Raw genomic sequence first — 144,179 nt, forward strand, 5'->3', positions numbered from 1 at the left:
AAAGAGAAAGAGAGTAGAACAAATAAAAATTGAATTATACGTTTTGAATGAACTAAAAAAAAAACAGAAAAGAAAAATTAAGAAAATTGTATAAGGATAATATGAAATTTGGCAATTCTTTTTCTCGTATCCTTCTTAAATATATAATATCCTTATAGTTAAATTGTGTATATGTACATAACTTAACTATAACGTGTATAACATTTAGAAAATATTTATGTATTTGTCACTTAAATTGTATATAAATAGATGAAAAAAAGAAACCAAAATTTTCCATTCACTTCAGATTCTCTAAATGAAATTTTTAGGATTAAATTTGGACCAAATTTTTTTTTATATTAAAATAATAAAATTCTTACTAGATTACTTCCAAATATTAAAAGAAGTCCTTGTATATTGTATATATTATTATAGAATTTTGAAGTTTATTTTATAATATTGTGGACAATGACGGTCTGTCCACATAATTGTTATAGGTAAACGTATAAATAAGGTACTTACTATAAAATAGTACTTTTTTTGTACTAATAATTATGAAATAATGTAACAATAATAGTAATGTCTAATACGAATGGCAATTTTAAATAGTTCCTGTAATTGCAACACTTGAATTTGATTTAAATTTTTAAATATTTTTTGAATTCGAAATAATAATTTGCATCGCAAATACATCCGAATTATAATAATTTCTCCCAAATATATGCAATTTTTTATATTATATTTTATTATAATATTAAAGTCTTAATCGGAAATTTATTAAATAAATTAATGTCAACATTCTATGTATTCTAATAATTAGTTTTAGAATTTTAGTTTTACATATAATTTTTATACCCTGCACCTTCGTGAAGGGTATACTCATTTTGGACATGTATTATATTTTTGCTCAGCGTTAAATTCTGCATTGATTTATTCATGTCCGTTCGTGCGATTCCACCATAACACAAAATCAATTAATGAAATCTACATCAAACTTTACCAAGTTGTTTCTTTAATGACAATGACGGCTGCTATTGTAATTGGAACAATTCAGGCAACGGGTTCGGCTAGCTGCCATATAACTCCAAAATCAAATTTAAAATATTTAGAAAAATAATAAAGTTAGATTCATGAGAAAAAAAATTATTTTGCTAAAAAAATTCAAGTGATGATTGAAATAATTTCACTAAAAATAATTTACCTCCTATTCAGATTGAATTGTACATATATATTCTCCCTAATAATTCCTTCTAAATAAAATTTTCTATTATTGTAAAGAATAAAGAAAATTTTCCCCATAATTTTCCCCATAAATATACAAAAGTTCTTGAATTACCCTATGAAAAAATCCTTATGTATTCCAAATTTAATTTTCCCACTTTACAATTTATATTAAAAAGGGGTTATTAGTCAACCATAAGATAATAAATTAGAAGAGGTTATCATTATTTTAATCTCTGATATTTTCCCAACAAGAATAATTTTTTATCATATTTTAGGCAATTTAACTTACGTTAATATAAAGATATCGTCTAGATATACTTATACTTTGAACTGTGTGTACTCGCATACATCTATATAAAATGATTTTTAGAGCGTTAAGTAATTTTTTTTTTCAGTCCGTATGGTCCGAAAAAATTTTTCGAAATTTAACCTAGATATGATTTCTTTTTGTTTTTTATTCGTATTTGAAAAAGTTAATACAGAAAAATTTCTGATTCATTTACATTTTAACAATTTATGTTGTTGGTTTTTATTGCAATAAGAATTCTTCCCTACATTTTGTTTTTGGTGTTGTTAGATATTTGGTTTCGACTATCAATTTTAATGCCAATTTTATTCTCTTACTTTTATCATAAATCCCTTAAAAGATCTTCATTTTTTGTTAATTTTTTTTATAGAAATATCAAATTTTCTTAAAATAAAGGACAATCAATTTTCATCTACGCTCCATTTTTATTTTTCCTTTTAGTTTTTTGGTTAAATTTCAATTGAAAAAAAAGTGTGAACCATGTAAGAATATTTTGAAAATGGAAAGTACAAATGAAAAGTAGGCCTTAATAAAAAAAAAAAATTATAATAAAAATTTTCCCCAAGTGAGCAATTTTTATTTTCCGTCCCACATTTTTTTTCAAATTTAGTTAAGTGTCTCATTATGTACACAAAGGTGAGTAATACGCGTATATCTACAATATAAACATGAATTTTCACGTCCTCTATGTGCGTACATTTTTAGAGCGTAACATTTTGTATAATATGAGATTATTGCGTATACATTTATAAAATTGTCAGCTTTCAGTTTGATAATGTTGTGTAAAAGTTTCTTGCTCCTTATATATACATGAATTACAAACAATTCAAGAAAACGTAAAGGATTTGCAGTCCTAAATATTTTGAATAATAACAAAATATAGAAATTTTCATTTAAAATATTTTATGATATTGAGAAATAAAACGTTAATAAAAATAATGAAAATTGCATATTTATAGGATGAATGTTGTTGATACTCGTATATTAATTAAGAGAATTTCAAATTATTATGAGTAAACAAAATTATGGTTAAAATAAATAAATTTTGTACTTCAAATATTAAAAAATAGATTGTTTTTAATAATTGGAAATTGAAAAAAAGACTTGAATTCGCAAATATATGTAGTTTTCGATTAAGGTATTGATCGCGATAAGTATAGCATTCATCCTAAATCAGAATTAATTCTAGCTGAATTCAGACTCTTCTTTTTCTTCTTTTAAGTACATTTGTAATGGGTAAATAGCAGGTTTCAAATTTCTATAGTATTATTTTCTAACAAGCGTCATAAAAGCACTTGTAAAAATTAGGTTATAATGTATAAAATTAATCAACAAATTTTGACAATGCTCATTAAAAACAGTTTTTAAGTGTTATATGTATATTTATACATAATATACTATTTAATCTCCTCAGGAATATGCAAAACTACTTTTCTAAATCTTATTTTGAAATTGAAAATTCCAATTTTTTTAAGTAATTTTCATTATCTTTTAAATCGTTCATTGATATACTTAAAAAATTGTAATGATCTCATACTCTACATAACAATATTATCTTGTTTTGTTTTTTTTTTTCTCTTAGCCAATTGTCTACACTTAAAGGTCATTTTGTTTTTCTAATTTTAATATATTTCCCCCATTCATTGTTTTTCTTTTGAGCTTTACATAATTTTTTTTTTCATTATTTTTAGTAAATATATGGTTTATCTATTTATTTTTTTTTTCATATTTCTTAATTATTTTCTATATCACCAAAGTGAACTAAATTTATCTAACCTCTGTTAAAATATTGAATATGAAAACATGGAAAAAATTACAGTTGACCTCTTAAATTGGATGAAAAAAAATAATAATGAAAGAAAAAAAAAGGTTAAATTTTGTCATTATTTGTTCCTTGATCATTTTTATTCAAATGATTTAGAAAAAAAAAAAAATAAATTTAAAAATAGGCTGAACACAGTTTACCTAAAATACTATACAAACAAAATGATTCGATTAGGTTGGATGCATTAAATCGAAAACGAAAAATTTTATTTTCATTTTTGACCAAATTTTAATTATTGTAAAGTAAATTAGTACACATATTAATCATAATCGAATAAGAGAGGTAATGAGAAGGTTTATCATCTTTCATTATGATTTTTATGGAATCAAAAATTAAATAGTCACACACGTTCACGTTCGAGATGAGCGATTTTGGCATAGACATTCAATCAAAAATGGTTGAAATTACGATTTAATTTCAAATTGAAATTAAATTGTTGAAATTACGATTTAATTTCGTTACGATTTAATGGGACAAATGTGACACGTTGAGCTCTAAATATGTTTAAATATCTGCATAAACATAAAATAAAATAAAAATAATTATTTTTAAAATATTAAGTGATTTTCGACTTATGAACTATTGGTAGAACTGGAAGATTGATTGTCATATAAGCTATTATTAAAGTTAGTATAATTGAAATAAATAATTTAAGTTGACCTTAGAATTGATTTACTAATTATGAATTTGAGTACAAAGTTTCGACAAATATCTGTTTTAAATTCAAAATGTCATATTTTTCTGAATTCATAACATTGCCAAAATCGCTACAAAAACCTAAAATTAGATATTTACTCGCTACAAAAAATTTAACTTCAAAATTCGCTACAAATGGTAACAACGGTAACAATTAATATTAATATTCCAAGTATATTTCTGGTCTTAAGACGATTTATTTTAATTTTCATTCAATTTTCCAAGCTTTACGCGTACTACAGTCGAATTTCCTTTTAAAGATGATACTTAAGCATGATGAAAACTAATTTGTTGTTTCCAGCAAAAAGCGTCGTAGACATACAAATGCTTTGCTTCCATAATTCATAACTGACTTTTTGAACAAGAGAAGTACCTGCAGGTGTTACTCCATTATTCTACTTAAATTATAACAAATAATGTTGTTAAAAATATTCGAAAGGGATTCGCAATAATTTGCGGTCATTTGTCATTCGATATTTTAATGAAAATCCTTTTCTGTTTTTTTAATTTAAATATGTACAATAGAAAAATATGAAAAAAATGGCATTCAGTACATATTTACATTAAAATTGAGTAAACTAAAAAAAAAATAAACTTTTTTTTTCGAAAATGTAAAAAATTAGGCAAACTGACATATACAGAAAATCTTTATTCTGCATGTAAAACTTTTGAGGTATAATATTAATTGTTACTTTTTTTTAATTGTGTTGTCTAGTTACGTTAGAAAGTATTAATAAAATATTTGACCTTAAGTGTAACGAAATTCTTTCAATATTTTTTTTTAGATATTTTTGATTACTTTTATGATTTACATGTATTTATGACCCCTTTTTTAAGCTAAGAAATTTTCTGTTATCTACATTTACATACATGCAATCTATGATAATTTTGATTTAAGTTAAAATCTGCTTAAAAAGTAAATAATATGAAATATTTTTAAAAATTTAGTGTACCATTTGTGTGCTAGTACATTATTTTATGAGTATACACAATAAGTAATTATTGTATGTAAAAATATTGTTACTTATTGTATTTATTATTGTTGTTATTTGTCACCATTTCATTATTTTATGACAATTTTAATATATTGCTCCATTTTCATTTAACATAACTTTTGAATCAAAATTTTATTTTATGATGCATACAATTACAGTTACTTAGGCAACCATATTACAGTGGTATGTAAGCTATAATATAGGTTATGAATTTGCTGATATTTTACAATAGCAACTCTTATGCTTTATTCGATTTTATTGCCTTAAAACGACTCATAATTTGTAAAACTCAAAAGTATTTTAAATTTTTTTTAAAATTTGTGCATTTGAAAGAAAAAATTAATTGGTTTAAGATGAGCTTTTGTAATTTTAACAACTATTTTAAGTATGCAATTATAATTAGGTGTTGTGATCATACAATCTAATACACAAATAAAGTGGAACCTCCATATTACGAACTTCATTCGTTTGAGAGAATACACATCGTACCAGGCAAGTAACTCTAAACTCTATTAGGCAAACTTTATTAGTCATGTTACTTCATTTATACTCATTTTTATTTCATTCAAGTGTAATAAAAAAAGAAAAATCATAATTAATGAATTCAAATTTGGAGAATTTTGGATCCAAAAGGAACCTATCTAATTTATAAATGTCATGAAACAATACATGAGGTATAAATTTTTTGGTGTGTGCTACTTTTCGCAATTTAAAAATTGGCTTTAGGAATTATAAAAAAACTATAGACAAAATATAATTATTTTCATGTAAACAACTGCTAATAATGACATATCAGTTGTCAATACCAACCAAATGTCAATTAAAATTATAATTGACACAAAATTTTATTAGTCGGATCGACAAAAAGATTTTTCGAGGTTCTTTTTTTTGTTCGTTATAATGGAGAGGAACCTTACTAGAAATAGAAAATTGAATTTGTTTATTATATGTAGAGAATTTTGTAAATAGAGACTCGTAATGTATAGATTTTTTTTAAAAAATGCTACTGTCAAATAAAATTGTTCGTTAAGTTAGATATTCCACTGTTTTTTATATAAAATAAAGTGTTATTCCGTCTTTCATTGCAATTTGTACAGAATTTAAAAAAAATTTAATAAATTTTAGTAAAATCGTGTGCGGAATAAAAAAAAAACGAAATTTGCTACTAAATTTTTAAAAATAAAAATCTAAAAATATGAATTGTAAATTGAAATTATTGTAAAAAGCGTTTTATAGTAACTATAAAATGACCTACATATCTACCAATGTGTGTATATATATGCACAATATTACGATTATGTATATTTGCAAAAAAAAAAAATAAATAAATGAAAATTAAAAAATCAGTTGATTTTAATTTTTTTTTGTGGTTTTATAAGCAAATATTTATTAAGTTGGTTATTGAGTGCGCTGCGGTATTTTTATTTCTAATTTTTAAAAAAAATGTTTATATTGCGACCCACAATCTGGTATGATTCAAAATTTTTTTCTGTTTTAATAAAAATAATATGTTCAAAAGAATAAAATATTATTAATGAATGAGTTAAAAAGTGTTTCAAAATTTAATAAATAAAATAAATAAAATTTAAGTTTGTTATTATTGACTTTACTCATTTAATTAAATAAATTTTGGTTACACCCCTTTACTATATGAAGATCTACTAAATCGAAATGGAGTAGAGTATTTAATCCATGGTGAAAAATTAATTAAAAATTAATTGGAAGATGATACTAGTACTTTCTGTGATAATAAAAAATTTGGAGAGGATGTTGATTTCAGAAATTTTTAGAATTTACTAAAATTAAGCGAAATATTTAGAATTTTGGGAAAATGTTTAGTAAATTTTCAACTTGTAAGAATTTTGTTTATTAATTTTCTTTGAACCAAACCGCACAAAAAGAAGAACCATAAAAGTAGGCAAGTGCGGGTCCGTTCAACTACAAAATGCGGCATACTGCTTCATCATTCTGCTTGCAAGAAATCCGATTGCAACTATTAAAAATTTTTTTCAAAACAAAATTAAAAGTTTATCCGCAGATAATATATCTATATTATGTTACATAGAATTCCATACAGATTTATTATTTGTCAAAACAAAACAGTCAATAAAGTCGGTTGAAAACGTTTTTTTTTTTTGTAAGTGGTCCATACTCATACTCACATAGTATATTGGCCCATAACCCACAAAAGTTTTCTGACGATTGACATACGGAAGTTCTTTGAAACCTTTTTGAAAAAGTAGGAATTTTTAATTTTCGATAAAAAATAACCTTTGGTATCCGTTAAATGAATTTAAAAGCATGGTATCAGTTAAGAGTTCAAAGATTAGTCAACAAAATTGTATTTGCAGTAGTTATTCGCGATCGGATGTCTTACGTTACAATTGACATAATCTTGCTGTTAAATAATCTAATATTTGTCACAATTTTATGTGCGACGTCATTGAGTAAGTTTTTTATTTTAAAGTAAAATCATCCAACACTGGCTATAAAATCCCTCCCATTGATTCCATCTCTGAAGAAAGAAATGGCGTGTTTTCTTTATGTACTCTAGCGCAATAACAAAGTTTTCGAACGTATTATCTTTCACTTGTCAGCGTACATTATTATACTAAAATTTTATTCATGCCTTAAATTTTCGGTGACCTTAATGCCTCTTCAGTGATCATTAGTGCCTGTTTGGTAAATTTTTTGTAAAATCTAGTATAAAATTTATTTATTTAAATTTATTTATAATATTGTTTTCTGAAATCTCGGAACAAAAGAAAGGAATCCCTCCAGGAAAAAAACTAGTAGGCCTCATCGAAACCTTTACATAACCAATACTCCGTGTAACATTTGAAGGCTTTCAATTTTAGTACAACTGGGGTTAAAGTGTTATATATATGATACTGTTCATATTATTTTTAGTGATAATGTGGACTATTTGCGTATATAAGAAATTTTTCAAACAAACAATTAAGTGTTAATTATGAATGTTCCGATTAGAGCTTTTCAAATTACGATATCTTTTCTAGATTTAACATATTAATAAATTTCAGTTTCAAATTTCTTTTGTTTTTTTATTAATTTTGGGTTAATATTTTCTTAATAGCCTTAATTTTAACTGAACTCATTTCTTTTTAAGGTAAGATTAAGTTAACGTGGTACAATTTCAATTCTTAGAATGCAACACACATTGTCTCTTGGAAATTGGCATAAATATACATATGTATTTAAATATTTATGTATGTATTCAAATTGTCACACATTTGCATTGTGAAATGCCTACACTCAATGTTTAATTAGAATAAATTTTTATTGTAAAAAATTAATGTCAGTTGTGCATTAATTTTGTTAATAAAGTTGTATGTGCACGTACATCTACGTATACATTTATATATACTAATTCCTTATGTTGTATACATTCATATGTTTATATCTACATATAACAAGATTTTATTGAAATGCAAATACAATTGTTGAATATTAGAAATTTATTTTAAGTTATGATGTCATACAGTGTTGTAAACATTTATAAGTGTATATACTTATTTTAATATCACAATGTATGCCTCTGCTCCAAATAAATCACTGGAGGAAAATTTAAAATATTGTTCTATATAAAAATAAAAATATTAGTACATACTCATCGAGTTCTAATTCACTATTAGATCACCATTAGATTCACTGAGATCTGTTAAAAAAAGAGTTTTAATTTAAATGTTAAAAACTAAATAAATAAATTAATTTCTTTTGAAGAATTTTAAGGATTTTCAATAGATAGATTTACAGTACGCATGATTGAATGAAATTTGAATGTATTTGCATAATATTGAACACGTCACTGAAGTTTTAACGCACAAGAATAATTAAATGTTTTAATTTACACGTATTTGTACATATGTATAAACTTAATTACCAAAATACTATTAAATAGAAATTTACATACATATGTATTATCATTCTGTCATTCTATTCCTTTTATAAAATTTACTAGGCCAACTTCATTTTTTTTAATTCTTTGATTTTGAAAACAAAAATATTTTGAATTTATATGCCCTTTTATATAAACAAAGCTTTTTAAAGAGTTTAATCCTAATTACATATCAATAACAGAAACTATTATACGCTGTACTTTTACCTAATATTACAGTAATGTACAGTGGTATAACACGTGACACTTCATTAGAACTATCAAACACCTTTCGTGTATCACATCTGACATGCGCTCTATGTAAATAGAGAATCGAGATCCTAACAAACTCCTTAAAATATGACAGTCAATTTTGTGGTAACTTTTCCGAGATAGCAATAAACTTTTTTACATTTATTCCTCTGTTGCAATAATTTCGATTCCTAAGCGGATTAAAAGATAAAATAATATTATTAAAGAAATAGATGTTGTAAAATTTCATGAGTAACGATTTTTAGACCATTTCAAAAATTAATTCTAAGTTGTTTAAGTAAAATTCGAATTCAAATACAATCTAGCTTTTTTTGTTAGCTTTTAGGACTATTTTATAGCTTAACAATTTTCGATCCTAATTCGATTTATGAAGTAGGAGAAACAAAAAGAGATCGTCGAAATGAAATTTAACTCAAGCAACATTATCAAAAGCACTTGTTACCTTACTAACTAACTAACAAATAAACTTAATATGTATAAATGAAAAGGATGGATACACCCCTGAAAAGTTTATTTTTTTGTTAATATATTTACCGTGTATTAATGATAGAAGGATTAGTAAAATTTTTATTTTATGTGATCAAAGGAGATGAAAAGAGCAATGAGTTCATTGTGTTTCCGTGTCAGTATTCAACTGTAATGATTGATAAATTATAACTCTACTAACATATTTTGGATTTTTACCATAATTTTTATCTTATACCGAAAGATATCTTTTTCAAGATTGATATTGATATGCTTTCGTGTAGGATAAGCTCTCTGAATTTCCAGCATATGTGGCATAAAGGTATGTAATTGAGACTAAGATACAGTATGAATGATTATAGGAGGGTCTTTGATTTCTCATGCACTAGTTTCATAGCGTCATAGAGTTTAACTAGGTAGGTGACTAACCTGCCGTAGTTAAACTACTATCAAATGATAGTATTATAACAAAAATCGTGGCAATTCTGAAATTTTAAAAATGTTTGCGACCAATTGTTTAAAGTTTAGTTAAGTCGCACACAAACAAAATATTACATGAATGTGTACATGTATGTGCTTCAATATTGTTGTGGTTGTGGTTTCACAATATATAACCTGATTTTCACAATGAATCTAATATGAATTGCTTTATTATGGAATTTAAATTTGTTATTCAAATTAAAAATAGTCTGCGTGACGAAGTGTGAAAATTACACTACTAAAATCATTTTAAATTTATAAATGTGTGCTCAACTTACATGTAGCTACTATATTAATATTGTACATTTGCATATTACGTTGAAGTGTGCATTATTTATTGACATTTTCACTCAAATACAAATTCAACTAAGTACAATTTAATATACTCAAACTTTTTAAAGGATTATTAACTTTTACTCCCTAACGGTTAATAAAAATGAAATACATATGTATGTGCTTTTTTTTTTAGATTATGAAAAGTGGTAGCATCAATTGTATCTGACAATACATAATATAATATGTGGATGTAAGTAAGTCAATGAGACAAAGAATAAAAATGTGTATGGAAAAGGTAATTTCTCTGATTTAATTTTGTGATTTTGTATTACAAAAACATATGTGCGCACAGACATAAAAACTTAAGCTTCATATTTGCTTTTAGTTAATTCAAAAAATCAAAATATGAAATAAAAATGGAAAATTTGTTGATAATTTCATTAATTCCATTTTTGTTCTGGATTTTAATTGCATTGCATACAATAAGAGGTAGGTATAGTAATCGTAACAATTTTCCAGTATCGGGTTTTCAATGGAACAACACAAGTTCAACACAATTTAGGGAGACTTGTAGGTTTGTTAAGTCATGCATTTAAGATTACTTTCCACTGACCTTTGAAAAAATTTTTATTTGAGTTTATTTCGGAGACGTAATGAATTTATAATCTTTAAGATTACATTAGCTTTCACTATATGTGGATGATACAATTATTCAAAATGCACTCAATTAATAAATTTTTACAATAACCTTTGTCTGAGGATGGAACCAAACAATACGATTTTGAGAAAATCCCTTATTTTAAATTAAGAAATTAACAAATTGTCTTGAAATTTCTTATTTTACTTATAATTGTTAAGAGAACATGCTTTGCGGGAAAGCTTACTAAGTCTATTTGCAGTAAAAGAAAATCTCCACTAGGCAGGAAATTTAAATTTTTGGATGTGTACTAGTATACTTTTTTTTGAAATGGTAATTAAGCGAACAACAGCACCATCGCGATCTCGTTCAACTTGTTGACAAATAATAATTTTTTTAAATTGCTAAGTATCATTCAGAAAATTAAATGCACGGTTTAGCCGGCCATAGTGCTGATCTCATCATATTTTTGTTAATTTTCACAACACATACATATTGTGTTGGAAACATAACCAATGTATGCATATAAGTTTGTGCACAATAGTATATTATGCATATTCATATGTATGTAACATGTATGTAAATACATGTTTAATTCCTAAAATATTAATTGTGACACAAATAAATCATTTTTTTTTTTTTAATTTACATACAAACAGATATTTAAATGTATTCATATAAATATTATGTATATATGTAGAACTTTGAAAAAAGGAGCGCAATTTCTTTCGCAAAAGCCATAGTAAATTCAAATTATAAGATGCATGCATCTTATACACAACAGCATAAATCATATTAACGGCGACGAGAATGATTTTGATAACAATGATGTTGATGATAATGATAATGATAGTTGTAATATAAAGATGATGATTTCAATGAGAATATTTTAAAAATTCAAGTGGTGATAATGATACTGATGCTGATGATGGTGCCCTAGAAATTCAAATGTAAATAAAAATGTCATTGTAACTAAATACATGCATGTATATACGAGTATTATATGTTCTTATGTATATATTATCATTTTATTGCATATATACAAATAAAATTTCAATTTGTTTTAGCAAATGTTCATTTACATGTTTAAAAAAAAATATGCTGGGTCTGGGTATTTAAAAATTTAAAAAAATTACATTCGATTTGTATATTCGAGCGAACGAACAAACGAACCAACCAACAAATGAACAAATGATATTGAATGATTGATATGATAATGATGATAGCAAATGATGATTCTGATGATGATGATATTTTATAAGATTGGGGTTCAAAATAGGTCAAATAATTTAAGTGTAATATAAAAATAAACATCTAGAAAACAACAAAAAAGAAAAAAAGGAGAAAATGAAATTTTGATAACAACCGAAAAAAAGAGAGAAAATCACAGCAAAAAGGGGAAACGAAGAAAAAAATATGGAAATTGTTGAGAAATTATATTCGAAGAGTACGAGCACTTGTATTATAAAATCATTACATCGCGTGATTATCAAATCAATCGCTAAGTTCGATTAGAACTAAGATTAACTCTTACATTTCTGTATTCCTAAAATAAAGAATGTTTTACATTTTAAAGTTTCCAGTGAAGAAAGAGCGAAAAGCTAAAATTTGCATATCACAGGGGGTAATTACAATATGTCAGACTGTTCGTCGAAGCATAGATCTGTTTCTTCTCCAAGGTTATGGATGAAAATCATATGATGAGCCCGTAATGTTTACAGCAACTAAAAACGTTTGAGACAACACGTTTAAATCTCTCAAATTTTCGGAAAATTTTCTGTACCAAATTAATGCTTTTCACTGCCTGAGGTAAGAGGATAAATTGGTAAGAAGAGTTTATATCGAAATACATAGGCAAAAAATCCTATGGGGCAATGAAACTACATGCATATTATTTTTCAATCGAGTCAGTCGAGTATTGGGAAAATTATTAATTTTGTAAAAGATATCGGCTCCGTTCTTCTCACAACCGATAAATTCGTTTTTTTCTTTCAAGTTTTCGGAAGAAAATTTTGTTTTCAGATGGGAAAATTGTAGATTTTTTAAATTTCCCAAAATTTTATATGCTTAAGATTATATATATTTCCTCCATTGTCTCTGGTTATAGTCTTCAAAAATTTACAAAATCTTAAATTTTGGCAACTTATTTCCGTAAAATATAATTTATTCTTTCACTGATCATAAGTCGTCTATTTCAATTAATATGTCGATACTTCTATTAGTTTTGCATCTTCTTGGAAGTACATGCAAAATGAGCACATGTAGTTGTATTGGGAAAATATTAAAAATATAGCGTGATTGTTGCCTCTTCTTAAAATAAACATTTTTTTGAGCAAATCACAAGCCATTGATTTGTTGTGAGTTTAATCTATGTTTATTATGCCTAAATCTTTAAAGTTTTATTGAGAACGAATGAACAAAAATTGGCATAATGAATGATTCACGGTCGCACATGTACTCTTTATTAAATTTTTTTTTTTAAAAACTTTTTTGGTAATCACTTCGTATTTACCTACTATTACTTTATATTTGTAAATTATTCTTTTAATATTTTGGAATATACAGGGTGATTCACCTTCAAGTTAGGAGCCATATACCACCGGATAGATGGTCGAAAATGAGTAAAATTTTTGTTCGGAACATAGTGTTTAATAGGATCCGTTTCCAAGCTACAGTGATTTTCAGAAAATTTGGCGAAATTTTAACATACTTAAAGTTTTTTGCTTATAACTTCCGTTCCACAAAAGATAGAAGTTTCAAACAAAGAGTTTTAGGCTTTAACAAGCATTCGAACTTTAGAAAAATTCCATTTCTACTTTCATTTTTTTACTTTTTTTCCCGAGAATTTCTTATGATTTTTTTTGAAACTTCCAAAACTCTCTTTACAGAATTTTGCCTAGCTGCTTAAGCTTTAATTTAAGTGATTAGCCGTTACAAAATCTTATGTAGTAGCAAAAAAATCATTTGTACTTCAACATTTTAAAAACCCTTGTAAAATGTGTAAACTCAAAAATTTGCTTATTTTCGACCCTCTAGCCGGTGTTATATGGCTCCTAACTTCTCGGTGAATCACTCTCTATATTAATTTTTTACCATTGTTTTACTCACATTACTTATACATAAATTAACCAAAATCTACTTAAAAATTTACACGTACGTTCAATTAGTTGCTTAAATAGATTACATAAACTAAGTATATTATAATTATTATTTCATACTTACTTGTACACATATATTCATATATTATATATGTGATATACAACAACACAAAGAAAAATCTAATTTGCTAATTGGTCTTTGAAAAATTTGTATTTATAATCCAAAAAGTAAAGTGACTTGTATAACATCAAAAGCAATTATAAATAATAGAGTTATAATAGAACTATAAAAACTTAATTAGTTAAAAATATAGAGGCCATTGTAAATAAGTGTACATACACATGTGTTCATGCCTATTATAAGTTTATGTATATATGTTTGCTCATTTTGTGTATGGATCAAAGTAAAATAAAAGAATATAAAAAACCTTTTAAGTGTAAAAAATGAATAAAAGGTAAAATTATTGACCGAATATTTATTTGGATAGGTTTTTAATATAATTTTACTGAAAATAGAAAAAAAAATAATTTTAATGTGGGTCAATTTTTGTTAATAATTTTTATAAGTACATTAAAAATAAATTTTATAAATGAAAACTGTTAAACTTTTTATATATTGATCAGTTAAACGCTGTGAGATTTTCAAATAACCAGTTACAATTCTTTGAGACTAGTTACAATTCTTTATCACAATAAGCCGACTAAGTCTTTTTAAAATGAAAGTAGAAATGAAATACTAGAAATCGGAAATTTGTACGATAGCTATTATTTCAACTAGAAGCTTCGACAGTCGCAAAATAAGCATTTTTGCATAAAATTACAGAAAATTCATTTACATTATTCTTAAAGCAAAAAACAACAGAAATTATTGAGTAATGTGGAAATCAGCCAAAAGCCGATGTCATGAAATTTGGCTTCAACAACTTTTAATATTTTACTTCTTTTTATATTTAAGCTTATGGTGTGCTGGTAATTCAAAGATTGTGTAATTTTTATCACTTACTCAAGTTGGCCAAAAAATGGCTTATCTGGTTTTGACAATTTTCCACAGATTTTACACATGATCTTGAGGCTACAATCAAGTCGCAAAAACAATATTCTCCGTGTTTGTTTAAGATTCCAATTTTCTAAAGCAATCGCGAAGCAATGGTTTAACATAATCTTTCCATCTATCAATTAGAATTATCGGAGTTGGGTAATTTTCTATTGTTTCTTGATCAATATGCATGCAATGAAGACTGTAATTATAAACAAAAAAAACTTTTTTTATTGATTAACAATTTGCCAAAGAAAAGATTAAATTTTTTTATAGCTGTTTTATCTGTAAAATTAAGGAATTATTTAATAATCGTTTAAAAATATAAGAGGTGGCATATGTAAACAATACTTGTATAATTATAATTACTGCCAAAATCAATACAGAGAGGAATATGCCGCCAATTTATTTATACCTCCGCTGGTAGAGCATTCGCCTAGAACCTGTAGGTCGATGGAGAATGTTTTTTGGAGAATTTAATTTTTTCTGTTTTGATTCGTTCCTTTTTTTGCGGTCCCCATATTCACATTTCTACAATTGTATAAAGAAAATTTTCTTTGTTCATTTCTTTCAGAATTATAAAACTTTTATTGAACAGGTTAATATTCTTATATAACATACATTCATACACATATTTAAAATATCTCTAATTTTTTTTCATAGAATATTCGTAGGTCAATATCTTCAATTTTATTTAAGTTTAGATTTTTTGTAGTTAAAAAATTTTTCAATTATAATAAAAATTTTTTCTTAAGATTGCTGGAATTGTAAAAAGTTGGAAAGAAAAATAAAGCATACAAAATAAAATTTTGACTTTAAATATTTTGTTCAAAAAAAAAAAAAATATGTTTTAGCATAATTCTTAAGAATGTCTGCTGTACTGGGTTTCTTTTGAAATAAAATTTGAATTTCAAAAGATTTTTTGGATAAATTTCAATAGAAAAATGAGTACCTTAAAATTCAAGATCCTTTTTGTATTATAAAAGGATTTTTTTTTCTTTCTAATTTTATTTCTATTTTTTTTTTTTTGATTTTTTACTACATAACGTTATATTTTTTTGTTTTTGCCGAAAGAATATGTAAATGATTTTTTTAAGTAAATTATTTAAAGAAAATTATTATTTTGGGTCACTGAAATTAGGACATTCGGTTGTATTTTTCTTAAAGTTATTTTAAGCTCTTATAAGAAGCAGAAAAGAATAATTTACTTTTTTTCATTATTTTTTTTTTTTTTCAACTTAAGATCTTTTTTTTTTGTAGGTTTTCATAATCTATAAATTGTTTTGCCGTATGAAAGAATGAAATTAAGAAAATGATGAAATTTAAATATAAAATGGGCACAACAATATAAGTATATACATATATATATATATATATATATATATATAAGAGAAGATATTATAGAAAAGGTTTAAGAAAAAAATTATTAAAAGTTTTTTGTGAAAAATTTATTGCTCAAAAGGTTGCTGACTCAAATAAAAATTAAATAAAGCACTTATTTTCATATGCAGTTATTATAATTAAAAAAAACCCTCTCAATAGAACCTTTAGGATAAGAATGGTTGCATTTCTGATAAAATGAATGGTTTTAAGCAAAAAATCATAAAAATAATTAAAACCTGTGGAAAAAAAATTGCAATTCTGAAAATAGAAAACAAAATATGAGCCTTTGTTTTTGGACAAAATTAAAGGATATTTCAACTAACCATTATCATATTTCAACGCTCAATAATATTTTCAAACAAACTGAAATGATTTTTTAAGGTTCGGTTTGAGTACCCCTGGATAAGATTTTTGGTTTAATGTCAGCATAATGCTTAATTGTCCGTGTAACTTTTATCTCAAATGCCAAATTTCATGTTTGTCGAATTGTGTTTGAGAGAGTAAAATTAATTTTCACCTAAGATTTGATTCCTTTTAAATATAAAGATTTCCACTTGGATACAAAATTCTTATAAGCCTCATAAATTTGGGTTATATTTTGGATAATTACTATATGTTTTAATATGCTTGCCTCACAAAAGAAAGTAAGTTTAAATTTTGGAAAAAATTATTAGTATTCTTTTCTTCGATTCTTAAAATTTCTATAAATCTTTGTAATCATAACTTTACTTTTCGTTTAATATTAAGTTACAATATAAAAGAACAGACTAAAAGAAGGTAATCAGACTTAATTTTATTTCATCTGAAGAGGTAAAAAAGGAATAAATTAAAATATTTTCTTGAGACAACATAAAATTTTTTTATATTTCCATATCTGCTTAGCTTGAAAACCGCCAAATACTAAGCAACTATTATTATTAATTAAAATATTTTTCATATGAGTGCGTCAACTCAAATATAATACTCGTTAGTCAAAACGTAAAGTATTTAAGTACCCGTAGAAGTAATGCGACTGCTGAAACCTCACATAACCAAAAGTAGATCAACCGTTACAATAGCCAAAATATATAGTTTTCATCTAAATCGGTTTATCCAAACTTATGGCGTACAAGTAAGTGGGCAGACAGGGAGAGACAGATATCTTTCAAAAGGAGTTTTTCTATCACAAAAGTGATACCTTGTGTGATCGCACATAGTCTCCTTTATTGTATGCAATGGGATTAGTAAAAAAAATTGAAACCAAATTTGTCATTGAAATTTATTTTTTTGCAAAGAATTTTTGAAACGTTTTGTTCTTTAATTATTTAATTTTAATAAAGACAAAAAAATTATCCTTCACTTCAATGTGAAATTCTTTTTTCTTGTTTGCTTATAAAAAATATCAACTTGGATTCCCCTTCGGCCATGTGCAATATTTATAAAGAAATTAATTTTCAAATTAAATGCATTTTTAAATAAAAAAAATTAATAATATTTTCCATACAATTTAATTGTATAAAAAAATCATTAGTAATTTGCAATAAAAATTAAAAATATTCATTAAATAAATTTTTCAATTTATTTAATTACTTCTAATATTTAATTTTTATATGTGCTCTGGTTAAAATTTTTTTCAATTGGCTCATAGGGAAATTATTTTTTTTTATTATTGTAGTTAAAAAACTCATAATTTAATATTAAAAAAAAATCTCCATATTACGGCAGGCATTCTTCACTTTTATATCTTTTTGTTTTATGAATGCTATAAGTATTTTTTCTCCATATTCAAATTAATTTGTATTTAAAATTAGAACTAGATCAATTTCTGAATTGTATTGTAAAAAAAAAAATAATAATTTTTTTAATTACAAAATTTATAACTATTTGCACAATATAAATTACATTTTGTAGATACACCATGAATACAATATTCATTTAATTGCATTCAATGTCCTACATTTTAGCAATATTCTTATATACTCATATACATACATATATGTGTGCTAATATATATACATAAATATTTTCTTTTAAAATAAATTCATTTCAAATTATCTGAACAGAAAATCCACTTAATTTTTATTAATCCTTTTAACACAATACCAGACGACTACAAAAGAGATACCAGTTTTGTATCTCTTAATAGGTTAAATTATCATTTAACATAAAAAATTAAAAATAATTAAATGAAAAAAAATCTAAAAAAAAATATTTCTTTGTTTTTAATTTGCTCATTTTGTTATTGAAACTTTTCTTCTATCTTTTTCTTGTTTTTTTTTTTTAAATATTATAATATTTTTTAACCCAAATTTACTCAATTTAAATATTTTATCTTTTAAAAGTAACCATAAGTTTTAATTAAAAAAGAAGGAGTTTTCAATGAAATCACAGTTTTAACGTTACGGTCACTTTATTGCATTAGAGTCGTTTGAAGTAGAAATTTAAAGAGCCGAAATTATTTAAATGAAATTGATTGAATTTCAAAGAATATTTTACTTTAAATTTTACTAGTTAACAAGAGTTAAATGTATTGTAATAAGCAGCTGTAAACGAAAACTTGCTTAATCGAAAAAACCCAGTTTCAAGTAAGTTAAGTTTTCTGAAGAAATTATTTATTTTTTATATTGTTTTGTTCATAATTTCGGAAAAAGGTATGACTCTTTAAAAAAAGTATGACTCTTTTCTATAAAATATGACAATGTATGTATATAGGGCGATATGTACCTGACGTATCGTATGCTATTAGAAGTAAATACTCTATAGCATTGTATAGACTTTTCAGGGTGACCAGACATCTCATCATACGAGACATTTCATCATTGTAACATTTCATCATCGTAACATTTCATCATTATAGCAATTCATCATTGCACATTTCAACATTATAGCAATTCATCATTATTGTATTTCATATAACATTTCATTACTAAGATGCCTGTGGCCTTGCAAAGAAATTTCTTATCAGATTATGATTTGATATACCCTCGGTGCACAGCAGCAGTGCCCTCATTCTTAGCTGACTATCGAACTTACAACATCTCTTGTAGAGCTCTTTCAGGTAAAGTGATATTAAAGCTAAATTTATATAATAATAAGCTATAGTAATTAATCTAGACAATTCTTTTTTAATTTAAAAGTAAAAGTTAATTTAAATGCTTTGGTCACTGTGGCACAATTTCTCACTGGGCAAATTGGTAAGTTGCCCACGTAAATTATGAAGCGCTCGGCGATCGCCAATATAAATTCAATAAGCAAATTGCTAAGCACAGTGCCCATTGAAATTGCATTGGCGACTGTCAGCAGCTTACTTTACTTAATAACATTACTTAATTACACCTACATGTACTTATGTTTGCAAAATGCACTTTATGCAATGATGAATTAAGGTGATCAAATACAATAATGATGAATTGCTATAATGTTGAAATGTGCAATGATGAATTGCTATAATGATGAAATGATACAATGATGAAATGTTACAATGATGAAATGTCTCGTATGACAAGATGTCAGGGAACCCTTTTCAGACATTATCTCCATACAAAAGTTTTGTCTACTCAGGAGAGTCAATAAAAGCACTTTAACACGAATCACCCTATTAATGATGAAAGGAAAAATTGATTATAAAGAAAATTATAAAGTAAAAAATAAATTTATATAATTTTTCGAAAAAGTAATTTTCAAAAAAAAAAACACAATTCTAACAAGAACACTTCATTTTTGATGATTTTTTCTGAAGCATACGCACTTTATCAAAGCTAATTTTCTTTTGTTAATTCAACTATATTACTCGTAACAATATGAAACAGTTTACCTAACCCTAGTTATTTTGATGGTTGAACGAATGATTGTTACTTAACTATGATTTTCCTTATAAGGCGATTGTTCTATTTTGTTTGCATAGTGTGCTCTTGTCGATCCATCTTTCGTCATTTATTCTTGATGACGTTGATCTTGAGATGTTCCTTAAGAATAACTATTCTTAATCCCCATTATAAATTTCTCTTCTGTTTTTGAAAATTTTCTTTTTGTTGTTCTTATTGTTGTCAACATTTTGTGGTTCATTTAGTGGAAAGGTAAAATTGATTTTGAAATAAAATTGCTAAAAAATAGCATATATGAAATTAATTAGATTTGAAGTTTAGATTTAATTTCTGTGAAAATTTGTAACTTTTAACACTTGTCAATAAGACTACATTGCCTTATGGCCAAAAGTTTCATTTTAAAGTTCTTCATTCTTAGTAAGATTATTCCGGGTAATGGGCACTCTATATTTGAATACTTTTTTAATTCTCATGTGCTCGCATTTTAATATGAAATGATAGTTTTTCTTAAATAAATTTTCTATAAACTTCTCTTGATTTTGATTTTTTTCTTTTTTCCTTTATTTTTCTTGATACTTTTAATTTTTTAATTTTTTTAATTTTTTTTCTTTTTTTTTTAGAATTTTCCATTAACCTAAAATAGAATTAAAAGAAAGAAAAAACGTAAACATTTATAAGATAAAAAAGTAGAAGAAAAAAAGCGAAATAAATTATCGTAAAATTTACCATACACACACACACAATCACTCATAAACATCGTTGTATAAAAATGGTACTACTGATGAACTAAATTAGTCAATTGAAAGATAATTTCTCACTCAACTTTTACTTATTCCTTTTCATTTTCATACTGAATCGTTCAACTGTTTCTACTTTTCAGTTTTTATCGCTATGCTTGTGTAAAGAACGAGATGAAATTTTTTTTATGCTGTGTTTTTTGTTTGTTCTTTTTTTTTTTTTCTATATCATCATCATTCATCACCATGTACTCGTGTACTTACCGACGTAAAATACATGAATGCATGTACATATGGCGGAAGAAGAGAAGCGTCATCATTATTTACATTGCAGTAATTTAATATAGAAAAGGGGGAGGGGCGGGGGAAGTACAAAGTACACACAGAGTATATTATGCTAACTACATAATTGATAACTATTTTTTTTTTAGCATTTGAGAAGAAATAACTCTGATGTTTTACAGGTGTTTTTTTTTTTACAAATTTTTTCTCTATTTGTTCTTTTTTAGAAGTTTGTATTTTTTCGCTTGAAAGATTTTTTTTAAATTAATTTAAAATTCAACATCATTTTTTTGTTGCGATTCTGAATTCATTTTGAAGGATTTTGCATAAAATACAGTGTAGTTAGTTAAAAAAATATTAAATAGAAAAATCATAATATTTTACAGGAGCGTAAGTCATCATGCATACATTAATTTAAATAAAATATAGAAAAAAAAATGGAATTTTTATTAAGAAGTTGTTTTTTTAGTAAATTAAGTTTTTTTTAGGAATTTCAATTGTAATAAGAAAAAAATATTAAAGTAATACATGGGTGCGATTTATTAGATTGTTCCATAAGTTTTTCTCATTTTACAATTAATTCGAATAAGACTTAGAGTAGAGTTAATCGTATAAACTCTGTCAAACCAGTACGAAAGAATGATTCTAGAACTTGTATGAAAACTGTTATAATATATGTAGTGTTAACTGATGCACATAACCTCAACTCTTTTCTTCATTAAAGTAAAAATTGTAGCATATTTTAGGGCAATGTGTTTCGCCCTTATACATAAAACAGTTTTTGCTCAAAATTTCAGCACTATGCTCCGCAAAGTTTCTTATCAAGATCAAATTAATTTCCAATTATATCGAATTTAAATAGGGTTCCGGCATTTAATATTGTGACGCGAGTTAAGTAGCAATAATTCCATATATCCATATTTGGAATTTCTTCTTTTTAGAATGCAGTGCAATCACACTTACATAGTTTTTATAAAAATAAAAGTTAAAATCTACTTTGGTCAATATTTTGACATTAAACTTCAAATTGAAAAATAATATAGGTTAAAATGGATCATAGCTGTATTCAATAAACACTATTTACACTTTACAATTAAAGAGAAAAAAATTGTGACGTAAAATTTTCGACTTTATATAAAATTAGAAAATTTTTTAAAACTTGCATATTGAAATTCATAGGCTTATCATGCGTAGCAAATTCGTTTAAAAAATTTGTGAAATTCGACAAGAAATTTGCCTAATTCAAATGTATCACGTCATATTACAGAATTTGTAGTAAAGTTTAAACAATTTTATTGTAATAGTTTACTATGATGTATTGCCAATACTCTTTATAATGCTGCCATTGCATGAAATGAATTGACAAATAAATTCAGTCGTCGTATTTTGTAATTAGTTATTGTTTTAATTTTTACCTTTACTAATAGACACATAATACAAGTATACAATATAGACAAAGTTATTAATTTCATTCCTATACAAATGAGAATTTTAAGCTTATAATATACAAATAAATTTCTAAAATTATAAAAAATGATAAATAATCAAAATTGATATATGGAACAAAATAGTATATAGAGATAAGATTAATTGAGAATGAAAAGAAATGGTGTGATACGGTTCTATCAGTACAATAAAATAATTTAACAATATTTCGTCGTTTTACAAAAATACGCAAACATTTTTTGAGTTTATATAAAAATTTCTTAGTTTCAATATAAATTATAATTAAAATAATTGTACTGTGAATGGTAATGTAAGTAGATAAATATCTTATTGGTGTTATCTATAATAAAAAATAATCCTATGCAAATTTTAAAAATATTAAAATATTACTTTTATTGTTCCTAAACTTTTAAAAAATTCTTTCTGTGTATAATAAAATCAGCAATTTTCCAAATCAATTCAAAAATTTTTCTGTAAATTTATTATAGAAATAAAAGTAGAACCTACTAAACTTTCAGCTTAATTTAAAATCTTAATAGGACGATATTTTTAATGTGATGTGAATCACGGTAAAATTTACTTGAAGTACTCGATTAATTTTTTTCGCATAGATACATTTTTAAATCAATTTCTAGAGCAGATTTTAAATATTATTAATTTCCTTGGAAATTATATTAGGAAATAAGAATTATTAGTTACAAATGGAAGATCCAGATGATATTCTTATATATAAACTTTGTTTCGGGTGTTTGTTCGGAAACAGTTAGTGGTACCGCATCTTTTCAAAGAACACCAAATAAAATAATTTGATCAAAAAAATTCAACTCAATGTAGGATTCGTTCTTAATTTTTTTTTATCAAATCCAGAAACGTATAGAAAGTCAAGATTACTACTTCTGTACTAGAATTAAATATTCAATTTTCTTCATCTAAATCTTGTAAATTTAGCAAATTTATTTATTTTCAATTCATAATATTTCAAATTCATATTTATTACGTAATTTTTAATTATCTTTTAACTCATCTTAGATCTTTAGAGCTCATTAAAAATATGAACAGAATTTGAAAAAATTAGTTTAAAAACGCAAAACTGAAACAAGGATGTAACAGAAGGTGGGTCTAACAAAGTAAAATCTTGAACAAGTGAATTATTTTTTACTTCTAAAGAGCAAGTGGTGCAAAACTGTTGGAGTATTAATCTAATAATTTTTGTTTTTAGCTTAAATATTCTTCTTAATGTACAACCTGTTTAATTCTCGCTTTGGAATTATATAAGAAAAAAATATTATTAAATGAAAAGTATAATTTTCTATAAATCGCCGCGATCACCTAAAATTTAAACTAAGTTCTTACCCAACTCTTCTTGATTTAAAGTGAAAATTTAAAATGTTGTACTAATTTTTCTTAAAAAAAAAAAAAACAAAATTTAAATATCACCATGGTAACATTCATCGATGTTCTAAATTCACTTTTATTATACATTTAATATTATTAATGTACATATGTAATCTGACAGTGTATAAAATCCGTGTCATTTCCTGTAAAATATTATCAACGTTATTTTTCTTTCTCATTTTTCTTTTAATAAAATTAGTTTAAAAATCTTCTTGCTTTTTCTTGAAAGAAAACTCATTTTGAAGAATTTTTTTTCTCTTATAATATAATTTTTTTTTAATTTTGTATTATTCTGCATACATATATGAACATATTTTCATATATACATACACGTTTATTATATAAAAGTGAAAGATAAAAGATTATATAGAAAATGAGCATAAAAATACTTAGATAATTTCGCGATTTTACCTGCACAACTTGCAATTTTTTTTTGTTTTTTCCTTTCTAGTGCTCTTAACGATTTTGCTATTAACTACTATTATTATGTAACATTTCACATTATATATATATAAGTATATATAAATATATATAATATATGTACAATAATATTATTTTACTATTATACTTTAAACTTTGAATAACCTAGAGAATGCAAAACAAGATTCAAATCTAAATAAAAATTTTATATAGAAAAGGACGATATTGTATAAAAATGAAAAATAAAATTATAAAGAGTAAAATTTTAAGCTTATGTAGTGTGAATTTGTTTTTGTAATATAGTTATCTGTATGCGAAGGTAGGGGATTTAGTTGGTGGATTTAGCATTACCATACTATCTATTCTGTATGGATGCATTTTAGATGTTGTATTACATTGCAACTACAAATATCCTTATTATTTTGTATCTAAATATACATTGAGAAAATTGATGTAAATTTATGTCCTAGAAAATAAATATTTTTATATTTTCTTCTTTTTTTTTGTGTTCTGTTTTTAAATAAAAAAGATAATTTTTACACTGAAAACAAGAAAAATAAGAAATAAATAAAAAAATGCAGCTTAAAATGATAATAACAATGTATACAAAGTATAATTTTCTTTATGATGCAGATGACGTTGACTAATATAATATGCAATGGGAAAGGATTGCCATCAGGTTCTAATTATGGATCTTAAAATAAGATCAATCAATTAAATATTAAACAATAAAAATTTTAATGATATTTTCAGTTAATTGTGCGCGAATTGTATGTAAACTGATTCAGGACATTTTAAATATACTTTAACCCACATATATGACTTGAAGAATAATGTCCGCCCGCTTTCCCAGAATACAAACGAAATATGTTTTAATTTTTTTTTAACTAATTTATATACTTCTGGCTTCGCTAGTCAAATCAAACAAATCAAATTTTTTTCGAAGAGTTTTCGCAAAATTTAACTAGTTCAAATCCCAGGTTCATCTTTTAGATTCAGCTTTTAGAAGATTGTAAAGCTTTTCATTAATAAACTGATAGCTTTGTTTTATTCCAAGGCATTTTGAAAAAGTATTTTATTTTAATTGGATTGGTTTGTTATAAAAGCATAAAAATATTTAAAAAAAAGTAGGTATGTAAAATATGCCGTGGGTCTTTTCCAAATAAAATTTAAAATAAAACGACTACTCTTGCTCAACTATCTTTGAAATTATTAAAGAAAATACCGAAGAAATTATGAATATATATAGTGAAAAGCGAACAAAGACATAAGAGAAATTTAAAAAAAAAAAATGTGGCCCAAGCATGTATGTGGACCCACTATGAATGTGGGCCCACTTAAACATGCCATCAATTAATTGTTAAAAATTTCGTGTAAGAAGATGTAAGAGCATAATGTGATTTGTAAACCTACTTTATTGAATTCAGGATATGCGGCAATCTTAGTATACATACATTTCATGCATATTTATAAATACTTATATTTTATAATATCAAAAAAGAATTTTATTATTATGTTATTGCTTTGAAACAAGTATTTTTTTCCGATAAAAATTCAACTGTGTTCAGTAAAAAAAAAATTGAGAAAGGAATAAAATAATATGAAGATGTAATGGAGTAGAGTAAATTAATGCAACAAAAACAACAGTATAAAGTATAAAAAGAGAAACCTTGCATATTTTCTTTTATTTTTTGTTTTTCATTTAGTTGAGTTTCAATTTGAGTGGCGTGAATTTTGAGCATCAAAAAGAACTACGAACGTGTATTTTATAGTATGCCAAGTAAAAAAGAGTTTATGATTTTCTCTAAGTATATTTTATAGAGCATATAAAATAAGAAAAACAAAAAACAAAAAAAAAATTTTTAAAATGAATTTTAGAGGTAAATTTCATTTTTATATTTTACAAAGAATATAAATATAATTTAGGTCAAACGGGTCCTTAAATAAACAAAAAAAAAACAAAAAATTCTACCTGTTAACAAACAGACGATTATTTTAGATTGGAATTGTTTGGTGGGGAAAGGGAGTGCTTTAATTTTTACTAAACAACAAAAGCATACGTGCTAAATTTATGAAATTTCCTTATGTTTACAATAAAGGTAATTAAAAACTCTAAAAAATTAAAAGTTAAAAAAGAGCAAGAAAATCAATGAGATTTCTTCAACACTATTTTAAGAAAATTTCAAATACATTATAACATTTCACATTATTATTATTAATTCGGAATTTATGAAATTCAATAAAAATAACTTGTAAAATTTAAAATTGCTCACCCCAAACGATTATTAAGCAATCATGTTTTAGTTTTAATTTATTATTATTTTGTTAGGGTGAAAACTAGAATGATAAGAGCAATAATGTAAAACCTTCTTAAAAATTACTTTAAATTGAGTTCTGCATATTTGAATTTCATATGCATTTGGGTCGCTCAGGCCCAATTTGAAAATTGCACTACGTCTGCTTCCTCGAAATAAGTTAAGAGGTTTTCAAAAACTGTACGAATTGTGATAATTCACGTTAATTTATAAATTAGTAAGATGTTTATGTAACGCCCGCAGCTAAGTTGTTAGAATGTTCATATTTATAACGAAATTAAATATAGTTCATGTTAAAGAGAAAGTGTACGAAAGTAACTTATAATGTCCTCGTGGTGAACCACTTTAATAATATATTTTATTCGATTATATACATTTTAATACTAGACATTTTGTTTAAAATTATGGAACACTTCTAAGTAAACGTTGCAGAGTATCATAGAAATTGTTAAAATTTCTATGACACTTTTAGTACACAGAACTTCGTCAACACAGAATAATTTTGTGAAATTATTGGAAAAATGATTGTTTTTTAATTCAATTAAGTGTAAGAAGTTAATTTTATAAATTTAAGAAAATTTATTTGTTTGCATCGAATAAAACGTGGGTAATTTGCATAATTTTAATCTTGATTAAATTTGAAAAATAACATTAAGAATAGCTAGTAAACCTTATAAATGTTGAAAAGCTTTTGATAAAATTATGGTAAAGGCCATATATAATACGAAATGTTAAATTGTTAAATTACAAATACAGATTGATTTACTGGGTGGAAAACCAGTCATTACTGGGAAGAACCCCAAGTTAAAATTCTGCAAAGGTATCTAGTACCAAAAAAAAGGCAGAAAAACTGTCAAACGCAAGCATCTGTAGAAAATTTCAACATTTAAAATAATTTAAGCATTTCTAAAAATTTTAAACCTGTGCAATGCGGGAGTAGACTTTGCTTTTATAGTTTTCAAATTTTTGAAATTAAAAAAAATCCATTCGAAAAAAAAATGTAGCAAAATATTTTTAAATTAATAAAAAATTGCCATTATCGTTTTGATTTATTAACTAACGGAGAAAAATATATGTATATGTATATAGAATAATGTGAACGTCGAAAACTTCAGAATATTTTTAGTTTAACGAAACCTTTCTAAGCAGTAAAGAAATTCGGTCTCTTGCAAATCCGTCTCTGACAGGTTTTACTGTACATATTTGTATTGTAATAAAAATATTTAAATATATATAATTTAACCTTTAGTTTCACTATGTAGTTCTAGTACATAATAAAAAAACAAATAAACAAAGACGCTGTAATATATAGAGATTTAAGCAAAATCAATTTCGAAAAATGACTGAATTTTCAATTATAAAATAAAAAAAATTTCAAATTGTTGAAAATTTTAGATGTTTGGTGCGAATATTAATCGAAAGTAATTCGACAGTATCAGATCTATATGAAACCAAGTTGAATTCGAAAATTGCGATTTTAGAACGTTCGAAACTGTTTGATTCCATTCAAGAGTTTGTTGTTTTTCATTTACTGTTTTTTTTACAGCAAAATTGATTTTTTTTTGGTTTTGTGTTATTTAATTATGTATTTTCGAATTGATATTTTATTGCACTCTGCCTTGCATATATATACATGTAAATATATACATATGTATACATACAATATAAAACATACAAGTTTTGTGTATATTATTGATGATCCCAATTTTCAAAAAAAAAAGTCTGTCAAGAAAATTTCAATATTAATCATAATTATTTCTCATGTATATTTAATTGTATTTATATGTATGTATTCATATATACATACACATAAATTTGCATAATAAAAAGAACCAATTCACTTTATAAATTTATAATTCTAATCGTACATAATATATTTGTGTATACATGTATGTACATATGTAATTTATGACTATATCTGTAATATGCTGCTAACTAATTCAAGGTGATTTTCATTGTTTGCTCCTTTTTTTTTTTTTTAAATTTTTTTATGCTCATAAATTTCTTATACATATATACTTTTATATTATACATATATACACTATTTCATAAAAGGATAATTAACTTATTTTTCTCTCTGAATGAATTGTCAGAGTGCTATAATTGACAGGTGTTTATTTTAACACATACATGTACATACATATATATATTACATATATGCAAGTACAAAATATAAAAAATTTTTTTAATTTTTATGATATGAAAAAAAGTAGGTTAAAATAAATGTAGTTAAAATGAAGTATAACAATATTAAAAAAAAAAACAAAGAAGAAAAAAAAATTAACTAAATTATTTTCATCAGGATATTTAATGTAAATATGTGTGTGTGTGTACTACTTTTATTATCCATAACTTATTCATAAGAAAATTAAAAAAGAAACAAAAAAATTTAATTTTGAAAGAAAATTTTGAATATCAAAAAAAAAAAAAAAATAAACAGTCAAAAGTAATTTTTATGGTAAATGGAGCATAAAAATATGAAAAGAAAATGATAAATTTTTAGTAATTTTTTATAAGCATTTAAATAAAATTATTAAAAAACAAAGGACAAGAAAACATCACCACAACAATTAAATGTTAACAGGTTCGTTTTCATCCTAAATTATTGCTGGTACACTTGCACATACACATTGGTTTTTAAGTAGATTGCAATTTATAAATTTGTTCGTGTTATTTCTTAATTCATTTAATTTATAAATTTACTAATTGCAATGCTTGTAATGTCTGTAAGGACATTTTAATATGAATGATAAATGGCTCATAAATTTTATTTTTAAAATTTCTTCATAAAAATTGCATTTTAATTTTTGGTCTTTTAAAATGTAATTTTGGTTTCTTTGAATATATTTTTTCATTATATTACACCTAATTACTGCACTCCATGTATACATGCAGTAATTAGGTGTATAAAATAATTTTGGAAACACCTTTAATCATTCAAATTAACTTTTCACTTTAATGTTAATCCATTTATTATAATTTATTGTTTATTATCATGTTTTCTGGTTATTCTTCAGCCCTTTTTTTTGGCAGGTTATTTTAAAGACAAACTTTCAATATTATTGCAGTTAAAAGTACATTTCTGGTTAAATATTAACACGTCATTGGACGTTATTTAAGCGTCATATAAGGCGAATTGTAGTGTCCAGTGCTGTTCAACAATGTGTTTTTAACTAATTATGAAAAAAATGAACAAAATTAAAAATTTATGGTAATTTAAAACAAAAAAAAATGTTATAGGAACATAAAAACGATGTTTTAATGTGTTAATTCTTAAGGATTACTTAAATAAATATATTTTGTTATTCAATATTCAATAAATTTCAAAATATTAATCTTAAAATTACAATATTCGCTAGCTTGTTCAAAGTCTAAAATGAAAATCTTAATATATTTTAATATTAAAAGAAATTCGATTTTATTACCACAATAATTTGAATACCTTATTGACACATTTAGTACGTTTAAATGAATAGTTATATCAAATTTTTCAAGAACATTCTATTATAATATCAGTGAGCTCTCAAACTATTTTCTAGTAAAATTTAATTTTTGGTTATTTTAAATAAATGTTAAGTCAGTTTCCGTTTCTCTATACGCCTTTATCTGTGTGGACAGCAGTAATTTCCTATAAAAAAAATAATTATTCTTAAATTCTTTACACTTTTAGAAAGTGTTTTCCATTTCCGAGAATATTTTTCTGCTCTTCTAAATTTCTAGCCTAAGTATTTTAACGGTAGATTTCGAAGTTTTTTGTGATTATACTAATAGCAGTTTCAGTTTTATATGATTTTAAGTATCGTGTGTTACTTACCTAACGTATATACTACTCGTACTTGCTGCATGTTAGATTAAATATAATTAAACTTAGATTTTAACAAAATTTTGTTTGCGGAAAATTTACAATATAAATAATAGGCTCACAAATACAATACATAGCGTCCCCAAGAACATGGACACGCACATCGCTATAGTGACAATAGAGTTTTCTTTAAAGATTAGATTTTTCTTATTTTCTCATAATTTTTTTTTTTTTTTTAAAATGTAGAAAATAAATTATCTAGCAGGGTATGTGTATTAAAAAAAATTCAAAATTTTCATTCTGAACAAAGTTATTTAACGATAAAAATGAAATTTCGTTTTTGTTGTCGACAGGTAGGGGAACTCGCCCTACACTATGCAATCTGTGTGCATTTTTAAATGAATTTGGAATTATTTTTTATGTATGAAATTGTCTATTATTTCAAATATGAATTAAAATTATATAAAAATATTTCCTTTTCTATACTTAAAGAAATTAATTTTTCTTATAAAATTATTGTTTTTTAAAGAGCATCTAATTTAAATAAATAAATACTACTACACTACTGTTTGCTTTTTAGCACTTTTCCAAAAATTTTTTGAAAAAAAGTGCTTATTAGTTTCACTCTGTCCGTCCGTCCGTCCGTCCGTCCGTCTGTCTGTCCGTGTGTCTGTTTACAAAACTTCTACATTCTTAAAGATAGAAAGCCGAAATTTAATACGTACATAGATCTTTACTAGAAACTTATTCTCGTGGAACAAAATTTTTACCTATCTTCCCCCCTTTAGAAGTTATACCCTCCCAAAACACTAAAAATGGCCTATTTTAACTATTTGTTGCAATGAAACCATAAGCATTTTTGAAATTTTGCAAACGCAGAAAGGCAGTGGCTTGCTTACCCTAGCGCGGTATACTACAATTAAACTTTAGAAAAACAAAATGGCCGTTCAAATTTACCGTTATCTAAAGACCTTTTTTTCCAAATTTTTGATGTCATTTTTCTTCAAGACCCCAGCCTGTAGAAGCTTGAAATTTTAGGGGCTTTTAGACACTAACAAATGCTTCATTTTGTTAGAAGAAAATTTTTTTCCATCTCCACCCCCTCTCAAGTTATCGCCTCTTGAAATTTGTAAAATTTGAATTTTTGACACCTTATATATCCGAAACGCCAAGCTTTTTCAAATTTCTATAAATTTTATTTCATGAAATTAAAAAATATAATTATTTTTCTTAACTCACACAATTATCCCTTAAAATCGAGCATTATGTTAACCCCTCTTCATATTAATTTTTGCTTTATTTCAAAGACTGCATAAATCGTTCATCCTAAATATATGCAATCCTAGAAATAGTATCGTTTGACGTTTATGAATGAAAATAATTTTAATAGTGTGGTAGCTATACATAGAGTGTTTTTAAAAGCAGTATTTAAACTTGTTGAAGGGAAAAGTGCTACAATACAAACCATTGGTTTGACCCAACTTTATTATAATATGAAAATGATTTGTATTTTAATAAAATTTTATTGAATATTTTAAAACTTGACACGATATATTTCGAGTTCTGCTTGACATTTGAAGTAAACTTTCTCTGTCTCTAGTTTTCATGTCAGAAATTTTCTCCAAAATTTTGAACTTCATAACAAAATTTAGAAATTCGTAAAAATCTTATAAGAATTTCAATAATAAATTTCAGTATTAACTTCGACATGACATCTCACCTAATTCAATTCATTATGGTTATATTACACCATTTGCATTAATGATTATATATAAAATTTTGTTTTTAAATTAAAGATATTGTCATTTCAATATTGAAGTTAATAATTTGCAAAAAAATTAAAAATTTCTGGAAAATTTTACACAATATCTTATGCTTAATGTAAATCTTAATGAATCTTATTTTATATGCGACCTAGATTTTGACTTTACACACTATAAATCATTAAGATGGGGTAAACATTCTGATTATTCTTAATTCTCATTGTTTTTCTAAACTTATTTACCCTATTATTTACTTTTTTTTACTTATTCAATTAATTTCAATCTTCTGTTTCTTTTTATAGAATAATAATCTTTTATATATACTGTCAATTAATTTTCTAAATTATAATTGAACTTCTTAAAAAAATTTCTCTTGTTTTTTTTTTATACGGTTTGTGCATAGGTATATACATATATATGTAAGACAGTATAAAAATATTATATAAAACTTAATATTTTTTTTTATATTTTCTATAAGTATATATAAGTTTTCTTAATATCCTTTCTTGTCAACCTTTACGTTGTGTTATAGTAAATGGAAAAGATCATAAATGTTTTTCATATACTTAAACACTTAAATGTCCTAGTTTCGTTCTTATAGCTTTATTTTTGTTGTAATAAAAAAATGTTTTTCTTTTATCACTTTTTTTTCTATTTTCCTTTCTGTGTCTCCTGGTTTATTAATACTTATTCAAATGTATATATATCTATATATAATTATGTTCAGTGCATATGTCTAACTCCTTTTTTAATGAAAACTTTTCTAATTTGATATTTGATCATAAAAAAATTGATAAAAATATGTTAGAGTTAATGATTGTAATATAAAAAGAAAAAGTGTATAATATCTAGAATGCTATTTAAGTTAGTTATGAAGTAAAGCATATATACTCGTACATTGTAACTTTATATACAAGATTATAGAATTGATAATGATTAGAATAATAATAATGATGATAAAGTAATGATGATGATTTTAGTTGGGATTATATAAGAATTTTAAGGATGACAGTAAATGCATACAAGGCATGTACTATATTATGTATGTATATATATGTATAACAGTTAAATAAAACTAAATATGAAAAAACTATTTTAATCTATTACGAAAATTATATATGAAAGTTAAAATTCTAGGTTCATAAATAATAGTCTAAATATGTTAAGCTATATAGTGTTATACGGTAATATATATATATGTATAGAGTGCCTTCTATTTCTTATTAACATTATTTTCTTATAAAATTTTATCTAATGATATTTGCAATAGTATATATACCAGATATACAGGTTGCAATAACATAGGAGAAAATTTTATATTTAATGTACATGTTTACTAACTTAATAATTATTAAGTTTATATAAATTATGTTTGTATTGCATATATTCGTGCATTTATAATAATTTTACTTCGGGATATATTGATGTTTTCATATATTAAGTAGTGCGATATTGCATCATATTTATAAACATATATATATGTACATATTTTAAAATTAGTTATAAACAAAATTAGTTTTATGTATAAGGGCATATACGATAGACGATGCGCACTGTAATTATGTTAACGATTTGTTAACGTTATTAAAAATTTTTATTTAAGAATCGTTTGTTGCAGACACTCTTAAATGAAATTTAAGATATTCAGAATAGAGAACAATAAATTTTAGCAAGAGAACATGCATAGTACATGATAAACTCTAACTAATCAAACGACTTTGATATAATAATTGAAAAGGTTTGTGAACGAGTACATTTCCTTTAAGTTAAACTGAAAAAAAATTATTAAAAACATTTTTTTTTGGTTAAAAAAAAAGAAACGTCTGTTATTTCTATAATTTTCTTAAAATCACGAAATATCCTTGTATTGCATAACTTTAGGATGAGAAAATAAATTTAAAATAATATATGAACATAACTATGGAATTCGACGGCTTATCTTTATGAACCAGTCAAGATAAATAATTATAAATTTTGGTGGCAATATATTTGACATTAAAGTTCTTTACTTTTTTGGAAATTTGAAAAAAATTACAATTTCCGAGAAATATGTTGTAGGAAAATCGAATTTTGATAATTTTCTGAGGCGCAAATTCGGCTGAGGAGATAATTTTTCGGGCTCTTTGTTGTGCAGAAAGACAGATTATATGAAAGAATTGATATGAAATAAAGCTAATTAGAATGAAATTAAATATTTTAAAAATTCATTGAAACTAATATTACTGGATTTAAAGGTATATGAATTTGGCTTGAAAATTGTCTAGAATAAAATGCAATTAGAAAAAGAACTCGTTATGTTTAAGATTCATTATATTTTTTTAATTTTATTATAGACTTAGTTCACAAAAATGTTGAAAATTCGTTTGAAAATCGATTTGTTAATTAAACACATTGATTTTGGACATATAAAAGTACGTCATATGCCTGCTGAAAATTTCGATTTCGATTTGTTTTGGCAAAAGCACGAATTGTAATTATGCAACTCCTTACTAAAATTATTGCAATTTATTGAGTTTATTTTATGAATATTTTATTAATGATTTAGAAAATATTTCTAAAAAGGACTTTTGAACGTATAAGCAGCCAAAACAACAAAAAATTAAATCAAAAATAATTTTTAATTATAGCATTGTTTTTTTTTTTTAACTTATGATATAATTAACAAATATTTAAAAAATGAAATTTTCATACCACACTGCTACAGCTTAATACTATACAAAAAAGAGTTACAACAAAAATAAATAAAAAATTTAATAAAATTTACAAAAAATTTGTAAAATGAAAACTGGGTTAACGGCATTATGTTTCCAATCACAATAAAAATTTTAAGGTACCTAGTACAGTACCGATACAATACAAACATTAAATAATTTTTGATCTCTTTCTTTTCTCTTTTTCTCTCTCTCACTCTTCGTCTTTACTCTTTTCTCTTTCGTTGCAGCATTCATTTGACATTTTCCTTACCATTTTTTATTTTTACTTTTTTTTTTACTATATAAATTATTTAAAAATCTTTTGAAATTGGGCCATGCACATAACAAAGCAAATTACCTTTCATATTTTTTTTTTTACTGTACAAATGCACACACATTATATCACATCAAATATTATATACAGAAAAAATTTACTATACTTAATTGTCACGTCAGTTCTGTTTCATACATACTATAAATTTTTATATTATTTAATTTTTGCGGGGGTTTCATAAACCTCTTTTATTTTTTGTCTCCCTTCCACTTTTGTTTTGGGCATCATTTAATCAGTCACAGCATTCATTTAAGCAAAAATCAACGAAAAGTATTATGAAAATTAAAAAAATACAAGATTGAAATAAAAGAAAAACAATTTATTGTTCAAAAACAAATCGAAAAATGCAAAATTACATTTAAAAACAATATGTCTGTTATTGAGCTGTACAAAAGTACAGCAAGCTTTTAAGCTCAGATTTTGGACTCAAAATCAATGGGTTTTTATTTTTCTCTGTGTGAAAATTATCAATAATTATGTGAAATGAATTTTCAATTATTTCAATCCTTTTTTCATGATTTCTTTGTGTTCATAAATTTTTCAATATAGTTTTTGTGCTTTATTGAAAAATTTGTGTCAGTTTTAACTTTAAATTTATTGAAATTTTCATGAATAATAATTGTAAAAATAAATAATTTGCAACACAATCATAAATATTTTTTGTTTTTAGCAATGATTTTTGAAATTAAATACTTTTTTTATAGCTTTTAATATTTATTATGAGGCCCTAATAACAAAAATTTTAGTAATATTGACCTGGCGATTTGTTATACATTTTAACGTGTTGAAAACTTTGCACTTCTTTGTAATAGACTCTTTCATATATAAAATTAAAAGAGGACATAAAATGAAATGTAAAACTTTGAATATGTGCTGACTGCAATGTAAATCAACAAAATCAATAATGAAGATTAGTTTCGAATGTGTCTTTACTTCGTTAATAGTGAATTATTGATAAAATTTAAAGCAAATTAATTTTTCTTTTATTTAGAAATTTTTTATTAATTTTCACCAATTATTTTAAAAAATATTGTTATAAGAGTATTTGAACTAGAAATAGAAAAAACTAATTTAAATTAAAAATTAGAGTACAAGTTTTTTAGAAACTTGCATTGCAAAAATAATGTTAGCCAATGAAAAATTGCTGTACAAAGAGTGATATTATTCTTTGCCTTTGAACGAGTGCAATATTTTCTCTCATATCAATTTCTAGCGCAATACAAGCAATTTACTACTGTTGCTGTGCATCTAATTCTGTGCCGGATCTATACCATATATGCAAAGCAAGCATATACAACGAGTGCCGGAAAACAGGTACGGTAAAGCTATGCGCAATGTACAATTTGGAAATCGCGTAAGGCATCGAACAAGTTAGAACTAGACCTGATCTAATTACTGTTTTATTCTTGAACAACAGCACAACAATCTTTATAGAACAAATTTTAGCTACTCTAGTTATTCTACATTTCGGAAAAAAACTCAAAAGTTAACACTTTCATTAATAATTCTTTAGGCACACTGCTATAATTATACTTTGGATTTTTCAAATAATATCATGATAAAGTGGAGCTCTTATATTTGTTTAAATAAAATTTTTAAATTATATTTGCATACAAAACTTTTATACTATGAGTGTAGGAAATTGAAATCTTTGAAAATAAATAAATTCAGAATGATTTTTCTTTTTTTAAAGCACGAACTTCAATAACATATAATTCGATTCTCATATAGAAATTGTAAAATATTACTATAGCTAAAAATCATTTTCATATACTAGGAAATTGTTCGCCAACTATAGTGAGAAAACTATACTTGAGAAAACATTTTTATATTTCAAAGAACAATTATGGAGTATTTATTTAATTACTGCACATTTTCCAACTATAAAAGAAAAAGACAATTTACAGGATTTTGACAGAAGATTTTGACAAGAATTAAAAATTAATAAATTTCATTAAAATTGCATATTTTTAGGTCATTTCGGTCTTTGTAAAATATTTTCACTTGAATAAATCAATGTATGTTTTCCTACCTCTTCACTCATGCCCTAGCACTACAATCATATTAAATATTTCTCAATTGACTAGTAAAATTTAAAAAAAAATTTTCCAATGATGGCATTGATAACAATTTCGAAATTTTTTCTGTTTTCTCTTTTTAGTTTTAATAAATTAAAATTAACGTACGCGTAAAAATATTTTGTGCATTTTAATTTTTTTTCAATTATTTTTAAATTTTATTCAAATTTTTTGTCAAAAAAAAAAATTTTTTTTTCAATTATTTTTAAATTTTATTCAAATTTTTTGTCAAAAAAAATTTTTTTTTTCATTGAGTTTTATCATCAATCAGATTTGGTAATGCACACAGACGCGGTTATAATATTACTACCATCTGCCATTGAAAATCAATGACATAGCATAATCTGATACTTAGGGTTGTGAATGTTATGAATTTTGTGAATTCAATGGGTGGGTGAATGATTTGATGTTATGATTTATTTTGAAGTAAAGAAGGCATTAATCAAAATGAATAAATCAATAATTATGATTGAAATTTTTGGTTTTATTTTCATCAAGGAAACATTTTGTAAATTTATTTCATGTCATAAAATCTGCAATCATAAAAGTTTTTTTGAAAAATAAAATTTATAAAAATTATTAGATTTAATTAGAAAAATGAATGATAAAAAGTGAATGCTCAGATTAAATTTTTATGCAAAAAAATCCAAAACAAATCGGAGTTTTATTGAAAAACTGCGATTGATAGTGTGGACTTTTTAAATAATTTAATTTTCTTGAAAAATATATAAAAATTTAAAAATTCTTATATTTTTTATTTTCAGATCCTTAACTAATATTATTTAGGAAAACAACAAAAAACAAAACAAAATCTGGTTCTTCTGTATAAGCAATTGTGAATGGCAAGCTCTCCATTGAGTTTCCAAGAGCTTGATTTTATAAGGTAAGTAAAATTATTTAAAAAAAAAAAATATTTCAATGTTTACTTACATTGTTTTTATAAACAAATGTCAGCGGACAAAACTTTAACTTCTTGTTCCAATTAATTTTGTCTTTGTATAATTTACGTTCTACTTGTTAAATTCTAAAATTTATTCTTTTAATTTAGTGCATTTTGTCTCGCATAAGCAAACCATTTTGATGAGTAATTCATCAGCGAAAAACTTGGTTAGTGAGATACTCCAATAATCGGAATACGTTATGAAATTTAAAATGTTACCAAGTTACATAATATCAATAACTCATAGAACTTAGACAAATGAGAACACCGTAAAACCTCAGCCTTGTTTGATATTCATTTATACATCATTCTTCAATTCAAGTAATCCATTGTTGAACTAAAGCAAGCGGTAATAGCGAAAAAAAGGCTCTCTTTAAAACAATAGACAAATTGAACGGCATCAATTAAATTCATTGTGATAACAAACAACAGTTATTGCACTTTAGTTTTAACGAAAATTGTATACAAGGTAAAAATCTTTCAACTATGATTAAGTACTTAAGGTTCAGCTGAACTAGCTATACGATAAAATCCCCTGCCCGAATTCCCAGTCTGTAAGAATCATTTGTTTCATTAATTTGCTTTTTCTTGTCTCCGCCATTATAAGACTTGTACAATGCATAATTTTTTTAACAATCACAAATTTTAGTTCTCTATTTAACTTAAAAATTTTTATTTACCTTTGTATTTTACAAAATTTTTTTCTTACACAAGTCTACGTTGACGCGTTAGCAATAAAATGGTGGTGATATGATGAAAAAGTGTATAGCATGAAATATGCTCCAGATTTTTACAATTAAATTAAAAGAAGATGAGCTAAAATTTGCATATTTATAAGATACAAAAAAAAAAAAACCAACCACCATATCAAAATGTAAATGTGAAAGAGATGAAAATACTATTTAGCGTTTTTATTTTTATTTTTTTCTGGTTTTTTTTTTTTATTTATTATTTCACCTTCTTTATGGTTTCATTTTTGAAAGTTACTTTGTAACCGAAGAACTCTTGATTTGATCTCTTTTCTTAAATGATTTGCAAAGATAAGGGAAAACGATTTTATTTTTTTTTTTTATTATTTTTTACTACCAACCAACAAATAAAGTAAAAAAGGTAATAAAATGAAAACGAGAAAAGGAAATTTCATCAAAATTCTAAAATAATATTAAGAGCTTATATGAGGTTATATGATGTACGTATGTATGTATAGATACAGAAATATAAGCTAGCATTTTATGTGATAACATTACACAAATGGTTATACAAGAACAGTCACGACCGTACATACAAGCGATGAAATTTTGTTCAAGATAATGTAATAAAAAGAGAGAAAAAAAAAACAACCAGAGTAAATGAAGAAAATAACAAAAGTGTGCTTGAAATACAATTTTGGTTTTATGATAATGTAAAATGTGATAAAGTATATTAGAGATGCCAATTCGTGCTATTTTGCTATTAAATAATATGCGATTGAAAAATGGACAATGAGGTGCCATTGCTTATTTGAAATTTCTAATATTCTGAGTGTTGTGAATTAAAAATTTTTTCAAATGCTATGAATTAAAAATAGACAACAAGATCGCGCTGCTTATTTGAAATTTTTAATATTTTGAGTGTTGTGAGCAAAAATTTTAAAAATGTGAGTTGTATTCTTAATTAGCACTAAGCTTAGAATAACTACAAATTCTTTCACTATAACCGGATCTAGAAACATTCAACCACACATATTGTAAAGGCAAAAGGACGTTTTAAATGATGAATTACAAACTGTCAATTAAATTTAGTATTATTTGATTTTATTTCTGGCCTCTCATTAACATCAAAACTCACTTTAATTGTAAATAATGTTTATCGTAAAATAATTAATATTAAAAAACAAAATTAAATGCGAAAAAACCATTTTAAGAAATTTAAAATAAAAATTTATGACACTAAAAAATTATCAAGTCACAATTAACATGGTCATACTGGTAAGCCTAAAAGAACATTAAACCTTTTCAAATCCCTAATAAATTTGGACGGGGGGAGAGAGATGGAAGACAGTATTTTATTGTTAACAACTTTTCAAAAGATTTTGTTTCTTTTTTCTTTTCTTGTCAGTTTTATTTGTAAATTTTCTTATAGCTGTTGCTATCTTTATAAACCCTATGTATTTTTTTCTCGTTTATTGGTTTTTATTATTTCACTTTGTCTTTTTTTTCTACTCTTTTTATATCATTAAAATTGGTCCGATTATATTTCTTTAAGAGCATTCTGTTTTATAGCATAAAAATGTAGTGACGAGCATAATTACGTCTCTACTCTACTTAAGAATTTAACACATGAAAAAAAAATTACAATTCGCTTTTTTTCTACACCTTTATCTTGTGTAAAATTCCGTTCTGCGCCTGTATGTACTCTTATTGAATTTTATTATTACTCAATTCTTGCGAGTATTGGGAGCATTGCGACTGTGTATATTTAAAAAAATAATATAATTTTTTTTTGTTTTTGTGATTCTATCTTTCATTGTTCTTCTCAATTATTCTCACTATAATATTTCTCTCTTCCTACAAAAATATTTTTCTTTTCTTAATTTGTTGCACGATTTTAAGTTCACCAGAGAACTACTCACTACACTCATTACTACATGGTTTTCCATATTCATATTCACAATTCAACTTAACCTAACAAAATAAGGTGTGTGTAAGTATTAAATATATAATACAAAAACAAAGTATATAATTTATAAATTCACAATACATGTAAACGGATAAAAGTAAATAAAGCAAATTTTTTTCTCGCAAAATATTTGTTTTGAGAGATTTTTTGGGGTTTTCCTTTTTTTTACAAAAACTCTGTACTGCTTGTTACTATTAATATGTAGGCAGTATTTAGAGAAAATTCGTAGGTGAAAATTATTTTCACAAAAAAAAATAAACATTACAAATTCTATACATGCTCTAATTTTTAATTATGCTTAATAAAATTTGTTAATGTGTTGGTGTTTAGTTACATTAAAATTTTGAATTGTTTTTCTTTGTACATACATTTGTATTTTCGTTGTTGTTGCAAATCTGTAAATCATTTATTAATGAAATATTTTGTGGTGTAGCTGTGTAGGATGTCGAAATTCTCGATGAAATTCGCAAATTATATTGAATTTAAAAATATTTTTTTCAGAAATTTCATATTTACACTTTTTTTTGGGTCTTGTACTTATTTTTTTTTTTTTTTGGGGTAAATTATTTAATTATTAATTTCCTAACAATAAAAATATATCATCTATCAGATTAGCAAATATTGCCGAAATACTGCTAATTAAATTGGAAAAATAAGGACTTCTAAGATTATTATTTTGTTGTTGTTATTTACATATTATCCTTTTTTCCTCTCTCTGAATTTAATATCCTACATAGCTGATAATTTTTTGTATTGTATTCTTCTTTTTTATTGTTGCTATGAATTAATAAAATTTTAATATTTCGCATTTACATATGTTACAATTAACGAGATGATTGAAAGTTAAGTTGTAATCCACATTTAAAAAATATTGATTAATTGGGGATTTTAGAAAAAATATATAAATAAATCTATCATCTATGTCGTTGTATCCTATGGTGAGAGACGAAACTTTTGTTCTATGGGACATAGATTTATATATCCCAAAACTGAATTTTTTAAGATATATGATAGGTCTACCTTTTCGTAAAAAAGGCCGTTTAATTTTACCACAACATATTGTTAATTACATTTATTTTGGCCAATTTTAATACTTTTGCTATTATTTTTTAAAGTAAACGCTAGATATACTAAAACTAAAAATCAAACTAATTAAAATATTTCAATGAAATCTCTGCCACTGGGTTATTTTTAAAGTCAGCACAAATTAACGCTTTGAAAATCATGCAAACATGTGAAAATATTTCGAATAATTAATTTTAATTGTTGATTGAAGTAGGTATTTTCGATACCTGTAATATCAAAATTGAGGTAAAATTTCTGTAAATAAATAAGAAATTTCTGTGGATAACCTTTTTTCGTCTCTAAAGTAAAAGTGAATCCGTCAAAAATTTATTTATGTTCGAAAATGTAATTGATAAATTATGGAAAAGTGGAAGATCCTCTACTGTCTGAGTTATAATCAAACAAAAAACTGATTAGATCTAAACAATTAAATTTCAAAATTGCTTTTTAGACAAAAGCTACAAGTTTGGAATATACCGAATATAGATTTCATTTTAGTATATTATAGCAAGATGTTTTTGTCATGTTATATTTAAAGAAAATAGTTTTATATACCTCCAATTCACTTGTTCTATTATAAGTCTTCCCTACTCTCCCAAGATTCCACGAAACAACTTACAACAATATATATACATATAAGGTGTCTATATACTTTCAATTCTGGCATATCAACATTAGAGTACCTTATTCAAAAAAATTCTTAATATGAACCCCGTTATATAAGTGATACTACAGATTAACCACTTATGTAAATGAGAGCTTATATATGTACTTTTTTGAGAAAAAAAATATATATTTATATACAAAATAATAAAGAAATCTTCTATTAGAAGAAACAAATTACTTCAATTTCAAATGCGCACGCTTTCTCTTTTTAACAAATTTATTACTTCTTATTTTTATTGCCTTTCTTTCTTTTAACATCTTGTTTTTTTATGCTTTTTCTTACTCTAGATAAATTTTTCATTTTATATTTTTGTTCTATTTCTGTTTCTAATTTTATTTCTCTACTTAATACAAATATTATTCAACCAATTTACCACCATCTAACCTTTTGATTATTAGTAAAAATTTGATTGGAATCCATGAAATTATTCCATTTAAAGATTTTCCCATTTTTATGTCATCTTAAATTTCAATAGGATGTGCAATTTTTATTCTACGAATACACACATACGGGATAGGGATTTCTATACATGCAACATATGTTAAGAAAAACAAGAGAGAATAATTTGAGAGCAAAACTGTATAGTAAGCTTAGTATTTACAAAATAAAAAAGAAAATACACACCTATATTCTCAGTAAAAGAATGCTGTGGGCGTATGGTAGAAAATGTATAAATATTAAGAAGCATTAACGTTTGAGAAAAGTGTTAAACGGTAAAGTAATAAAATAGATTATTAAACTAATTATTACTATTATGTATGTATTTTATATTTAAATTTTTTTCGTAATTTGAACTACAGTAGATTTCGAAACAATAACAGAGATTAAAAATTGAAATTGTAATTAAATTATTATCATGACTTGTCATGACCATATCCTAAGAACGTCTCAGATTCATTTAATCAAATACTAGTATGTATTACATTATTTGTATTCTCATAATCAACCGATATAGTGTTGCCAATTATTTACGAAGAAACGAGTATAGGCCATTCGTTAATCCGAGAAAATATATGGAATGAATATAGGTTGATAAACCACGTTGAATAGTATAAGATTGTAAGCGTAAGGTCTTAAATTAAATTGCTAGAATCAATTATAAAATTCAGCCGGTTTTTACTGAATTTCTACGTATAAGGGGTTTTTGGAAAAATATTTGTTTTTTTTTGGAAAAAACTAAAAATTGTTCCCACATTAAAACTTTAAAAAATTCATGAACATTGTTTGATTTTTAAATTATGACCAGAAATACAGAATATTTTCATTTAAAGATCTTGCTTTATTAGACACTAAAAAATAGTTCATTCGTTAGATTTTTAGAAAAAAATTTTTTTCCACCTCCATCCCCTTTCAAGTTATCGTCTCTCGAAATTTGTAAAATTTGAATTTTCGGCACCTTATATTTCAAATTTTTATAAATGCAGAAAGCTGAAGGTAAATTCCATTGCATTGAAAAATATAATTATTTTTCTTAATTCCCGCAAGTAACCCTTAAAATCGAGTATTATGTTAACACCTCTTTTAAATGTTTTTTTGCTTTATTTCAAAGGCTGCATAAATTGTTCATCCCAAATGTATGCAATATTTGAAATGGTTTCGTATAAGAATGAAAAGTGTTAATCTCATAATAGGTATACATAGTTTGTTTTTAAAAGCAGTGCTTTCACTGGTTGGACTGGCTTGACCCAACTTTATCTTAAATTAATTTCTTGATTGACTAAATTTCACTTCAAGTTATTACTTATTAAGGGCGTGATCGCTTATTCGCCTTGAAAGAGAATCAAAAACGAGACGAAAAATAATATTTTTGTGATAAATAATATTTTTAATAATATTCAATTGCTAAATAAAAAGATAATTTAATGGCATTTTGGCAACAATTAATTTTATTTACATAGTTTGTAAATGAGAATGGTTTTAAAGTTAAATCAGGTAAGAATAAAAACATTCATATATGCATTTGTGTTGGTGTGCAAAGTAAATATACCTTGTACGCTCTTGTTCTTCTCTTTCTCAAAAATAAAATTGAATAAAATAAAACGCGCTGAAATTCTTTTTTCTAGTAAATATAAAAAGAGTAAATTACAAATACTATCTCATTTACACAAACATATTTTAAATTACTAACTCACACAACCTCATATAGTTTTTCCATGTTTTTCATTACTAAAACAACATTGAATACACTCACTTTTTTGTAGAGAAAAATAAAGAATTTAGAAAAATTTTCTCTATTTAAAAAGTCTACATACACAATTATAAAAAATTTAAGTAATTAAAATACAAAATATACTCATAACTTCAATACATTCATACTACATATTATGTTTTTATAAAAGAAATTCAAGCATTATGTTGATTTTCTGTTATGTTAAATGTTATGTTGTTTGAACTGATTATTGTAATTTTGCTTATTTTTCACTGAATTCTTATATAAAATTGTAAGTATAACTCTGTATTGTTTTGGATGTTATATTTTAGTATATGTTCTGTTTTTATTATTATTATTATTTTTGGGGGGTACTTTGAAAAAGCTTCAGTCAGTTAGCAATATTTAGTCATCAGCTGCTACGCGTGCTGTTGTGGTCGTATTTTTATTTCAGTTTTTTTTATTCTGAAAAATAATTTTGTATTCTCTTGTATATGTTTTAATGAAATTATATGTATACATATATATTCATGTATATATGTAGTTTTATTATTGTAAATTTACATACATACAAATTTGTAATTAGAAAGTACATGTTTTTATAAATTCGTTATTGGAATTGTGCTTCTTTCCTCTATATGCTACGAAATTATTAATTTTGTGAAATAATCGAAAAAATATAACTTTGTGTTTTTATTTTGTTTTTTTTTTTCAATTTATTTATATATTTTGTGGCAATTATTACATATAAAAAATTGTTATACTACTTTATTATTATATTGATTTGAGTGAAAAGTACGGCGACAAAAAAAATAAAAGTGTCAAAATCGAAAAACACAAAAAAACAAAATAAGAATTTTTCTAATCTTTAAAATCCTGAAAACAACTTCAAATCAAAAAAATTATTTTTTTTTTCCTGGATCCGGAATTTAATTTAACAATTTTTGTTGCTGTTGCTGATGCCGCTGCTGCTGCTACTACTACTACCATTGAGTTCGTTTAACTTTTGTTCTATTATTATATTGTTATTATTATTATTGTGGGTCCGGTTTACGCGAATTATTATACTATTGTATAAATTTATCTATAATATATTTATACTCTGTTATACATTTATTGTAAAAAAAACCAAAAATATATAAAATTTCTACTTGAATTACAATATATTACGAGTATATACTTATACCTTGTTGATGTGCAATAGCAAAAAATATATGATACTCTAAATTATTAATACACACACAGGCACATATGTGGAAGTAAAATATTTAAAAATATAGCAACAATAATAAGAAAAACGTGCGACCTTAAAAAAAACATTTTGTATACCTACATATTTTTCCTTCTTATTGTGAATGATTTTTTATATTACACACATATGTGTATATAAACGAATATATTCTTGTATATAAATTTATATATATTCTAAATATTTATTTTTATGCTATAATTTTATGCATGTGTGTATAATGTGCCATTGCATATGTATAATGCAAAATAATAAAAATATTTTATAAAGAGAAAATTAATTGGAGTGAAAATTTTGCTATATAAAAGAAAATTAAAAATAAAAAAGAAAAATTTTCTAAAACAGCAATATTAATTTAAAATATATATATGTATATATATATATATATATATATATATATATATATATATATATATATATATATATATATATATATATAAATAACAGAATACATACATGTGCATATAGATTTACAAATATATAAATTATTTGTTTTCTCTTTCTCTTCTTATAATTTTATGAGGTTAATACAGAAGCATACGCATTATATATTTTAATTAATTAATATTGACTAATAAATTGTAATAAATAAGTATTTTGAATGAATTGAATGAATAACAAGAAATAAATTTCAATTTAATTTCTTAATTTTTTTTCTCTTACTCTCATTAAAAATAGTAAAAACGGAGGTACAAGAATATTTTTATTAAGAAATTATGGTTAATTATGGTTTATTAAAAAATCTATCGTAACTATCGTAAATAAATAATTAATTGTCGCAACATTACATGTAGAATGTTTGATTTTAATTAATTCTTTAATTAATTCTAAATATTATTTAACAACTTGATTCTAAGGCAATTTTTTAAAGTTCTAATGTCTTAAATTCGAACATGGTTTCTACGTAATAATGGAAAATATGCAATTTAAAGTCGTAATTTGTAATTATTTATTTAATATGACTATTTTATAATCACAATGTTGTTTATTTTATATTTTTTCGTTAGGTAATTACATATTTTACTTTTCATATTTAAAAAATAAAATAATATTTTACTACAGTATATACATATCCTATAATGTACATAAGCATACATGTTTATATACAGCGTAATAATATGTTTGTATATATTACAAATATTTATTTTTCCATAACTAAGGGCAAATAAATTATTCTAATTAAAAATGGCAGTACATACTATAAAATTTCAGTTTTATACTATGTACATTTTATATAGATTATGTACATACATACATATATATTTATAAAGAAGTCATATTACGTATGTAGAAATGTATATTGTTGTAAAAATAAGTAGGGATACATGCAAATTGAAAATTTCTATGATAAAGTTGTAAAAAATGAAAATCATTTTAATAAATTGAAATTACAATTAATTTTTGATGAATATTAAATTCTAAATTAATTTATAATATAATATTTTTGAAGAAATTAAAATTTTCCTAAATTTTCTTACCATTTCTATAAAGTACGAAAATATATGTAAAATAAAATTCCTATTTGTATTTTAGATTATAACATTTATGAACTCTAAATGTAATATGAATATGAATAAGTAGTTATATGAAAACTAATAACAACACATACCTGTTGTGGCGCATAATCTGAATATCACACCACATTGAAAATTTTAAAATTTCCTATTCCTTTGATAGTTTTTGTTTTTGTGGTGTTTTTTTTTTGTTTTTACTCGAGAAAATCTAAAATAGTATTGTAATGTGCAAATATTTTAATAAATATATGTAAAATTATAGTTATAGTTAGAAACCTAAAAATCATCTGCCATATTGCTTTTTTTTTCTTTTCTGAAAGTTTCCATTTTAACTTTAAATTACATACGTTTGTAGGTACTATTCTATAGTACAATATGGAAAATATAGAAAATATCGTACCTATATACAATATGGAAAATATAGAAAATATATACTATGAAAGTACTGTAGGCGGTTATCAATACAATTGAACTTCGATATTATAAAAACTTGTAAAATTTCATTAATTTTGTTTGTGAAATAAAGAGTCTTTCATTAGAATGTCTATTATTCTTCGAAAATTCATTCTCATCTATTTCGCAAACTGTAACAGCTGTGAATTTTGGGAAAATTTTAAATACCTGCTATATTACATTTTTATTACATCACCAAAAACATACCGTTGTTTAAATCAAAAAAAAAAAAATTCAAGAGTATATTCTTAAATGGTCCAGGTATCTAAACTAAAAGTTTAGTTCTGGAGTTGATTGTGTGCTTCTTAAATAGGTGATTGTACCATCTAATGCATATCTGAAAGTACCGTTATATATGATACAGCAAAAGTTATAGCCTATTTTCTATAAAGGCAGCATATAAAAAATTTTTCTACCCTTAAGAGCGGCTACCTCGTAAGTCGGTTGAGATAGGAGGCGTTTTGCAGGATAGGTTTTTTTATTTTTGTTTAACGAAGATCTACACTCTGGTTTATGTCAATAAGCCTCTGTATAGAACACCCTGTACCACATATTTTTATAGATTTAAAAGTCATGTATTATGGAATGCTCATTGATTGATATTTTTACAATAATATTATACAATTATTTAGTAAAAGACGGAAATGTGCTGCATTTGAATTCCTTAATGGATATACTCTAATCGAATTTAATTATAAGTAAATTTTTTCAAACGTATTTGTTAATCTGTATGATATTTCGTTCGAAGAATTTCTAATTTACTTTTTATTAATAATTTTGTTTTGCATCTACTTATTTTCCACAGTCGCCACTTCAACAAACTAATCACAACTCACGAATTATGTATTTATGTTGATCATATTATGTATGTGCAAAATATTCAATATAAAATCGTTTAATGGGAAAACTTGAATAAATTTCCATAATTTCGTCGACAAAGAACAGACACAAAGATAACAGAATCGCATTACTATATTTAAGACCAAAGAAATGCGATACTGCCAAAAAATATAATCAATTTATTCTTGAATTTATTAAATAATATTGCAAAAATTTCAAATGAGTAAGAAAATCCTAATAATTCTATTGCATTTTGTACAAATTTATAAAAATTTAAATAATAATTTTAAATTTTTTATTTTAATTTCAATAATATTAGAAAAAATATCAAATGTTTTATAAAATGTACAAGTATTTACGCAAATGTAATCATTGATGTAAAATCATTTTATAAAAGATTTTTAAAAGTGTAATTGGAAAAAAAAAGAACCTCTAAATTCAAGGTTGCAACTTCATAAATAATAACAAGTAGTACTTTTCAAATAAAAAACCTCAATAAAAATTCATAATGAATTTTCTATTTGTATTTCCTGTATTAGAACTTAAGAATTTTTTTTATTTTTACTATTTTTGTTATTATTTTTTTAATTAATTACATGAAATAGAAATAACCTTTGTAAAAATGAAAAAAAATTTTTTTTTCTCTATTAAATACAGTAAGGTTGTTTTCTATGATCGTTGTTAAAAGAGTTTTCCATGAAAAATAGAAAAATGTTCTAACAATCATAAAAATTGTATTTTGTTTTTGTTTTTGTTATTTTTGCACTAGAAATTCTCTAATACACAAGGAAATATATGAATTTATTTTTGTTAATCTCAGAATACATTCAAATAAAATTTTCAATTTAAATACATACTCTCTTTTTCTCACTCTCACTATTTAGCAAATTTTATTCTTTCCCTGATACGTTGAATTGAGTTCAGTCAGATTTAATAAAATAAGTACGAAATAAGCTGTCATTATTTTAAAAATTGAGTTGGAAAATTCTCTTATATACTTTACAATACAAATACAATAAACAATACAACCTACGCATACATATTTAAGGCATTAGTGTATTTAAATAAAAATTTATAGTTGTATTTTGTTTTTATTTTTGGATTTTATTTAACATAAATTTATTTTATTTTATTACAAATACATACATGCATTCAAAATATTATGTTAGTCAATACTAACTCAAACAAAATCTCAGAATAATGTACATACATATACTCGTATATATAAAAGATCACGGCCATGACATTATAATTAAATAGGGAAATTGGACAATAGGAGAAAATTTTAGGAAAATAAATTGCCGAACAATTTGTTCTTAATTATTTTCATTATAATAGTTTGTAAATTAAAAAATTTAATTTTATGAAAATTGTACATTCTTTACATTTTTTTTTATCATAAAAACACATTTCTTAGTACTGGGGTGTGTAATGAAAAGGTAGTATCATATAAATTGATTGGTACTACCTTACCATTTTTTCGAGAATACGAAAATCGTCTCACCAAATTCGAATTACATAGCAGGACCCTGGGTTAGTACTAAAATTCAACACATAATATCGAGATTAGGATCAATTCGACGTTTATTTTCCACGCAATATGCTCATTTACAAATTATTCAACGGTATGCCCAATATGTTGAGCTGCTTTAAGGTCACTATTACAACATACGCAAGTGTGTTTTCCTGTTATAGAAATAAATAAAAATACTTTCCAATTTAATGTAGGTACTTACATACATAACGTAAATACTTTTTCCGAAACTTTTTTTCGTAATATTCAATAATCTATTATACAAATTCAAATTTTTAAAATTTAGTGTTATAAAGGAACTAAAATTGTTCTACATATAGGCTATATAAAATGAATAATGTTCGCCATTGAAAATTTGGGAATAAATTTTTGTCAAATTTTGTTTTTTCATATTTTTGATGAACAGATTAGAAAGAGTAAAACTTTGTTGAAAAATGAGATTATAAAAATTAATTTTAAGGCCTGGAGTGTGTAATGTTATATGCGGACCTGTAATGTGATGACATGATTTTTTTCATAATTTTTTCATAAAACGTGTTCATTATATATATATATGTACATAATATGTATATTCTACGCTAAATTATTTTATGTGTGTTAGTGAATTTTCCTATACAGAGAATTCTATGAATACTCTAAAATAATAGATAAGTTAGATATCTAATTTTTCTACATCATAATTTCAATTTTTATCTATTTTTTTTTTTCAAGTATAAGCTTGTATGCGTATATAAAAATATTATATGAACTTGTGACAATATTTGCTTGTGTGAGTGCCTTATACAATTTTATATATTTTTGTATTATCACTTGTGTTTGCAAATCAATAATTTGATTTAAAAAACATGCCCATAGGAAGAACCTTGTATTTTTTACACATATACTTTTGTTGTTTTTATGTCGTTACATATTTTTTTTTCTCTTTACTATTATTATTGTTTTTTATTTTTGTAACCTTTTCATATTTATTTAATCAAAATAGGAAAAAATTCACTTATTAAAAATTATTATAATTTTTTTGTTTTCATATAAACAATTTTAAATATGATTAATTCTTTTATTATTTATTTAAGTAAATTATAAAATATTTTATAAATAAATTTTAAAATGGATCCGGACCCGGAATCTAAAAGAAAACAATGTTATTGAAATCAATTTCGATGATTCAAAAATATTTACTTTGTTAAAATTGTGTTCTGTTCATTAAAATCGGAAAAATTATATAATTTATCAAAATTTTACAAAATAGCGAAATTATTTTTAAAATTTTTGTAGAGATTGGGGAGTTCGAGTTTATTTATTTATTTATTCCGAACTGTAAATTAACTACATATAATAATTTTGTAGCTATTAATCGAAACACTTAATTAGTTACCGATTCAAATTTATATAAAAAGCAAAATTTTACACTTTTTACATACATATTTCCCAAAATAATACACATTTACCCAAAGCTATTTGTACATATACGAGACGCCTTACTTTATAAATAATGGAATATGTACCCATTTATATGTAGACATTTAACACAATAAACAAAATTATGGTATATTTACGTGTATAATAATATATTCCTTTACGGATTTTGATACTGTAATGTAGTAAATCGTTAATCAAAATTGTTAATTAGAAAAACTAGCTTGACATGTTAATTAAAATTTCTAAAATTTTTTATTAGTAATTGTACTTTCAAAAATTAACACGGGTTTAAAACATTTTGGTTGTTTTTATAGAATTATTTTCAAGATGTCAAATTAATTTCATATAAAATATCAATAGCATGCCAATTAAATTTCTAAATTTTTAACAATTTGAAAAGATTGCAATACACTAGTCTGTACATTCCCGTAATTTTAAAAGCAGGGTACTTTAACTTTTAGCCTATAGGATTATAATATCAAATTTAAAATTAAACATAAAATTTGTTGCTTAACATTACAAATATAATATCATTTCGTTTTCATTCGAAGTAGTCAAAAATCTGTTCCAATATCGGTAAATAAGACATTAAATGTCGAAAATTGAAAACTTTTGTTTTTCAATTTTTTTTTTCTATTATCAATATAACAAAAATTTTTGATATAAAAATTAAAAAATGAACTAGTTTTTTGTAAGGAAAATTCAAGTTTTTATTAAAAATTTTTTACAATTTTCAACACATTATGTGTGTATATATATTTAAAATTATGTATACATAATATGTATTTACATTCATACAAATAAGTACGAGTATTGTGTATGTACGTTGTAAATTTATTGTTAATTTGCCAAAAAAATTATAACAATTTATTCATAAACGCATTATAATATTAAAAGTAATTTAACTGTCAAATTCAAGAACAAATTCTGACATATTAAATGTCAAATAAATTATAAAGAGCAAAGAATAAAAAAAAAAACTTTGACAGTATTATAAACAAAGCAATCATTCCACTTTTAATTTATTTAAAATAGAAAAACTTGTAGCTATTTTTTCAAAAGATAAAAATTAATACTTTCTTTTTTGCTCTTTGTGGTTGGATGCCGTTTAGAAAAGAATTTCATACACTATACTTATACATACATATGTACATACACGTACATATGGATATGAATATGTAATTTGTATTATTAAAAAATCCGGTCAATAATAACATTGAAGAAGAGAAAAAATAAAAATGAGAAGAAAAAAAACAGAAATGATAGAAAATAAACAAATCAAACCGACAACAAAATTGGTTAAATGGGGGTCTCTTCTATTCAACTATTGAGTTTGTTAGTATAAATATATTCTACGAATAATTTTTGTTTCAATTTTACAATTGAATTTTGTATACATGAAAAATGCTTAAGGCGATCGATTTTTTTTTAATAGAAAAAAGGAGTTTTTTTTTTTATTTCAGATAAATATCAATTTTTAAAAAATATTTATGGTGTACTCATTTTATTTTTAATGTTTTTTAACCTAAAAACATATTATAAACATTGAAAAATAATAAGTTTTTAGTTATAAACAAAAGTGAGAGAAAGATACATGAAAACTTATTAAGGAAAAAATTAATAATACAAAATTGGTATATGAAAAGATAAAAATATTAAAAATTAAGAAATTTTTTGAAATGAGTTTTTTTTTAATAAATTCAGGTTGAAAATATTTTATTATATTATGTACATCAAAAAAAAAAAATGAAATTTAAAGTAGGTTAACAGTAGAACATGCTTTGTCCAGAGCATGCTTTTAGTTTTTGCTTGCAAGAATTTTTATTTATAAAAGCCAATAATATTTTCTGTATATAAAAGGGCAGGTTGTTTGTTTTTCTTCAATCAATTATATTAAGAAAAAATATTTTAACGAATATGAGGGAAACAATAACAAATTAACTTATTTGGGCACATATAGAAATAGTCTTTAAAATTGGACTATACAATTGGTTTTTTGAATTGCACTTATTCATCCAAACTGTTTTCATTTCGTTTTCATTCGAAGTAGTCAAAAATCTGTTCCAATATCGGTATGAAGGGAAAATTTACTTAATATATAAATAATTATATTGAAGAATTCATAATTGTCAAATGATAAAAAAGTTTTTCAGGAATGCAGTTTTTAAATTTTCAATACACGCACTTACTTACTAAAAGAATAAAATAGAATCAGAATAATAATTTATAAAGTGCTTTGGAAAAAGAAAACGTTCGTCTACTTAAATTGTTTCACTCATAGCTAGCTATATCAAAAATGGCATACTTTTAGGAAAAAACGAAAACGTCAACGTATATGTTGACGGCAAGATATTTACCGTTAGTTGTTTACTTTTTTAGAAATTTGGAAAGCTTTTTAATTCGAATTTCAAAAACTGAAATTCAAATTGTGTTCGAGAAATTGAAAAAATTTTAAAATCCTGCGGCTTGCCATCTAAGAAAAATATGATGTTAAAAATTAAAGAAAAAAAGTTGTTGAATTAAATTACAGGTAATTTCAGTACCAATTTAGTAATTGTAATATTTAGAAGTTTTAGTTTATTGTCAAAAAATTTCAGTTATTATCTAAAAGGATGATAGACAGACAGACGAACAGACTGAAACTAAGAAGACAATTATTTCCCAGTTTCGCTGGAAAAGTCCTTAAAATTAAAAATTATTGTAAAATGTTTAGTAATAAATTTTGAACATTTAAGGCATTTTATTCAAGAGTATTTGTATTTTTAAAAGTTTTAATATTAAAAAAAAAATAAATTTTACTTAATTATTACAATTATTGAGTAATTTATTAATTGAAAATATCACAACATTATCAATTTTTTGTCCATTACAATTAATAATTTTTAATTCATCGTCAAGGATTTTGTAAATTACAAAAGAGACAATTTCTTAAAAAAATTTTTCTTTTTTTTAACTTTTTATTAAAGATTAAAAATAATGAATATTCAAATAATGTTAATCTCATAATGTCGCTATTTGTCAACAAGTATAGCTGTAAAACAAAAATAAAATTCAATTCTTTAATTAAATTTGGATTCAAATCTTTTTTATTGACAAATTGTATATAATGTACATATGTATGTATGTATATATGTATATTTATTTATATGAATTATTTAAATATTACTCAACTATATAAAATAATATAAAAAAGTATATTTGAGTACATATACATTTTACTTGTAACAATATTCAAAATAAAGTGATTTTGAGTAATCGAAGAAGAGAAAAGAAATGAGAAAAGAAGAGAAAAGAAAGAAAGTGAAAACAAATCAATTTAGTTAATAAATAATTTTTCTTTTTTCACATAAAGCAAGAAAACTACATAAGAAACAGGAAAAATAAAAAAAAGTCAAAAAATAAAACGAAAAATTTGACATTCAAAAATCTTATTACAAGGTGTTCTATCTAAAACGAAACAAAAGCAAAACAACAAAAAGTGAAAAATAAAAGCATAACAACAAAATCACTTGTAATTTTTCTTATTTTTTTTTTTTCATTTTTTTCTCATTTTTTTCCATTTTATAAATATAAATCATTGTCCCTGAATATTTATTATCCTTACAGAATAACATTGAATAAAAAATATATATTATACACAAATTCATACACATATAGTTGTATTATTAAATACATACTAAATTAAACACAAAACAAAAAAAAAAAACAAAAACAGAAAAAATATGAAAATCCAATAATTCGAAGGATAACAGCAGAAAAGAAAAAATAAAAAGAACACAGAAAAAAAAATTCGAACTTGTATTCAAATACAAACCATCATCATAATCATCAATATCAATATAAACATCATCATCATCATCACCATCATCAGGGAATAAAGCAACAACCATTAAAATCTACTTTTATACAATAAGGATTTTTATTTAAAACGAGCGGATATATACATCCATACACACATTTGTATATATACATAAAAGTATTATATTCTATTTTTAAGCTCTTATACAACAAAATATAAAAGCAAAACAAAGCAAAAAGCCATAAGAAGACAAAACAAACAGCAAAAAAAAAAATAAACAACAAATTTATAATAATTATTATAATAAAAGTAAGAAAAAAAAGAAAAACAAAAAAAAAAGCAGAAAAACAAAAACGAAAAGGACTTAAATGTCCTTCACCTTTCCAGTATTTTATATTTAATACACGTGCATATATTAATACTATTATTATTATTTACACGTATATGTATATATATGTATGTAGCCAAACAGATTTAAAAGAAAATCTCATGTGTGTAGAAAAATAATAACAATAAAAAAGAAAATTCTTTTATAATAAAATTATATTATTCTCCATTGCAAAAAAAAAAAAACTATTAAATACAAAAGAAAATATTGCGTATTTCAAAGTACATATTCATTCACACATATATGCCATTAATTGTTACATGTATATACGTACAAATTAATATTATCTAAGTGCATACAACTAAATTATATATGTATATATATACATTTTTCAGAAAAATTTCATAATTCAACGTTGAAGAGCTACAGAACAATAAGAAAAATATTTTTAAATGAAAAGCTAAATTAAAAGCAAAAGAAAAAAAATATTATCATTAAAACATAAAAAAAAATTTAAAATAATTGAAATAAAAATAATTTATTTTCCCTTCTAAAACAAAAAAAAAGAAAAAAATCAATTATCACCACCTTGACCTAAACCAATCCTTGAAATTCAAAAAGGAAGCAACAAAAAATACAACAAAACCAAAAATATAGAAATAAACGAAACAAAAGAAACATTCAAACCTTGAATTTTCATGTAAAACAGAAAAAAACAGAATTGTAATTGAAAACTTAATTTCTTTCATTCATAATTTGCCCAATTTTTGGGAAACAATACCTGTGTATGCATATAGGTATATAAAAAACAATAAGGACATCATTACAATTAAAAAATAATAACAAAAAAGAAAAAAAAAAAAACAGAAATAATAGAATCAAATCACAACGATTACGTCACATAAGAGCAAACCTTGAAGATTACAATTTGCATATTTTTATATTTTCTTTTTGTTACATAAGAAAATTATGTGAATTTATTTTAATTTTCAATTCAATTTTAAAATATTTTTAAAAAACAAGTAAATAATAATTTCTCTCAGTGTAATTCACTCAATTATCACCATTTAAATTATTAATAAAAGATTTTAATGAAATCGCAATCTTAATGTTTTAAAATTTACATGTTTGCAAATCATTTGTACATACATATAATCAAGGTAGATTATTATTACTATAACAGTAATTAAATAGTAAACATTTAAAGGATTATTATATTTAAAAATTAACAATCGAATCTATGCTTACATAAAATAGTTTTAAAAATTGCAAAATATTTTTAAAATAACTTATAATTTTTTCTCAGTGTATATGAGCTATTTACTTTGTGTTCATAAATACGCCACCATAAATTTATTTTCTTAAACATATATGAAAATTTATTCTGAGTGTATAAAATAATTTTTATAATTTAACTTTTTTTTAACATTAAATTTAAAAAATTAAAAATAATTGAATTTTTATTGTTGATTTGCAAGTTTTTTGTGCTTTGGATTCTGATTTTTTTTTACAAATGACATCGTCTGTTGTAAGATTTGTACAATTTTTAAAATTTCAATTGACGATTCACATTAATTATTCAAATAAATTTTTAATTAAAATAGAAAATAATTCCAATTTAAGTACAAAACAAAAAATATTGGTTTAGAAAAAAAAAACAAAAAAGAAATTTTTTTTTTTTTAAAAAAAAAATAATTCCTATATTTTTAATTTTTAAGGTAAAATATTAAAATTTATTATAAAAAAATTTCTAAATTGAAAGCAAAAAAATTCAATTTAAAGTACAAAAGAAATTAAACAAGAAAACAAAAAATCTTGTTGTATTTTTGTGATTTGTTGTGTTATACGAAAATATATTCAAAGTGGATACCATATCTATTCCATTGGGTGGACTATCACATGTTAGGATGGCTCTAGCCAGGTAAGTTTGTATCTACTTACTTCAGTTTTTTTTCAGTGTATCTGTATGTGATTCTTCTAATAAGTAGAACTTGAAAAAAGAATTTGCATTTTTAAAGTTAAATGAGAAAATATACCAGAATTAACTTTGGAGATTTAAAATTTACCAAATCAAATGTTTGGTAATACTGAATATTTTTTTTTAAAAACTTAACCCTAATTATGTCTAAGCATGTAACCTGTCTATTATAGTATTATGTCACTATGAAGACATGCGCGGTATCCATTATATAACCTCCATTGTCTAGGTATATAAAATACTAGGGTGCGATGAAACCCGACATTAGACTTTTTTTTAATCTACTTCTTATTGTGGTAAAATATATTTAACATTAGACCATTTTCAAAAATTTTAAATACCCTGTCGAAATGTCTTCGAATTAGTTTTATTAAAAAAATTATCTGTCCTATTTAATTTAGCTATTTTATAAATTTAATATATTTGTTTAGAATACTAGTGCTGGTAGTCCGTTTCAGGTGTGCGATTTATTACCCAATACAAATCCTAATGCATTTTCTCTCAAACAATCTAAACTTTCCCATGAGATTTGCGCTTACGTTATACTAAATCGATATAGCATTTACGGCATTATTTTATGTTGATTGGAAATTTAAAATTTATTATAGTTGAAAATTGCATATCTTCAGGAGCAATTATAAATTTTTAAAAAATTTTTTTTACGATTAATTACGCATTTTTAGTTGATTGATTGTGGTATTTAAGGAGTTGTATGATAACTATGACTAGAGAATCCTTTGCATACTTAAATTTTTTATTAAATTCCTTTGTATAAAAACTTGTATGTTTCCTTTGAATCTTCGCTTCGAAAATTAATTTATTTATTTATTTAAAAATTAAATTAAATTAACTTGAAAGCTGTATAACAGTTATGCGATAGTTGTATTGTGAATGATATTTAACTACATATTTGCAAAAAATTAATATATTTTATATTTAATACTTTCAAAGAGTCTGTAAATTAATTATTATGTAAAGCGGAAATTTATAAAACTGTAAGTTTTTGAACAATTTTCCAAAAAAAAAAATGTTCAAATAAACTCTTATTTAATTATGTTGCAACTGATTGTATAAAAACGTTTCCATATTTGCCTTAATTTTAAATCAAATGATCTAATTTCATTTAGGTTTATATTTTAAAATTGATCATGAATAATTCTCCGAATCAAATTATATGCAATACCAATACATTTTTGGACATGTTTTTAAAATTTATTGTTATTTAAAAAAAGAACATCCCACATTATGATCAAAAACTAATAAATAAATAATATCGATACCCAAAAAAAAATCAAAATTTTGTAATAATATTGATTTATAAAATTTCATAATCGATTTCATTTAATTTGTCAATTTAATTAAATGAATTTTATAATACCCATATGACGGAGTTTGGCGGAATGATTCAAATTTAAATTCGAAATATATATAACGCAAATATATTATACATACATGTACAATGTTACCATATGTATCAATAATTTCCTTGAATGTTAATATTATTCCATAAGCCAAAAGTGATTTTCTACTAATTAACAGCTACTAAATAAAAAATAAAAATAAAAACTTATTTCATTTTAAAATTAACTGAACTGTAAAAATTTTATTAATGTTATACTTACTTATATTTATACACTATGTTTAATATTTATATATGACTTTCAAACTTTTATGTTAAATTTTAATTTTTAGGTTTTTATTACTAAATTTGTTCATATATGTATGCTTATAAAATAATAACTCACAAATGAAAAATATGGTGAAAACAGAAAATAGAAAATTAGAAGAAAAAATAAAAATAAATGAAATATTAAAAGTGTGTCAAAATCACACCAAACAAAAGAAAAATTGTTATACATATACATATATTCACACATGTATTATAATGTATGTACACATTATTGTTGAACGTGTACAAATTAATGCTTAAACACAGAAATTTTTTTCATATATGAACATCAAAGTTTTTAATAAATTTTTCAAACATTTTAATGTTATATGCTTAATTTTTAGTATATACAATAGATATCGAGAATGTGAGTACAATCGTAATTATTGAAAAAACAATAGAGAAATTTTATATCAATGATTGAAATTTTATAATGCAGTATATACTCTTTTTTCTAATGAATTTGACTTATCAACTCGTTTTGTTGGAAATTAATTGCTTTTTGTCATAAGTTCCGGTATAAGCAATTCTTCTTTTCCATTGATAAAAATTCGTTAGTACGAACTTTTCCGTCTTATATTTATCATCCACATTGAACCCGTTAAAATCTATAAAGTGTTGTAGCTCTTCGATTTCACATATAATAAATAAATAAATAAATAAGTAACATTGGAAAGGAAGCTGGCAAAAGAAATCCATTTTTTTTTTTAATATTTGTCCAAATTCTTAAAGATCAAACTGGGCTGATGAGGGTAAATGATTAAAATTATTACATATAAAATTATGTGAATTCAAAACAACATATACTTAGTATTATTTATTAAGAAAAATATCACGTCTCTCTGATCTTGAAGAATTCAGGTGAATTTATTTTCGTTAGTCGGAAAATGCAGGTATCTATTGAACAATCGTAAATGAACCAAAGGCTTGTTCGGAAGCGTCTTTTCTTCAAAAATTCTTGAACAAAAATGGAAAAATTCTAAAATTATTTGTCTTATTGGCATTATTTGCTAAAAGTAGTTTACAAATTATTTAAAAACAAATTTTGTGAGGGTTGATGTTTCACCGATAAGCTCTATATGGAAAATATTTAATAAATTGAATATTTATTAGAATCACAAGATTTATTTCGATATCTTTGTTTTGTTAATGACAGTCTATACGGCACTGTATATCGTAGTTAAGTAATTACAATACCGAATAAAGTTATCCACTGTTGAAATTTATTTGAATTTTTTACCAGATCATCTTGCTACATATTTTTTTTAATTTTTCGTAATTTATACTCTCTAACTTTTTGTTATACATAAAACGTAATAATTTTTTAATAGTCGCTTTGTGATGATTTCCGCCTGCGTGCGCTTATAGTTAACGTTAAAAAAAATGTTTTTTTTTGTCTTTTTTGGTCACTACTACACACTCCTACGCGCTAACCTTTTCTGTTCTAATTCTTCTATTTTTTTTGTCCCCCCAAAAATATTTTATATAAAATTATACAAATTTGTTTTTTAATGTTATTGAGAAAAATGTAAACAAAAAAAAAGCAACGAAGAATGTTTGAAATTATTAATTTTTTTGATCTTTTTTTCACATCTACGAGTAGCCAAACTCAATGTATCGATGGATCGATTGTATTCAATATAGTTTTTTTTTGTTTAATTTGTTGAAAGAGAAGAGAAAATTTTGCCGCATCACATCTTACAAACAAGGCTACCACTAAAAAAATTTTACGGGCTAAATATTAAAAAAAAATGCTAAATTTAAAGAAAAATCGCCAAAATTGACAAAATTCTTATTCTTGCAAGTAAAATACTTATTTTCGTGGTATAATTTCAATTTTAGTTCAAGTTTCAACTTTGTTATTTGAAATTATACATTAAGGTTGTGCAAATGTTGTTATGTTGTTAGGTATAAAATTCTGAAACTTCTCCATTCTTTACTTCTATAAAACTTTCATTTAGGAAAAATTTAGCTGCGAAGCTACGAGTATATGTAAGAGCTACATAGACTGAAAAATTTTCATTGTACACATAAAATTTGAAAAAAATTATGAACGACACGATGTTAGCGCGATATTTATGACTGGCAACTACATTTTTCTGTATTTTACAACTGACAACTGTATATGAACTGGAAATAGCAACTAGTTATATTATATTTTCAGTATTAAGGGTGTACAGTACAATCTTAGAAGTCAATTTTAAGGTCGTAATACATTTTCATAATCAAACGGAAAAAAACGGATCTGGTAGCCGAAATAGTCTTAAACAAAAAAAAAATGGGCCATTTAGGATCGCAATGGCAACATTGTTCATAACAGTTCAAAATTTAATGCGAGAATGAGTGATTAATTTCATACTCTCATAATATTTTTGTATTTACTTTGTTTTTTTACCTTCTTGAATGTAATATATATACACCAATAATTTGTATAAATGAGTGGAAACGTGTGGTTGACACAAAATCAATGATTATAATAAGAGTACGATTATCATCACTAACAACGCTATTGATGATGATTATGACAGTGATGATGATTATTACATTTTGGTATTAGAGGTTGAGGTTGCTATTTAAGGTGGCAATTGAAAAATTATAGCGATAATTTTATATTAAAATGAAACAAAAAAAAAATCGAAATTAATATACGGTAAAATACAAAGAAAAAATCAACGAAATCTCATCATTGGTGTTTTATTGAAAACGTTTGTTTTCTTAAAAGAAAAATCAAAAAAGAATTAGAAATAGTTTTCATGAGATTTTGCAAATAAATAAAAATTTTTTTAAGCCAATTTTATAATCAAAATTATTTGTAACTGTATTTTAATTATGCACGCATTTCATTGAAAAATTATCGGTAAAAATCAATGAAAATAATTGAAAAATCTAAAAATTTATTAATTAAAATAAATTTTGCGTTAACAGGTCAAAAATTCTTGTATATTTTTTTTTGTGTCTTACGACAGAGGAAAAAAATGTCTTTATAAAGTATGTGTATTTAAAGATAAAGAACTTAAGCCTTATCTAATCTAAAATTACCCAAGAGTACTTGTATTTTATTTGCTAAAAATATTGAACAGAAGTATGTGCTTGTTGACAAAATTTTTTAATTAAATTGATGAAAATGTAAAAGTAAATAAGTAAGTGAGAGCTCATATGAACGACATATATGAAATATATACCAATATTCTTAAATATAGGTTCCAATTTCCCAAGAAAAGTCTTTTATAATTTATTTTTAGAATAATATTATATTTTGGGACGTACTAAAACGGAGAGAATCCTTGTTATGATTATTAATTTCCGAGTGTCGCCATTTTTTCTTTCCAAAATAATTTGCTATAATTGAAAGGATTTTTCCAATATTTCACCTATTTAATCTGTTTGGATTTTATTTTTCCTTTCAAATTTATATACTTTTTCTCACATTTAAATTCAAATTTTTAAAATTCATTTAATAATAACATTATATACTCGTTTAGTTACATATAGAAATTTTGAATAATCATTTCAGGCTTTCGAGCTCCAAAAAAAAAAATAAAAGTATTAAATGTTATTTTAGACTTTTGCTGAAGTTTTAAGACAACTCATAGATGCATTCACTCTTGTTACAAAATATCTAAGTATGTTACTGTTTCATCAATAAAATCCAATTGTAGTTTCTAAAAGTATTTAATAAACACTAGAAATATCAAAAATACTAGAAAAAAATATACCGTAAAACGCAAAAATTTCTGATGAGTATTCAAATCTAACATGGACTCTTTCATTGAATTTTCCAAAATTAAGTTTGAAAGCTGCAAGAAAAATTGGGCATTTTGTGAATTTAGAGTACACTTCAAGAGTCATGACTTTGGCAAATATCAAATACGTTTTGAGTTATGAAAAAATTTTTAAATTTACTTTTATATTTTCAGAACTTAATTAACAATAACAGCCAATAACTTTTTAATAGAAGTGAACTATAATGGGTACCCAAATTTTCGTTTATAAGAGGTTACAATTCAAAAATATACATGTACACTTCTCTACAGTGAAATTACCATAATTTACAATAATCTTCTTCCTCTCCCATCTTATAAATAAATTTCCCCTTCAATAATTATGCCTACACCTCAATTCATTTATTTTTTTTTCCATAGTTAAATTACAATATTTCATTTTTTATTAAATTTTGATTTAAAGCCACGTTGTCATTAAATAAAGTTCATTTCTATACTTATGTGGGCTTTAACCGCATTTTTATTTTAATTTATTAAAAATGTAATTTTTTTTTTTGATAACAAAGAATTTCGCATTTTTCACCACCTGAAAATAATAAAAAACAACAACAACATTTTGAATAAATAAAATAATGAGATTCTATATATGTATGCCTACACACATATGAGAGGGATTATAATTTACAACAATGCGAGTTGCTCTGTTATGCAAACAATCAAACTTTTAAAAAATAAAAGTAAAAAGCGAAAAAAACAAGAAACATTAAATGTAATGCGACATAATTCGCTACTTTTTTCTTTACAAATATTTAAATTTTGTAATAACGTTTTGTTTTTTTTACCACAAAATCAAGTTACATACATACATAGGAATAAATATGTTTACAAACTGATACATGTGTGTACTCATGTATGTTTGTACGAATGAATTTTGTTTGTAAGCGAAATTCAGTTTTTGAATTATAAAAATTGTTTAAATTGAGGTTTTTGTTTTAAATATTTGCATTTATATTTTATACAAATAAATTTTACTTACGTATGTGTGTAAATAATATGTGCTTTCCAAAATTACAAAAGGTGTAATGGTAATGTATGATGTAAAGTGATTTTTTTTTAAACAATTTGATAGCACATAAGTATTATGCATACAAATGTTTTGTAATTATCTTTTAAGTGTTATAATGAATGTAATTTTTGTAACTTGTATATGGAAAAAAATGAAAATTACAAAATAAATTTTGGAACAATAAACGATTATAGATTATAAATTTGATGATAAAAAGCAAATGCACATAAACCTCATAGATTGACAATTTGGTAGATTTTCAAATATAGCAAAATATGAACAAGAAATCCTTAAAAATACAATTGAAATTAAAAATTTTATTTTATAACCCTCCAAATATTAACGATGGAGGGTTTAATTATTAAACCCTTATTTAATAATTAAACCCTCCATCGCCCACCGTTATGTATACCTTTATTAAAACTTACATGAATGAATAAATTGTTGAAGTTGAAGAAGTTTTCGGGGTTATTTAAATTTTCAAATACTTCTAAGTCAAATATGATTACCTTAAAATAAAAATTGAAGCGTTCTCATTAACATTAATATTTGAGATTGTGGTGTAAAAAAAATATAACCTACATAACCATATTAGTGTAAAAATTTTAGAAAACAAAATCGACTTCAAATTTTTTTAACTCTTAGATCCAAATCTAAAACTAGCAATTGAAAAAACTTGATATTCAAATTTTTTTGTTGTTCTCTGACTCTCACCATTCGGAACTGATTCTGAAACCAAATCCAACTCTACGGCTTTGAAGTCAACTCGGTAGCTTTTCAAGAGGGAGGGATAGACGGAGGGGCGGACAAGCGGGCAGACAAAACTAAATCGGCTCAGAATCATTGTTTCCATCAAAATTAGATCATTATTTCTTAGCGTTACAAGCAATAGGTCAAATTTAGTATACTCTTCGAACATACGTTTGTGCAGGTATAAAAATTAATGGACGTAAAATTAATGGAAAGACTTATTAATTTTACTACGTATATACATAAAATTAATTAGAATTGCTGCTTACGATCAAACTCTCAACGCCATTTTGTTATATGTATAATTTCTCAATCTAAGATATTCAATTTGTTAAATTATATAGTGGAATTTTTAAAATCTTTAACGTGAGAACGAGTTAGTTGCAACAAAATAAAAAATATATTTATTGTAAAAGGAACGATTTTTTTTAATAATTAGCAACTTTCTTATACAATGCATTTCAATTATTATTCTATTTCTATAACAGAAGATTTTCCATTTATTTCATATATTAAACAATTGTCCTTAATTTACCATTATAGAATATTGAAATTCGAAAAATCCAAATCTTATTTTACCAATAATCGCAACTATTAATTTTAGTATCAAAAATTATTTCATTATTGTAAAAAAAATAAAATATTTAAAATTTTCTAATTTTTTTTTTATTTTCCGCCAAAAAGCAATACAATTACTTAAGTAAAAATAAAAACCCAAAAAAAAAAATTTTTTTTTTAATAAAAACTGACCCCAATTTAAAAATAAAATTGTTTTAACAATGAAAGTGGTTTGAATTACGGAAAAAAAAAGCTTACATGCCTCGTTCATTAAATTGCTAAAATCTTTATTTTGTCTTTTTATGGTGTTTTTTTTTTTGCTGCTATTGTTTTTAGTAAATAGTTTAAAGTGAAATAGTTATTTATTTTTGCTTTTATTGTTGTTTTTTATTTCAACTTTATTACTACATTACCGTTAAATTAACTTTAATTAAAATCACTCAATAGGTAATAAGTAATAAATTTTCTGTTGTGTGTTGCCCGCCTGTGTGTTCTGTTTTTTGCGCTCTAAAAAATTGTTTCTTTTTATGTTTGTTATTTTTTTTTTGTTTTTTTGCTTTAAATGTATAAATATAGTATGAATTTTTGTAATGAAATGTCGGTTTTTCTTTTCTGTTTTCACAATTGTAAATTTATGTCATTTATTGTTCATTTTTCACATTTTTACTGTTTATATAAAAACACATAAGCATATATGTGTGTGCATCTACACAAGATGGAAGCAACATTTTATCTTACATTTCTAAATAATTTAATAAAAATTACAAAAAAAAAATTAAAATAAAATTTTTGAAAACATTGTAATATTTGAAATTATTTGTGTTTTTGTACTCATTTTATGCTCTTTAATTTGCATATTTTGCATCAAAAAAGAGAATGAACAGTGAACTGTGATGAATGAAAATCTTTCCCGTTTCTCAATTATTTTGCAGTAAAATTATTTAAATTTTTAAAATTCTGCAAAAGATAAGTACATAAATTGGTTTCGGCTAATAATTTTCGTAGAATGATTACAATATAATTTCAAAATCGTTTACATATGCTTTCTTTCAGCTTATATTAGCAAGAAAATTGGAAAAGAATGTGTTTGTCATTGTCCTTCTCTTTGTGTTTGTCACACTTGTCCGTCAGCTAATAACACTTTTATACGTTTTTCAAGATAAAATTATGACATCACACAAAATTTTTTAGCTTACTCATGGCATTATGTATTTCTCTAAAATATAATTTTTCCATGTCCTTCATTACAGTTTATTTAGCTCATGAAAACACAAAAACCATTGTCTGCAATCTATAAAAAACAAACAATTTATAAATTCGGTGTACAAACAGTGGTCAGGAATTATATACATATTTCTTCTATCATAAAACTATAAACAAATATTAGGCGATCGAAATCAATTCAATTCTTGTTTCAGGCGGTTCAAGCCAATTATTGTTTAAATCCGATTTTTCATATAGTTACGGAGCAATTTTTCTCATACACAACAATTCGATTGTTGTACAACTTTCAAATATCTATAAATATTTTCTTTTTAGAAAAACAAATTTTCTTTTTAAACTCTCTCTTTTCCGAATTATTACCTCTAAAAGTTTCAAAATTTTAATTTTCTGTCCCATGTTTCCCCTACACAGTAAGTTCTATCGAACTTTAATAAAACCAAAAATATAATAGTAATTGTTGCCTCGTATCCAAAAGTATACCCTTATACCTTATATTCAGTAATCAGCAATATTGTTGTCTTTTTATGCCCATTAGCATAAATTTTTCAAAACTTATTAATTTAATTTTCGCCTAAATATATGCAAAATTACATAATAATTAGAAAATTATTTTATTGATCCTTTTAATTTTCAAAACCAAACTCTTTACAGACTATAACTGTTCAAGGAAAGTTACGCCACTTTACAAACCACAGATTTGATCGGTTCGAAAATATATACGTTTCTTTTATACTGCGTACAGCTAAATCGAACCGACTGCCCTTAATAATTAATTTAAAACTTTTAAATTGTGTCAAAAGTCTAATAATACTACATATTGCAATAACGTTTTGCATTTCATAATTAGCTTCGTAAATTGTACGCTTGTAATTAAATTTATGAAATTATAACATTTATATTTCATGTCTTACAATATACATACATATATTTAAGAAAATTTAATAATAAATTATGAATTTCTTATTTCTTATCACATTCATTTAACATTTTGATGGTATACCAGTAGTTTATTTATATGTCATTATTATAATTAGGTTTAAAAACGTGCGCTTAATATCACATAATAAATTTAAATTGAAAACTAAAAAGAGAAAAATTTGTTAGTTTTTTTTCTGTTATTCTTATTATAGAGAGGAGATTAATTTTTTAGTTGCTCTTATGTATTTTATGTATGATACCACAATTCAGTTGAATTAATTATGCATACTTATACTTGTTCATGTTTGTGTGTTTAAGTATAGAGATGGGTTATTTATACCACAAACTTATACGCACGTATAATATTAGCCGAGGTTAGCGGCTTTTTACCTATTTTTTGTTTTTTTTATTAGATCATGGCGTTAAAATTTTTGGTGCTTTTTTTTTAAAACTTTTATTACTATTTTTTTTTATGTCGAAACTCATAAATTTCATTTCAGTTAAGTTTTTGACATTCTATAGCAGTTATGAATACTTATAAATGCATTATATACTTCACATACATAACCATGTGTATGTATGTGTGTATACGGTAATGTGTAAATTAATACTGAAAATGCGAAACATACTATATGTATATATGTAAATATATATGTATAGAGAGAGAAAGTTAACATAACATGGTTTTGTTGACATGTTGTCAATGACAAGTGATAATTTTTTTTTTTTAATTTTTGATTAAAAGCTTTTTTGTAGGTTTGTTGCTTTTTTTTTTTAGATAACTACCGTAATCGGCGAATAAAAAAAGAAGTAAGAAAATGAAATATGCGCAGCTTATGGTGTGGTTAAATGATTCCGCATTGAATTAAAAAAAATTAATTTTTTTTTTTATTGAAATTGAAATTTTTATATAGAAATTAATAAAAATAAAAATGATATTTTTGATTAAAATTTAATTTGTATCGTTTATTAGCAGAAAATTGTTTTTTTAAAAATGCGAATGCAAAGATCAAATTTTCATTGTTTTAAAATCGAGCATAGTTAACGCATTCAATCAAAAACGTTTAAGTCAAAATTAGTAGTTTTGAGTGAAATGGGTTTAAAAATGTAAAATTGTTTCTGAGGGAAAAAAAATTTTATAACTTTCACTAAACCCGTGCTTTTAAAATTAAATTGGCCTAGTGCATCAACCACTTTTAATTTTTAACTTTTTTTTTTATTATTAAAGTTCATTGGTGTTTTGACTTTTGATGCGACAGACACTTTTATTAAAAAATTTTGTATTAAAGTGATTAGGGCTGAAATGTGAACTATTAAGTTATTAGTTGAAATAAGGTGAAAATTTTTGGCATCATGGTTTGAGAATTATTTTTACCAATCTACTTTGTTTACTTTACAATTTCCAATATTTTACGAAATTTTGTTGAGTCATAATAAAGATGAATTCAAATATTTTAGAATTTTGATTTTGTGCTTTGTTGGCTATTACTCTGTGACAATATATGCTTTCTCATATTGCCACAGAAATAATTCTTTCTATCAATCAAGTTGAAATTCAATAACAATTACTTTCAGTTCTATATTATGTAATTACTTTGCGTCTATAAATTTATGTAACATGACCAACCAAAATAATCAAGTAAATTTTAAATTCACATACATTTCTTTGCGATTCGAGTATTAATACAACAAATTTCAGTTTTATTTAAGCAAGTAACACAATAAATGTATTTAAAAACTGGTATTTCGCTTAATTTATCAAATAATTCTTTATTAAAGTTTTTTTTTTTTTTTTTTTGTTATACAAATTTCTACCTTGAATTTTTATTAAATGCTTGTTATACTTACATAATTGTGTAGGTGTTTTAAATTTTCAATGGAGTAACATATAAATGAAATATTGCAAAATTTTGATTTTTATTGTTTTAAAAAGATTATGTAATTGAAAATTTTATAAAACATAAAACGAAATGGAAAAGTATATACTAAATGATTTGAATAATTTAAAACACTAGAAAAATTTAAAAAGAAAATGATATTCTGTTTATTATTTGTATATAGCTATATTGTTTTTTCTACTGAATTCTTACCTTAAATAAAACACCATTATATACAGAAATATTGAAAATTCTTCTTAATAAACTTTCTGTTAGAATTTCATTAATTTCACTATAACAAATATTTTGCGCACATTTAACATTTTTGCGGCACATCTAAGAGTAAATGAGAAATATTTTCCAGTATAATTACTTTTTTTCTTCAGAGTTTAAGAACAATATATTTTAGCTATATATTTTATGGTTTAACTACTCGCCTAAAAAACAAACTACAAGTAACATGTATTTTAAAATATATTACGCCATAAATTATGCAAATTTTTAGTAAATCAAAGAATTTAGCATTTTTAATTTATAAAATATGAAAATAGAAAAATGAACTAAATTTTAGGTGTAGTGATTGCATCCATAATATTTTTACCGACCGTATTGTGTATACAATAGGTAGGTTATGTGATGGCAACAAATTTTGCATATCCAGTTTTCGGCGGAAATGCACTTCTCCATAGTAGGGAGGGTCTGTCGGTCTGTGTGTGCACGCGTGTATCTCAAGTTCTGCTGAACCGATTTTGATCAAATTTCATATGTAAGATTATTTCCACCATGGCACGTATTGATCAACTTTTGGGATATATAAGGCCTCGGGAACTGCACTTTTTTGCGGGCCTGTTTTACATTTTTGAACATTTTGAAGAAAATATTCAACCGATTTATTTGAAATTTTATATATAACCTCAGATCGACCGTCCGCGAAAATTCCTATGTTTTGGAAGAAATCAGGCATCGGCAACTAGACGTTTACTACGGGCCAAATATACATTTTTGTGTATATAAAGAGAAATAATCCACCGATTTCATTGAAATTTAATATTTGAATTCCTCGTATTAAAACAATGAACATATAAATTTTTTGGAAAGATCAGGGCTCGAAAACTGATTTGCGGGCCGATTTTACATTTTTCACCATATCTATGGAACGAATTGATGGAATTTCTTGAAATTTAATATTTGAGTTCTGGTTGTTACCGAAACTAACTGGCGAGCATTTCAGGGAATTCGGGTAGCACAAAGCGAAACTCTATTAAGAGCCAAATTTACATTTTTCTAGGTATGTTAACTATAAGCTTACTAATGTCCTAAAAATTGGAAAGAAGTATTTAACAGACATTTTTATAATATTTTGTAACACTTTCACTTAACTAGACAATACACAATGCGGTCGGTTATGTGCTGACCACATCAGATTTACGAGTCAATAATATTACGAGTCATGATAATGAGCTGTCGTAATACTGTGGAACTTCTATATATCGAAATATTTTATTTTAAATTAAATTTGTAATTAATTTAATCTAACTAATAAAGATGACATTATAATTACTGTAAACAGCAAAAAAACAAATTTTAATATTAAAAGTAATTAACATTATCATGACGTTAATCATTTCAATAAAAAAAAAAAAAACAGAAAATAAAAATTCTTATATTGCAATTTTTTGTGTTTAACTTTTAAAATTTACTTTTCATATTCTATAAATAGCTATATACATAAATAATTATTATTAAAAAAAACAACAACATAAATAATAAGCGTTCAATATAATTACATTCATTAATATGTAATTAAATTATGCTTGAAAATATGTTCAATATCAGAAAATTAAATACTTATTATTTCAACGCTTATAAATAACTGTATTATATTATAGTACATAGATTGTGTGTATGTTTATAATTTTCCCGTTACATAAGGAAATAATTGTTATACGAATTAATGTAATAATAATGATTTTGCATAATTTAAATAATATTGAAGAAAAATTTATGAAAAATATTTTAAATAAATTAAAGTTTTTAAATGATAATTTTTTAATAGAAAGTTTAACTATCGCTTATTTGTAATAATTTATGAATTAATTTGAATTAACAAAACCGACTTTATGATTTTTTTGTTAAAAATGTTTGTCCTGAATTCGAAATATTGCAGTAATATCATTATACATATAAGTTATAGTGACTTATAGAAGACAATTTTTGTAATAATACAATCGAACTAATTACTTATTACTCACTAGTGATCCTTAAAGAAACTAGCTCGTTGTGTAATTACAAAAATTGTCTTCTGTATATCAATATGAACTATATACTCGTATGTGTGAACGACTGTAATACGGTATTAATATATACACAAGTCAGCTTGTAAGTTGTAATTGCTGAGAATTGTGAAGTTGCTATTGTTATCGAGAAATGAGTTCACATGTAAGAGTTTATTAACTTCTGTTATAATTTATTAATATTTCATTTATATACCCAACTTAAATTTAAGTTGGTCAACTGGAAAATATTTTTTTCGGCGCTCATTGTGGGGTCGATATTCTGATGTCGCTGTGTACTTTATAAAATTGTACATGAAAACTATGATTGCTTTAGCCAATAACACATAGCAATAGTTATTAACGGAAATATGTTTTGAAAAATAGAGCAAAATTTGGGATTTCTTAAACTATTGAATTTCTTTGTGAATCTCGCTTAATTTTGAAGTTATCGTGCTCTTAAAATAAGCCACCTTTTTTATTTTTTGTCGTGGCTTAACAAATTTTGTTAAAATTAGAAATTATAAAATCCTACCATATAGACTCAATCCCCTCCATTAGCCTTAACTCTACACGCCCTAACTTTTTAGACAAAATATGTGACTTATTTAAAGAATCGCTTACTATGTTTACTTAAAGCTTCGATTTGTCCCATTATAAAGAAATTATGGTTAACTGAGTGTACATAATTGAAGAACTACTTTAAAACTACTTTAAAAGTCGACGTTTACTCTCTGTAAAATTTTGTTTATTACTTTATTTTTGATTACCGGCTATGGTATTATGATTTTATTATACTGTGGTATCATGGTTTAAATCGACTATGGTTATTATTAAAAATGAAGCTATTTTTAAAATCAATCTCACGTTCCGTACAATTATATGTGCAATTTTTACTTAAATTTGCTTTTTAATTAAAATTTATTTTTGATTATGGAAATTTAAATTGGAAAAAGGGTAGGGTGGGGGGGCAATAACAAGTGAAATCAAATTAAATTATTAATAAATTAATGGAGATCGAAATTGGAATCTCTAATTTAAATTTTTACTTAAGTTTGTACTGAAAATTTTTAAGTATTTTGGTATATTACTGTTAATATGAATTTAAAACGAAAAGCCGTGTGGAAAATAGACTGAGAATGTGTCTTCAATAATTTCGATTATTTTTTCGTGTACCCAAATAACGGTGAAAAATTATTTTAACATATCGGGAAATATCAATGCTTCATTTACTTATTTTGTTATTTTTCTTCTTATTTTTTTTTTTGAAAATTCAATTAAAAAACTCAAGTTAAATACTATAAAAAAAACAAAAATTCAATCAATAATAATAAAAAAAAAAAATCACTATTATAACAAAACTGAACAGTCAGAGCAATTAATTAATTTTTCAAGTTTTCCGGATATCATAGAATGCAAAGAAAACAAAACACAAAAACAAAAAAAAAAAATCGCGATAAAAATCACATTAAAGAGGTAAATTTTTTTTTTATGTGAATAAATGCCTTTTAGTATACTAAATCGAGATTATAATGTGCTTAAGTATGAATGTGTGTGAATGAATAACACAAAAGAGGTAATTTTTTATTTCTTGAAGAGAATCTTTTTTTCAAAAGATACACAGAGAAAAAACAAACAAAAAAGAAGAAAAAATGAAACTTTGAACCTAAATGGAAGCAGCAATGACGAATTCAAGTTTATTTTTATTAATCGTAATCACCGTCAAGCGAAAAATTAATAAAAAAAGAAAAACTTATTACAAGATTACAGGTAATAAAATTAAAGAAATAAAAATATACTGGTATCACATTAATCTGATAGACTTGTAGGTATAGGAAGATGAAGAAGAAGGTTTTCAATATTAAATACTTAAAATTGTAGTTGTGTAGTTTTGCGTTTTCTTATTATTACTCTTCTTTATGTTGTTTGTTGTTGTTATTGTTCTTGTGCCTCTATTATTTAGTTTTTATTGTTATGATTATTTTACAGGTTGTTAATTGTCATTCATTTTTTTTTTGCTTAATTCATTGAAAGTGCGAAGAAATAACCGGACATTATGCTAAAAGAAATACCAGAAAAAAATTATAAACAGGTTTTTATTTATTTTTCATAAATATGTAAGAATATATAAGGTACATATACATACATACGTATACATATAATTTTAAGTAATAATATGGCCCAGACAAGGTGGACCTGATATTCATATTTTGATTCATGTTTTATTTTTGGAAAGAAAAAAAATAGCGCGTGTTTTTAAGTTTTTCAACAATTTTTTGTTTTTTTTTCTTGGTTCTTCATTTGGTTTCGTTCGTATTTTTAGTGATTAAAGTGTCGACATTCATATTTATGTATGCACATACATTTTTTTTTTTGTTTTTAATTGAAAATTACTTTTCTTACTTTTTTTTTTGTTAACCAAAATAAAAACTTTGTACACCAACACACAATAATAATGACAAAGAAAGAAAACTTCATAATGAAAAAAAAAAGTTATCAAAGTGGCAAAGTTATGAGTGAGGTTACCTTGCTTTTTCATTTTTGTTTCAATTTTGTAAGAAAGAAGGTCACCCACGATATACTTACCTGCTATGTAAGCACTCTAATAAAAGTGACAATACAAAAATACAAATATACAAAATTATGTTTTTTTTTTTAGTTTAGAGGCATAGTAAGCGGTCGATCCAAACCTCATGGTTTATAAAATAGCAATTTTTATCTCTAACAATTTGAGTCTAGATTTCGTATACTGTAAAATTTAATTTAATTTTGTTATATAATTTTGCATAAAATTAGGCGAAATCAGATTTATAATTACCGAATATTGATGCACATAAAGTTGCTAGATTGTATTGGTGATTGTTTTAGAGATCTGGCAGACATGCAATTTTATGTTTTGTAACTATTTTATTGCCCATTTGTATTCCATAGGTTTATATTTGAACGCTTACACATGCAAAATTTACTGTACAAATGAAACTGCAATTTAAGCAATCAATTGGTTTGGAATTTTTTACAAACCAATTACTAAATTACAAAGTAATTTCAAAGTTTAATTGCTTAAGTGAGGGCGCAATTAATTTGGAATAAAACTGTAATTGCAAAACTAAAAATTACATGTCTACCATCAGAATCCTTAGTTTACGTATAAAGGTACATTCTCGAATAAAATGACGATTACTCTTACACTTTTTGTTTTTATACAATCTTGAAATATGTACATAGTTGAAAGTTTAGAAAGTGTAAAAAAAGTAGGGAACCGGAAATCGATATTATTTGCAAATTTTAGAACACCAAAAGAAGATAAAAGCTTTCTACAAAGAAAATTTATTGTAGTAAATTAAAATTCTTTTTGATATTTTGAAAACTGCTTTTGAAAATTATTAAAACATCGGTTGTGAGAACGGGTAAATTAAATAGTAACTTAACTTAAAACCAAATACTGTGTGCCTAGAAGTATGCAATATTAATGAAATTATTTATTTTAAAAATTCAATATTATAATATTATACCAAAAATTTCTGATCTTGTTACTAAATATTAGATAAATTACTGATTTATTAAGGAACCGGATTGCGCCTCAAAAATATAATATCATCTCGAAATTTTAAATCTTACCCAAAAGACAGTTCTTCAACAAATTGTCCGTCGAAGTAAAATTGTTTTTGCCCAATATATACAAAGTTTTCGTCCGCCTCAGCTCTTCCTTTCCAATATTATTATGCTATGCAACTTGAATAGTAAATTTTCGACTACTAAGTACTGTACTTATGCTTTATTACTTTATACAATAAGTATGTAGATAAATACTTTTGTGTCTACTATACGCTCCTCCATAATCAACTACCATATTTCTAACAATTAATTTTTAATGCTTTACTTCAAGTTTCCTTTTCTGCGCAAAACAATACTGCGTTGACTTTAATTTCACCCTTAGAAAGTGTTTTTGAAATTTAAAACAAAAAAAATATTCCCACATATTCCACATGCTGTTTTGTTTAACATTTTGCACTTTTAAACTAAAAATGTTTTCTTTACTATGTACAAACGTTCACACAAAGTAAACCATATCAAAATCATAATTATTTGTTTTCTCTTTTGCAATTTTAATTTTTTGTTAATTGTAACAAAATTATAATATATGTATGTTAATGTATGCTCATAACATACGAACATTAACATATTGCTTAACAGATGTATTCATACGTGTGCATTTTGATAATAATTAAAACATACAGTGAAATTTTATTGCGAGAGAAGGTGAAATACGTACTGTTTTGTTTGGCAATGTGATGTTGTATTTTATTATCTGAAATGATTCAGTTTTTTTTTTTAATTTATTTTTCTACTTATCTATAATGACATATACATACACACAGACATACATATTCATAAATAAATTAAGATTGGCACCTTGTTTTATGCTAACAGACGACGCACACACCACCTAGATTTTGTTTACCTTGTTCTATACTTATAATTTTTTATTTAACTTTGAACAAATAATTGTGTGGCGTATGTAAAATAATGAATGTTGTTTTTGTTGCTTTGCTTGCTTTTGCCTTTACTAAACATTTAAAAATTGCTTTGCATTGCTTTTTACATAAAAAATATGTAATTCTATTATTATTGTTGTTATTGCTATTATTTTGTTTTCGTTTTTACTGTTATTAATATTTGCCATTACTATTTTTTTTTTCTTTTACGAAATCATAAAATGCTCATAAAGCACAAATTGAGAACGACCTGATGTGAAAGACCTTGACCTAAAAATAAAAGCATAGACAAGAGGGAGAGATAGAGAGAGAAAAGAGAGGAACAAAACAAAAACAAAAAAAAAATACTGAAATGAAAACTTTAATGAAATGAAAAAGAGACTTTTTTTTTTAAATTTCTGTTGCTCATAATTTTTGTTTCTGCTTTTCTATTTCTTTCCTTTTCTTTTCAGTTGCTTTTAAATAGTATCAGCTTAGTACAAGCAGAAACAGTGTATGTTTAATGTTTAAATAATTTTATATTGCTTGATTCGATTCTCATATAATATGGCTGACTCGTCCGTTCCGTTTTATTTTATACAAAATTAAAATGAAGGTATTGAGAAAAAAAATAAATATACATAAAAAGCAGCGTTTTTAGCACAGTAGGTCAATAAGTAGATTTCTCGGTCAACGTTTTTTTTTTTTTTGCTTTATTGCTATTTATTTTTTTTTGTTTTTGTATAATAATTTATTCATGTTACATGCATTTATGTGATCACAATTTTTTTTTGTAGTTCATACTTAATGTTTATTTGTGGAAATTAATTTAATTAATTAAGAATGCTTATTTAAGTTTTTCAATTGAGTTAAAAGCTAATAAAAAAGAAAAACGAAAATAAATGAATTTATTTCACTCAATTCTAAGACATTCATGTGAGTTTTCAAAGTTTTCAGCAAATTAACATTAATTTAATATTCAAATTTAATTTTATGAAAGTAGTGTAGCGTCGAATACCGATAAGTAAGGAAAACAAACCTAAACTACAAAAATTAAGAAACTGAAGCTGTGATTTTAAAATTACAGCGCCAATGAATCCCAAGGTTGAACCAAATGTCGATTGAATTCTATACATAAATTTTATTTAAGATAAAAAGTGTTTGTCAAAGTTCAATCCAATGGAAAATGGCACATTTTAAAAATTTTTGCATTATTGTGATTGCCTATTTTGCATTATTGTGTGTGCAAAATAGGGCATTTTCTTCTTATAAAATGTGCAGCCTTTTGAATACATATTTCTTTACCTTTTCTTCCATAGACTCACTTTCACTCAGGTATTTCTAAAGCACATCATTAATTCATCCATTTAGAACTTTCAAAAATAGGTGAAAATTTGGCAAATTTTTGGGCTCTTTTTTGATTACAATACATGTATCCATTTTAATATCGGAATCATCTTAGGGCTTACAAAAAAAAGGAACTCTAATCAGCAATGATGCCAAAATTTAAAGTCATCAGAGAAATGCAGAAATTCATACCCATTCACAAATTTTCACTACTTCTATATACATGATGGCATATATATTCCAAGGTCATTCTTTCAAAAAAATGTATTCGAAATTGTATAAATTCAAATATCTAATTTGTATCGACTTCATACCTTTGACACAGTCGACTTGTCATCTGATCATTTTATGTATGTATGTATATTGTACTAATAATATTCTTTATAAAAATAGAATAAATTATTACAAATACTGAAAGTAAACCTTCTAATGCTAAATATAATTCGCTATAGCGATTTTGAATAAAAATTTTAACAACACTACAAATCGTTTATTGTTCAAGCACAAAAATTATTCATGTTATACAAAATTATGTATGAACACATACTCATATTTATACAAAAAAATATACCAACTAATCTTTATGCCAATTATATAATATTAAATCGGCAATGCTATAAAATTTCAAAGTAATATTAAAATTATTTTTAAATTTTATTTGAAAATCTCATTCAGGAGAAAATAATTTCATGGTAAATAGAACAAAGTATTCAATATACTTACAAAATTATTGTTTCTCAGTCATATTAAAAATTTATTTGGCGTTTTAAATTTTGCACTTGTAACATTTTTCTTGTTAATTGCGAATTTACGTGATTTTATTTGATTTTATAACCTAAACATCCCGTTTCATTTTTCAAAAATTGTTTATATTTACAAAATATTTTAAAATTTAGCATACTAAATATGTATAAAATATTCCATATAATATGTATTTAATAATAATGACCGTGTTCCACGTTTTTCCGATATAACTTGAATTCGATAGAACTTGAATTTCTAAGAATAAAAACAATTAAATTTTAATCAAGATATCGGAATATAAATTCGTGGCATTAACATTTCCAAGTAATGGAAATTTTGCTTGCTAACAAAAACAAGAATTACACAGCTGGAGTATATATATTTGCTGATCAAGATTTTTGGCGTAATGTCACGAAGAAGGCAGGCTAAGCTCCAATAAGTTGCGTGCTACGTGCTACTAGCTTCTCAAACACAGTATCGTTTATATAAAGTAAATTTGTGATTGTTTTTATAATAAATTTGGCATATTCGATATTGTTGTTTAAGTGAGAACCTTTTCATGACGGTTTCCAAAGTATCCTGCTTGAAATTTTCAGAATCGTTTAACAGCGTCGGCGCCCGGTATGGGGTGAGACGACTTCTTTTCATGAGTAATAAATTATCTGAAAATCTTAGTTGAAGTAAAAATATTTTACTTCCGTTCCCTTAACAGCTTCATTTCGTTTTTTTGCACCCCAACATATTCTTAAGAATTTCAACAACCCAAATTGTTGATTTGAATTAAAATTTATTCTTCTGATTCTTACTTTTCAATAAAATTCTCTTTTATTCTTTAAATATTTTTAATAATTTTATTTCTTTTTCTTTTTTTTCAGGTAATTATCATAATTTTCAACCGGATCTTTTATTTATAGCGTAAGCCCGTTTTTAGACTACATTCTTTAAAAATAGCAAATTATACATGTATAAAATTAATAATTTTAATTATTATAGTTTTTGTTTTTTATTTGTTTAATTTAAAATTGAAATAAGATGTTGACTCCTTTGATATTTTAATATGAACATAAAAAATTATAATTGTATAAAATTGAAAAATATGAAAACATAATTTGGATAGAAATATTAACGAGCATTTATAAATGTTAAAAATATCGATGAATTAATTAATTAATTGTTTGTTTTCGTTTTTTTTCGAACATAATTAATGCTAAATACGATTATTAATGATATTTAATAACTCAATGTTAATTATTAATTAACATGTTATGGCTACTATTTTAAATATTTTAATTATCTTATTTCTTTTAAATTCGTTGATAAAAATCAGTTTGGATGAACATGTTTTGAAGAATTTGACATATTCAGCTCATAATCCTCCACAAATTGTATTTTTTGGTTTGTAGAAAATATTGCGAACGTTTATGAAGATGTCTTTTAAGCACTTCTCTTAATATATAAAAAATAACGTCCAGAAAGCTTTTAATTAACATACTTGTGAAAATGAAATTATGGCTGCTATACAGGAGGTTCGCTTTATGTTATCGTAACCCTAAAAAGTTCTCCAGTCATTAGGTTAGCAAAAAGAATTTAAATGTTAAGTTTCTAGAAAATTCGTCAATTATAATTTCTAAGATATGGCAAATAATGTAAAATCCGCCCTTAGTTTAGGCCCAGTTTCTGCGCTCTGATATTTCGAAAAAAAATTACTAGTTTATTGTTTTAACACTCTAAGTTTCAGTATTTAAGTTGAAGGATATCGACAGATCATTACTAAAAGAATTAAATTCAGTCTTCAAGGGCTAGTTGTTAGTACTTGCTTTCCTTGAAAAACTGGGGGATTTGTCGCATTGTCAAACGAAACTTATACATATATATAAAGATTTAAGTTAATCTGTTAAATATTTGTTTAAAAATTTCAAATTGGACTGCAGTACAATTCCAGTCTAAGCAATCTTACAGTTCTCAAAAGTAGATCAATTTGTATAGCAAACTGAATTATAAAGTAAGATGTCGTTTTCATGAAAATCGGTTTAGTCGAAATTTAGATGATCGAGTGCAAACACAGACCAACTGGCGATATCTCACCAAAGGCAATTTTTAGGCACTTCCCTACTGTGGAAAAGTAAATTTCCGCCGAAACCTTTGAATGCAAGTGTGGTCGGTAAACAAGATTACTGTAACTGATTGAATACATAACAAAATTTTTTGTGTTTTTCTTCGCAAAAGAAGAAGCTTATCAAGTGTTACATTTTGTGTTAATGAATTACGCAGGAGTTTTTTAGAATTCTATTTTAAGTAAAATCAATAAAAGGAAAAATGTGGTTATAGTGACTATTCCCGCAAATGACCATTTTTTAATTTAAATATTTGTTAAAATGTAAAAATTTGAGGTAGTTTGAGATTTTTGCACGAATTGCCAAGTAATTTGAACTGAATTTTGGGGTAATTATTTGTAAAATCTACTATAATTTTTAAAAATTTTGACATAGTGTTTTGAACCAACTTTATGTGTATCTTAATAATTTTCTCAAATAAAAATTGGCAATACTATACCAACTGTAAGGAACAACATCCCAAATAAATATAGAAAAACTTTTAACTGTTTTAATTCATTTTTTCATATTCAAAATTTTGTGATTTATGCTCGAATAAATTTTATAAAATAATTTGTTGCTTTTTCTTTTTCAATCCACATTTTATCTCATTTGCAACATGATTGCTAAAATAAAAACAATTTGTAGCGAAATAAATATGCATAAAACACTAAACTGAAACTTAAATGTAAAGTAGACAAGACCTTTTGAAAATTGAAAGAAAATTGGGGTTGCTGCCATTGCTGCCTTTTTCCTTTAAATATTTTATTCTGCTTTCGTAATTTTTGAGTTTTTTCATTTTTAATATTATGACCTTTTCGTCATAGTTTCTTAGCTTGCAATATTACGAAAAATGATCTCGTTTCTAAAACCTTAATTTGATGGTTTTAGACGTAACAATGTTGATAGCAATGGAATTATAAAAAAAGTTAAATGAAATGTTATATAAAACAAAAAAACAAAATTATAATTCACAAATTTTATTAGGGCATAAAATCTACTTAACCATATTTTTGTGCTAATATGAATTTTACCCAAAAAAAAGAAATAAAGATTTTATTTGGTTTAGAAAAAAACTTCATCTTTTGTGTAAATTAATCGTTTAAAATAACAAGGGGGTTTTAAATTTTAATGAGATTTTAATATTCATAAATTAAAAAATTTTCAAAAATTTTAAAATTTGGATGGGTTTCTCACTTTTTTTTTGTTATTTCATATTTTCAGCATGATATTTTACCTTGCATTATTTAATTTTTTTCTCAACTTTATGAAATGGAAAGAGTTAAACAAATTTTTTTTTTTTTTGTAATAGTTTACCCTAGAAATCCAACTGTGATCGTAATAAAAAATTAAATTTTGCGATTGTTTTGTTTTTCGTTTTTTGATTGGCAAATTCTGAAAATATAGAGCACAATTTTTATTTCATTAAACGACGATTAAGACTTAGTTAGGAAATTGAGGATGACGTTGGACTTGGAATGATTAAATATTAAAATTTGTGTTAAAAATTTTGTTTTATTTTATTGGAGTGTATAAATTTTATTTCAAAAAGGTATTCACCAAAAAGACGTTCATTTTAACTTTAACTAATATACTTATAACTCCATTTTTTACCAAATTTTTAATAATTTTCGTTTTCCAGCAGACAGCAGATTATCAAATGTTTTGAAATCTATAATCTGGCTAAAAATTTCCTATCGAAAAGCAAACTTTAAAAGTGCTATGTTAGAATATCGGAGTTTTTTCAAAATCTCTACAGGGTTTAGATTTATTTCATTCTTATAACGTCATAAGAAAATTCTATCATACACAAAGCATTTTCAAAGCATATAATGCACCTTCAAAGATAAAATTATGCGCATTTTTTAAAAACAGTACATCCGTGCCTTTCTTCACGGAAAATAGACATTAAATACGATAGAACAAAACAAATGGTTAGTTAGTTTGACTAGTTTTGAGAGTTTATGGCCATCCAGGTGCGTTTTTGGTTGGGTTAAAGTCCCCTACTATTGACGAGTCTGATGACAGTTTGGTCCAATAATTTTTAACACCTGTTTCAAAAAAAAATTTTTTTCTAAACACCTTTGTTTAACAATTAAAACTATCTCCTTTATAAATTACGTCATAGAAGCCGTACCAAATTTTATGTCATTATAACAGTTATAAATTGTACGAAAAAGTGAATAAATTGAGATCTTTAGTAGCACTTCAATATTATATAGTCAAAAATTAAAGTTTAAGTGTCCTTGGCCTTTAACATTTTCATATTTATGAAAATTTTCTTAAGAAACAAATAAAACTTTTTTATTAATTTTTCTTTAATCAAATTTTTTCAATTCAAAGAACCACTGACTTAATTTTGCTTTGAGATTAAATATTTAAAAAAAAAATACTAATCGCTTTGAAATTGAAAAAAAGGCAAGGTTAAATGTATAATTTCAGATTAAGTATACTAACAAATATTTGGATTTGTTGGTAGCACGTAACATCATACATGTATACAAGTGTATATTCTGTTATAATTTTCAGTTAATATTAATTCGTTTATTGTCTAAAGCACTTTGAAGTTCATTTTTTTTCTTTTGTTGAGAATTTCTTGTTAATTATTATAAATTTTGTTTTTTTTGAAATTATATTCTTTATTTAAAAAAAAACAAAATTTTTCTTCAAATTACTTTGTACAGTCTTAAATAGCTGAAATAATGTATAACACATTTTGTATAAAAGTCTGCAAAATAATTATTCTTAATTTTTTCTCATTTTTATATTTTTAATGAAAAGTTTTAAGACAAAAAACAAAAATCAACTTAACTTATTATAAAATTAAATGATGAAAGCTTTAATTTCTATTCACGTTCTTGTGCTGCATGCAATAGAGTTTTATACCACATTTCTATTACCATATTACTTATACGTACATGATATAATAATAGAAATACATAATATAGAATAGACTGTAACTAAGATAGCAAAGAATGGACTAAACAAATAAAGAAGTCACTAACATCATAAAAATAATTGCATACAGCATGCATACTTGTATATAAATATGATAAAAAATAATATGTATACGAGTACATAAATTGTAAACAATTTTGAAATAAAGCAGAGATTTGAAAAAAGCAAATTCCCTATTAATTCAAAATAATTTAAGAATGCATACATACTTCGAATTGAATTTAAATAATTAGAGGCAAGGCGAAAAAGACATGAAGCTTACAAATTGAATGAAATTGTATTTAGGGGTCAATACAAAATTCCAGCTATATGGCACCTACTTAAGGGATATATCTTGAGTTCTTTTCAAATAGAAAAAAATAAGATGCTTTAAAATATAAAATCTGTTTCGTTTCAATTGCTGAACAAATTTGCATACTGTTAGGAGGGCGAAATTATAAAATTTTAACATTTTGAAAACCACTTTTACTGAAAAGTTGTGATCTTCCTACTGCAAGATTACTAGAGCAGTTAAAGTTTTGTAAACACATCAACGGCGACCTAGCAAGATTTAAAAGAAAATTTAGTAACAAAATATTTTCTCGGAATTTGTTTTTTTTTGGAAATGTGCTAAAGAATAACAAAAAAGTATAAGATCACAAAAATATTGAATAAAAAAAGTTTAATAACTCTAAATTTAACAAGACTGTTCTAAAGTAAGTAAGACAAAAATAGCAGCAAGAAAAACATTAAAAAAAAAACAAAAAGTAATAATAATAATTTTACAACAAAAGAGAAAGAGATAATAAAGTAGAATTATTATGAAAGCAATGAATTTTCATTCTCCTCGTATTTTATTTACACCCGTGCTGCTATCACTTTGTTCTCTTCTCTGATTCTTACTGTTGTAATTCTACAATACGACAAGTACATACTAATAATAATAATAATAATGAAATCACAATGAATGTATGTGGATTGTGGAATAAAAGATAACAAAAAAAACGAAAAAAAAAAGTAAAATTAAAAATAAAATACAAGACACTTTAGGTCGTTGGCCGCATATAAAATGACCCTTTGAAGGTCTCTTTCATGTTGCATGTATATATACATTTTATATACTTATATGTGTATACTGTATGTATATGCTTATGTATCATTATAATTTTACATTTATGTGTCTGATACAATGGAATAGAAAAAACGCTAACAAGAGCGGATAATCTGTTGGATTTTTCTTTTCTTTAACAACAACAACAAACAAAAAAACATTCACTTACAATAAAATTTTCATAGAATCATGGAAATTATTATTCAGTTGGTTGGAATAGAACTGTTCATATGTAACACCCTTTACACTTTTTTTGTCTTGTCTTTTTATTTCAATGCACCCATCTAGTATTTTTTATTTCCTTACTTGATTATATCACACTATCACGCAGCCAAGTCAACTAAAATTTTCTGAATTTTAACTCGAAAAATAGAAAAGTTAAAATATAGAATACAATAAAAATCAAGAAAAAAAATTACTTTTTTTCTGATTTCTTCTACTGCATTCAATAAAATATATACATATGTATATATATAATAAAGTAAATAGGTGCAGAATACAAGTACATAGTTTTTTAAGCATTTTATTCGATATGATAGCGCGGCTGTTATACAAAGTAACTTGACATTGGAGCAATGTTTTACAATTGCAATATTAAAGAAAAAAAAAAATCCATTACAATATAAAGGAAGCAATGTATGTAGGAGCATAGAGTGCAACCATGCATATATGTTTGTATGTACACGAATATATGTAATACAATTTATTCATACATAAATATAGAGTAGAGAAAATAAGAATAATAGCGAACAAGTAACTCTATTCATTCAATAAAATATGATAAAAATGATAAAGGAAAACAAAAAAAAAAATTAAAATTATTGTAAAAATTTTACTGCAAGAAAATGCATTTTAGTGGTGTGTCGATAAAGAACAACGACAATAATAACAACTTATAAAGAGCACTGCAAGATTCATGTTAAAAAAATAACAAAAACGTTAAGGAATAAGTAAATGAAAACAATATAAATCAGAATTTTATATACACATATGTACATGTAGATATATGCGGAATGAATACCTTGAGTTTGAAAACAACATTTTTAAAGTTGATGAACTTAGCTTTGGTATTCCCTTTTTTAAGGACATTTGAATTCAAGTTATACAAATGAAATGATTGTGTTGTAAAGTAAAAGACCTTGTTTTCTTTTACTGTTTTTCTTATTTTATATATACAAAATCATGAATCATTTTTTCGCAGATATCTTCTTTTTCCTGCATATATAAATGAAATATTTTAAATTTAATCTAAGGTTGAAATTTAATGTTAACCAAGGTTTTAAATTTTAATTTGAAAAATTTTTTATTAACAATGGTAATTACAATTAAAATGAATGAGTCGTAAATAATGCTTCTTTTTATAAATAAATCAAAAAATGCATTTTTTATAAAGAAAAGCGAATTCGTAAAACTTAAGAAAAAATTTTCAAGTTTATTTCGAGGTTAAGGTGATTGATTCTTATTAAAGTATAAATTTAGAAACAAAATAACCATAGTGACGACGAGAGCGTTATAGATTCTATAGCAATTTTTTTGGTCCCAAATATATGAGAAATGTTTGAAATTACTTAAATCTGCAATTCTAATTAAATCTTTTGGACGGCAATTAAATGTTTGGATCAAAATTATTAATAGACTTATTATATAATATATATAGGGAATTCCCCAAAAAATTTCATAAATAAATATATGATGCGTCAAGAACGCAACTCATTTAATAATATTTTTCTGTGATAGAATTTACAGTAAATAAGTAAAATACAGTCAAAATTGTGAAATGCTGACATTGTGTAAAATGTATACATAACACTATCAAATCGCTATACATAGACCAATTCGCCGTGCATGTTTTGCATGTCTATAAACATTTTTGAAGCCCGTTTTGGCATATGTAATATTCCTTTGCATCGAAAATTTTGAAAAATGTTTATTGAAGCATAACAAAATTTACTATTTAAAATAAATTTACAATATATTTAAAGGAAATTTTTGAGTTCAAATAGAATCTGAATAAACCAAAATGGAAACTATGCCTTAAAGTTTAATTTTCAAAATAACAGCTCATTTTGAAGTGACATTTGAATTTCCTTTGCAGATTTGGAACTTTAGTCTTTTAATTAAAACCAATTAAATATTTAGAGTAACGTCTGCTATTCATCACAAAGTTAAAATATGTAAACCTTTAATATTCAAAGGTTTCAAATATGTTCATAAATTAGATTAGTAGCCTTCTTTGGTTTACCAATTTGCATACAATATTTCGAAATTAACATAGGGGTTTCATTATTAATTTATAGAATGGTAATTTTTGATTAAAGTGGTGTAATAGAAACAGATCTCTGAAATGATCTCTGCCAACTATATTGTTCAAATTAAATTTGCATAATAAGTGTACGACAGAATTTCCTTCAAATGCAAACGTCATAACATCTTTTTTAAGCGAGATAGAAAAAAAAAGAAGGGAATTTTGAACTTTGAACCTGATTTTAATAGGCATAAAAAGGCAAATTATATTTTTGTTTTTAATTTGAACTTTCTTGCATAAAAATAATTATTGGCACATTGGCACCTACTTACAAATATAAGATGCACAATTGTGTATACATATGCATGTACATATTACAAATACATAGTAAGTTCTTTGTTTTGTATTGTTTATTTATAAGTGTTGCTATTTTGGCTTTCCTTCCGCAATAGAATTCACAAAAAAATAGTAAAAAAAAAATAAAAATCTAGGAAATTACTATAATTTTTATGCATCGATCTATTCGATTTTATTAGCTTTCACCCTTTTTTATTTTTAAACATTTTTTGTGTAACTCTTCTTTCTCTTGAAATTGTTATGAATGTGGCTACCTATACAACTGCTGTTTAATATTGCTCCTTGTTATGTACACATACCTTTAAATGTACATAAATGTTATTGTTGTTTTAATATTATGAATTTTGTGCGATGCAATTTTTTTTTCTTCTTCTGCTTGTTATTTTTTTTGAAAATGAGAAAGTTTCAATCGAAAGCCATCTACGAATTATAAGACTTTCTCAAATTTCGCTTGTTGACTTTAATGTTGCTTGTTTGTTCAATGATGGTGTGCTTTTGTGAAATTGAATGAGTTTATTTGTATTTTGTAGTTTTTTTTTTTGTTCATTGTTATTATTTTAGTTACTTTCATTAATGATGCTTATATGAACTCTTTTAGTGTTACCATTATTGGGTTTAAAATAATAATTTAAAATTATTAAGCATTTTATATGTATGTATAGAAAATGTGATTTTCATTTCCAATAAAAGTAGATTTCATTTTGTCATCAACTTTTTATGTAGAAAAAAAAATTGAAAATTGAAAATTACAACCTTCATAAAAAATTTCCATTTAAAATCTTTTAAAATTATGGGAGTTAATTTAGAGTAGAATTTATTTATTTTTTTTTGTTTTTCATATTTCAATTTTGTAATTGAGAGTTAATGCATGTTTTCGTTAAATACATTAGTCATGGTATTTGAAGATTTTATCTGAGGCAGTTTGTATCCCACATGAAACTTGTCACAGTTAGAAAAATTGGATTTATTTCCATATTAATAACAATTTTTTGGATAATTTAAGTGAAACTATGTTAATTTGCTAATCTTTAACAGATTCTTAGCTATATTGCTAGAAGATTTATTATTTATTAAAAACTTTTAAAAAAATTTTCGAACCTTCAAACCGTTTAGTAATTTGGAATGTTTTCCCTGAGTAAATCAATATAAATACAAAAAAGAACACTCAAATTAATAAAACTGAAATTGTAAATGTAATAATGTAAGTCAAACACAAATTTCGAAAAAATTAAAAAAAAATTAAAATTTTTAAAATTTATCAATAATTTATAATAGTTATTGTCACCATAGGTACCCCATTATCTTGAATACTGAAGATTCAATAAATTTCTTAAACTGAAGCCTGAATTATTGAAGTCGATCAGAAACCAACTTGATTCAAGTTGATAATGATTATTAAGGGCTTCTGTAGAAATGGTATTAATCTATTTTATACACTCCTAATGTCAACTAACTGCATTTATGTAGTAGAAATTAAAAAAGTTTAAAATCCCTGAGTAAAAATATATGATTTTGCATTTGAATGCTCATACTAAGTATATTTTAAAATAATTTCTAACGCCAATAAATTCTGATAGCATACTATTAAGACATAATTTTAGCAGTAGAGAGCCATTGAAATAATTAATGTATGAGCAACTATACTATAAGTATACATAATAGTTAAAATTCTGTGACCGAAAAAATGTACTTGCCAAAGAGTTATTTATAAGAAATGTATGTTAAAATTAGGCCTTTGCCTATTTTTCTTTTTGTATATATAAAAAAATTTAATTCATTTTAGATGAATCGTCCAACACTACAGAAACATCTGATTGAGAAAAACCTATGACAAAGTCATTCTCCACCTCAGCTTGTTTTAGTACAGTACCGGAAAAAAACTGGCTAATATCAAAACATTTCGAATGGTACGACCTTTGCAGTTCCAATTCAATGTTGTCTAGTAATTTTAAAAGCATTACGACTTTGCCAATCGAAAGTCGGATTTATTTTGAAGCTAAAAAATAATTATTTTATTAAAAAACGAAGCTTGAAAAATACCCAAACTTACTGATTTTCATTCAATTCAGATGAATTCCTCAACAATTTCCTCTTTAGTCTAGCATAACGGGCTCCTTACCTTTTATCAACACTATCTTCCATTTGTTCCATTAAGCAAATAAAACTCATTTAACAACAACTTGAAAGTGTGTCTGGTTTATTTACACACCACACCAAATGTCAAAATTATAAACTTTCTTGATTTAGTATAAATGTCAACCAATTGACACTAATTTGACATTTTTGACAAATAAGACATTTTTGGTATTTATGACAATTTTGGATAGCAAATCAATTGAGTAAAATCGACTTTTCGAAAAAAGATTAGATTTGATTCCAATTGCATAATCGAGATCTTAATCTATTACTTTTGTTAAGTAAATCAATAATTCTTCAAGTATTCGCTGTTCCATGTACATTTACACTTAATATCACCTTTATAACAATTTTATGTACGAACATCTAATGCACTTTTTGAAATTCTCACAACAATTTTTTTTAATATTAAGAAGTACAAAAGAATAACTTCAAGTTTGATTCAATCTTAAATTTCAAATAATTCACGTGTTGTATCTAATTGACAATTATTATTATTAATAAAGGCATAAATGTACACAAGTATTATTAATTTTGAAAAGTTATAAGTGGGTTTATAGCTACTATTTGTTTTGATTATTATGTACATACGTGGTTAAACCGCAAATTTGAAAAAAATTAAAAAGAAAAACCCTTTCTAACACAAAAAAATTCAATTTAGTTACGCGTGTATATGTAAATCTATTAATATTCAGTATACATATAGGTACATATATACAGATATAGTTCAGAGACCTATGACCCCCAAGGGGTTAATATTATTTTTGTTTCTAAAATGAATTCAATAATTAATTATGACTTTTATACCATTGTTTTGTCATTTCCCTTGCAACGGTTTTGCAACAACACGTCAATTCACAATAGGGAAGAAACTAATTTTAATTTTTTCTTTTGTTTTTTATATTATTCATGGCAAATTTTATTTTCTCATCTCAATTAGCATATATTTAACCTCACGTTTCTATAAAATATAATTTTGAATTGCAAACACAACTATGAGTACATAGAATATACATATCTACATGAAAGCTGCTGTATTTCAGAAAAGAAAAACAAAAAACAAACAACGAATTTACATTATTCTTTGTATGCTGCCATTATACTTACTCCGTTGGTTTGTTGCATAGGTGGAAAAAGTTAAAGTCTACCGGAAAAATGAAAATACCGCGCACGATTTTCTTTTTTTTTCTCTTTCTTTTGTTTTTTTCTTCATAAAATTCATTTCACCTATTTGGTTTTTCTTCTATTTGCTTTTCTTTTTATTTTTATTTATTTAAACCGCGTAAAATTTAATGCAAGTGATTGTCAATTGACGTTTCAAAAAAATTAGAAAAAAAAAGGAAACTATGTATGTGTTTTCTATAATGGTGAAGAGCGCATTAGTCAGTTAAAATTTTTTTTTACGGTAAGCCAGTTAAATTTTTTTTTCTGAGTTATATTGAGCGAGAGTTCATCAAATTTCTGAATGCTGCACGCTTCGTTGAAAAATTTTGTTGTAATGCATTAAAATATTATAATGAAATGCATATGATCTTAATGAGAAAAATATGCATTAATATATGCATTCGGAAAAAAAATTATAAACAGTCTTAAGTACTATAAGCATTTGAGATTTATTAATATCGTAAAACAATAATATTTAATTGTACGTATTTTGAAATCAATATTTTAATTAAAAAATTCATATTGAATAAGTAATGTGCTTTTATTTTACAGTAAATCTTGTATATAAAAAACTTGCATATTTTGTCCGTAATATAGAAAAGTTCGCTAAGTAGAAATTAAAATTAAATCGTAAATTTTTCTTACGTCACAATTATTTTTCGAAAATTAGAAAATTTTGCTATATAAGCGGTACGTTTTATGAAAAATTTACTGTATTAAGAATATTTTCTTTTGTTTATACCGTAAAGAAAAAATATTTGTCTTGAACTTCTTTGTAGCAATTAGCCGTAGCGGGCCACTCACTCTACTTCTATAAACCCTTCTGTTATTCAATAAAGATTCAATTAAATAAAATCATAATAATAAATACGAAATTGATTAAAAGGCAAAAATTTTGATTATTTGTTCCTAAATTTGCAAATGAATACTTCAATTAATTTTCGATTTGACAATAGAATCGTTCATTATTATTTTTGTATATTCAACTTTTTCACCACATTAGCAAATAAATTATAAATAAAATACACTCTAATCTCTAACCAAAACTCATAACTAACTTAAAACTATTTCACTTTTTTATTTCGATGATACACAAAAATAAAAAAGCGCGCGAATGTTGACGCGCAACTTTTTTTTTCACTTTATCTTCTCTCTCTTTCTAAATCCTATTAATTTATTTCATTCGCGAGCGAAAACTTATTTTAGAAGCAAAACAATAAAGCAAAATAAATAACAAGTACAATAACCGCATGCTGCAATTTTTCATTGCTTGGTAAAAGTTGTTGCCGTTATCATCAATTGCGATGAAAAAAAAAATGAAAAGCATAAAAATTTTCTCCTTTCTTTTCTTTTAAATTTTTAGTGGAAAGTCACTTTTCTTTTTCATTTTATACAAGTGAGAAGAGCAAATGACAAAAGAAACAAGGAAAGAACAAGAAAAATGAAAAGAAAAGAAAATTTTTCATGAAAAACTTTTCATTTTCATTACATTTTCGCTTTTCTATTTTCTTTTTTAATTTGAATTTTAAATTAGTTATGCATTGCTCTCTATGTTTGTTTGTTGGTTTGTTACAGTCACATTGTTTTTTTTTTGTGCTCAAAATAAAGTGATACGTAAAAGTGGTGGGTATAAAGGGAAATTTTTAATTTAATTTTTGCACGTTATGATCACGCAAACTTCATTTATTGCAATTGTTTGCTAAATTAGAATTTTTAATTTTAAATTTTTGGTTTCAGTTTTTGTTCTAATCCGATGATTCAATTTAAAATTCTTTTTCATTTTATACGCTCTTGTAATTTGTGATTCTCTTTGTGGGCTTTTTTTTTCTATAAAAATATTTTAATAGAATAATGAAAAGAATAAGAAGATTTAAGATTTTAAAGAAATGTAATTGAACTTATAATAAACAGGTAATATGATTAATTGTTGTACTTAGTTATTCATCTGTGATCATAATCAAAAGTCACGATAAACAGACAATAAAAGTTCAATCGTTTACAATATAGAAATTATAATTTAGCATTAGAAGATGTACGTCATAATATAGATATGTTCAAAACAAAACACGACGCTGCTGCTTGAATGACTAAAATTGCATTCTTACAGTGAATATTCGATTCAGTTTTCTTAAATTTGTACTATGGAAGATAGGAGAGATACTATGCAGAGGGGAAAAAATATTCTTCTAATAAATAGTTTAGAAGCTGAAGTAAAAATCAAAAAATTTTCACCGGCCATTTTGTAATTATAAAAAGTTTGATTGTGCTATTTCGTAGTAATAGTAATTTCGTAAAAACTGTTTGTGCGATCAAAGGTATTTTTGAGATTTCAATATAATAAATTGTTGAAAAATGGTCACTTCAGGTTTAGAATTTTAGATCTCATCACTTCTAAAGAAAACGGGTAAGTAAGTTAAATATTTTCTTCTAGCGACACCGGTTTCTGGTAAAAATTATTTGCTTATATTGAATTTTAACTTTCTATCTTAAAGCGAGCGAAGGTACACGATATTTATAACTATACATATGTTTTACTACCGGATTAACTCCTTGTAATTCTTGCTGTAAACCAAGTAGCTGAACGAGAAATTAGATCATTTTCAGTCGAATCCTTTGTGAATCATTTCAATTGAATTATTATTCAAAATAAATCTAGTTACTCAATTATTGATTTACATACATAGTTTTTTTCTCTTTTTTTTTTTCTTATTGCATTAAACTTTGTCAGAGTTTATCTTTTGAATTTTTTAAAAGTTTACTTAACACTTCAAAATTGAGTTCATATATGAATAATAAATTTGTATAAACAGTATATGTATGTGTACGCATCCATATACATATATATGAATAATATCCTTGAATTATATCCTTTTAAAAATAACTACTCATATTGAAGTTAAAATTGAAATATGACATAAGAAATCAAAAACTTTTTTTGTTTTTGTTATATTTTGTATGTCATCTACAAAATAAGAATAAAGCTATTATAAATTGTTTATACATATTTACATAATAAAGGTATATATGTATATTAATTTACATATAGGCACACATGTGTCCACGTTTAACTGTTATACATTATGTGCATATTCAATATGTGATATTTGTTTTCCATAATAAATAAAGAGAAGCCATACTTTTACTTAAGTGTATACATTCGCATTCCTATAAAATATCCTTTTTTGTTTTTTTTTTTTTGCTTTCTATAACCGCAATATATTTTGGGTGGGTACTAGTAGTTGTAGCATTATTTCATGTACAATAACAATATGAAATAGGCTATAGGAATGAATAGCATTGCGTGTTCTGAAAGAAATAAAAATATTTCTCTTTTTTTTTCTATTCATATTTTTTATCATGATGGTTTTCTTTTTTGTATTTCAAAAGAAAATTAGATTCTTCGCATATATGTATTTTTATTTATATATGTAGAGATACACACACACATTGTGTATAAAGTAAATATTTAAAAGAACATCAAAATATCAAAACCAGAGCGGTCATACTATAATTAATTCTGATGTAATGTTATTGATTACATTAAAAAAAAAATTGTTTTTCGGTTCTATAAAAAAAATTTCTGCATTTGAATTTAAAATTTATTATAGAAGAGACAGACATGATCTTGTAGAAGAAATGATATTTTAAAAAATAAGTGGGTTTTTCTATAGTTGTTATCTATATAGTTTTCGAAAGAATCTTTCTGAAAGAATTTTAATTATTAGTGTTGGGGAATAAATGGATTTGATCAGATTTTGTTTTAAATAACCATTTACCTGTGTTTTGCATTTATAGAAACCTGGTCTGTATCGTACACTTATCGAAAACACGCATAAATACGCAGCATGGACAATTATACAAAATGCATTTGGAAAAGTAAAAGTTGTGTAAACTTTAAATTAAACTAAATTAATTTTTTTTTGGATTGAAAGCTGCCAATTTTTCAAAATTAACAAATAATTTGACATTTCACAAAGTTGTAAGCTTGCCAAACCGGGTTTTCACATTATGTTAATATATTTCAGGGACGGGCACAAATAGAAAAATTGAATGAATTCTTGAAGAACAAAATTTATTCTCTCAAAATATGTGCATATAAATGGGGCTAAATTTTATTATAAATTGTAGTAATTTTTATCGATATTCTTGAGGCAATACTAAAATGGCAATAACCTGTTACTTTTTCCTGAGCAAAGTAGAAAATTTTGCTGATTCCGTCGCAAAATTCCATGGTTGTAAAATAATTTTGATAAATTTTTTTTAACTTAGTTGAATTTGTTAGATTAAAATATTATTGAGAGGGCTTATTTTCTTACAAGAAATAAAATTGTATGATACTGAATCTTGCAGTAGAGTTGAAAACAAAACTTTACTTTGTATTTATTTAATTAAATTTATTTTATTTATACAACATGTATGCAACTTTTAAATATCAAACATTTGGTTTGATCGAATCAGAATTTAAGAAAAATTTTTCATTACTATGAAATTTATTTGCATTTTATTGTGATCGACAAAATAAAACGTCAGTCTGCTCTCAGATTTTGCTAATGTTTTGCTCTTTGTTTTCAAATTATTGGAAAATAAGTATATAGATATTTCAGTTTTGTGTTAGGGGTAGAATAATTCTGTTTTGTGTTTTTGTATGTTTGGTTTTCATATTTTTGACTAACATGATCAATTCTTTCGCATGTAACTTACATATTATTACAGAAAATATTCTAAATTTTTCTCTAAGCCCAAAAAATAAGAGCAATTTAAATTTTTGATTTTTAAAATGGTAAATGGTATTTTTCGAATGCAATATACTAGAATTTCCGTTATGAATTCCTCCATCAGTTCTCGGTATAACATGAAAATCAAAAGCTTAAGCTATATTACTTTTATCTTGTGAAAATTTTTGAATTTTAATTTTTGAATTGAACAAAAATATTTAACAATATTTACTGCAGTTACGTTTTATTTTTTATATTTATACAAAACTTTGATTTTTAAAAGTAATTACGAACAAAACAAAATCTTTAAAAGATTCACGGAAAAATCATCAAAAACATTATAAAAAATTAAAATTCTTGAAAAAATTTTTTGAAAAAAAAAAGAAAATCGTAAACGTTTTTGCATTCATTATAATTTTTTAAAGCAAAAGGATTATTTGTGAACGGTTAAAAAAAAATCTTTTTAATATTCCAAATTAGACCTTTTAAGGATTATGATTTCTAAATTATATAGTCTAGAATTTCCAGACATTAAAACGCATTAAAGAAAACTTAATTTTTTTTTTTTAAAAAGCATTAAAAAGCAAAGTTTGAAATCATTATTACTTAAAAAAGGAATGTAAAAATGTGAAAAAAAAAGTATTTTATTCTTCATTTTGTCTCCTAGCAACTCTAGGTATTCATTTTTTGTTAATTTTTAAAAGGTTATGCTGGAATGATGGCCTGTTTACACTAAATTTTAGATTAAAAGTGAATTTCTTCAAATTAAATCTTTAATTTTTACTATTGGTATCTTAGCGTGTATTTTTTCGAGGTTCTTCTCTGTATTCATATGAAATTGAAATTTAAATCGAATTTGAACCCGTAGCCATTATGAGATATCTTAATATTTTGGTAATGAGAATTGGCTATTAAATGTCTACATTCTGCCTTCGAAACTCCAATAATATGCACTACACTAGAATTATTAGTTTTAAGAGTATCTAGAAATTGTTTTAATATAGGGTCATACGCGAATAATTTAATTAATTTTTTTTTCGTCTCCAAAATTGTATTTTATACAGGGTTTTTTTTTCTATCTCTCATAGTTTTTCCAGTAAAACGTGTTGATAGATAGAGGGAAATTTTATATGGGTCAACTTTTAGATCTAATCGTAGCGCATCGAAAAATATAAAAAAAATAAAAATAATAACAAAAAATTTTCGAAAAATTTCGAGTTCTGTAAAAAAAAAATTAAAACAAAAATGCTGACTTTGACGAGCTGTATTTCGAAAACTTTGGCTCAAATTAAATTAATTGTAAGACCACAAGTAAAGAACAATCAATCGCCTGTAAAAAAAGCTCCTAACTATAACTCTTTGTAGTATGGTTCCGAAGTTATATGCATTTATTTATATACAGGAATAGTCCGGTACCTTTTTTTTTAACAGTCTGTGGCTCGGAAACGAGTACATTCTAAAGGCCCATCCCCCTTCTAACTTATATTTTATCACGAATTTTATAAATTTAAATGGTATACAAAACGTTGTACTGACAACATTATAGCCCTTTTGTTAATGTAACAAAATTTAATTGTGCAATTATAGTATCACGCTAGTTTAAAAAAGCTAAAAACGAAATTACACGCCATTATAATGACGATGAGCTTTATTATTTATATTATTCTTATTTTTTTTTGTATATTTAAATACTTTTTTTTTATGCTTATTAAATCCGTCTACGATATTTTTTTTTCGTCTTTTTCTAACAAAACGATGTAAAAGGGTTGCTCTTTTTTTGGTAAAATTCAAAAATTATAATGACTAACTGGAAACATTGTTAATAACATGACAAAAAATATAATAACATCAACAGTTAAAACAGACAGCAAAATAATAAAGAAATAGTTAGATTGTCATCTATAGGGTAATAGAATAAAATGAGTATAAATATAAAAAAAAATATATAGAGATTTGAATGTGAATGTAAACCCTGAGTAAGTACTAGGTGTTTTTGTATAAGTGCCATGAGGGAATGTTTTGAACATAGGAAACGGTTATAATAGCTTCTATTGGGCTTCGGTGAATTGTAACTCCGTGATACAATAAATTTTCAATCTCTCATCTTAGTGGTCTTGTGTGATGCTTTTTGAGGAGCATGGAAAACTAAACACTGTACAAAAAATTATTTTTTTTTCAATACATGCAAATATTTTAAATTTTCAACACTTTACGTAAACAATAATGAGATCACGAAAAAGTTTTTATGTACACACTAATAGCGTAAGCCTGAATTGGCCAAAATTTTAAAGATTTTGAATCTACAATCTACAATATTTGCTACAGATTGTTTTTGCAAATTTTTCTCGAACAGCTTGAATCTCTATGTTTCGATGTTACAAAAGGAGGGGGAAATGTAATTCTTATTTCATTTGACAGATCAAATATTCTTTCTCGAACACATTCAGCTATATTTTGTTGATCACATCACTTGCTGTGATGAGTTGTTATTCAAAAATTTGAGTTTTTCAAAATAAAATCAATTTCGAAATTTGTTATTCTCCAGTTCAAGTGACACGGCTAACAGAATATGTTTGATAAAATTGGTAAAAATGTCAAATTCATTCCAGAAAATCTCTTCATAATTTTTAACGTTCTTGTTAACTGCTCGTCTCTTTTTTCCTCTATTAAAACCTTACTTCTTGTTAATCAGCAATATTGTTTCGCAAAAAATCGCTAATTTGTATTCTAAACATTTTGATGTTAATAAGTTCAAAAATAAAATATAAAAAAAAAAAGAAAAATCAAATTTTTAATTTTATACATGGTTCGAAAATCTTGTGTTGTAGCTTTTTACCGAAATAAAACGTATAGCAGACAACGGTTGTTAAAATTTAACAACGAAGGTCAAATTAAAAACGTTTGTGTTCATTTCATTTGTTCTCTGTTGAAAAAAAATCCAAAAATTAAAAAGTTTTTGATTTTGTTTTGATTTTTCTCATCTTTGATTCTTAAAATTTACCCGAAAAAAAATTGAGTATAAGCGAAATATTTTTATATTCTTCCAAAGAATACAATATTTTACCTAAAATGTGTATAAAAGTTATACAAAAAAAAAAACAGCAATCAAAATAAAAGAATAAAAATTGAACGACTTACAAAGTTTGACTAAACAACAAAAAAAAAATTCTTAAAATTTAATATTTTATTCAAAAAAAATAAATCTGAAATTTGCGTTTGATTTTTAGGAAAAAAAAGCATAAAAGGTTGCCATCATTATTAATAACTGCTAAAACTTAAAAAAATCCCGTTATTACAATATTAGAACTCTCAAAATCAAAATTTATTTGGAAAATATGTGTTAAATGTAGAAATCCAACAAAATCCACGGACATTTACAAATCAAACCTTCATAGAATTTGTATTAAATCACACAAAATGCATGCACAATGTTTGATATACAAATTCAGGCTAAAGGACCAATATGCTTCCATTAATAAAATATGAGTGTGAATGTTTTGTTATAAATTATATAACGGGATTTTATACTGAGAATTGGGCTTTGTTCAATTTTTGCCAAATCTAATAAACCTCTATCCTTCCTTTCATACCAATAAGAATGATTAATTTTTTTTAACAATCAAATCCAAGACAACATTAATGTCTTTTTTTAATTGACAAGAATTTTCTTACTATATACTGTTATACTAAGTAAACCAATGCATATGATGAATTACTAGCAGTTTATACAAGTTGCATTATAACTTTTAAGTAAACTTTTTTCTCTTGTAACTTTCTGTATTTTATAAAGCAATCGGGCCATTAATTTTTTCTACTTTTATTTTCACTTACTTAAAAAAATTTCAATAATTATTCTAATAAATATTTTTTTTAATTGAATCAACTTATATAATATAAAAATAATTTTTTTCTTAATAAATTCTTTATACTTATATGAAAGTATCATGGTATTGTAATAAAAATACAGAACAAGGGTTCTAAAATTAAATTATTTTTGATATTTTTTATTAAATTATTATGTCATGGTTAATAACTTACGATAATTAAGCATTTTATATCAGTTAATTAATTACTTATATATTGGTAACCCCAATAACTCTTATGCTACAAATTTTCAAATTTATATTTGCCACAACACATTGTATACTGCATTGTATAAGAACATAAAATTACATATATTTGAGTATATCAGTAAATCAGTTAGTTTATGTTATGTAGCAAGCAAAAAGAATCACATCTTTACCTAATTATATATAAAACAGAGTAAGAAAAGAAAAAAAAAAAAATCTGATGTGGTCAGCACATAACCGACCGCAATGTGTATTGTCTAGTTAGGTGAAAGTGTTATAGAATATTATAAAAATGTCTGCTAAATACTTCTTTCCAATTTTTAGGACATTAGTAAGCTTATAGTTTACATACCTAGTTTAGTGTAAATTTGGCTCTTAGTAGAGTTTCGCTTTGTGCTACCCAAACTCCCTGAAATGCTCGCCAGTAAGTTTCGGTAACAACCAGAACTCAAATATCAAATTTCAAGAAATTCCATCAATTCGTTCCGTACATATGGTGAAAAATGTAAAATCGGCCCGCAGATCAGTTTTCGAGCCCTGATCTTTCCAAAAAATTTACATGTTCATTGTTTTAATACGAGGAATTCAAATATTAAATTTCAATGAAATCGGTTGATTATTTATATACACAAAAATGTATATTTGGCCCGTAGTAAACGTCCAGTTGCTGATGCCTCATTTGTTCCAAAAGTTAGGAATTTTCGCGGACGGTCGAGCAAAGCTCAAGTATGTAATTTCAAGTAAATCGGTTGAATATATTCTTCAAAATGGTGAAAGATGTAAAATCGGCCCGCAAATCAGTTTTCGAGCCCTGATCTTTCCAAAAAATTTATATGTTCATAGTTTTCATACGAGGAATTCATATATTAAATTTCAATGAAATCGGTTGATTATTTCTCTTTATATACACAAAAATGTATATTTGGCCCGTAGTAAACGTCCAGTTGCTGACGCCTGATTTCTTCCAAAAGTTAGGAGGTTTCATCGCCGCTAGAGCAAAACTTATATATGAAATTTCAAGTAAATCGGTTGAATATGTTCTTCAAAACCTTCAAAAATGTAAAACAGGCCCGCTAAAAAGTGCAGTTCCCGAGGCCTGACGTATACCAAAAGTTGATCAATCCGTGCCATAGTGGAAATAAACTTACATATAAAATTTCATCAAAATCGGTTTAGCCGAACTTGAGATACACAGACGTGCACACACAGACCGACAGACCGACAGGTTGCTAAAAATAGTTTATTTACACTTCTCTACTATGGAGAAGTACGTTCCCACCGAAAACTCGATATGCAAAATTTGTTGCCATCACATAACCTACCTATTGTTTACACAATACGGTCGGTAATAATTTGAATGGGAGACGTTCAAGGACTTTTATATGTTAAATGAAGAAGAGGATAAAAATTGATAATATAAAAAATAAAAATCAGAATTTATAAGAATATAAATAAATTTTATAATAGGGTTATAACTGTATCTTATGAGGTATTGATTATCGATTTTACTTCTACATTATTCTTACATACACTTCTTATGAGAGTTTACTAAATTCTTATGAGAGCTTGCTAAGGGTAATTTGTTTTCTTTCTGCTATAATGTTTGTAACCTTTTGTGGTTGTAAACTGCACAACTCAAGTATTTGGATGATCTGATATGAGCGCTGTGTCATCTTTATATAATTCAAAACAATTTTGATTTTTTTTTTGTTTTGGTCATTCTGACTCCTACTTACTTCTCATAAAAGCTAAGAGTTTTTCGTTAACATCATAAAATTATTTAACATTCATAGAATTGTTGCAGTTTCTACTACATAACAGGACCTCATAACTTTATGTGGTTTAATGTATATCGAGCGAACTAATAATTAAAAATATTTGTTGTCTATTCTTTTATAATTTTAAGAATAGAATCAGAATTGTACCCGGTCAAACAAATATCAAACGAATGTATTAATTTCTATGTGGAATTGAACTCAAATTACAATCAATTTGAAATGACTCGGGACGAATGGATGAAACAACAGTGTAATGGAAAAGACAAAAATTTAATCAAGTTTATTAACTTAATTTCGAATTATTCCACAAAATTTGACTAAATACGTGATTTGCTTTTTAGAATGCAATACAAATAAAGCACAAAGCAAGAAAGAGAGAAAATAATACAAAAAAAAATTATAATTTAAAGCTATTTTTGAACCCTTAAAGGACAAAAACGGGACTCAAACATCTTATCCAATAATTCCACCCATACAAACATACACAGATACATAAAATCTATTTATATACATATTTATTACATTTTATTTTACGTCAATTTTATTAAAATATATAGAATTGTATGTAATTGAAATTCAACAAAAATAAATTTATAAAAGAGGGAAAAAAATATGCAACAAAGTTTAATATGCAAAAAAAAAAAAAAAAAAAAAAAAGTATAAATCAAAAGTTGGAATGAAATAGAAAATAATTGAATGAAAAAGACAGCATACAGTAAATATAGAATAATAAAAAAAAAGAATTTAAAAAAAAAATAAAGTAAAACGAGAAGAGTAAGAGACACGTAGGCCCATTTACGATAATTAAGTGGTGAATTCAGACTAGACCAAGAGTTTTTCTTTTTTGTTCTGTTCTCGTTTTTGCCTCTTTTTTTTTCATTAATTTTCTTTTGTACTCTGTAATTATAGATAGACAATAACAACAGAACGCAATTATTGTATAAAAAGTCAAAACCAACAACAACAAAAAAACAACAATAAATGTAATTTAATCGATAACAGAATTACAAAAAAAAACATGAAGATAACCTCAAAAATACCGACTAAAAGGTGATTCACATTTGAACATGAAAGAAAGAAAAATGGGAAATTTTAATTTGATTCCAAAAAAAAAAAAAAGAAAGGAATAAAGAAATTGATTGACCCCTTAACTTTTTCATTTAATTAATTTATTTAAAGAAATTCGATATATTTTGCACACTGGGATTTTAATAGAAATTTCATGTAAATTTTATTTTAATATAAAATTGACAAAAATTGATAATCTTTAAAATATTTTGTTTGTTTAGTAAATGTTTACATTTCTTTGATTCTGGGAGTTTCTGTTTTTAAAACTTCTTTATGGTGGAAAGCTGCAAATCTCTACCAAAATTGATATTTGTGGAAAATGAATCTAGATAAAATAATAATGTTGCCCATTTTTTTCTCTTGAAAGTCCTCTAAAATTCTAAAAATTAAATTTCCTAACAACTTATGTTGAAATAGCAAATAATTTGAAATTCTGAAATTTGCAAAAATAAGACAAGTTTGGAGCATTTATTCTGCTGTGAAATGACAAAGCAGAATCTTGTCAGAGCAAAATATAAAAATATAACCTGATAAGTTTTACATGTTCAAAATGTATAATACTTTTTTAAACATTAATCTCTTAAGTCACGGTTGTGAATAGATTGCGATTCACGATTATGAATCGACTTTTCTAAAACCTGTAAAAACAATACAAACTCTTTGTTGTCAATAAAACTTAAACGCGACCATGTTTGTGTAAATCTTCAGTGAATGAAAAAAAATATTTTAAAAAATTGTTATCGGCAGCTTGTAGGAAATTTAGAAAATGTCAGGAAGTTTCTCATAGGACAAATCAAATTTTTACTCAGTACAATGTCAGCAAATTTCTGAAAAAGCAACAGATTGTTATTTTATGTTCAAGCAGATATATTATACTCTGTCCACGAGCAGTTTCTAACAATAACCCTAAACGATGTTCTTTCAATTGCTATGATTCACATAAGCCAAAATCCACTGGTATGATGAAAATCATACTGGTTTCTGGTGTCATCTGTTTTAATTTTGAAAGGACTAAAAGTTTCATTTTATGTGTAAAAAGAAAGTATATCTAAAATTGAACAAGTGAAAATACTGCTTTTAAATACAGTATTTTCAAGTAAAATACACACCACACTAATAAAATTATTTTTATTCATAAACTAAACTAGTTCCAGGATTGCATATAATTAGGATGAACGATTTATGTAGTCTTTGAAACAAAGCAAAAATTAATATAAAGATGCGTTAACATAATGCTCGAATTTAAGGGTTAATTAAGGAAAATAATTGTGTTTTTTATTTGTTCTACGGAAATAAGTTTCTAGTAAAGCTCTACGTACATATTAAATTTCAGCTTTCTATCTTCAAGGGTGTAGAAGTTTTGTAAACATGTCCACGGACAGATGTACAGAGTGAAACTAATAAGCACTTTTTTTCAAAAATTTTTTGGAAAAGTGCTAAAAACTAAGAAATTATCCAAAAAACGGTTTCGATTACCGTTAATTTTATTGTTCTCTTCATTCTTTATTTGATGAAATTTATTTTAATCGACACCTAAATTTTAGCTTATTTTATTGAAAAAGGTTTAAATTAATTTCCTCTCAAAAAAAGCAAAAATTCCATTGTCAACAACTTATTTGTTCAAAACTGGAATCTCTTATAAATTTCTATAAAAGCAAGGAACTAACGGTAAATATTTTCCTTAAAAAATAATTCTTGTATACCTTAACTAGCATAATTAATCGGTTGAATCTAACACTATAGCATTATTGCCTTTTTAAGAACATTCTTAACCTGAAAGTATGCAAAAACACCCGTTTTGATTGTGCTAACATAATAATGTAATACTAAACATTGTTTTTATAAAGGGCTTTAGGGATTTTTATTACTAAATTATTTTTTTCACTAAATATTTATTATTTTTAAAGAATAATATTTTAATATAATAATAATTTTTTTTCATTTCGTTTCAGGTAAGTCATACTGAACACATCTATTGTATTATGTTGAATTATTTGCAAATTGCCGTAAGTAGCAGTATATTATTTATTTCGTAAATAATTAAAGCTTTTATGGTATATTTTTACTTAGCAACATTTAGAATACTCACGATTTTATACTCATCGGATGCTAGCCAATAAGTATCATATATTCGTATAATGTACTCGTATTGTTCAAGTGAAAAAAAATTGTTTGTATTACGTTTAAATTTGTTTTTAAAGTTATTCACCATTCACATTTTGGAAGGTGGCAAGTTTTTTTCAACCTTTTCGTAAGTCATTGCCTTTCCAAATTTTGAAAACTTTGAATTTTCAGCGTATTATATTTCTAAAACTGTTATGCCATCAAAAAATATAATTATTTTTCTTAATTGACACAATTAACCCTTGAATTCGAGCATTATTTTGACGCCCCTTTCAATTTTATCTTTTGCTCATCCGAAATATATGCAACTTTTTGATATATTTTGGTATACGAACGAAAGAAATTTATGTATTTATTACTTTCACTTGTACAAGGCAAAAGAGCTACTTTACAAAACATTTGTTTGATTAAAAAGTTAACTTCACCACTTTGAAGTAGAAAACATTTCTTTTATAATAAAAATTAATTTGATTTCCGCTTAGCCTTTTCAATATTCATTTTTATAATTTTTACTTTAATATAAATCTCCTTCATTAATTGTTTTATTCATGTTGACGTTATGTGCTTATATACATTCATATGTATATATAACCTTTAATAATTGTATGCATAGTTTTCTTCTAATTATATTAATTCTTTTTAATTTGTGTTTTCGTTAGATAATATACTATTGAAATGACAATAATATTCAAGAATTACTGCAAAAAAAAAAACATTTATAAATTATTTTATATACGTACTTGTACAATAATAAGAAGCCATAATAGTTATCGCCTTAGACATGGCAATTTCATTGAGAAAGTGATTGTTATACCACATCGACATATTATATTACAAAATTAACTTTAACATGAATGATAATTGAAATGAACAAAACATGATAATAAAGCAAAAAGAGGTTATTTTTTTTTAATTAAAAATCCCAATCGATTCTACACTAAATTAACTTAAAACGAAACTTTAAACTACATTCATTATGTACATATATTTATATTAATTAAAATGGGTTAGTTATAGGGTCAGTCGTTCCCAAATCAAATAAGATTACAATACTTATACAATTAAAATAAAAAATTTAGAAATTGCACATGCAATGAATCGTGATTTAATCATTTTATTTATTATAAGATTAAGATTAGGGTATTTTGAATTTAAGCAAAATTGGAAAAAGCTGTCATTATTATTTAAGTTTTAATTGTTTTAAAATTTCATTGTAAATTTTTTTTTAAATAAAGTAATATGACACTTTTTTGTTTTGAATTCAAAAGGCCTTATGTATGGTAAGATGGCACGGTATGGTACATTAAAAAATTTTCATAACATTTTTAAAATTTTTTTATGTAAAGGATTTTACGATCTTTGATATTAAGAGTAATTAATTAAGAAATAATTGGAAAAATTTAATAAATAATATTTAAGAATAATTGCAATTCAATTTAGAATGAAGAAAAAGACAATTTTCAATTAAATTATTAAAAAAATTTTCGATTATTTTAGATAGAAAGGAAGCCTTCACTATTTAAAGTTTCAATTTTTGTTTGGAAATATTTTTTTTGAAATGTTTAAATTGAAACTTAAATTATGTTGCATACAACGGGGGTCTTGAATATAAACATGTGTACGGTAAATAATTTTCTTCAAGTATAGGAGTATTTGATTTTACGAATCTTCTTGGTATTATAATTAGCCCTTAATTTTTGTTTAACTAATTTTGAGTCTGGTTAGAGGTCTCAATTTTGTATTGATTGTTGGAGCTCAATTGAATTAAAACTTATACTCTACTGTAAAATAAAATTAACAAATTTCTTCTTTTATGGTTCACTTAGCATTCAAATCTGAAATTACTGAATTACAGAATTGAAAATACTAAATACAAGCATGAAATAAATAAATTATTATTATTAATATCTTTGACTTATATTAACGAGATATCAAATATTAACATCGGTGATTTAGATAGATTCCTCAAGAGAACCCGGGTGTCTTAATTGAACTGCCTGTAATCGTGTGCTCAAGACGACAGTGTGATCACGGGGTAATGGTATTAAAATTGCACATTTGTGCTAATTAAGATGCGTTGGAGATGCTGCACCATTCACGTCAATCCACCAACCATCTTTGATTTTGAAAGACGAAAGGACAAGTTTTGGCCCAAAACAGCAAAATCAACAAACATTAATGAAATTGATTTGATTGTCATTAAAATTTCCTATATATAATAGGGTGTATGGCGAAACAAAGCTTATGTGACGCTTTTGTTCTCGTATTGTGGTCCATTCTCCTACATGATATTTTATTCCTCCCTAGAGCTTCAATCGCCTTTAAATTAACTTCGTATTTAAATAAGCTGTAAAATTTGCATTACATTTAAATTTTTTTGTAATTTACAATCCCTTAACCCCTTTTTACTTACATATTATTTTTATTAAATATCGTATTGATTTTAATACAAAATTATCATTTCAAGTTGAATTTTATAATTATTATCAACGTGTAATTAAAAAAACAAAATAAAATTCAATTAAATTCAGTTCAATTCATAAAAAAAAATTAAATCCATTATTTTTCCACCAATCTAAATGCGTGAATAAATAAAATCATAAAAGAAACGTAAAACTTATATAAATAAATCACAGTATGGGAGTAAAAAAATGGTCAATTACAAAAATTCAGAAAACAAAAGGCAAAAGGAGGAAGTGCACAACAATTTCAACACAACAAAGAAAACGAAAAATCAAAATCAAAACTTGAAACCACTGAACTTTTGTACAAAATATTCAAATCGGATTTTCAATTTTTTTTTTTAAATCGTGCTTCATATATTCTTCAACATTATCATTGTCCCTCTTTTAATAATCGTACATACATATATGCATACATTACCATAATACGAATATACATATACGTTAACTTTTATAATAATGTCATTGGAATATTGATCGGAAATTCATTTTTAAAGAAAAAAAACCAAAAACTGCATGTAAATAAGGTGGAGAAGATAAAAGTTGAAATATTGTAATTCAAAAAAAAAAAATTCAAAAAAAAAAAGGAAATTTATTGAACGCTTCAAAATCGACATTATAAGTAAATTTTCATGCCAAGGATTTACTTATATACTGTATGCTTGCTTACACGTGATATAATTTCATATATACATACATACATACATTGGTATACAGTCTGTTCAATGCCTGTTTCAAACAAGCACTATAGATCAGATTTTCAGCAAAATGACATTATTGTTCAAAGTTTAACTCGAAAACTGTCCGTATATATCAGTGAAATTTTCAATTATAAGGATGAAGGTATTAAGTATTATAGTTTCTCAAAATTTTAAGGAATCCAGGAAGAATTTTATTTTTATTAAGAATTTTACACTAAGGCTAAATCATATACCTTACAAATATTTAAATTTTATGAAGTTTCATGAAGTTTCACGAATACGTTTTGAGTTTTCCGAAATTGAATTACAATGAAATATTAAATTTTCAGTTGTCTCCTGAATAAAAATCTATTAAAGAATTATGAAAGATCATTCTCACAAATCATTTTGGTTCTTGGCGAAATTAATTATGCTCCTGTTTTAACTTTACTTTAGCACAAAACTTTAAAAACTTCTATTTCTCTCAGGCCCTGAGACTTTGAAAAAACATTGAGGAATTTTTTAAATTCGGTGCCAGAATTTCGTGCCGGGCCAAAATATGCATCTGTGACGAATTCCAAAGTTTTAGCTTCAAATAGATACAAGTACATCGACTTAGAATTTGATTCTGAGGAAAAATATACTTTAATACTTTATGTACTAATGTTTTGCTAATGTTGCCTAATGTATGTCGTCGGAATTGAATACTTCTACTGTACAAAATAAAAAAAAAATATGCTTAGTTGGAAAATTGAAAAAAGGCGTTTATCCGAAATGATTCCTTAGCCGACCATATATGAATGTGTTTGTATAATATGAATGCATAAATATGTTATAAAATATATACGATTTTAATTTATTATGTCATAAATATTTATGATCGAATTCATGATAATAAATTTATAGGCTCTGTAAAAAAGTAGATGTAGAAGAGAAAGTCTTCTTTTTTTTTCTGACTGTTTTCTGTTTGGTTTTTTCAATTTGTTTTTTTTTTTTTTACAAAGAAAACGCAGTAAAATTATGATAAAATCAACTATAAAGTTTAAAAATGGCTGTTGTTATTTTCATACTTGTTTATAAAAAATATAATTACATAAATTCAAAACATATTGCCATTGTATTTTCTCATCTCCACTGAGATAAATTGATTTAATGATATTTAAGAGAATTGCGGTAAGTTTTTATTGTACAATTGAACAATAAAATTTTCGGACACAATTGTCGTACTTAAGTTTACATAGCAAATTATCTGCACAAATTCTTTGCACAATTAAAAATTTATTTTGATTTTTTTCTCACTTTTCATTTATCCAGCAACCTCAAGTGATATTTTCATTTTAAATTGTTTTTTCAAGCGTCAATAAATTCATATATTTCTGATTAACAATTTAATATAGAACTAATCAGCTAATATAGATTTTTTCTAATAGAGTTCATAATTTTAGAAGTGTGAGACGGTAATTTCTCCATAATTCTTGACACAGTGTTCCTTGTATAGAACATTATTATATGATAAGAATATAAATAAAATGCGAAAAAGAATATAAAATGAAAAGCAGGACGTTTTAAGAGAAATCGTCTAACTCCCTGCAATATGCAATAATCCTTAATATAATAAAATGTAAATTATAAAAATAATTTTACATGACTTCAAATAATTATCAAAGAATATTATTAAAGTACTTAATGTAAGAATTCAGATTGAGCCAAATAAAAGAAATAGAGGACACCTTGAAAGATTGAAGAAGGCATTTTGATTACATGATTGGCTGGAAAATTTATAATGTATACATTCATACGTTATGTATGTTTGATGCGTGTAAGAATTAAGACCTCTTCTAAATTTAAACTAATATATTAATTAGTTTGATAACTACTACTATGTATACACGTACATACAAATTATATTTTGAACACCATTCTTTAATATAGTGTGTTAAAAGTAATAAATTATCACCCTGTGGTGACAAAACAACTGTGTACGAGTATGTATGTAGGATAGTTGTATAATTAAAACATGTAACTTAAAGTAGGTTTTGTGGTATCCTACAGGGAAACTAAAATAACTGCTAAATGTTCTCAATTATTGTAATAATAAAAAAGAAAAACATTCTTACTATTTAATAAAATTTTAATTTTTATATAATAAAGTAAACCAATAAATTGAAAATAAAGTCTTATATTAAGCACATTTCCTTTTTAAAATTATTTTCAATACAGGTACTATAGTTGATGACAAAGCAAAGTTGTAGAGAAGTGTTTTATTTCTGCAAACAAACTGAAAAATATATTTATTTATTATTGGCCAATAAGTATACCCAAATTATTTCCAAAATTCTACATTTTAAAATTAAATATATATACATATAACCAAGTTATATTAATTTTTTTTGTATAATTTTAACATTGCTATGAGACATGTATTAGGTTAGGTCAGATTAGGTCGACACGACTACCCATACACATAGGCTAGTATGGCTTGTTGTGATATCGCTGGATCTACAAAACACTCTCCCGTCCTCACGAGAACATTTCAAGCACAAGTCTGAGTTTTTGAGAAACCGGCTAAAGCCCCTGGCATTTACATTCACCAATCCGTAGTCCGTAAAAAGAAAAATGACCCAAGGCCTTTTCAGCCTTGGCCACAGTTCTCTGCTTGCGTTGCATGTTGTTCTGCTCCCAAGCTAATCTGCCCTACATTTTATTTGGATTCCCCTATGTCCCGGAACCCAAATTAGGTTTAATTTCAAACTGATCCGCCAAAGAACATGTATTAAATATAGACAAAATTCCTTCCACACCGGTTTTAAAATTCCGTTTTCGAAAAGTTTTGAATTCCGTTTTCGAAAGGCTTTTTTTTTAGGTTCTATTTAAGGTCTCAATGAAATTTTTTTTTCAAAATACAAAAGGTTTTTTATTATAGTTGATACAGTTTGGAGGTGAACCAAAGTTTTAAGGTAAAAGTAGCTAAGACATAGGTAGAGTATTTATGGATACTTTTAGGAAAAGGGTATTACATTCTTTTTTCAATGCATGCTGAAGTTCTAGTCAGTCAAAAATTTGTCAAATTGATATTATTTTCATATATCATTATTCTTGACATAATGGCACGAATCAAATTTTGTTCAATCTTAATATTTTCATTAAAAATTCTAATTGTACCAAAATACAGAACTTCAAATTTACTGCAGATCTTTTATTTTGGTAGACGTAGTTTTGCAACTAAAGGAATTGTACTTAAATGCTTTTTATTCCTTAATAACTTCATTTCTATTGAACTCGAAAGCGAGGCATTTTCTCAATTTCCCATATTTTAAACAAAATAATTGTGTTAAAAATAAATGATATTTTTACAAAACGATAAAATTTAAATCTTATTAGTATTTAAAATTCTATATACTCCATATTTTCTCAAATAGTCAAATTCTCTTGAGAAGGAAATTCGGACTTAAACATATTTAACAAAACATTTCACATTCTGTTTCCTACATAATTTAATATTATTCATGAACTAAAAACAACTTAATATAACGCGAAAAACTCAATAAAAAACAATTCATAATGAAAAAATAATAATGAAAAAAAGAAAATAAACATAAGAAAAGAAAAATTTTAGTTTAACCTGAAAAATATCATAAAAATTATATTTGGGTCAGTCCTTCTTCTTTATAAGTAAATAAAAAATAAAACCAAAAACAATTTACAAGCATTCACATAAAAAAAAAATACCAAAATAAATAAAAAACAAATCCTTAAAAAATAAAATAATAAAAGAAAACATAAACCAGTTAATATGGTTAATTTTAGTAAGCAGAAAAATGAAAAAAGAGAAAGAAAATATGAAATAAAAAAAGGGAGTCAAATTATCAAATAAACGTCATAGTTAGATTTGACCTATAATGGAAAATTTTCATAAAAAAAAGCGCCATAAAATGGAGGCAATGAGGGACAATTTAAAACAAAAATTACTGTATTATATTAAAAAAATATTTATGTATGTATGTACATAAATGACGTGTACAAGGGGGCAAGTGTGTACATATTTATTTTTACAATAAGTAAGGAAAATATGCAAAATAAGGCGAAATTGGGTTAAAAAAATTTTTTTTTTATTTTCTTCATAAAAGTAAAGAAATCAACATTAATAATATTTGTCTTCATATATATATATATATGTATATATGTACATTATATATGTACATATATGAAAAGAATATCCTTACATAATTTCTCCTTCTACTACTCAATTTCAGTAAGTATAACATGACCACATAAAAAAAGACCAGAAAAAAAGGTTAAATGTTTACTTAATTTTTATATTGCATATATATATTTATGTATATATATAAATGTATTCATGTGAATTTGTATGTATTAAAAATAAATAGAACACACAAAAATTGTTTGCTCTACTTATATAAAAAAAAAATAAGGACATCATATCGCGCACAAACGAGTACAAACACTTACATATTCAAAATTCTATATAATAATTTATTATTATCAGTATATATAGGATAATAATTTTGGTATATATTAAATATATACATTATACATATTTACTAACTAAATAAATATATACCTAAATATTGTAGAATAAGCTTTGGCTTACCTCATTTGTCTATAAATATTGTGTATAAGTTTTGTTGTGTTCAATTGTTTAGAAAGTGCGATAAGTTTTCTTTTTTTTTATAAATTATTTTAACATTTTCACCAACTGCATTACATTTAATAATAGCAGGTATTGTCAAATTTACAACGGAGAAACGTAAAACAACTTTTCGAATAGATATTGGATTACGAGTATCTATCCTTCCATGTGTTTGTCAATCCGTTCTTTTTTCTGTTCATTTCTGTTTGTCAAATTCAACTGAATCGATTTTTAAGAAAATTTATATTAAGAATTTACTTTGGGGACGAAGATGTTACCAAATTTTTTTGGTGTGAGGATCGCAGCAGTTAGACCTTTAATATGTCATGAATATACATTATTTACCATGTACAGAATTTGGCAACAGGATATCATTCGAATTCAGCTCTGGTTGTTAAGGCAATGAACAAACAATTTGTCTTTTCCGCGACACTTGCACTAAGATGAGTACAAATATGCCGATTTTACTTTTTTTTTTGTTTGACCATATCTAAAAAGAACCAACTAAATAAATATCTTCAAATTTATTATTTATTATTTGAGCTCTGTTGACTAGAACTCAAAATATTGTTCAATGCTAAAGTTCAAATTATTCAAAAGATAGATTCGGTAGAACTATAATTATTGTATACACAAATGCTGCAAATTCTAAAGTTTGCAGATTTTTGCATATAATCTACTTTGTTATGTCTATAAAATGCGCATTTCGAGTATAGAAAAAATTGTGTACGCTAAAATTTTACATTGTAACAGCTGGTATGACAGTAAAGTAAACATATTTAAGTATATATAACAATAAATAAAAATCGGTACGGAGTTGGCAAATCTCACAATGTGCGTTACGTTGTTGTGTTTGAACTTTCCGAGCTTTATACTATAGCAATGGCAATAAACACAAATAGTGTTATATCTACATTATATACAGAAGTACTAATGCTGGAGTTGTATGGCATCTATCACCAGATACTATATACTACATATATAAATCGGATTCGAGAAAGTGAAACTCTTTAGTAAGAACCAAATTTTCATTTTTAGTGCAACACTAACTAGAATTTAATACTAGTTTTCACTAACTTGAGCAATCCTTTATACTTTTTCGAAAATGGAGAATGCGGTCGGTTATACGCTGACCATGTCAAATTCTTTTTTTTATATATATATATATATTTCGGTTTATTTGTTTGTTCTTAAATGTATTTACTTGCTTGCTCGCTTGCTTACTAGACACATTTTATCCATTATTCTATCAAGTTAATGAGGAACCTGAAATGAAATTTAATTAATGATATTTTTCTCGTTTATTATATTTTATAAATTAATGGACAATTTTTCTCTAAATAGAGCATAAATATAATATATAGAAATGTAGAAATTTTGCTATTGAAATTTGAAATAGATTAATTTTTTTTTTCCCTTTTAATTAATTAAAGTATGTCATATTGTAGATAAGAAATGGTATATGAAAACAGGGATGGAAATAAAAATGTGTGGATTAATTTTAACCATGAAATGCCTTTAAATGTGTTCTAGATATACATATATGCGTACACAAATGAATAAAAAGAAATTATTTTAATACACATGTGTGTACATACATATTGTGTTATGTGGAAATTCAACAGATGTTATCAATGTTAAAATTATGTAAAAAGTACGCATGCAATGATAATTTTGTTTTTGTACCTATTACTATAAAAACTTAATTCTATACTTTAATATCAAATAAATTAATATCATTAAGTTATTAGATTGATAAAATGAAGTTATTGGTTTCTTTTTTATTTAGTTTCCATTTTGAATAATAACTTATCAAATTGTACTTGAAACTAAAGAAGTGCAAAAATTAATTTCCTATATTTATATTTCTTTTTCTCAGTATATCCAATATTAGCACAAATTTTTAAATTAACATACGAACAACTGTTCGTAGGATATTAGAAATTTATCATGCGTTTTTTAATAGAATGATTGAGCTATGAGCAGCCTATTCCTGTTGTGCGTCGGATATTTAGTCGATTTAGCTTTGTTCTTCCATCCTTTTGTGTACCGATCCGTCTGTCTGTCCCAGCAATATTGACTCGAAAACGAATTGCGCTACGAACATTGAATTTTTATAAGTTAGTACGAGTATAAGGATCCTATTTAATCTGGATTCGATTGAAGCTCTTAGCGATTGAAGTAAGTGATTTCTGTGTTTGAATTTTTTTACAGTTAGGAAGTTAAATAGTCCTTATACTGTATGTGCACTTTCATATTCATTCACTTCTAATTGCTGATTTACATAATTAAAAATCACCTGCATAATTGAATTTTATTTTTAGTTCATTTTCATTACTTTTAACTTTAGAAAATTTCAGGTTAATTACTCTGTCTATTGCTTTAAAAGTACCAAATACTTCTTACTCTGGGCAACACTACAGATTTCTTATATTTGTACAATTTATCCTATTAATTCGACTGGTTCTTTTTTATATATGCATATTTCAATTTTATAATATAAATTCATAAAAAAAATTTCTAATATGCTTGTAATAAATTCAAACTGATCCTTCACTAAAATTTCTACATACTAAGTTTTAATAAAAATTTGACAAAATTTTAATATTCCTACATAAATATTTGACTTAATTTTTCAAGAAAAAAAAACAAAGTTCAAAATGTCAATTCTTATTTTAAGAAATATGAAAACATTCAAGGAATAGAGAAAAATAAAAATATTAAAAATATTTCAGAAATTCCATGAAAGATAGAAAATTTTCTTTGTTTCAAAATTTTTATGAAATGTTTCCATAACAAAATGTCAATTATTTCGAATAAAATTCGCTCTGATAATTTCTAGACTTTGTCAATAAAATATACATAACACAAACGTACGTACATATGTAAATTCGTACATAAACATACAGTTTTAAATGCAGTGTGTACGTATGTATATATTTGCCTGTTTGTATAAAAAATGCTTTATTTAGGTATGGGTTGAAAATTTAAGTTAAACAATAACTTATAAAATTTCACTGATTTCAACACAAAAACAAAAAAAAAATTTTTTTTTTGTTATTTTTCCTTTTATTTTATAAAATTGAAAAGAAACCTTTACATAACCTTGTAACCTTTTCTCATTTTTTCAGAAATTTATATTTATACTTATTTTTTAATATACACACATACACACTTGTTTAGAATTCAATACAAAAATATTATTTCATCCTCAGAAAAAAAAAATTTTATTTTAAATTTTCATGTTTATCTTCTTTACACTTCTGTAAAAACAAGAGCAAAAAAAAGGACAAAATTTGACATTTTATCATTGCAGAGAAGAGAAAAATAAAGGACGATTTTCTTTCTCCTCTTTCTCTTTATTTTATAAAGAGTGATTCAAAAAGAACTGTTCTTTAGAGACTTAAACGTTAAATAAAATAAAAATTGCTTTACATGAAAAGTGACGACCTTCCTCACTTAAGCTAAGTTGCCATTTTAAGTTAAGTTAAGCTAAGTTGAATTTAATTTGAATTCAGCTAGATCTCTTTTAAATAATTCAAGCTAGATCTCTTTCGATATGAAATTTTGCTTTGGTTATCTTTTGATGTGTTTTGTAACCCTATTTTGAATTAATGTCGAAGTCAAAATTTTGAACTAAAACCATGAAATGTTACATTAATGTCATTATGTTGCCAAATTGTTATCAATTTACCCTACAATTTATAATTTTAAAATTTTCTTTGAATTTCTTCATTTATTTGTAACTCAACATTTTATGTGTATTTGCACTTATACCCAAAAAGAATAAAGAACCTAAGAAGTCAAGTTTTTCCAATATAATTTGAAATTTGATTTCAATGAAGTACAGTTATGTATATAGCAATTACTGACCTATTTTAAAAAGGTTGCTTTAAACTTCAGTAACTATATAAATATAAAAATTTAATCCTTAATGAACAATCCTTTTTATATAATAATTACATCCAATTTAAAAAAATATATATATAACTTTCAAGATCCTTCTTTGAATAATATGCAGAAAAAGAGAGAAAAAAAATTAAATTCAATATTAAAAATTCAGCCTTGAATCCTTTTTGATTTATTTTATATTTTACTTTTCTTTCATTTTTATTCTATTTTTGTTTTACCTTAAAAATTATAAAGTATAAAAAGTATTATGAAATTCCAATTCCAAAATTACGGTATTAAGTAGAAAAAATTAATTCCAGTTGAAATTCCTCACTAATTTTCAATTTTCGTTAGTCTTTTCAGTTTAACTTCACTGACGGTTTGGAATAAATCGAAGCAAGCCTTAAAAACTTTATAAATTAATTCGGGACCGAAACCTGTTATTTTGAAAATTTTAGAACATTGCACTTTTTGTATTTTTTTTGGTTCATTAAACGATATTTTTCGAAAAATATCCCGAAATTCTCAAATTTCTAAATTCATATGCACGACTATAATAGAATTGATCTAATTATTTAATTCTTGGTTTACATTTTGTGTAGGATTATTGGCACTCGTATCTTTCTATACTATGGGGATATTTTGATATACGTAAATAGCTTTTGAAAAAGAACGACTCAAATTTTAATTTGATAGAAAACCTTAAAAATTTTTTATAATGTAAAGTCAATGTTATAATATTGTAGGTGAAAAGATATAATTCAAAATGAATTTTAAATGATAAAGGATATTTTGAATTTATTTAAGTATGTATGTGTGTGTTTTATCTAAATAAATTTTCTGAAGGCTCAATATGAAATCTTTTTTCTGTTCGCTTTTTTTTTCATCTAAGTTTTTACTTTTTAAAATTCAATTTTAAACTTTTATATTTTTAACTTTATGATTTTGATTTTGAATTATAAATCTAAGAGTTGTACAATGTCAATGCACTCAACATTATTGTTAGTAATGTACTGAAGGTCATAACTTACACCTACATTTATTTGAGTGCATTTATGAGTGGGTATTTTAAATATACGAGTATATATACAAATTTTTATAAACTTATAAGTTTTGGAAATATAAATTTGAATTTCGAAAAATTTTATAATGATAAACCAAAAATAAATTTAAGTTCGCATTTGAATAAATATCCTTTAAGGATATTATATAGATTTTGCTTTGTATCGGGAAAACTCTGTTACTCGAAATCAAAAAGATTACATGGAAATCAATAGGTGTTCCTATAATCCTGGTTAAAGACGCGATTTTAGATTAGCGATCTGAAATTTTTAAATTAAAAAATATTTACTTTGTACTAATAGTACAAATTTGGCTTTAAAATGCAGTGGGTAAACCTTTGGGTTGAACACGAATACATTCACGCAACAATGATTTTTGAACCGAAAACCCAAAACTATCAAAAAAATAAGCAAAATTCCTTGATATTCATTAGTTTGTCCTTGTAAAAACAAAGTCGAAATTCGAAATTGCAATCCTGAATTAAAAAATCGAGATATGAATTTGTATGAAATCGGTTTCAAATACTAGTACTATAACTAAGAATCCAAAAATTTACGAGTTTCAAAAATTTCCCATTTTGCTTTAAAGTTAAGAATCCCTTTTCAATTTGCATTTTATTGGAAAAAAATCAGAGTTTAGTTGAAAACAAGTTTTTTCTTCAAATTAAGATTCATTAAAAGCGTGTTAATAAAATGATAATATCATGTTTTATTCTCAATACCACCATTTCTATAAAGATCCCTCTTTGATTAGATTTTTTCATTTTTAGTTATGAGACACGGGAATCAAAAGTAGTATTATAACACTTATGCACACTATAGCTATAATTTTAATTTTAAAATTTTGATTTAATAGCCCTTTCAAACCACACAATTCGATAATTTCACCCAAATTAAAATATTAAAGATTTAATTATTCAATTTAAAATTGTTAACCTCAAAATTCCATAACTTAACTTGTATATCAATAACTATGCACATATGAAAATGTCAAATAATTTTCCCATATCTGTTATAACTTCCTAATTAAATTTAAGCATAAAGAAGAAGACACAGAAAAAAAAACAGGACCATTAATTAAAAATTTTATAAAAAAAAAAAATTGCACATTTCTTTTATTTTTTCTTCTTCATTGCCTTGTGCCCCCCAAATATCAAAAGAAATCATTGTATTTTCCGTTTTAAAATTCATATTTATTACAAAACGGAGGCTATAAATGAACTTTACTCAATTATTAATTTATTCATTCATTTATTTTATTTTATTTTATTTTAAACATAGTTATTATGGGTCCCTTAAAATTCATTAAGTTTTTTAATTTGAAGGAATGAAGGCAAACAAAAAAAAAATTATTCATTTAATTTTTGTAACTGAACTCATTTTAATTGAAGATGAAAAATAGTTCCGATCATAATTTATTCCATATCGGGGGAGAAGAGCAACAATAAAAAAAACAAAACCATTAAAACCATAAAAAAAATGAAGATAAAGAGTTTAAAAGAAGGCCAAAAGCATAATAAATTTCATTTAAAATTTTTTTTTTTTATTCATTTTGGTTTTGTTAATTAATCGTTTAAAAAAATTTTTTTTTTTTTGTTTTGTTCATTTTAAAGTGCAATAATGTAGATTTCTGCATTCATTCGTCTCTTCCTTTTGAAAGATCCTGTTATATTTTTGTTCATCTTTCCCGCATATGAAATGCCTAATAATATTATTGCATTGTAGAAGCACAAAAGATCAAAACGTAGTGAGAATAATAAAAGAGAGTACCGAAGGGAAATTTGTAATGGATGAGAAGCTGTGCTCAATTTGTAAAATTTATTTTTTAATAAATGAATTTCACCATGACGTCATTTTATATCCACTATTCGATTTCCAAAACTATCGTCATTTTATATCACTGTTCCAAAGCTTACTTGAAATCTGAAATGGAATACATTCAATGGGACAAAACAATAGTAACAGCTGTTGAAGTTCTTAAATCAGGTTCTCATTTGAAAAAGAGCAAGCTTAGTTATAATTAAAATTGAAAATTATAATAATTATACATATTAGATTCTGAAAAAGGGGAATTTATTAATTTAAATTTGAATGAAATCGAAGAAAACGAAAGTACTCCTTCTTTGTTCTTCCGAAAGCTGAATTTGTTTTCTATACTCCATTTGATTTGTTATTAAAACCATGTCTCCGGATAGTAAACCATTAAAATTGAAAATTTTGGTTAATTCTGACACAGAGAATCTTTGCAAGAAAAATAAATTCAACTCAAGATAGTGCAACAAGCCATGATTATTTTTTTCTCGATTTCAATTGAAAATCACCGCCTGTTTACGAGCTACGATCTCTCGAACAGAGATCGTTAAGAGCAAATTTCTTTCAAACATAATATTTTAATAAAAAATTTTATATGCTAGGTCTAGAAACTTGGAATTGTTTACGCTTTAATATCTTTATATTCTTTTATCTCAGTTTCCTAATCTCCTTAAAGAGGATCATCCTGTATTTGGCGCATCAACATTTACTTCAAGCATATTTTTTTATATCCACATATTTAAGTAATTTTTCTCCTCTTTTTTTTTTGCCTCATAAATCATAAATTACTTCTTCTTCATCTATGCTAATAACCATAACTCTTTTTATTTTGCGGCGTTAAAAATTCACATTTTTTTTCAAGTATTTTTCTTTTTTTTTTTGTTCTTTTTGTGTCCCATTTTTTTTTTATATTTTATTTTACATGAATTTCAAAATTCTATTATAGTTAATCCTTACTCAAGTATGAATATTTAAGGGGGTGGGCACTAAAGTAGCTAAACTACGTTAACTGAGCTGTAAAAGTCAAAGGCAATAAATGAAAATGGAAGAAATCAAATAAAAATTCAATAAATTATTAAAAATCTTTTTGATAGGAGAACAGAAGAAAAACAAAATTCAGAATGATTTTTGAGAATTGTGATTTAGGTTGAATTTTTTTTTTGCATTTATTCTTGCAGTGTAACGATTAAATGATCTAAAAAATTAGGAAAAACCCATTTTCTTATTTTGTAATATTTAAATTAAACATGCCAAAAATGGAAGGTCGAGGAAAAAGCCTTGTTTTCATTGTTTCCCTTTTGAATATTCTCGAGTTTGTACAAATGTTGCAATGAATAAAAATTTTTGTAATATTCGGTACCGCAGTAACTATGTTAGTTACCTCGATACCACCATATTTTTGTATTTGGGATTTAAAATACTTCAAATTATGTGAACTCTTAATATTCCGCTCCAGTTATTTGTTTGTTTAAAACTTGGGCAAATCTTAACTTACTTGTATACTATATAGTCTAATACTTAGGCAGTTCGACATTTTTGTTTCTTAAATCGATTATTTTTTAAAAACCATAACATACAATTATCCGAAGAAATTTCTCCAAGGATAAGGAAGCTCAAACGTAGGAAACACAATTAAACATTTCGGAACTCAGAGTAATTTTGCGATATTACGAATTTAACAAAATAATTTTTCAAACTTTTTTTTTTTATATGGAATTTATTTCAAATGAAAACTGCAATTTATTAGATAGTAACTTTAATCTAATTTTGAATCACTTCAGTGTTCGTCTATCATTCTAGTGTAACATTTTTTTAAAAATGCCAAAATGAACAACTTCACCACAAAATATCGCAATTTTCCAATACTTTTATAATAATTCATTCAAAGTTTTAACTTGAAATTCTGGAAGAGGGTAAGGTACACCAAAATTCGGTTGATATCGTTTAAAAACAAATTGATTCTTTTGTAATAAGATGGAGATCTTGCAAATTACAGCGGGCGTATTGCCAAGACTCATCAAGGGCTTAGAAATAATGCGCATATAAATGAACCGTGAATCATAACAAATTGTTTGAGACGAGATGAAGAGGGTCATAAACTCAAGGCCCCCAGTAAATCAGAAATTATTAAAATATATTCACGAATAATTGTAAAATCATTAAAATTCATTTTAATTGTTGAAAAACCTTTAACTTTGAATTTATAAATTCTTTAATTAATTAAAATATTTTTAAATAAAATTAAAAAAAAAATTTGATCTATGTGTGCAGACCAATAAGTGAAAAAAGTATAAAAAATAAATAAACGTTTTAAATTCTTTTATAATAAAGGCTTAAAATAATGTTTTCATTTTATTTTGAAAGAAAAAATGTTAAAACAAAAAACCCTGACCTATGAAGAATTCTTTTTAGCAATTTTCCCATTTTATAAAAATATTCACAATAGTTGTAATACGAAAGTGCATTCAAAACAGCAAAAAAAATAATACAAAGTCAAAGATATCCAGGAATTTGAAAATCAAGGCCCTTCTTATTTTAAATATAAAAACAATAGCTGGCAAAAAAATTACAATATTATTGCAACAATCGTAACATTAAAAATAAAAATAGCAAAAATTAAAAAAAAAAAAACACAAAAACAAAAATTGCATGCATAATGTGCCGCTGTTGCAAGTTATTGTTATTATTGTTAAAAAGAAAATACAATAAAACAAAACAAAATTGAGAAAAACTAAAAAGAAAAATGAGAGAAATAGAGAAGAAAAGAAGAAGAAATACAAGAAATGAAGAACAAAACAAAAGTCGTCCCCGCTTTTGAAAATGATTTACAACAAATTAATTTTTGTTTTTCTTTTGTTTTTGAGCATTTAAATTAAATAATATAGTAGTGCTTCTTCTCTTTGAGCACACATAAAATTTCATTGCAATTATTATTTTGACCATCATAATGCCACCACTCTCAAACTACCGACCGACAGACAAGACAACACCGCATATAGCAATGATGAAAGATATACGACATACCATGTTGCAAAATTGAGTCTAGACTTTATAGCCACATAAGAATTTTTTGAAAAAACAACAAAAAGCAAAGAAAAAATTAATTTTTTTTTGTTTTTATTTTATTATTTCGTAACCAACAACGGATGTAATCAAGGTTTTGTGTCTTTTGTATATATTTTCCCTTTAACTTCTTTTTCTTTTTGCAAAATTTTTTTCCTGTTCTTCTTCATATCAGTTAATTGAATATGCACGGCAACTCTTTTATCAAAATAAAATTTATGAGATTATAAATGAGTGCATATTAGCTTAATATTTTATTATTTTTATTTATGTTCAAAATCGAAAAAAAATTAAGAGAAAGAGCAAACAAATTAAAAGAGTGATTGTCATTTATAAAATTGATTTAAATTCGACACGGACAATAAGTGCACACTTAATTTTATTTGTAGATGAAAAATGCATGTACTTGTGAAATTCATTTGCATATTCTTTAAAATTTCGAAAAAAATTCACTCTTTTGAATGACAAGGACTAATGAATTTCTTGATTTATCTTGTTTTTTTTGGTTTAAGTTTTGAAAAATGCTTTAAGTTTCAATTTAATTCAATTTAGTTTCCAGTGAATTTTTAGTATATTACTTCTGAGGAAATTTTTCTATTATCCAGTCATAAATCTTGAAAAAGTAAATGCTTCTTATTCGATGTATTTGTATAAAATAAAAATGGTGTATCGTTTATCAATCTCCTTCAAAATTAGTTCTATATTCAAAATGTTTACAATGACTTACTATAGTAATTCTACGAATAAAATCACCTCGACATAGGAATAAAATCACCTCGGCATAGGAAATTTCGATAAAAATTTCTAAAATTTTTCCTCACTTTCTTTCAATTAAAACTTGTATAACTCGAGCTGAAATTAATTAAATGACTAAAAATTAAAGAGTTATTTTTTTTTACATAAAAATTAATTTTGTTACATTAATTTTTCTTATGCTGGAACTTGCGCATTTTGAGTGCCAAAAACGGCTTTAAGCGAGATAAATCTAAATATAGTGATTACTACCGTATACTTACTCTTTATTTTCTATGTATCCGCCAATAATTCGATCACGTTTGTATTTTTATGCCAAATATAAACAAAAATTATTCGATGACACAATTTTCTAAATATTTGTAAAAACGATTTAAAAAAAGAGATGCTTAACTGTAAACTATGTCAATCAAGAGAAACACAATTTCGATTTCACTAAACTAGATTTTTATCTAGTGTTGCCAACTAAACTAGTGTTGCCATTTTTTAACATTTCTTTTAAAATTAGTATTTTTTTAGTGTCTGGTCCTGATAGAATTTTTCCAATTTCAAATTCATATAAAATAGTTTTTAAATTATTAAATTAATAAAATTAAGAACTATATATTAATAGTTCGTAGAAATGTGAGTTAATTTTTTTTATAAATTGAAATCTTATTAATTTTAGTTGAATTCATTACCTAATTTCTTTACCATTTTAAAAAAAAGTTAAGTTAATATAAAAAGAAAGAGTCAAAGTGAATGTAGGCGATGCCAGATCTACCGTATATGCACAAAGTAAGCATATGAAAAGAACGCCGGAAAACAATAGTGCAATTATTATACCACATGTGAAATTTTTATTGAAAGATTGAAACTAGGAGGTCGTAATTTTTGGAAATCGCGTGGAGTGTGGGACAAATTATAGTCGGGCCTGAATGCAAATTTATAATTTTACATTAAAACTTTAACTTATCATTAAATACATTAATTTTCACCAATTTCATTCTTTTCGTCGAATTTTAAAATTCTGTTCTAAATATAGTATTTTTTATTAATTGATCCTTGCGGTGTCAGATTTATAAAAATTAAAATTAATTCTCCTAAATATATGCAATATTCTTGTGATTTTATTTTTTATTCATCTTGGTTAATTGAAAACAATGAAAAAAAAAGCATTGAGTGTTTATGTGTTAGTTGAAAAACAAAATATGTAGAACGACTGTACATGCACAAGGTATTCCTAACTGTTATATAACTTTAATATTCAATTTAACTTTTGTTTTAAATTTTTTTTTTTTGCACTGACCCAATTTTTATTTTGCTTGCCTACAAAAATACGAAAAAAAAAGCGGAAACCTTCGAAAAATTTCGTTCATGGATTTTTCTTTTCTTTTCTCTCTCTCTTTTTTTTTTTTTATTTTTTACAGCCCAAAAAATTTTAATTTTGCTTTTTTTTTGTTTCTTATTTTTCATTCTTTTATTTTATATTTTTTTTTATGTTTTTGTTTTTCTTATTTTCAAAATGTCATTATTTTCATTCTTATATAATTTTTAGACAATGGAAATGAAATCATTGTATGGGCTTTGTTCATTTTCAAATATTTTTGTTTATGAAAAATGTCAGTTAGTAGCAATTTTAATTGTTTGTGTACATACAAACATACATATGCATGTGTGTATAATATGTACCTACCTCTTGAATATTAAACTAGTAAAGCAACTAAATGTAGTAAAATTTATTTGGTTTTTTTTTCTTTCTTGTTTAAAACAAAAAGGACTTCTTTTAATGTAAAGGATACGTACGCTTTGTGCGTTACAATTTACATTTTAAAAATAAAAAGAGAAAAATAACCGGAGAGAGTTTTTTTTTTTATTTACGGTTTTTTTTTCTGCCCTTGTTTCTCTTCTTTTTTTGTCTTATTATTTTAAGACCACTTTTAATAAATTTTTTTATAAGAGAGTAGGGGTAGATAGTGACTAGCAAGTAGTGACACAAATTTGTCTCTTCTTAACTTTTATGTCATCGTTTAGTGTAGTTTTGTTCATTTTGTTATTATTTTTTTGTATATAGTAGTTGTATTGAATGAAAAAGAGATGTCGCTAAATGTCTCTTTTTTATTTTATCTTCAATATTATTTTGTGCTCTTGTTTTTTTTTTTATTGTTGTTGTATAGTTACCCAAAAGATAAGAATTCAACAAATACCCACCACATTAAAAATTCTAATATAATTGTATAAGAAGGGAGCATATATTATGTGAATAGATATGCCTTTACATACATATAAACTTATATTTTAAAAGCATGTATGATAATTTAGAATTTAGAGTATAGAAGAAGAAAATTAAAAGCAGGTCGTCTGGACGACCTAATTGTACATGGAATAAAAAAATATCATTTTATTATAACATTGTTTGTATATAAATATATTGTATTTAAAATAGAAATAAGTATGTGTATGTGTACGTGTATAAGAAAAAAAAATACATGAGAAAGAAATCCTTAGTACTGTAACAGTTTTGTTGTATGCGAAATGTAAAAAAAATTTTATTTTTATTTTTATATTTTCTTTTTTCTTTAATATTGGTGTTTTTAGGCTTTCAGCTCAACATGAAATTTTTCTTTTTTTTTTCTATTTTGCTTGGTTTTTAGCTTTGAAATCATAAAAAAGTGAAACAAATTGTATGCTTTTTTTTTGTTTTTTAGATTTTTATTTTTTTTTTTTGTTGTTGTTGATATTATTATTGTTATTATGTTACCCATTGGCACCAAAGCCTCTTTTTTTTTGTTTTTCGTTTTTTTTTTTTAATTTGAATATTTCTACTTATTTCTATGCTTATTTTCCATGTCAAAATTATAATGTAAAATTGTTAAATGTATTCGAAGTATAAGTATAAAGAGAAACGTGCATAAACTATGCTGTAGCACTAATAAAAATATATAGAAAAAAAACTGAGCAACAGTATTAACAAATACATAAATAAATAGAGGATGATGTGATTTTTAAGAGCATTGAGGTTGGAAAATATAGAAGAATAGTAAAAATATTGAGAACAGCCAATTGTTGATTTCGATTCACAATCCCTAATTTTTGTGTTCTATATGAACACAAAATATAGTAGTATTTTATAAAATGCGTCACCTCGGTTTCAATTATAATGAAGTTGTCATTCACGAAAATTATTATAAAAAATTTTTAAGGCTCTTTTAATGGTTCTTGATCGTGGAAAAATATTTTGTTTTTAGACGGTCTTATATGAAATTACTTTACCAAAAGTGATGTACTTGAGGTTTTATAGGTTCTTTAGCGAAAAAGGGGGGAAAATTTAACATAATATGTGCATATTTGAATATCGAAACTGACCTTGAAACTTCTAGTCTGCATTAACGCACGTATAATTGAGTTTCGTTAAATTTAAATTGTACTGTAAAAAAAACATGTTCTTCTATGTGAAATTTTTAATCAATTATAATTTTTTTTTTTGTAACAATCCAAAATAAGTTTAATAAGCGAATTTCACATTTTTCAAATACTTTATGATTTCTTCTATAATTGAAGATTAAACAGAGGATAACAGAGACAATATATGTAAATTAAAATGTATTAATAAAATTTTTATCTATATACAGGGTGGCTCATTATCGACCTAGATACAGAGTGGCTTGTATTTAAATGCACTGCCATATACCCTTGTACAGATTTTCATTAGTAGATATAACATTTTTCTATTAAGAAAGAACAAAGTAGTTGAAAGCAAAGTAGTAGAACAAATTGATTCTAACTGGGAACCTGTTTAGCTGTGAATATTGTCTCCATATCTACTCGTGACATAAGTTTTACTTACTCATGAGAGTCTACTAAACGATTCATTTAGATACGAAAAAACTAAATGTATATATGTACATAAAAATGAAACCAATATTTCGGGTGATCGTTCTTCAATAACAAATGACTCATATTCGAGCATTACAATACCATGAAACGGATTTAGCAATGCAGAAAATGTAATGTAATTATCGCTCTATTCATCTTGTTTACATACAATTACATTATATTCTATGCATAATTAATAAATTTTAACTGATTTAAGAAAAAGTTAATCAGGAAGCCGCGTATATTAAGAGAAAAATCTTAATATATATTCAAGCAGTATGTTAAAGTACTATTGCAATAATGTTCGACGGAATGACTATATTTGGTTATAATTACGTATATAGACGAAAAATTAATAATTAATAGTTAAGAGGAGATTTAAGGAGAATAGGAGATTTTTCTTACAAATTATCATCATATTTTTTTTATTCCTTATACCGCGGAATATGCCAACGCATAAAAGGAATTTGAAATATTAATAAAGTAAAATTTTTTTTATATTCTACTATCAATAAAGAAAAAACCAATTAGACTTTATACTTTTCTATAGATTTAATAATCGTGCAATTTATTTGATTTTGGACTTGCAAAAGGAATTTCTAAAATCAAGCTATTCAAATCAGTATAACAGTTTTATCTTTAATGCACTTCTATAAAACTTCAATTTCTTTGCATTTCAAACAATTTTACCAGAAAAATTCTATAACACATTCAAAGCATAACATTTTTATTAAACTTAAATTGTTTAATAACTTGCAACGAAGTCCTTTTTAATAATTCCTTTACAATAGTAAGAACCATTTAGAAAATATAAGGAATTTTTTATATTGTTCTTATATACATTAAAATTAACTATTTTTTTTTTACATTAGAATCCTTACAAGCCATATTACTGTCAGTCAGTCATTTATCAAGTAATAAGTATACACACAGAAAAGAACTGTAATACTATATAAAAGAATTTTGTACTTATGCAATTTCATATTAAAAACTAAAAGATTTATTATAAAAGATTGACAGAAAAGTTAAGTAAACTTGTTGAGTCAATAAAAAGAAAATTGTCCATATAAAAAGAAAAGACATCCTTTATTTATATACTAAGTATATGTAGAATTTTCTTTAAGTAAAGGATTTTTTCCTTTTCTAAAACTTTTTCTTTTCTTCTATAATTTTCTTCAAATGTTAAGTATATTGTGCAGAAAAATATTTTGTATGAGAAAATTAAAAAGAAAAAATTATTTACTATATAATTTAGAAGTTCATTTTTTTTATTTCAAGTTTGAAAAGAAACTTATACATACACACATACATACCAAACTTTCAATATATTGCATGGCTATTCTTTATAAAACAAAAGAGAATAAAGATTTTTTTCTTATTTCTCTTATATTTTTTTTATTTTCCATTTGTATTCGTAGAAATTTTAAACTTAAAGTTTAACTAGGGCAAAAGATAAGAGGGAGAAAATAAAAAAAAGAGAGTTCTTAATCTACTAAAGAACTTTTAATAATACAAAAGTTCTAGAATTATTGAAATAATGGAACTGAAATCAAAGTTAGGGCATATTTAATTTATTTATTTTTTTTTTTACTTTTATAAAATTAATATGAAGAACATTTTGTTGGCTTTTGAAAATCAAATAAAATGGGGAGTTTTTAAAGAGTAAAGAGCTTTGGTTTTAAAATTAATATTCATATACATACATACATACATAATATGTATATAAAAAAAGGGGAAATTTGGTATTTATAATATGAATTTTCTCTAAACTTTGAATACTCAATTAATGAATAAAATATTTAAATAGGGGAATAACATAAAATAATTTTATTTTTGAACAATAAAAACATGAATAATGCTAGGTTAAGTACTTATAAATGAAATTAGAGTAAAGTTTCGAATTAAATATTCAAGTATACCCTGAATCTATTGAAAGTTTATACCCTAATCATATAGATTGGTGGCACAACAGTTATATGAAAAATTTGATTTCTATAATTTTTTATTTCTTGTAAGTGTGAATTAATTACTTTATTTGTTATAAAGTTATATAGAAATTGAAAATTAAAAATCCTGTATTATATTCTGCAAATCCTTTATCATTACAAAATAATTTTGAAACGAATCAAGTAAACCGTATGGTATATTTAATGTTTTAATCAAGCGTAGTAGAATTTTCAAAGCTATTTAGAGCAGAATGTCAAAACCACAGTGAAAATTTAAAAAAATAAATTAAGAATTTTGCGCTGGTTTTGTTGTTGTCTATAATCAGATTGGAAATAAGGATTAGGGTCAGATACAAAATTAGAATATGTGATTGAAGGTCGCAATGTAGATTGTAAAATTTCTGGACTATGATTTCAAAATTTTTATTTGAAATATAAATTAAATTTGGAAGTAAAATACAACTATTTTATTATTCGAAGAACTCCAATATACTTTTCTTTTAATTAATAGTAAAATTATGACTAAAATTTATGGCCTACTCGAACAAGTAACAATTCGTGCGTAAATAGGTATTGAAATATTAAGATTATTTTCTATGAGTCATAATATTTTTAAAAAAAATTTTTAAAGGACAAAAACGAACTTATGCAGAGTAAAAAATAAGGTGTAAACTCAATATTTTAAGATATATGTAGAAATATTTTATGGCTCTATTGACCAAAATGACTAATTTTTAGATCAAAGATGTTAGATAGAAATCTAATGTGTCCAATGCCTCAATTAAATCATGAGTTTCTAAAATTTTATAGAGATTACAGTTCTTAGATGGTCTGAATACAAATTCTTACGTTAGGATTAATTAAGTTGATCACTATTATGAAACGAAATTTGTCGGACATAGCGAGAATTCTCCTTTGACGGCAACTCTGATAACTATGTATGAACTAAATTTTTATTTTAAATAACATTGTTAACATATTTTTTAAGAAATAATTTTAATTACATTAATTCTAACCACATTTTTTTCTCTATTTTTCTTTCAGGTGAGATTTTGGCATAGTTTTCTTTTATTATCTAATAAAATATTATCTTTGTAAGTATTGCAGATTATTTAAAAAATCTTACAAAATTTAGTCTCCAGTTCACCATTATGAAATATGTGAGAGAAATTTAGAGTAAGAGTAACAAGTCAAAAATTTGTTTGCCTTAATTAAAATACTCAAAAAATGAACTTAACTCGATTTATTATAGAATAAGCTTCTTAAAATTTACAATATTTTAAAACTTTTATAAATTAATAAAAATTTTATTCTGTTTGACTATATTTTCACCCTCAGTAACAATAGTTTCTCTGTAAAGGCTTAAATAGTAATAGAATTAAAAATTCTATTTGTCACAAAATCAAATTATAAAACCAATTAAAAAATTCAGTCACAAACAATTTACAAACCCAAAAAAAATTTTTTTTTCACAATTACTTTCATCAAATAGCAAATCCTTATTTTAATTGCAAAATTCAATTTCAAAAAAACTATATTTGTGTGTAATTCAATTTTTAATTCTTTGAAACAAAGAAAACTCCAAATCAGAAAAATTACACTTACCAATTCGGACATAAAACGCAAATAATGGTGTTATTGTGTAGGTGTTTGTATAGCAAAAGGACAAATTGAAAGACAAAAACAAAGACCACTAATTTTCATTAGAATTTTTTTTTTATAGTAAAGTCAAAAACTTTTAAAAAACATTTAGAAAAACTTTTCTTTTTGTTTTTGTTTTTGTAAAAATATTTAAAATCCTTAATCAAAATCTATTTGAAATAAGCTGACAAAACAATGCAAAACCCAGAGAAACAACAAAGAGATCAATGAAATGCTTTTAAAATTTATAAATAAATATTTATTTTTTTTTGCGATACTATGTACAGTTATTTTACAATAGCAACAAATTTTACAGGGTGTTGCAAAATATTTTTATTAGCAGATATTCTTACATAATGTGCCGAAAATTGAACAGAATAGTAAAATTATTTGATTTTACTTGATTAAATCTTTAATTCGGTTATTGATGATTGTGATTATGGAGCAATTATGCCAAATCATATAAGTGCCTTTGGCTTGTTAGATGACATTCATGAACATTACACAAATATCTTAATCGTTACATTATTCTACTAGGTTTCAAAATTATTATAGGAGATGGGTTTTCACATGTCACTATAGATTTACTTCCTTTATGCAGTGCTCTACTTCACAGATTTTTCTTCAAAATTTCATATTTTTTTAATATTATTTGAACTAACACCGTACATATTCCAAATTCATGGGATGGAAATACAGAAAACACAATAAATATTCCAGGAAGATGATTAATATTTTAATAAAATTTTGAAGGTTATTAAAAAGAAAGGTTAAATTTTTATGACATTGTTTTGTAAAACTTTTTATACAACAATCCTATAATATAACTGCTCAATGTGGTATAGATAATAGATTTCAGAAGAGGCACATGCAGCAAAAAAAACATCTGCCTATCCAACCACCGCAGCCAACTAAGACTGATTATAGTCCCCATATCCCCATCCGTATAATAATTACACACTCGCTTGTAGTTTTTGTCTTAATTTTTACTATTGCTCTATTGTTTTTCCTTTGCAACCAAAAATCGTTCACCATTTTTTATCTCCACATTCGTCCATTTTTAATTTTATAAGTGCCATAATAGTGAATTCTTAATCAATAGTTTCAAAATTTTATTAGCAAAAAATTTATGTTCGGGTGCAATTTCTATATGACTCGTTTATGTATACGTAACATGAAATACACATACTCTGTCGAATATTATATAACATCCTGTAAAATGCCCCTTAATATTTAAATATATATAATGATATATGTATGTTTTATAGAAATATCCTTATTTCATCCATTTAATCAATATAAAACTTTTTCAGACATAAATTTTAGTATATGTACGTCTACTTTCTTTTTAAAAAAAAATATAAGAATAAAAGGAAAAAAAAAATAGCGGGTAAAAATGGGCTACTCTTATATACCATTTTAAAATCTTTAACATTATAATAAATAATTTATGCACATATAATTTATACAGGCATAATGTTATTATATTGTTCAATTTACCAACAAAGTGTACGTTATATAACAGTATTATGTATAACAATATCTAAAATGTCATGTATTATCCTTTAAATAAAATATCTTGTAAAAATCCTTTTTTTTTTTGTTTTAATACCCTTTAGATTTCTATTTTTTTTCTTAATTTTTATTATTATTATATTTGGTACTTTGGTACTTTGGTGTTTTTTAATTTTGCTCTCTTGCTTCCTTCCTCCGTTTAATATTTTTTTTTGTATATAATATAAAATTTTCACTTTATATTTATTCTAATGTAAACCCTCTCTTTTTCTCTTTCTATGATTTTTATGATAATTTTTGGAGAGTTTGTATTTTTTTATATTAATTTCTATATGTACAGTAAAAAAGAGCCATTGAAAATCAAAAATTTTAATTTTATAATGAAAACAAAATGCTCACTCTAGCTGAGTTGAGAAAATTGAGAGAAGAAAAAAAACAAAACAAAAACAAAAAGAATCGATTATGTAAAAGGGTGGATTTTTTGTGCTCTTTTTTTTTTTGTCTTGTTCTTAATCCTTTCACTCTTAAATTATTCCTCCTTTCCGTATCCCAAAGAAAACAACAAAAAAAAAAAATAAACAAAACAAGAACAAAGAGATTTTTGATTTTTTTTTGTGTTGTTATGTTTCCGATTCTTATGCACCAGAAATGTGATGAAAAATTCAATTTTTTGTTTAACTTAGAAAGTATGATATTGGAAGAGGGTTTCTTATAATGTTAGCATATAACCATTAAATCCATTTGATGGTAAAGATTTTTATGTTTTTAATACTTTTAATATATAGAGTTTTAAATAATAATAAAAAAGAGTGCGTATAATAGAAAGTTTTTAAAGTTGAAGTTTTAATTTCCGAAAATAACGGATTGTGGTTTTGAAAAAAGTTTCAAAAAAGAAATTCAGCAACAAATCTTTATTAAATTTCATACTGAGCAAATAGACAATATTGATTAGAACTTTCATTTCCAGGTATTTTTTTCTTTTTTAATATGTTTTTTTGAAGAACAAGTCGCGGCCATTTTTAGCTTTTATTATTTGCGATTCAAAGTGATTCACGTAAGTCATTTTCTTAAATTTACTTCGACAAGCTCACTTTTATTAGATCGCAAACTCATAAAACATAATTTATTTTCATAAATATTTAAAGTCTCCTTAAGCGCCATTGCAATTTATTGTTTAAAAATATTTTTTTTTTTCCAATTTTACTTGCAAAATTTTAAGCTTTAGTCTGAAATTAAATTTTTTTATACTCCTGCACCTTCGTAATATTCAACCTTCGTAGACATTTATACATATTTAGACTTGATTTAGACATGTCCGTCCGTCCATCCGTCATGCGATAACTCAAAAACGAATAATGCTTTTTCATATGACACCAAACTTTCATAAGTTGTTTCTTTCGTCCCAAGGACGGCTGCTATTGTAATTGGGTTCGAGTAGCTGCCACACAACTCTAAAAACTAATTTAAAATATTTAAAAAAATAATAAAGTAAGATTCATAAAACCTGGTAGTCGTGTGTCCAATTATACGTCAAATCCCTGAAGTTTTAGTAAAATGACTTAACAGATTCGGGTATTTGTCATATAGCTCTTAAAGAAAATTTTAAGAATTTGGAAAAATAGTAAAGTTAAATTCATGAAACTTGACATTCATGTGTACATTTGTAGGTTACAATCTCTAAAGTTTTGCTGGTATGGCTTGACAGGTTTGAGTAACTGCTATACTATTCCAAAAAATAAAATTGTTAAATTTCAAAAATAAATTTTTAAACTTAGATTGTCAAGGTGTTCGATCGGATTAATTTGATTGGAACAAATGCAGCAGCACTTTATTCATTATACCTCACATAAAATATAAATAGAGAATAAAGATACAACATTCAGAATAATGAAGTTCCTCCCATAATATAACTCCTTTCTAAAAATCGTAGGTGTTTAAATCAAACAAAAACTTTGTATCACAAACCAATATACATACTTTCAATTCCATACACGTTATATACACAATCTATTCAATAAATAAATTTTGAATATCTCATTAAAATAGACGCTCTTGTTTATGGCATTTTAATTTCCTAAAATATTATTTTTGCTACATTTTATAATCTATAACTATAGTGTTGAATTACAGTTGAAAACAAGAATGTCTGTATTTAAAGTAATAAAACCCTTTTGTTATAACATTGCCTATATGATGAGGGCTTTTAACAAAATTAATTTTCCAATAATTTTCTAATGTAATCGTGTTTAAAAGTATATAAATGATACCTTTTTTAAATAGAAAATTATTAAACCATAATAAATTAACTTACATATATACGCATATACAAGACCATGTACACATATAATTGTGTACATAATAGTATAATGTTAAATTCGTTTAATAGATTTGTAAAATCTAGTTACAAAAAAACAAAAAAAGGAAGAAATGTAAAAGGATATTTTTTTGAAAGACGATTAAAAATCTGTCAGCTCTGGTTGAACAAAGAATATCCAAAAAACAAAAGAAAAAAAGAATTAATTTTGCCCCCAAAAAATTTTATTTTGAAATTTCTCGTGAAAATAAAAAACATACATATATACAAACACACGCTTTTACATTATGCAAGAAGAAGAAGATGGTGATTACATTAACTAACCATAGATAGGAAAGTGATAATAGTGATAAGTTTTCTATTTTAAGCTACTCGACTTGTGAAAAGAGGGTTTTAGTAAATAAGTAACCACTGCAATATTAGAAAAAAAAGAGAGGGAGAAAAATCGATTTTATATTTGAAATAACAATAATTTGAGAATTGTAAATGAACCGTACAGAGTACAGAGTGTTTTCTGAGAGGGAGATATGAAATATACTGAATGATGTTAAGTTTAAATAACTATTGGTATAAAATAAATTTTAATTAGAAGATAACATTCGGATACTGTAGTGAAAATATTCATCAGAGAATTTTTATTATGGTGAATTTTAATTTCGTGTTTTAAAGAGACTAAATATAAACTTGCTCAGTAACATGTTATAATATTTAAAAATGTATTCAATTCAAGTCTTGTAGCTTCATAGGTTTTTATATCTAAGTAATGAGAACACATATTGGTGGAATAATCCTTGCATAAAACTATATAATTTTGCATAAATTTAGGAGAAATGTTAATGTAATACTTTAGAAAAAAATTATTTCAATATAAACCTTGAATTTAATTAAGGCATTAGAGTATAACTTTTGTGTAAGAGAACAATAGCTGCTACTTCTTTGCTTTTGCATAGAAATTCAACAAGGTTTTTATAATATTAAAGATATAGAATGCCAAAAATTGTAATTTTGCAAACTTTACGGGGTTAGGGAGAGAAAAGGGGTAGTAAAATAGAAGGATAGAAGTTAAAAATAATTTTTTTTATAAATTGTTAAAATTGAAATACATCCAAGTTGCCTGGTAAGAGAATTGTTCCGAAAATTAGCGAAGAGTTAATTTTTCTGTTGACATTCGCTTATTTTATTGCTTGTTAACCAGCAATTTAGAAGTAATTAACATAGCCTGATCGTGCATGTTGCCTTTTTACTCACTTTTCACTTCGACATTCTCTATTTTAATATTTTCAAATCAGAATTCTCAGTATTTTCTAATTGATCTAAAATTTTTCACTTTTCCAATAAGATTACCCATTTTATCAATTGAACATATTTTCAAATCAGTGGCCTGAAGCACTAACCGTTTTGAGTTTCATATGTTCACAAAATTCGTTGGCTCTACGACTATGTTGTAGCCGGAGTTATTTTCAAATTCACACATGACTTATTTTAAAGTTTATTTTAAAGTTATTCGTTTGTGCTTGAAGCCACTGAAATTATTGACTGAACGTCTCACTTTCAAAAACAAAGTGAATAAATTTGTGTACATTTTATGCTCGAAAATTACAATATACAAATACATATATGATAGTTACTCATTTTCTTCTCAATTTCCGCGTAAAATAGCAAGATAGGCGATTAGGCCTTAAGTTTCTGTCAATTCTTAATGAGTCTAGTTTAAAGGTTTATTTTGTAAGTTTTTGTCAAAATTTTCAAAAACTATCCGCTTAAAATGGCACATATTTCTTGTTCTTATTATTGTAGATTGAATCCATAAAATTATTTACTCTTTTAAATTTTATTAGTATATTTGATCCAAAATTAAATATTGATTGGAAATCACGTATTTTTTTTTTGTAAAATTTAACGCTAGCAACAATAACGCTTAAGGGTTAACACAAAAATTTAATTTCATTTAAAAACTTTTGGACAAGAAGAAACATAGAAAATATACACTATTATAAATGTAATACATACGAGTATTTGTATGTATATATGCAAGTAATTGTTATACCAAAATATAAAAGTCAAACCCCAATATTCATCAATACATAGATTATTATTATTATAAGAGTGTAGTAAATAACTTCAGTTTCTTTATTATGTCAATCATATATGATTTTTATATTGAAATTCAGAAAACAAAAAAGGAAACTTACTTGATTTTAAAGTGGCTTTGTTATTTTAAATTGAATCCTGTATAATGAATGTTAAGGGGGTTCTCTCTTTCATCTCTTATATTTAATTTTAATTCAAAATATATATAATGTACACCACCCTTTTGTATATATTTACACATTTACTTATATTTTATAATATTTTCCCAAAAAAAAAAATACAAAAAAAAGAGGAATAAACTTTTAAAATTCATTTCCATAATCACAGATGAACCACAACTCAATACATCATTTACATTGTGTTTCAAAATATGTAGATACTCTTTGTACGTACACAAACTCTTTTAATTTGGAAAAAAAATTTTTTTTTTATTTTTGTATTATCCTTGAAATTATCGCCGCTTTCATTTACTTTCAAAAAAAAATAATATTTTACACACTAATACATACGTACGAGTATATGCAATTATCCTTTAATATACGTGCAGAAGTGTAAGGGTTATAATTTGTACAACATCTGCCCCTTATATTTTTATATGCTCATACCTCATAGCATTAATTTGAATGCATATAAAGTAAATGGTAACTTTCAATTGACCCCTTTTCAATATCACGCTGGCTCTTTATTTTTTTTTTCTCTCTCTCTTTTTGCTAATTTTGAGCCTTTTGTTAAATAATATGTGAAATAAATGAAATAATAAGATCTTAATACAAAAAAAAAAAGAAAAAGTAACAATAGAAGAGGAAAGAGAAGAAATAAATAAAAGAAAATGTACTCGAATTCGTAATTTTCAATGATGAAGAAGGAGCAGAGCGATGATATTAAATGCAAACAAACAACAAATTTCCCTTTTTTTTGTGTCTTACTTTCTTAATGACTTTATAGAGAACTCATTCGATTTTAAATTTTTTTTTAAACTACTTTGTATACAAATCAAATAAAAAAAATTTATATTTCAGTTTTGAGTGTTGAAATACTTTTTAAAATATTTTTTATTAAAAATAAAATCATGAAATCAAGCAGGAAATGGAGACTTTAATTTAATTTTAACAAATGCTATTAGCAGTTGAAGTTCTCTATATTAAAATTAAATTAAATTTAAATATAAATATTTTTAATATTTTTCATATAGTGATGTACTTAACATATTTAATATAGTCACGGTTGTGGTCATTGCAATTTCTTAATTGAAATCAAATCTGTTTGTTTGATATTGAAACAATAGGAAAACTCTGTGCATAATTAATTATTAATAGTATTTTTAAATTATTAAAAATCCTCTTCGCTTTAGATTTGATCAGAATTTAGAATTGTTTATGCTACACACACAAAAAGTTTAGCTCATATTTCCAAGTTTTAAGATGTAGGGCTCATAGTTTCACTACATTTTTTTATTGATGTTTTGGTTTATTCGAAAGTATGTTCGAGTTCCAAGATAAAAGCATATAGTGCATTTGCTATGAGCCAAAAAGTAAGAAAACCAATAAATTTTTGAAAAAGTTTTTTTTTTTTTTAGCTCAATATTGAGCCAATTTTCACGAGAATAACATTGACTTCTGATGACTGTCATGTCTTATACACTTTAAGTATTTCTACACATTTTATAACATAAAATTTTCATTTAGAGATTGTTTTTCTTAAATTATTTTCAACGTTTCCAAACACAATGACTCGCAATAATTTGTTATTTATAGTTAAATCTTTATTGAACTTAACAAGCAAGATGACAAATACTCGTAAATGAAAATGAAAAAAACGCAATTCATTTTTGAATTAATTCTCTACTTTTTTAGATTTGAATAATTTGTTGCAGATTTAATTTTAACATAAAATTACGTACATATTTCTATAGTTTAAGTAAGCTACTTTAGACAGTTTAGATTACTACCGTACTAATTAATTAAACTAATTAATAATTGGCAATTAATAACTATTTTGTATAAATTGCCTTTACTCGAATTTAAAAATATTTCGAATGATTCAACATTATAATACAATTCCCATCATAGTAATTATAATGGGTGTGTTTCGACAAATGCTCTCATTCTCCTAGTACTAAAGAAAATTTATAAATTTAATATAAAAAATTTTACATTCTATTGCTCAATTTTATAATTATTCTCTTTTAATTTCTCTTGTATTCTCATAGTACTTTCAAATACATAATTGAATACTGAACAAAAAATTGCATGAGTTACTCACCTCAATTGCTTTGATTACATAAATCACAGAAAAAAAAGAGTAGAACATTTAGCTAAAACAATAGTATAAATCACCTAATGAAATGCTTGATTTTCAGCCTCCTAAACTATTTAGCTACATTGCCTAGTTTAAATTAGCTGAATTTACTTTTTAATAATTAGGAAAATTAACCAAATAAATTTGCTGATTTATCTACAATACTAGCTAAAATACCTAAAAATTTAGGTGGATTAGAACTAAGCAAATAGTCGGTTCACCTAATCATTTAGTTGATTTATTTTAAAACCTTTTTGAAATTTAACTAAAGAAATAGGAATTTCACCTAAACAAATAGTTAAAAAATATTCTCAACAATAGATAATTTACCTAATTATTTAGTTAGAAAATAGAAAATATAACTATTTTTTAGTTAATTATAATAGAGTTTTTACCTATTATATTAGAAAAAGTATCTAAATAAATTAGGCTCGTTTTTAAATTTATTTAGGTTTAATCCTGAAAATAAAAAGGTACTATAAATTAAAAATTAAGTTTTGTTTCGTTTAATTTTATTTTATCCAATATTTTTTCAGTTAATGTCACATTATGTTAAATGTAAAAACACGAAAGTTTTTCTAAGCAATACTCAACAACAATGATGATGGGTTTTGTATTTTTAAAATTATTGACAAGTTAATATTCCTCCTTTATAACATTGAGTTGTAATTTGATGAACGATGTGTGCTTAAAATATTTTATAAATTTTAATATCGTTAATAAAAAAATAGAGTAAAAAAAAATTCAAAGTATTGTAATACCGTAAGGTGTAATGCAAAACATCTAAATTTGAAGTTTCCATTGTTTTTTTCTTCACATGTAAGGCTTTATGGTTTGTGGTTTCTAAAATTTATATTTTAATTATATAATTACGATTTATTCAGGATTAATATTATTTTTGAGCCAAATTACATTGCTTTAAGTTTCAGTCTCCTTTTTCTTAAACTGGGAATTAAAACTTGAAATTAATATTAAAGTTATAATAATTATTATAAAATTTATATAAAATTAAAATTACCTTCAGGCTGCAAATGTAATGATTGACTTTTCAAAACTTCTACATCATACTAGAACTATATCTTCGAAAGTAAGAAGCTGTTTTTATTACTCTTAACACGATTATCACTTTTTTTATTTAGTCCAATATGTAAATTTTTTGAATATTATTTTTAATTTTTTTTTAAAATAATAATAATTATTTTTAAGTTAATTTCAATCACGAAAAATTTATTTTACAATAATAAAACTATGCTTATTTACTACGCCAATATTCAACATGTACTAATTTCTGTTCAAAAACTTCAAAAATTAGAATACAAAAAAAGTAGCGGTATTTTGAATTTTTTCTTGATAAAACAAGTGTTTTTTTCTAAATTTAGCTAATTTTTTCGATATTTCAACTAGTGTTTTAGTTAATTCTTTTTTGAGTAAAATAAAGTGGCTGAATTAACTAAGGTAATAGTTAAAATATCTAGAAAAGTAGTCATTGAAGAAAAAAGTAACGGTATTTATTTCTAAGTAAAACATTTGATCTTTTGATAACTCAACCAATGTTTTCAGTAGTTCAACTAATGTTTTAGTCAATTTTTGGCAATAAAATGAAATAGCTGAATCAACTAAAGTTGTAGTCAAAATATTTAAAAATGTAGTCATTGATTAGGAATTTACATAAAAACTGTAAACTTATTTTTTTGTTTTCTTTTCTAAAATAACTAAATGTTTAGATGAAATATCTAATTAAATTAGTTGAACTTTTTCAACTATTTATTTTAGATAATACATCTAAATGAGTAGATAAATCACCTAATCTTTTAAATATTGCATTCAACTAATTCCAAATAGTTGAGCCAGCTAATAGTGAATTTTAAAACAGCTAAAGAAGTTGTCAATACTTCTAATTGTTTATATAAAACACCTAATTTGAAACCAGCTAATTACGATTAGTTGAAAAATCTAATTCATTTTTTTCTGTGATAAATTATTTAAATTCATTCATTGTAATTATATGACAATCAATCAAAGAATTTAATCATAAAATATTCTATAATAATTTAACAATATTTCGATTGATTTTATTTGATTTTTAATTATAAATGCATAATGTTAACTTCCTCCATTCCTACTACATGTAGTTTTGGTTTCTATTGTAATTCATTGTACTCGTATTTAGTTCATTGAGATTCAGTATTTAGTTACCTATGTTATTTCTATTATGTATGCAAAACATTATGCGTTTTATTACAAATTATCATCATGTACTTGTATTTTTTATAATTACTTTGAAATTTCTATATGCTCTTTGATCTTTTAAAATGTAACTTTCTTATTACATTTAACTTGTATATGGCGAGCTTGTAATGTAAATTGTACAATATAAAATTTTTTTTTTTTCATTTTACTTGTGTTGTAAAAATGTTTTTCAATATTATTAGGTAATCTTTGCACATTATACTTATATATATATATATATATATATATATACGTATAACGCAAAGAATATACTAATTTAAATAACTTTTTCCACCCTATACACATATTTTAATTTGAAAGAAAAGTATATTTAATGAAAGTACGAGTATATTGAAATACTTAAAAGGATAACCGAGAGATGTCAAAGGAGAGGAAAAGAAATTTCAATTTTGTATATCTATGATTCAATTACAAAATGATTATATTCTGCTTAAATCCGGACACTATAACAAAATTTGTAATCCTTATTTAATATGGATAAAGTAAATTGTCTCGTCGTCGTTTCAATTATCAAAAATGTGGAAAATAATGTGAAATTTGAAATTCAATAATAATTTTATTGATATAATCCAATTTGAAACATTTACTTATTATAATTCAAAGAAATCTAGTTAATATTAAATTTAATATAATTATTAAAGCAATACCCCAAAGTTTTAAGAAACAAATTTAAAGAGGCAACGCAGAGGGCCAATAAAAATTTCTTCCACTACCTTTTTTAATAAATTTTATAACACAGTAATATGATTTTGATTGCAATTCAGTTCCACATATAAATCGCTGTACTCATTTGAAGCATAAAATTCGTGAATTAGATTAAAGAACCGCGTATTACTAAATTAATATGTGGCCTTTGGGTTGTTATCAACAACTACAAACTATATTTGTATTTGAATTCGATATTAAGCCATAAATTAATAAATTGCTGAAAAAACAGCATTTAGACAACAAGTATTGTTGCTTGATATAAGCTAAATATTACTGGAATCAAACAAAATTCACCAACGTTCAAACGTCCAATTTCTATCTGTCTATAACTGAATCAAACAAGATCCAAGAACAATGTTTGTTTGCGTAAAGCTTCAATAAAGCAAGACAATCTTTCAATTAATTAAAATACGTACTTCAATTTATTATATAAAATTTTTAACACACGACTATACTCATTTTTAAAATACTAACATAATATTTTCCTAAATATGTAAGTACCTTCATATATATATACATATATATGAATTACTTAAAAAGACTATAATAATACCTAACGGTAAGAAAAAATATTTATAGAAATATAAGTGAAAATACAGAGAAATTCCAACAACAAAATGTCCAACAAAAGGATACAACAAGGCATGACAACAATAATAAAAATAACGAGAACAAAAATGAAAAATTTCTATAAAAGCATAAAATTATCCGCCCCAAAAAATATTTTTCTCGACCTTAATTCATATTTCAAAACAACTGTATAATAGTTGTATAGTAGTAGTAACTCGTTATCTCTTTTCCTCTTTCCCTTAATGCTTCTTCTTATTTTGTGTATTTAACATTAAAATATACGAGTTTTATGTTGAAATATCCTTGGGTTTTTTTTCTTGTTCTCCATTTTTTTTTTTATTTTTACTACTAATTTTGTTATTGTTATAACTTGTATAAGTTGTCTGAGATCTAATATAATTTATATTATTTTGATTAGATGAATATGAGCACGGAACAGAATATTGTGAGTAGTGAGTAGTGACTAGTAAATTTGAAATGAGCATGAATGTAGATCCTCAATAGCAACTTTCGCTTTCACAAAGACGATTATAAGAAATTTTCAATTCTATAATCTCCTTTGTAGAATTCAATAATTTAAATAATCTTATATTGAAATCAAAATTTCGAATGATTCGGTCTCCATGTCCGGAGAATTATTCTGAGAACAGTTTTCCCTATATATGATGAAATTTTGATTGGCAATTTAAGACGATATATAAATCAGCCCTCTCTAATGTATATAAAATCTAGTATTTTAATAGGGTTTTTACTCACTTACTAAATCACTTCTGTGATGAGTTATATTAATGAAGCAATCTAGCGTCTAGTCTCCCTAGATTGGTTTCTTTTTGTGGTAAATGCCCGTTCTAAAAAATTTAAAACTCCAAAGTAATTTTTAATTGTTCTCTCAAAATTTCTCTTGTATTCTCATGGAACTTTCATAGTAATTGCAGTTATAACACAAAATTACAAAATTCATAAATATAATGAGAAATTTATGGCGCATACTTGTCGCAGTTGGTACTCAAATTCAATTTAAAGTAAAATCTTACTATACTTTTCAAACAAAAATTATTGTATTAGAGATTGAAAACTAAATATTATCAAATTTATTTCTGATACACCCTATTAAGGACAGTATCATTACTAATATAAAAGTAGATATACACAAAATTATTATAGGGGAGCCATAATATTTATATAGTGAGGAAATATTGTTAGGTAGTTTTAGTAAGAAGCCAAGAAAAATTACAAAAAAAAACATAAATTCAAGAACAAAATGGAGAAAGAATGCCTGCTAAATTTTATAAAAAAGGAGAAAACAAAGAAAATTTTTATATAGATGAAATGAAATGGTGGTAATGCGACAACTAAAATGGTTGTCCTTATTTATTATTATCTTATATTATGATTATAACGTGCACGAACACATACATACATACATTCATATATATAAACATTACATTATTTTCAATTGTTATTTTGGTTGTTTGTAAATTTAATAAGGGAGAAATTTTTAATAGAAAGCACAAAAAAAAACAAAGACGAAAATTTTTCATTCTTATGTTTTTTTCCCCATTTTCTAACCTCAATTTTCGTATCGCAAATACGAGTATAAAGGATCATTAGACACATTATATATACATGTGTGTATATTAACATACCTTACATATATGTATGTTACGTGTTATTTTGACATGGGGTGAATGAATTTTATTATTATTATTATTGTTGTTTCTGGTGTAATATTATAAGACATGAGAACCTTTTTGAAATCTTTGGATATTTACCAAATCATACTTCATTATATATACCAAAATTTTAATCTTAAATCCTTGATATAAATAAATAATTTTTGAATAAGGAAATTTTATACTGATTCTATTATGAAAGAATTTCATAATTGAGTTTATTTTTGCAATTATATTTTAACTAGATATTTAGGAAGAAATTATAGAAATTCTTATTTCAAAAATATTTTAATT

The 144,179-nt window shown here is 24.6% G+C and overlaps 1 long non-coding RNA gene across 5 annotated transcripts; it reads left to right on the forward strand.

The window, feature by feature from the left end:
- Positions 1–45,538: 45,538 nt before the first annotated feature.
- LOC129609887 (uncharacterized) lies at positions 45,539–104,705 on the forward strand. Of its 5 annotated transcripts, XR_008697052.1 has the most exons (5): positions 45,539–46,109; positions 55,478–55,636; positions 55,732–56,233; positions 56,648–58,173; positions 104,480–104,705. It is a non-coding gene; the product is annotated as an uncharacterized LOC129609887 (long non-coding RNA). The 5 variants fall into 5 exon arrangements; XR_008697051.1 differs by lacking the exon at positions 104,480–104,705 and having other exon boundaries at positions 56,648–58,943; XR_008697050.1 differs by lacking the exons at positions 55,732–56,233; positions 104,480–104,705 and having other exon boundaries at positions 56,648–58,942.
- The last annotated feature ends 39,474 nt before the right edge of the window (positions 104,706–144,179 follow it).

This window comes from Condylostylus longicornis, unplaced genomic scaffold (assembly GCF_029603195.1).
Source record: "Condylostylus longicornis isolate FDR11 unplaced genomic scaffold, ASM2960319v2 ptg000004l, whole genome shotgun sequence".
In the NCBI taxonomy this organism is placed as follows: Eukaryota; Metazoa; Arthropoda; class Insecta; order Diptera; family Dolichopodidae; genus Condylostylus; species Condylostylus longicornis.